Source organism: Megalops cyprinoides, chromosome 1, assembly GCF_013368585.1.
Source record: "Megalops cyprinoides isolate fMegCyp1 chromosome 1, fMegCyp1.pri, whole genome shotgun sequence".
In the NCBI taxonomy this organism is placed as follows: Eukaryota; Metazoa; Chordata; class Actinopteri; order Elopiformes; family Megalopidae; genus Megalops; species Megalops cyprinoides.
In genome coordinates, this window is record NC_050583.1 from 44,980,953 (window position 1) to 45,119,605 (window position 138,653).

Here is a 138,653-nt window from a genome sequence, read left to right on the forward strand (position 1 = left end):
CATTAAAAGTAAGCATACATATCCACAAAAAATAACTGACCTCATTATTCTTCACCTTCCCTAATAAATCATTACACCTCTCAGTAACATGACACACAAAGTTACACTGTGCTCTAAAGCCGCTTTTGTGATAGAGCAATATGCCCCTTTTCTCACCTCAAGGAGATTGTTCTGGTGAATTTTCAACTGCGTTTCCATAGTAAACATAGCCTGTGTGAGAAGCAGGGTGCCACATGGCTATCACCAGCAGGTAGTATGTCATGTTACACACCTTGTCCCCAACAGAGCATCTACGGTTCAGCAATACTGCAGCTCATAATCTCTCTTGCCCCTGGACTCACTGCCCTGGGCTCCATCACACCAGTAGCTATCCAGGTAGCTGTGGAGGTAATGTGGCATTCAGTGGATAGTGCACATCATGGGTTTCATAATCACTGCATGTCTGTTTCTGTGCAGCCTCTCTTTCTCTTTTGTAGGTGCATTGATGCTACAACATCCCCGATGATGTCAGAGATCCCTCAGTTAAGTGTACCTTGGAGCGATCTCCAACCAGCTGTCTCTGGCTACAGCCATTGTCCTGGACCCCAGTCAAGTTATTGGGAAATACCCAACTCTAACTCAAAAAATTCCACTTAGTTATATATACAGTCCCTCTGTGGGTGTGTGCCCATGCAGTTGAAATTAGATTCACCTAAAAACTGTTTCTGATGAGTGGCTCATTCAGCAAGGCCTTTGCTTTGAATGCACATTGAGCCTGACGGCCTAAGTTTGAAACTGGCAGTATTGTTTTCCCATGATGGCTGTGACTGTGATGAAAAAAAAAACTGCTTTGTGTTCGCTGGGAATAGGAGTGAATAGGTTGGCCCCGGCCCACTCATCTCACTCCTCTTGGACACTCTGCAATTTGTCTGGTACCTGTGAGTTGCATGGATGATGTCAGTGAAATAGGCCCAATGTGTCTTTACCATCACAGTGTTGTGCAATGACTTTGGCCAGTAACAACCTCAAGAGACAATCTTGACAACAATGATTCACATGGGGAAATTCTGGGCGCCTGTAACCTTTTATAAGGATTTTGTTAGTTTTCCATCTGTTTATATGGTTGCTTTGACAGAATGAAAGCTTTTTCATTCATACGTTGTAAGCATGTACTTGTAACAAAACTATTATAGAATATAGATGCAAATTTCTCTCATGTACAAATTATCGGGTTTTTAAAAAAATCTTCCACTCATTTATATGCAGTCATATAAATACAATAATTATGCCAATTGACTCCAGGCAAAAGTCTCAGAATTAAATGTATTTAATACATTGAATGAGTTTGATTACATGTAATTTAAACATATTTTATATAACTCTATTAGTTCTTCTTTCTTGCAAACGGTTTTGATTATTGCTTTATTGTGACCTACGTGAACATACGTCAACATGTTGAGTCACTTATAGTCAAGGAGACACAAATAGGAGCAGTATAATGTCTGCCACATGGAAGTTAAAAGGAAGACTGGTCCTCTACTTTTTGCTGTTATCGTTAGCCACACCTTGGGAGGGGGAGGTGTCTTTCAATAAAAGCCTTCTACATGCTGGGCACCTGTACAGTGAGTTAAACTAGAACTTCAAGGAAACAGCTGCCTCTACACGTGCCAGACAAGCCACAGCTAAAACCAGGTAAGAAGCATGGATTAAACTAAAAATCAGCTAAAAAAATGAATGACTAAAACTGACCATACATATAGTATTATATACACACAACAGTGTGTTTTAGGATGTTCAGGTCCTTTCTGTGGTATTTTACAGCTCTGATGCTTTTTAACTTCACTTACTGCCTGTCATTTCTCAGCTGGTTTGTTGTGGATATATGAATATGACAGTTATGACAGTTGTTTAATGAATTAGATGGTCCATGACATATTTCTTTTGAACAAATTTCAGATGGATAAAATTATTGACATTGAAAGCATATGATGGGAGTAGAAATGCAGAAGTGGATTTGATCAATTTTGACAAAGTTATTCAAATCAATTTGCCTTATCTCTTGATACAGTAGTTGTATGAAATGAAAAGCTTGTAGGTGTAGAGGAAATTGATTGGACTTACTGACAGAAGGACCCTAGACGCAGCTGTTCAACCAATAATGCATATACATGGAGACTGGACCAGTGCAATGTTCTGCACCAGAGTAAAAATAAGAATCTGAATAAAAGGAGGATGTGAATCAATGATTGATATCACCAGCAACGGAGCAACAGTCTGTATTGCAGGAAAACAACTTCTGCATTCCCATAGCAACCTTCCCTGGATTCATTGCTTATTAAGAGACACACCCTGGGCAGGGAGGGCAGGCAGGAACAGGCAAAGATTACAGACATATTTGTAATACACACTCCCTCCAGATATTTAATTTAAATACTGTTTTACTATTATCACTTGAAATTATTATACAGTAGCATTCTAGGCTCTCCCATAGTAACAGAGCTCAGCCAACTGTGGGTCAATGGTGATGCCACAACCATTTACTATATGCATGAATTTTAAGAGGATTAAAGGGGGAGAAAATGCTATCTGTAGTGTTTAAATGTTATTTCAGATGTGTAATAATTACTGTCAATATTAAGGAGAAGTAAAGACATTATTTACAGAAGCAATGTAATAAAAATTTGACTGAAAGTACTGTCACATGTGGGACCACTGAATTTGTAAAAAGGGATATAGACCACCTCAGCTTTGTAAATTCACTTGATGAGGGCATTATGCACGCTTGTACAAACTAAATTAATTGCACAAAATTAAGTAAAGTAAGATGCGAATTGCCTATCAGTGGCTGTTTATTTTTATGCACACTTAGTGATAAATACACTATTGCTCTCCTTTGGCTGGTTTGATATAGTTTGATTTAGAATAGGCTATAGTTAGGGGAATATGATGCGTTTTAAGTGCAGTTTCTTTCATAAGGTATATGCTTCAGAGGTGGCTTGATTTGTGATTGTCCTATAAGAGATGAATATCCTCCAGTAATGGGCTCTCACCATAGAATATCTGAAGTTCATAATCATGCTATGTTGGAGTTTCTGAGGAAGTATCCATGTTGAGGCAGTAGACATGAATTGTTTGGGGTGGGAGGTTTTCTTTTAAACAGCATGGGGGCCTAATGAACAAGTATTCAGTGCCATTTACATTAAACATACTAATGCCACAAAGCAAGAGTAAAGCGACAATAGGGATGACTGTAGCCATATCTATTGACTAATGGGGCAGGCAATTTGGAATTGTATATAATAATAATAATAATAATAATAATAATAATAATAATAATAATAATAATAATGTTTAGTCTCTTTCTCAAGAAAAGATGATTTAGAAGATACAATGAATCCTAGAGGATGTTTGATTCATCTTATTCATCTGATTTATCTGTTGGTCCCTCTTTCCTCACAGGTTCATCCAAAACCTTAAGAGACTTACAGACCTTTTGTGTGCATGAGACCCACATCAGAAGCTATGTCCCAAGTCATGCACACTCATGTATTGAGGGTGGGACAAAGTGTCCACCTGGGATCCACCGAGGAGGTCCTGCCCCTGGGTCACAGCCTACCCCCCTCTGCTCACTCAATTTCCTGTTCATTTACTAGTGAGCCTTGGAGCAGGTGTCAAGTTGAGCTGAGCTGTGGGGGGGATGACCCAAACTCCCCTACCCTGGATATATCTCTGGACAATCTGAACCAGCTAATTCTAGAGCTGGACCCCACCTTCCAGCCTCTCCAGAGCTCTGCACACAGAGAACAAAACTTCAGCAGGTCTTGCACAGGTAGGAGACTAAGTGAGAGGGGAAAAAGGTGTGCTCCAGGGCTTATTCCTGGAAGATCTGTCAACATGTCTCTCCGCTTGAATGTGCAGTACCAGTCAAAAGTTTGGACACACCTGATTAGGATAAAGTGAAAGATGCATTCAAAGATATTTTGATCTAAAGATTGTGCTTAAATGCTTGAGATTTGTTTCTCAGGCAAATATAAATTGTGAAGTTGATGCTGATGTATGTACAATTTTAAAAAATATTTTTCACTATTTTGAAGAATCTAAAATATGAGACAGTTTTCATTTGTTTATAACACTTTTTGTTCAGTGCATAATTCCATTTGTGTTATTTTCATAGTTTTGATGTCTTTACTATTATTCTAAAATGTAGAAAATAGTAAAAATTAAAAAGAAAAGTGTGTCCAAACTTTTGACTGGTACTGTATATGCTTTGCTTGCTCTCCATTTTATTAGCATGGGCTGACACTAATCTTTGAGAAGAGAAAAACACCTGGGTCAATATCAATGGTCTCAGCTGCCTGTACATGCATTCACGGCTGGAGGGCAGGGAAGGGATCCAGAGATAATTACCTACTCTTCCCAATACAGTCCTGTGATATGGCAGAGTCACTTGGTAATTGCTGTTGTGGTAACATGCCGCTAACATTCAGTTCTAACAGAAAAGAACATGTAGTTCAGAATTCTGTACACGTACCATGCCCTTATGTGCTTTTTGTTGTCACCCAGTCAAACAAATCCAACAGAGATATTTTGCCATTTGGTCTTGCACTTGGAGGCAGATGTTGATTTGGTTTAATTTTTTGAGAACAAGAGGCCATTGTGACACACAACGAGTCAAGGATCATTGTGTCAAGGTCTTTGAGAAAGTTTTTTCTGCCATTAATCATCCTCCCCTGACATAGCATTGTGATGTATTTTTCATTAGAGGATAACAGTAGCTTTAGGACAGTGGAGTTAGTACCATACCCTGGATGTCAGCTTGCTGAAGATAGAATATGTCTGCAAAGTCATTTTTAGTAAATAATCATGTTTCCTCCAAGTCTTTAGTCATGCTTTTTGCTTTGTCCTTGTAAACAGTATTGTGCTGGTTGCCCTGTGTACAGTCAGGTTTTCTTAGTTTCAGGCGTCTCCATCTGTTTACTCCCTCTTGAATCAATATTTGACTGAAGAGGGAGTGAACAGGGTGGGGACATGAGAAGAGAGACGAGAGCAAAAAAATAATGTTTAGGTAGAGGGAAATGACAGGAAATAAAAGAAAATTAGAGGATTATTGGATGATGGAAAAAAAGATACAGCAGAGAAGCAGTAAATCTCAGAGGTAACTGTTCCCTCCCCTCCAGGACTATGCTGGGTATACAGTCATAGTGTGGCACAAGAGGCCAGTGTTCGTTCATAAGCACGCAGACATGAACCCACACGTGCGCGTACATGCAGATTCACGCACTCTGCATACACCCAGGCTTACATAGTCAGATACCACTTGGGAGTGGCTGTTATCATGCTGATTGGTGGCTGACTCAGGCGTATGGGCGAGTTGAGTGCGATGACAAAGATGCCGACAAACTGCATGCCATGGAGGCAGACAAATACAGTGACCCCTAAATTAGCAATAATCCTTACAATTCAAGGATGGGATCTCAAACAGGGTGGGATCTCAAACAGGTATATAGATGAACTGGAGGAATTTTGCAAGAGTTATGAATTTCTTAGCTTCCAGGCATGTGTGTACACTACCTGCCAAGCACACACCCTTACTTCATAATGGAACCTGAAGTCTCTTTAGTATTGGAAATTCATCCGAGACCTGATTATAGTTGCATCTCAGAAAACATGTACCAAAGGGCATTGCTTCAATTTCTTAATAGGGGCACCACTACAATCACCTTTGAATGACTCATGGTAATTGATGACATTTCTGAGCTGAAGAACTAAGAATGAATTGTATCTGTTTACCATATTGAGTGAAACATTGAAACATATTATTGGGATAAATCTGTAGCTCTGCACAATCTTCAGTCCACAGTTATTTAATACTTCATATTTTACTTGCTGCTGGCATACTGTATTATTGTTCTGCTTAAATATACTTAACGTCCTCACCTTTTTTTCTGTACACCTCCCTCTACCCCACCCCCCAACCCCCACCACCACCACCGCACAGACCCCTCTGCTGATGATGATCTGTCCCAGGCTGTGCTGGAACCCAGGGGGTGTTCCCCTCAGACCCGCTGTGGTACCTCCACCTCAGCAACCCCCTCCTCTCGTAGCATGCCCATCCCCATGCGTTCAGGCTCCAGCTGCTCCCCCCACGGCTCCTTGGTGTTCTCCGGTTCGCCCTCTTCTTCACGTCCCCCTCTGCCCATTGGAAGCCACAGGGTGTCGCTATCCCAGCGCTGTGACTCGCCTGTGTCCTGCTCCCCTGTATCCCTACCCGTGGTCCGTGGCCACCGTGCCAGCGCCACCTCCCTTATCTCCACATCTCCGGGCTCTGACACCAGTTACATCCTTGGCAGGTTTGTTTCTCCTGTATTTACCAGCTGTCTTTAAAGGTGAATCTGGAGACAGTCTGAGTGAGGCTTCATTCTTTCTATGCTGAGGTTATCCCATTCACTTCTATAACAATGCTTTAGCATAGTCAATCAAGAAGGAACAGAAAGTGTCTTAGATGTTCAATCCTCTTCTTCAGCTCAATCAGACTACAGTTTGGAAATTCAGTTGTTGCCGTTTTGTACCTGTGATCTTTTCCATTAAATAACTCATTTTCTGTATAGATTTATAAATAAATTCAGATAACAGTGCTACTGCTTTATCAGACTTGCTCTGAAAAACTCTGTTCTCCCTCAGCTGCCACTCCCTATTCAGTGACGAAGCCGACAGCCCTGAGCGCCTTCTGTATGGTTCCTCTGGTTCCTTCAGCCATGTAATCAGCCCCAATCCACAATCCCCAGGGCCAAACAAGCCATTCTTCTCAGAGACCAATATTGACCAGTCATTGCCCACCCTCCCCGCATCACTCCACCACAGCCGGGGAATCATCCCACCATCCTACCCCAGCAGTTGTCCCCCCTCTGTGGCTGGCTCACTGTCAGACATCCCTGTGGTGCTTATCAATGGGGCCCCAGAGCCCAAGCCCAGCCCCAGGCCCTCCCAAGAATGGCCCTCAGGTGGTGGGGTGGGGGGTCTGAACAGACAGACACTAAGAAGGACCTGCACGGGCTCCACTCCCTCCTCTCCTCAAGGTAAGCCTGCCATGGAGGTCCTGGAGGAAGAAGCAGTTTAACACTGCAGGACGTATCATTCAATCACACAATTTTACCTGTTAACTTGAGAATTATCATAACATTTTATTACAAATGAGCTTTTTATCATTCCGAATGGCTGGGTCTATAAATGAGTGGAATGGCAACATCTTGTTACAGGGTTTAATGAGGCCATGCTTTACTGTCATTATTGTTCAGAGCTAACATAGAATGTAGAATAAATTAAAAGTATAAAACATTTTATTTTATTCAAGATGGTATTAAGTGTGACTCACAAAGTCACACTTGTGAGTTCTGTAAGGTATCATCCTGTTTCTGTATCACTCAAAGTCTGTATTTGGTTTGCCCTTTTATTCAACCCTTTCAGGCAGCCAGGCCTCCATGAAGCTTGTAATGGACAGCTCCCAGTTCTGGTTCCGCCCCCATATCACCCGTGATGAGGGTAAGGGTCTCTGTTACAACACTCTTAAAACGCTTTTTCCACATTTTAGCTAATGCATGCCACGCTAAATCTGATGGATTTTTTTTTCCATGTACAAAATCAGATGAGGTAAAAAAAAAATGTTCTAATATGGCAAGACTCAACTTTGAGTCTTTATTTTGTCATAAAAAACTTAATTTTGTCATAAATATCCCTGTATTTGAAATCCCTAGTAATTTCATTGGGAGAGCACAGGTCAAATTGACTAACTAAATAACTGCAAGCTGAAAGCAATGTAATTTGCTGAAGCAGTGTATCTGATGTAATTGAAACTGCTTGGGTTTCATGTTGAAAAGAGCACCAGCTCTTATCCAAACACTTCCCAGAATGAGTGAGGAGCTATAAGGGATCAGCCTGCTCAGGGGTGAGTGTTGGTGGTGTCATGTTATTGCCACTGCCTGCACAGAGTCTCTGTGCACTATGGTGGGCTGATACCTTTTCTTGTCCATGTCATTTAAAGCGGATGCCCTCCTGCGAGACCAAGAGCCAGGGTCCTTTGTGGTGAGGGACAGTAGCTCGTACCGTGGTTCCTTTGGGCTTGCTATGAAGGTGCAGGAGGTCCTTACCAATCTCACTTCTACCTGTCACTCAGGTCAGTCCTCCATACTGTCACAGGTTGAACTGTTGCTGTGGAACTACACTCATAACCTAACACACACACACACACACACAGCTGGGTGCATTTCTTCTGTGAGTTCTGTGACCCTCCATGATCGATTTCATGCAGATAGGAATGTTTTCACAAGCTTCTACTGGCTTGAACAAACAAGTTTATGAGCAGTTAGAGGTCTGTGTGCCAGAGACCTGTGCTAACGCAGCCAGACAGTTCACTAACACTGGCACACAATGAAAAGGTGTTTGATAACAAATCAGCAGTATGTCCAATACATTTTACAGGGTTGCTAGGCATATGCCTGATGCATCTAACATCCACTTTTTGAATATCTGTTGGTCTATCCCAATCAAAGCATGAGCTAGCTTCAAAGTTCATGCTGTTTTAGATATTCATACAAAATTGGTTTTCATTTATGATCAGGAATGTTCTAATTTTATCTAATCTGACCGACATAACCTCTGAAAGGCACCTACGGCTGTGTGTAATTCAACCCCAAAAAAGTGTATGGTTACACATCTTTTGCCTTGCTTGCCTTGTAAGGATCATGTAGTATGTACTGAGTGTTCCCAGTCAATCTTCTGTTATATATCCACGTTAAATGATAATGCTAAAGTAAATTTAAAATCACAGCTATGGGTACACTTTCAAGCCAGCTTCTTGTGCAACACAACCCACAAAGATAACCCTGCTGAAAAGAGAGTTGTCTGAGGATTAAACTGAGGACACACAATCTATTAGCTGCAATCCTATATTGTGCGTGTTTTTGTGAGGCAGCCCTGTTTGACCTGCCTGGATCTCTTTGCTGACCTCTGCTGTTTATTTTCATTCATTGCAGGTGAGGGTGTGCCAGAGCCAGTACGCCACTACTTGATTGAGTCCACAGCTAAGGGAGTTCGTCTCAAGGGATCATCTGAGGAGCCATATTTTGGTAATTACTAATGTAGCCTTTAATTTAAGCTCACCTTTTAAAATTTTTTGTGTATGCCTATTTGTAATCAGTCAGCATGGTTTCAGTCATAGAATACAGTATATATGAACTGCAGTTTTAAGAGGCCAGCATTGATCAGGATTGGTTATATCACTGGAACTGAGAGGCTATGACACCAATTCAGCAGCAAACAGCACTAAAATATACTATTCAATAGGTTGTAGGAACTGTAGTTTTCAGCCTTGTTACTGTTTTTTGCTTACTTAAAAATGAAATTAGCAAACATAATTAATCGACGCTAACACAAAAAGCTAAATCAACATGAAAAACACACATCCTCGTTGTTACCAGCCTGCGGTAACAAAGTCCTGAAACAATTATTTCTGAAGCTACACAAGTTATTTGTGTAGAGAATTTCCTTATGTAGGACAACTTACATATTACACCTTAATCAGATTAAGCACCTTGATCAAGCCTGGTCACCAGATCAGTTCTGTAATCACTATACCAAACACTGTTCCCAGTTAGGCCAGCTCTCACACAATTTCCTGTTAATTTATGTGCAACTAGGGAGGGACAAAAAAAGTGAGCTCATGGTTTGTGTTCAAACTAGGCTGTGACTGCAATGATAAGATAAGAGGAGTTGAAAGGTCATGTCAGTCACTGCCAGGGCTGTGTGCAGGCGTCTCCATAAGCCTCACCTAATGAAGCCAACAGTGTGTTTACACTTGTTGTAATATGTTCTTGGGTGCACAATGGTAAATTCTGGAATCTAGGCAATAGCTTTTTCAATTTACAGTTAAGAGAACCAAGGTTAGCAAGTAATGTTGGCCCTCTCCACACTCTGAATCAAGAGAAATGGACATAAGCCTCTGCTCTTCACCAAAATCATTGCCTCTGGCAAAGGGGTGCATATTTTTTGCACTATGTCACTATGTTAACTGAGCACACTCTTAGTTATCCAGAGGAGTGACATAAAGGTTATTCATTTATACAACTCAGTATTTACTATGGCAGCTGAGGTTAAGCACTTCAGGTTAAACTAGTCTGAAGATAAGTATGAATGACATTATTGAAGCAGAGCTGGGTCCTTTTCCTAAGTAACAACAATGAAATTGCACTACCAATGCTTTTTACAAGTGCCTTCTAATGCAGCAAAGGAATAAGACATAAATGTGTAAAACTGCAAATGTCTTTGGTGTTTTGTTTTGTTTCAAGTAATATGCAAAGAATTGTATATTTAAGTTTGCCACTGTAGAATGATACGTCTACCTATTTCTCTCCATCTGCAGGTAGCCTGTCTGCCCTAGTGCACCAGCATACCATCACTCCTTATGCCCTGCCCTGTAAGCTGAAGATCCCCTCTCATGGTATGTAATCCCCCACTACACTGTGCCATTATTCTTGAGATGATGTTTTACTTTTTTTTTTTTTTTAAAACACATTATTACATGAATATATGAATATACATAGCCTATGTACTGAAAAGGTGTATACTTAATTTAGCATATTGGGATATAGTCAAGAGTTTTGTATTTGGAGTTGCCTAAAAACAACATAATTACAGAGGTCCAATTGCAGATATATGACAACAATTCTCTGTGCTCTTTAGTTATTGTCTTTATTGTATATGTTGTGGATATAATATCAATTCAATTTTAGGAGCAAACAGGTTTTGATAAAGCTGCACTACAAACAGGACAGTGATGTTTTTGTAAAGTAATGCTTTCAACCTTCTAGGTCATTTTAACAAGGCTGTCAGCCACGTCTCTGTTTGACCACATGTCTGTTTTTACTCAGATTTCAGCAGCAGATTGGAGAAGGGACAGGACATGTCAGTAACTCCAGAACTAACAAAGGCTGGTCAGTATTAACCCACACTTATCATAGGCTGCAATCAGGCCCAGGCCCAAAGCATTAGGTTCCGCAGGATACTATTGTCAATCCTATTCTAAAGTGAAAAGGAAAAACATGTATAATGACGCAGAATACAGGTCTGTAAAATCATAACTGTGCAAATGGGATGCAGAATATTTTTATGACATATGGTGTGCTCCCCAGGTTGAGCATCCTCTTAGCAAAGAAAATAAGTAATAGACCGTGTAACAATAAAATAGCTGGACATTATATTGTGAAAGCGATGAAAATGATTTGTTTCTTCCATTTTGTCCTATCAATAGCCTGTAACTTCCTGTATCTGAGCTCGGTGGCCACAGAGATGTTGACTGGGCCTTGCGCAATCCAGAGAGCAGTGTCGGAAATCTTCAAAAAAGAAGCTGTCTCTTCACCCACCGTTGTCAACTTGAAGGTCTCACGCAATGGTGTGACCCTGACTGACATCCAGAGAAAGTAAGGCCACAGTTTCTTGCCCCCAACCCCAATGTATTCTTTTTGTGTGAAACAAAGCAGCCACCATCTTGGGTTTGGGAGCTGAGGTTATTTTCCATCAAACCATTTAGATGTCAAAGTTTGAACTATAGGAATAATGATCCCAATAATTGCATTGCCAGCATCTCACACCATTTTAAAATGATGAAATTATTTAGAAGGCTTTAATGCCACAATGAATATACTCTTCAAGATTAGTGTTATGTATACTGTGTTTCGTTTAACAGATGCCATTCTACCATTGCCATGTATGCAAACATGGATAAGTAAATATAATAAATAAAAGTTTACATTGAATAGAAGCAATGAATCTCTGGAAACTCCATCATAAAACAGATTTTCATGACTTGAATCTTTTTCTTTAAAGAAAAAAATGTTATAAGTGAAGGATACCTTCCAGAAATTATACTTTCACAAAATACTAAATATGGGACAAAGTCAAATATTTATAAGATATTCATGCTGTATAAATATATGTTCACTTAAATATACCTGCATCTTAAGCACACTATAGTAAATATGCAGCATACTGACATCCACTACCTGAAGGTTAAGGGATGTAGACAAACAAACTACGTTCAATGGAAAGGTGTTTATATACAAGATGACTGAAACAGCATATACTGTCAAAATAAATAAAGGCAATAAACAAAGGTATCAAAGGTTCACAGAATGAAGAAATCTCAAATAATAATCAATCAAGCATCTGCATGTAGATTCCAGTTATAGTAAAGATACAAAATATGCCTTAATAAAATTGTGGTGGAGACACACTTCAAGCAGCTTTTATGTCACTTCTCTTACCACTTTTATTTGTGCTGTTCCTTTCATTGTGAGATGGAATACATTCAAATGACACTGAAGTGTCATTATTATTTTGTTCCCATTAGGCTGTTCTTCAGAAGACATTATCCTGTACAACTGCTGAGTTACTGTGGAGAGGACCCTGAGAACAGAATGTAAGATCCAACTCTAAAATTCTGAATTAGTTCAGATGTGTCACTCACAGATGTCTACAAATGAACAAAATCAAAACTTTTATTCAAGATGTATAAAAACAAAAAATTAATCATAATAAAAGGAAGGCAATAATAATAATAAGCAATAATGCTACACTCCTTGTCTTCTTAGTTTTAATCTTGATCTTTTTTTAATCTTCTGTTTTCAGGTGGAAAAGGAACTGTAAATCAGCAAGGTAAATTTGTTGAATTATTTTAGTCAGGTGTGTCTGTATATATGAAACAAAGAGAGAGGCATGCAAATTTTTATATATATAAAATTTGCATGCCTCTCTCCTTGTTTCAATAATCTACGTTTCTATGTTTAAATGCTTTAACAATTCATAAAAATGTTTTTATTTTCTCCATGACAGTGTTCAGCTCACAACTGTACAAATTCTGTGTTTCTCTCAGCAGAATCTTTGGCTTTGTGGCAAAGGGCATGGAGGCAGGCGTGGAGAATATGTGTCATGTGTTTGCCGAATATGATGCCCTGCAACCTGCCAGCCTGGCAATTCAGCTCGTCCAGGGTATAGTAGCTGATGGCAACAAACAGAAGTAGACAAATGCTGTAAGTCAAGAGGATATTATCGGTAGAGAAGCTTACATTCATCAGGAAATAACTGCAGTCACACAGTAAATAGAAATAAACAGGCAGAAAAATGTGTACAATCTAGGTGAATAACTTTTCATAGCTACATAACTTGCATAGTACATATGGATTGTACATATATATTTACAGCAGGCAAATAACTGATTTGCATAATCACATTGTTAATACAGAATTCTGCATAAAGATATATGATAATCTCATTTACATAAGTATTCAGACCCTTTACTATGGCATTCCAAACTGAGCTTGAAAGTGACTTCTTATCCTTGAGATGTATCTAGAACATGATTGGAGTCCACCTGTGACAAATTGAATTGATTGGACATGATTTAGAAAGGCCCCCACCTTTGTGCATTTAAGGTCCCACAATTCACAGTGCATGCACAGTGCAAATCACAGACCAGAAACCAAACCATGAAGTCCAAGGAATTCTCCATAGATCCTGCAATCAAATTTTGTTGAGGCATAGATCTAGGCAAGGATATAAAACCATTTCTAATGCTTTGAATGTTTCCAGGAGCACTGTGGGCTCCATAATTGTGAAATGGAAGAAGTTTGGAACCACCAGGATTCTTCCTAGAGCTGGCTGTCCAGACAAACTTAATAACCGACCAAGAAGGGCCTTTGTAAGGAAGGTGACCAAGAACCCAATCTACAGAGATGGGAGAAACTGCTGGAAGGACAACCATCTTAGAAGCACTGTCAATCAGACCTTTATGGTGGAGTGGCTCGACGAAAGCCACTCATGACTAAAAGGCATGTGACAGCCCAACTGGAGCTTGCCAAACGGCACTTAAAGGACATGAGGAATAAGATTGTCTGGGTCTGATGAAACAAAAATTTAACTCTTTGGGCTGAACTGCAAGTGCTGCATCTGGTGAAAACCAGATACTGCTATATCACCTGATTAATACCATGCCTACAGTGAAGCATGATGGTGGCAGCATCATGCTATGGGTGTGCTTCTCAGCGCCAGGGATGGGAAGACTGCTGAGAACTGAGGGAAGGATGAATGCAGCCAAAAACCTGCTCCAGAGTGCACACAACCTCAGACTGGAGCAAAGGGTCACCTTTCAGCACAGCAACGATCCGAGGCACACAGCCAAGACCAGCCTGGAGCAGCTTCGGGAAAAGTCTCAGAATGTCCTTGAGTGGCCCAGCCAAAGTCCAGACTTGAACCCCATAGAACATCTGTGGAGAGACCTGAAGATGGCAGTTCACAGACCCTCCCCATCCAATCTGACTGAGTTTGAGAGGATCTGCCAGGAAGAATGAGAGAAACTGCCCAAATCCAGGTGCACAACGCTTGTAGAGACTTCCAAGAAGGCTTGAAGCTGTGATTGCTTCCAAAGGTGCCTCTACAAATTACTGAATAAAGGGTCTGAATACTTAAATGTAAATGAGATTTCAGTTTTGCTTTATCATTATGGGTTATTGTGTGTAAAGTGATGGCCAAAAGAATACATTTAAAGCATTTTAAATTAAGTTTATAACACAACAAAGTGAAGTGGTCTGAATATTTCCTTCACATTCCAGTTATATTCCACGCGTTCCAATATGTCCAATTGTTGCATAAAGCCTTCATTGCTCATATTACTTCCATCTTCTTTTCATTATTTTGAAATCGAGAGCATTGCCCTTTGCACGTTTTTAATGTGTCCATTTACTTTCTTTTATATAGATGAACAATATGATAAGCTGTCTACACTACAGCTATTTCTTTTGTTATAGTAGTGTTTAATTTCTTATTTTAATCTATGTATATTTATATTGTTAAAGTATAACTCCTAAATCCTCTGTGTAATGAATGAAGTGGTATTGAGAATATCAAGTTGTGTACATATATTTTTCAGCAGCTAATTAGCTTTGCTGAACACAAATATTTTTATAATTCTAAAATAAATGTTTTTATATGTATGCATATTTACACTGTTTTGGTTGTGAGCATCAGCATGTACTGAATATTATTTCTCTGTGGTGTTTTGAATTACTGGCTGTTCCTGCTCTGGAGTGAATGAGCTATCATTTTTCAACAGTGGAACTGCCCTTCTGTCCTGTGCAATGGCATCATCAAGATATCTGAGTTGGTTATAAACAATAGGTTAATGAGATAAAATATGTAGAAATAACTTCACCAAGTTATACCACTACATGACATTCAAAGAACTGTATTAATTATTATTGCTATATATATCCAAAAGGAATATTTGAATCCATAATTTAATCTTATAACATTTGTGTGCCACTAGATGGCTCTGATGTATCATCAGTGGCAAACTACATCTTTCATGGCCAAGTCACCAAATTTACATAATAGTTTTATGCACTTTAAGAAACAGAGATTACATGACATTAATATTTTTTATTACGAAGCATCAAGAAGCTTTTGTCAGCCATGTATATGATTAGCCCTTTTTTAATGGGTTATTTTTCACAAACATGTACTGAATCATTGTGAATTGTACTGTCATGTCCATGGTACATGTGTGACAGCAGAAATAAAATATAAAAAGAGTTATGAGGTAGTAGAAGTGTGGAAGAGGGGGAGCAGGTGTTAACGGTAGAAGGGTCACTGAAACTGGTGAATTACGCTGTCCTCAAGAGGACATTATGGACAAGAGCAAGGAATGAGCCCTTGCAGTAGCAGCAGACAGCAAGCAAGCATGGAGGTAATGTCCAGGGAACAATTCGGTGATGCACTTGAAGCTTCCTTCTACTCTTCACTGCTGCCCGCTTCTGCATCAAGTGGGCTGTTCTTTGTGTAGTTCTATTTCTCCTATCAAACACAAAGCGATGTACATATACCTGCACTATCAGCAATAAACAAACCAGATTAATTTATTGCTCAGGAATGTTGTTGCCATCTTTGAGTGTCATGGTGATTGATCAATATTTTGCACATGTTGAGCTTAATTGCTTAAAGTGGTCTCATTTTAGGAGTGATTTTTCATACCTTTTCCTCAGAAGTCAGCCTGATTTTAACATTTTGTCAACATGCACATGAAAGAAATGTATACTGTTCTTGTAACAGTATACGGAAATGAAAAAAAATATGGAGTATGTTCAAAAATCTGACATGTAAAATAGTACCCGTGTAAAATTGCGCTATCACAGAAAAAAAATGAATAAAAATTTGATTGGGAATTTTAAACTGTAAAAAGATCAAAAGCATCAAGAAATGACTGAAAATAGCCAGACTGCACCCCCAGCTGCCCTCTCCACCCACATGTAGTACCCCAAGGTTATGTTCCCTCTGTCACAATTTTACTGGAATTAAAAGAAAAATATAACTATGGAAGCTTGATCCAGACCAGAGTTAATCTTGATCACATTTCACAGTGTACAGCAGTGAAGCAGCCTTCAAGTGAAGAAGCACACATGCCCAGAAGAAATGGATCCTGGACCTAGTCAGGATCACACCAACAGTCCTGCCGTCCAATCCCAGTAACTTGATCTGTGAGTTTCTTTGCCCAAGAACGTTCACAGGCAAGAGACATCCTTCCTTGTGACAGTCAAGTCAAAACTGAGAAATCTCGCATCTCAGCTGTCCAAGTCTGTCTGTTGGCTATTTGTTTTCTCCCCTTCGGTATATGCACTTAACATATGACATTGGAACAAATGTCCTCCTCCTCTCGCAACTGACAAAATGTCTTACATCCATCTCTGTCTGATTCCCTCCTCCCCTCCCCCACATTTGACTGCAAAATATTTTAGATCCATACCAAACCCCATCTCCCCTCCCCCTAATTCACTGGAACAAGTTCATAACCAGATATCCCAGGCTTTAGAGGAAACGAAACAGAGACATCTGGAGTCCCTGTAATAACTCCTGCATTTAATTTGGAAAATAACACACAGGTAGGGCTTTCCATTTTGCTTGGTCAAAGCAGCTCATATGAACAATAAATTAGCTAAGCATATGCTGAAGCAGAAGAATAATTAAGCTGGACAGAATGCTGAGTGTTTAAGACACTCAACCAAAAAGGTCAAAATCTAAATCTAAATCTAAATCTAAATCTAAATCTAAAATGAGTGACAGTTTGTGAAAATTTTTCTGGTGTCATGAAATATTTTTGGGTGGGTATGGATATCCTGCTGTTAATCAGAGGGAGCAGAAACAGTCTTTTCCTACAAAAGCGCTGATGTGGCTGATGTGTGCACGTGAGAGTGTGCGTGTCCACGGGGTCAAGGGTGCAACCAAACAAATAGCCACCATGTATACAGTATATGTCCTGGAAAAGAACTTCAAGGTGAATGGACCAAAGGTAACATCCATCCTATGTGAAATATGATGGTTTGCCCAAACAGAACAAAGGTTACGTGGGGTGGGGGCATTAGTGCGTAGGTCATTCCACACCATGGGGTCCATATGAAAATATTATATTGTGTATGGGTAGGTTATATTGAGTTTTCTTGGTCTGTAGTGGTGACCATTACTTTTCATCATCACTTGGATTGGCAATTGATATACTCAGTCGAAAAGAGTAAATCATACAGATAGAGGTGTCTTCAGATCAAAATGTAACTAATTAGCACCTGTTAACACCTGGAATTAACCAAATGAGTATCATATCCAAATATCTTAATCCATTTGAATCCAATTCACATACCTATAAAAAAACACATAGACAAGAGAGTGCATGGCCATTTGGGTGGTTGGGTTTATTCAGAATTTGTCAGAATTCATGAGGGAATTATGCCAGTTTAATTCACCAGTGCACATGCTTGCATTATTCCAAAAATATATATACCAGCCAAATATTTTTTGATAAAATACTGTTAAAGGTTAGAGGGGTGAGCTTTATTATGCTTAACACTGAATAAGTTGAAGCTTTCATAAGTCATTGAAAAATACAACCAACACATCTCTGTGAACTGACACAATTGTATGCACACACACAGAAAGCAGTTCATTGCGTTTGTACCTTGCTATTCAGTATTCATAGACACTGGGAACCTCACACATACATCCACCTGGTTGATCTCATCTGTCTATCTCAGCTCATCTATGCCACCACAAAAAGACAGAGGACACAGAGGATACCACTGATATGAAAGTCTGTGGCTTTGTAAGAGCAAACAGCAGCTTGGAATGAGCATAAAAGCAAACATGACAGATGCTGTATAACCATTGTAAAATCGAATGCAAAAAATTGACTACTTCCAGGCGGGTTGCTCTCCTCTATGCCCCCTCCTTTATTAATTTATCTGAATCACACACACACACACACACACACACACATTTTTCACTCCCCGTCTCCCTCTATAGCTTTCTTACTTGCTCAAATGCACAGACACACACAATTGTAGACAATAAAGTAAAAAGTTAGGGCTTCACCCTTTCCCTTCTACCCCAGTTGGAGAAGGGATCTTTTTTAAGCCCTGTGGGGGCAGGGCAGCAGTGTGTGGGGGGCACTGGCCACTTTCCTTTTATAGCTGCCCAGTGGAGCCAGTGAGGGGGAGAGGCAAGAGGAGGGAGAGGCAGAGAGAAAGACAGAGAGCTACCGCCATGCCTCTGCTAAGCTGACTGCACACACACACACACACACACACACACACACACACACACACACACACACACGCACACACACACGCACACACACACACACATACACACACACACACACACACACACACACGCACACACGCACACACACACACATACACACACACACACGCACGCGCACACACACACACACACACACACACACACACACACACACACACACACATTACTGGCTTTGCTTTGCTGCCAAGGCAGAATTGAGGAAAGGGGCTGGGGGTTGTGCATGCTTTGTAATTAGCACAATGCTTGGCCGTGCAGGCATGTGTGTGTGCGCATGTATGTGTGTGTACTTGTGTGTGTGTGTGCGTGTGTGTGTGTGTGTGAGGGAGGTTTTTGCCTGGTATTCCTTCTCAATGCGTGTAATTTTTTCAGTCAGGCTGCCCTCCCTTCTCGACTCCCGCTGGAGAAGGAGGAGGCGTGTCCACAGGCCGGTATAAAGTCCAAGGAAAGCTACTTGTGTGGAGCCATTCTGGAAAGTGCCTCCTTGCTCTGCACAGCAGACACCTAAAGAGAGAGTGAGAGAGAGAGAGAGAGAGAGAGAGAGAGAGAGAGAGAGAGAGGGAGAGAGAGAGAGAGAGAGAGAGAGGAAGGGCTACTGTGCTACAGATTGTGCTGTCAGTTCCCTAGCACCTGGACACTGGCAGACCACAGCTGGAGGTTTTTCTTCCTGCTGAAGAACTAATGAACACTGTGTGTGTGAATTCCATTTGAAAGGAAGCAAACGACTCACCTGGGGATTCCAGAGGACCCACCCCCCACCCCTGCTCCCTCACTCCACCAGCTCCCTTTGGAGATCAAAATAAATGCAAGGTGAGGGAAGAATCCTATCACAATAACTTCAAAAGCCAAATTTTTCCTTTCTTATTTTTACTTACATCAGCAAAGGAAGAAGGAGAATTTTTTGAAAGGTTGGTGTGTTCGAGCTGTTCCTTTTTACTTAAAAAAATATTCAGGCAACAAGAACGACAATTTCCACGTGAAACAGCAGGGAGGCTGTAATCACCGCTGGCCAGTGATCCGCCGCTGCCAAGCCAACGCCAGCACAGAGCCCAGCCAACAGGGACCCACACCTGCTCCCCCGGTGTGTGAAGCCGCCAAAACCCCCAGACGAGAGCAAGAGAGGGCGAGTGGTGGCCATGCATTGCGCCATGCCACCTTGCGGCCTATGGGTGGTGAGCGTCCTCACTCTAGTGGCACTTTGCCTGACAGAAGAGGCCATCCGCTGTCCCATCTGCTCGGAGGAGAGGCTGGCTCGCTGCAAGCAGCCCCTGGGCTGTGAGGAGACAGTAAGGGAACCTGGCTGTGGCTGCTGCCCCACCTGTGCTCTGGCCAAAGGCATGTACTGCGGCGTGTACTCGCCTCGCTGCGGCTCGGGCCTTCGCTGCTACCCTCCACGCGGTGTGGACAAGCCCCTGCACTCCCTCATGCACGGCCAGGGGGTCTGCACTGACGAACGGGAGGTGGAGGAACAGACAGGTAAGAACGCACTGCTATGTCTCAGAGTTTTGGGGGCTCAGGAAGAGTCACTGAAGGTGGCGGGCTGTGAGGAAGCTTTGGCATGCCATCCTTATGACCCCAGGTTGCGGTGTGTGGTGAGGTTCTGAGGTTAGCTGTCATTGTGATTTGACTGAGGGACACCGTGAGGCCTTGTGACAGAAAATGGCAGCAGCTGGATACACAGCTTTGTCCTTTCACAATGCAGTCCAGCACTCTGATTTGTCTGTGCTGAATTTTCCCTCCTTTCTTTGTGCAGCAGAGTCTGTCTGTGTCTCTCCTAAACGAGGTGGGTGTGTCATCATTGTGCACCATTCCTCAGCAACAAGAGAGAACTTGTGATTCACAGCCCACAGGTCTGTTTTCACTGTAAGCAAATGCTGTCCAGTTCATCAAGCCTGTGACATTCCTTTACCCTTTCTCAGGAAGGCTGAACTGCCTAAGAGAGTGGCAGATCAATGATAGACTCTTAGAGCCCTATTTCCCTGAATTCCTCTCTTATAAAAAAAGGGAATCATTGAATGCCGAATATTCACTGCAGCTGTGAATGATCTGCTTCACTTGGCTCCCCTGCAGAACAATCCCTGGGATCAGTGAGCCCCACTTTCCCTACTTTATCCTCTCACGTCCTCTCAAAGCAGAGCATTGGGTGAGCCCCAAAAAATTCCCATTAACAAAACGCTGTTATGTAGGTGTGGCAATCTGATGTAAAAAATGCTATAATAAATAAACTGTGCATGAACTCACTGCAGATTAATCCACCAATTTGGTGTGTGCATTTCTGTGTGTGCGTGAGTACATGTGTACATGCGCATGTCTGTGTGTGTGCAGGTCCCTGGGAGGCCATTTGGAGAAGAAAGAGTGCTAAAAAATGCACAAGTGCAGAGTCACCGGGTGCGTGTAATGAGGTGGCTAGTAAAAGCCGGCTGTCTGCAGGATGAAATGACTCTGTAATGGGGCTCTGCCGAGGTCATGTTTAATGAGGATCCTGTAATTAGTGGCTCCCTCCCCACGCTGACTTCTTCTTTCCTGGAGCGTCATGCTCCTTTTTTGCCTGCAGAGAAAGGTCTCTGTGAGAGTTCTGTTAGAGAGAGTTAAGATTTTAGAAGCTCCCCAGCTGGAGGAGGGGAGGGTGGTTATTAGGCTCTGATGGCTCATACACACACACACACACACACACACACATATACATGCATGCATGCATGCATGCATACTCATGCACATGTACTCACACACGCACTCACAGGAATGCACACACCAAATTGGTGGATTAATCTGCAGTGAGTTCATGCACAATGATTTATTATAGCGTTTTGACATTAGCTTGGCACACCTATATAACTGAGTTTTAATAATGGGAATTTTTTAGAGGCTCATCCAATGCTCATCTTTGGTGTGGCTTCACTCGCACTGCTGAGAGTCAGCTACTGATGGGTTAACAGGCAAACTGTTTTAGACGAACCTATAAAAGTTATTGGTGGCAGCGGCAGAGCTCTCAGTGTAAGATTGCTTTAGGCATGAGATTCATGCCCATGGAGCACGAACCCTTAATGAAACACTGCCTCAAACCTCCTTTGGCCAACTGCCCCATGGGCTTTCTCCACACTGTGAGCACTCTGACATCATCCACTGTCTAATTTTCACACCAGTGCACTCATCACCACGGAAACTGCCAGAGAAAGACTAGTCCTCTCTGGGATTGTGCGACTGTACTGGGTTGAGGGAAATGTGTGACTAAACAGAATCCGGGAAATGGGAGACACAACCTTTGAGACAAAGGGCTAGTGATCCCATCTGCTGATGTTTAATCTTTCCAAATATTTCCTCTCGAGATCATGACTTGCACTGAGGCTCAGTCAGTTCAGACCTGCAGTAGAAACATCCCAGATCACAGACGAATGCTCTGAGGACACAGTGCATTTCACCAAATCTTAAAGAGGGCTGCTCTCACATCAGATGAGTATTGTGTTAGCCTGTGTGCATTTCCAGTTGCAAATGAGTGCTTAGCCAGACAGTTGGCATTCACCAGACATTGTCCTGGACAGAAACTTGGTAATCCACAACGATTTTGATTTTCAGATTTTGATTGTCAAAAAGCCTCTCAGCTTCTCAGTGAAATGTTGACTGGTCATGGCCCCATTGCTAGTGACAGTTTAGATTCCAGGAACTGACTTTCAGCCCTTTCTGTCTTCACTCTCATGACAAAGCAAAGTGCCGCTGTTTAAAAAGTCTGACATCACCACTCTAGTGCGGCCCTTCAGAAAAAAAAAACACCACTTTGAGAGAGAGAGCAAGGGAGAGATAGAAAAAATGGTAAAATATGACTTTAACATTTGTAGCACATTCCATGGGTTTATCCATTATTAAACCAAGGGAGGCATTTTCTCAAGATGTGTTTTACATTTCCCAGAGTCCTAGCAACAGTGAACAGACACCAGATAAAAATAGAAGAGGGCTTTAAAAACTCAGTATATATACATATATTATACCTCAACCATTTTCAGGTATTTTTCATTCTGTTGCTAACATGCAGAAGATTACATATAAAATGCAATATCCAATAGCTGTCAAAGCATTGCATTAATCTTTTACAAATACAATTGTAAAAAAAAAACCCTCAAAATCATTTTTTTAGAATTTCCCTCTCATCTGTAGTCACTGGATCGTGATCTCAATACAGCTGCAAGTTAAGGAGCATACCTGTCATTGTTCTGCTCACAAATATTACAATGAACACAGCTGTCATTGAAACATTTACATCACCAAGTAATATATGACAGCCTGTCAGTGAGTACAGTAAAATCATCATGAAATGGTTCAATTCTTTAAACTGATGTCAAGGTCAAAGTACAAAATTTCTTTGCAATTATGTAGAAATGAGAACCTTTTCCCCTATGTAGACAGCACAAACATTATGTAACTTTCAATAATCAATCCAGCTCAAAAATCTAAGAACTACGTATAACTAGACTCTGAAAATCAGTATAAGTAAATAAAATCCTTATTTAACTTGTCCTCAACATATGACATCAGACTAAAGAAATATTATTAATTCAATCTTTCAATTTGGAAATTTATGAAGAAAACCATTGTGATCCTTGGGTAGGCAGGCTCATGTCATTTTTCACTTTTTTTTCAGGTTTTCACTGTCAAAATGAGGTAAATTGCAAAACCAAGAGTTGAACTGAGTTGAAAAGAGTTGGTTTCTGCGCAAATATTTTTTCATCATGCAGAAAAAGGTCATCTGTTTAATGAGTAACTACCAAGAATTCCCTTCCCTCAGAAGGTAGAGGAAACAAAGTTTGACTTTGAACCCCAAAATGATCTCCTAGATTGGAGGGCAACTCAGCTGAAGTCATGAAGGTGTCCTTTCTCCAGAGATGGGGGTATCTGTCTTTTCAGTATGATGGTGGAAAAACATCACTTTTCCCTTACTCAGTACACAGCTCCTTTAATGCTGTGCCCATGTTCGGAATGTTTTGTAAACTGATGGTGTTTAATATATAAAATGGATATAAAAATCAGACATTGCGTTTGTTTAAAGGTGTAAATGAACATCATTACAACAACTTAAAGAAACATTTCAACACTTTCTCATAATCAGAATGCCTTGTGGAAAATAGCATTTAATTAATCTATCATGTTTTGTTGCATATTCCTGCAAACATCTTTGTAATTGTGTAATTGTAGCTTTGCAAACGCTAGGATAAAAGATGGAGCCTGAGGTTTTGCCAGTAGTTAAAAACCTTCCTGACTTGCTCTCTTTCTGCAGAAATACATTTTTTATTTGTTTTTCATGTTATGTGAAACATGCAGTATTTCACACCTGCTTATGCCTATTGAGAGAATGTGAGAATTATGAGAAAGACTTAAATGTCTTTAAAGGTCTTTCTACTGACTTTTTGTTGCTTGTGGTGGTCAGGAATATAATAATGATAATGATAATAATAATAATAATATACTTTGTTAATCCCCATGGAGAAATTCGTCCTCTATATTTGACCCATCCTACACACAGTGAGCAGTGCGCTCACACACACACCAGGAGCCCACCAGGGGCACACACATACTAGAAGCTAGGAGCAGTGGGCAGCCGCAGTGCAGCACCCAGGGACCAGCTCCAGTTCTTTTGGTCAAGGGCACTGACAGGAGTATTAACCCTAACGTACATGTCTTTGACGGTGGGAGGAAACTGGAGCACCCGGCAGAAACCCAAGCAAACATGGGGAGAACATGCAAACTCCACACAGAAAGGACCTGGGACGGCCGGGATTCGAACCCAGGACTTTCTTGCTGTGAGGCTGAAGAACAGTGCTAACCACAGAGCCACCGTGCAACCCATAATGAAGCCCAAGGTCATGGCAGCACATGAGAGATGAAATTTTCATTCTAGCTGGGATATTAATAGGATTACACCTATGCAAAATATTCCTATCTACCATATGTAATTTTACCCTTCAGTATAGAAAGTAAAGGCAGCACTATGCTTTTCACTTTTTCACTTGATCTAAGAAACATAGCACGGTGATTATGAACTGAAATCAGTCTGAGACACTGCCCCATCCTGTTCCTTTAACTTAGGAAATGATTTCCAGCAAACTCATGTAACATATGTACATATGTGGCAGGTGCAGGTGCAGGTGCAAGTGTGGTTTGGAACTTGATATCAGTCAGAATCTCAAGCGTACAATTACGATCTTGTAAAAATAATCATTGACATACCAACATCATTAACAAAAAAAAATTTAAATGGATAAGATTTTACATGTTTATGTAAGTTTTCATGTATCAAAAAGCACATTTAAGTGTAATTTAAGGGCTTAGTAGAGATTTTACAGTAAATCCCTTTTAAAGGTGAACAAATAATCAGCTCCATAACAAGGTCACTCTTCTCACCCTCAAGTTTAATCACAACACAACAGAGGAACCTCATGTTATTGCTTTACTAGTGCATCTGGAAGAGAATGCCCTTTCTGACATGCTGTGAAAATGTATCAAACCAGTTATTGGCAACATGATTTTCATCAAGCTGACACTAGACCTGGGTCCTCTCTATGACACAAGATCAACTACAAAGCTTGAGAAAGGCAACTGGTACTTAGCTGAGTGCATGCAAGGTCAATTTATTTCTCAATTCCCAGGAGGACAAGGACATTGGCAGGAGGGAAGGAGGAGGAGAGACAGAGAATGTGTCTATTTCTGCAATGTTGTTTCTTAGAAAAAATTTAATGAGCAGCGTTAATCATTAACATCCTTGCCTGGAGGCTCACTGCCCTTGGGTAACACCATGTGCTGTACATTCTCAATGTCAGTAGTCCAATCCATTGTAGACTTTTCCCTGCTGAGTTAAACCTCTTACTTCGATCTCAGCTAGTGGTCATTGGGGACAGTTATATACTAGTGTTCAAAAACTTATGGGATTTGTATGGTGGAATTACCAATCTGCAATATTTGTTCACCAACTGGATACATGAACATGCTGCAGGATACAACGCATACAGCGTTACTGATGATGTTAACACTGATTTCATATACGGTATACTGTGTAAGGTTTTATATTTGGCTTCAGTTAGTCCCAGTGAGATACAGAGGTTTGTGTAAACACTGGATATTCATACAAGCTGGCAAGGGCTGTGGATTTGCTTGAGCACAAGATACATAAGCCACAACACAATAATTATGATTACAGACTTGATTGTGTTTATGGTTGTTCATGTAGTGCAAACTGGTGACCTGATTTGTAGCAGAGGTCACTTTAAGGGTCTAGAAGATGCACAGTAATTTAGTTGCAGAGTGGAACTGAGTAGAGTGAGGGAGTATGTGCAACCCTACTAGAGAAAATTACATCACCCTGTTGAGCTCTGACAAGAGTATGATTGGTTCCTTTAGCTGGTGACCTGGAACTTTGGCTCAGAAAGCTAATTGTATCGTTCCGTGAGCTCTGCAGATGACAGACATGCTGTGAGGCTTTGCATGCATTGAGAAGTCAATGGGGATTCTCCTCTTCCCTGGCCAAAATTATTAATCATTCTCTTCAAACTTAAATATGAATAACTATCCTTCAGTACAGTTTATTTTTTAAAAAATCTCCCTCTCCATCTCAGCTGATATGTGGTGAGTATTCTCACAGCAAAAAAGCTGTTGTGCATCACAAAAGTGGGTGCGAAACACTTATCCCTCACTGCAAAGTGCATTGAAAGGTGCATCCATAAAAGGTGCTGTATGAATGTAATATTATCATTTGTCATTCAATATCGTTACTAAGTCCAAAAATGTCCTTGAAGGATTCCTACCTCCACCTCCACTCTATAAGACAGACATGTCTTGCATCATTAAATTATGGAACAAGTACAGACTTTTGGAGAACATATTTCAAGAGCATTCCTTTTTTGGAAAACTGAGTCTGATTAGTCAATTAAATCTCATTAACTTGCTCTGTCATTTTCTACATTATGTGCTCTACCCTTCAATATTTAATATTTAACATAATATACCCTTCAATAACCTCACAGAGGCTGTTGGTTGTTGTTGTGATTATTTGTTTAAATGTGGGTCACCTGATATGGTAATCATCAAAATATTTCAAGCCAACCAAACGACATTAGGAGTGTTACAAATGCAAATAATAACAAACTTCAGAAGGGAATTCATAAAAGTTCACCTATTCAACACAGGGTCTTGTCATTGTCAGCAGCTCTTAAATGAGAATAAGAGCCTCCCTCATGACAGTAACAGTATGACCACTAAAATGAATCCACTGCTCTGTCAATTCGCACCCCACTCCCAATGCCCTGTTCCCTTCCCTCTGTATTTTGTTTTTGGAGAATTTCCAGCACTGCATGCAATGAATGACCCAAGGTGCATGTTTTTAAATCAGGCCCAGGGCATTGGATATCTCATCCTTGCTACCTAATGGAGTCTCCCTCCTGTAGCTTGTTTTGTTTTGCAGATAAGAGATCCGACTCTAGGGAAAGGCCATTAAATACAAAGAGCAGAGGCCTGAAAGTGTTGTTGGCAAAGAGGCCATTCTAGGCAAAAATTTGAGAGAAAGGCTCAACCTTCAAGGGAGCTGTAGAGGGTGGAGGGAGATTGCCAGGCAGTGATGTCATAGTTAAGCACAGTGATGATGACAAGAGCACAGAGTGAAGAGTCACATGATCGCCAGCAAAGCAAGCAGGGAGTGGGTTGACCTGGGATGACCTGTTTCCAATGGAAGCCTTTGGAAGGGATTTGATTTAGGAAGGGCAAGGGTGGGTGTATGCTGCCTGGTGAAACTGGATATGCCCTTTGATTCGACAGTGCTCAAAACAGGAGAATGAAGCCAGCAGAGCACAAAGCTCAAGCTTTGCTGTAACAGTGGCTATTATTGTGAGACTATTCTCTCCCTCTCTGGTTCTGTTTATTTATACTCCTTCCTTGTTGGCAGCTCAATGCAGAATCCAGCAGTGAAATCTTTCTCTTAAGGGCAAGAGACATGTTTGCATAACACATCTGTAAATTCTAATCAATGGAATCTTTATTTGACCATTTGCAATTCTGGCAAAACCTGCAGTGCCTGGAATCTATTTGTTTTTATTTTCATGTTGTTGTCTTTTTCTTTCACTTTTTCTCCCCAGACCTATTATAGTTGCCCATTTATATTACTAGGACTATGACGTTTATAGTTCAGAAAAAAAAAAAAAAACCAGCATGTTATTATCATGCAGACAACTTCAATAATCATGGTACTAAGAGAGGACAGGAATATGTTCAAAGATGGAATGGAATTTAGAGACAGAAAAAAGAGAAGAGCAAGGAAGAGATAAGGCCAATAGACAACTATTTACTGTTTCTCACAAACAGGGAGATGGAGGGAATTTAGGGGAAGCAGCTGAGGAATTGGGAGGGGGCGACAGACAGCAGCATCCCTAGTAAACATATGCAGTGCGATGGCAGTGATGAGAAAGTTTCAGCACCTTTTCTTTTACAGTTTAGTTTGCAGCACCTTCCTTGATTGCTGGCATGCCATAAAAACAGCCAGTCAGCTAAAGCAGCACACAACCACAGAACAGCTGCCAGTACATCTGTCTGTCAGTGATTAGATCCGAAGAGAGAGGGAGAGAGAGACAGGCCTACTCAGAAAGGATATTTTCACTAAAAAGCTACAATTTAGAAGGCTGTGCCTTACCTTCCAGTTCAGTAAGTGTACATTTTGAAAAGCAAGAAACTGATTTTGCTGTTTGGAAATTTTAATATGTTAAAAATGTTGAGAGTGAGTGCAGGTCTTGGTTTATGTTTCACTCCAATCCCCGGAATGTACTAAAAAGCTGGTTGCTTTCCTCTGTTTGTTAGCACATACCTATAGACCCGTTAAAGCGGATATAAATTAAAATTCTACCGACTTAAGACACAATCCACCTTATTTTACAATGCGTACATTAGACGGCATTAGAACAGTAAATATTTTTAAAATTTAAATCACAACTTGTGATTTTAAAAATCACATCAAAACCCTACGTTTCAGCAATATCGCTACATTGTGCAGCTGGAGAAACTGCCTGTCCTATCCTGATGAGGTTAGTACTCTCAGACACAATCCCTGTATGTACTGGTCCCTTAGTGGTGGAATGAACTCCCCACTGTGGTTAGGACAGCGGAATCACTGGCCATGTTCCAATACAGACTGAAGATCCATCTCTTACATTTACATTTACATTTATTTATTTAGCAGACACTTTTATCCAAAGCAACTTACAAAAGTGCTTACAGTAAGTATAGCAGACTCTTCAGACTGCATCTCGGTTCCACCTCAGTCCCCACCCCCTAACACCTGATACCTCTAGTATTTAATGCTTATTTTACATGTAGTATTGTGATGTATTTTGGATTCTGTGTTCCAGTAACTGATGCTTTGTCCATCCTCAGATTAGCGCCCACCCCACTGCAGCGTGCTGTGTGATTTACGGCGCTCAGGTTAGCTGTCTGTTGCATGCGAGTGCCTTGGAGAATTGTGTTTGTCCTGCCTCAGCACTCCTGTGTGAGTGCAGCTGCTAGTTCCAAAAAGCAGGTTTCATTAAGGGAAATAAGCGTAGGTTTTCTAAATCTACTGATTATTCTTTTTAAAACTCTTTTTAAAACATGAATACGGGTGGTATAGCCTTGTCCACAGTGTAAAATATGCTGGAACAGTGTCGTGCACTGATAAACAACAGCAACACCGCAGTCTTCAGTGTAACTCATGAAAAACTGAGAAAGCAGCTTTGTGATTAGGGGGAAGACCTAACTGAGCTTTCCATGAGAATTTTGCATTTTAACTTTTCCCCCATCTGCATTTCAAACTTTCTGCTTTTTTAATCCTCTGTTATGGTCTGGCAAATATAACAGCGTATGGTTGCAATAATAATGTGATTTTTCCGTGAGAGTATGTTTTGATATCTGCCACATGTAGGCTAATTATCTTGAACTGCAAAGTTGGCACTCACTTTAGGCTGGACACATCTGGAAAGTGTAATTGTTAAGTGCATGCTACTGTAAAGCAGAAATAAGTTAGTATGGGACTGAGGAGGAGAAAGCAAGGCAATTATTTAAGGAAATCTGCTCTGGTGCCTGCTTTACAGGCTCTGGTAGAAAGAAATGGTTTTGAGAAGTTACTGTGTAGGTCAGATAAAGTAAAACTTTAAAGTAAAAGTTTCTTTGTGAGGGAAATGTCCCCTGTGGGGTTTCCAGCTTCCCTCCTCAGTGGTGATTCAGCACAAGACTGAGTCTGAGTCTGAGAGCTGAGTCACAGCTGTGAGAGAACATTTTGACTCTACTGATCAGAACTTGCCATAACTTGTTGTTGTCCTTGTGAAAAAGGAAAAAAATGGAGGAAGTATTCATGGAGGTAGTACTGCATGCTGTGGGGGGTTGAGGCAAAAGGAGAGGCATGGCCAAATGCCAGGCACAAATAATAAAATGTTCTAATCCTGTGTCTTGGCTCTGTTTCACATTCCCATACACCCAAAGCACAGCTTAAATTCCCCTATCTAGAATGAGAGGGAGAGAAAAAGAGGAAGCAAGAGAGAGAGAAAGAGAGGAAGGAAAGCTCTTAAATTTTATTCCTCTGTTCAGAAGCATGTGGTTTATTCAAATACACAGAGCTGCACTGGAATTGAGAGCAATTTGCAACAATCCCCGTGAGAACCAAAAGGGACAAAAGCTGGGTTCTATTTTTCCTTCCCTAGTTGACGTGGATGCGGTGTATGATCCAGTAAACAAAACTTACATGTGTATTAATTTGTGATGAACACAGAGGGGTGGTTAATGGTACTCAAAACCAGGATAACAAAAAGACTCATTTTAACAGTGTCAGCTTACATTGTTTTACTTCAATTAAAAAGCCAGGTGAAAGATAAAGACAGGAAGATTAAAAGTTATTTCTCTGACCGTTATCCTGAAACAATCAAAAGAAAGTAGTGTGTTGACGATATCACAAATACCCTCTGGCAATAATGTGCGGTGCAGAAGATACAGCTGCACAACTCCTCCCCCTAGCCGACAGGGGGACTTCATGTAACAGGCCACTGTCAGCATTTCTTATTATCATTCAGCTCAGCAAGTTAGCATGGTGCACAAATTTCAAAAAGAGCACAGGCCCCTTTGGGCTCAAATGTTTTCTCATGTGTAGCGAAGGACAGAAATAAAAATGAATGCTGCAGATAAAAAGGCAACACTGTCACCTGATAAAATTGATAGTGTCCTATGTTTATTCATAGAAGACAATGACAAAAAATGGAGGGAGGGGACTGGCGGCAGGGGTGGTACAGAATGCAGAAACAAAAATGAACTGTGACAAAATCTCCACCATCGTAATCCCCACGTCCTAATCCCCTCATAATCACAGAGTGCAAACACAAATGTTAACAGCGTCTGGAGCACTGTAAAAAGACACATAACAATGAAACTGAGGAAAAACTGGCACCAAGTGAAACACTAGATTTAATTCTGAAAAAGGTGCATGCGACAGTACAGCTGTTAACTGCTAACATGTCTTTAAAATGGCAAAAGATTTTGGATTACAAATAAAGACTATTATGGGTTATTTAATTTTGCCTTTTTGTAACAAAATCAAGCATAGTTTCCATCTTTCTGTTCACACACAGTTTTGGATTGCAATTTGCATTCAGTGTTGCCTTCAAACTCAGAGGTAGCATCTTTTTCAATTTTAAGATTTTGATCCATGCACACTAGCTCAGATGAAGATAAATTCATCTGAAGGCATTGTCTGTGGCTTATCTTGCATATATATGTCATTCGCTGTGAGTAGTGTGTAGTATTTACTGTATCATTTGCTTAATGCTTCAAATTCTTTTTTTTTTTCAAAACCAATCTTAAACGGACATTTTTTAACATGGAATCCATTTCTTGTAATCTTCAAAGTAGCCAGTTGTTGCAATTAGGTGTATAGTTATTTGCTTATTTACCTGATGTTCAGTTTTTATTTTGAGGCTTGTGAAAGCATTTCACATCTAAAACATCACCAATGAGCAAGATGCCTGCAATGCTGCAAACATTACTAGCTTGCAAAGGCTACTGTTGCACTACTGGTAGCATCACTGTCTATGTTATAGCTTATTTTAATGAATACTATCTATCAACCTTATTTTTAAATTTACAGTGACTTCCGAAAGTATTCAGACTACTTTTTGCACACTAAAATGTATTTAAATGTATTTAAATGTATTTAAATTTTTTGGTTGCTTTTCTACACACAATAACCCATTATTACAAAGCAAAAGCATTTAGAAATTTTTGCAAATTTATTAAAAATCAAAAACTGAAATCTGAGTCTGAAGTCCGAGGTTGTGTGCACACTGGAGCAGGTTTTTAAGGACCTCTCTGTATTCTGCATTCATCCTTCCCTCAGTTCTCAGCAGTCTCCCCATCCCTGGCGCTGAGAAGCACACCCATAGCATGATGCTGCCAAAAACATGCTTGACCATAGGGATGGTATGAGCCAGGTGATGTGCAGTACCTGGTTTTCAGTAATCGTGGTGCTTGGAGTTTAGCCCAAAGAGTTCAATTTTTGTCTCATCAGATCAGAGAATCTTTTTCCTCATGGCCTCAGAGTCCTTTAGGTGCCATTTAGCAAACTCCATTTGGGCTGTCGTATGCCTTTTTGTCAGGAGCGCCTTTCATCTAGCCACTCCACCATAGAGGTCTGATTGACAGAGTACTTTTGAGATGGTTGTCTCTCCAGCAGCTTCTCCCATCTCTGTAGAGGATTTCTGAAGTTATTTTAGAGTGGCTTGACAAATGCCCTTCCTGTCTGGTTACTGAGTTTGGCCAGACTACCAGCTTCAGGAACAGTCCTGGTGGTTCCAAACTTCTTCTTTCACAATGATGGAGCCCACTGTGCTCCTAGGCATATTCAAAGCTTTAGATATGGTTTTATACCCTTGTCCACTCCATGCCTTGACACAATTTGATTGCAGCAGTCTTATAGGGGATAGTTCCTTGGACTTCATTGCTTGGTTTTTGGTCTGAAATGCACTGTGAATTGTGGGACCTTATATACATGGGTGTGTGCCTTTCTTAATCATGTCCAGGCCATTCAGTTTGTCGCAGGTGGACAAGTTCTAGAGACATCATAAGGATAATCAAAGCAAACAGGATGCACCTGAGCTCAATTTGGAATGCAATAGCAAAGAGTCTAAATACTTACATAAATGAGATGTTTCAGATTTTGATTTTTAATAAATTTGCAAAAAATTCTAAAAAATGTTTTTGCTTTATTATTATGGGTAATTGTGTGTAGATCGACAGCTAAAAGAATAATCAATTTAAAATTAAGTCTATAACACAACAAAGTGTGTAAAAAAGTGAAGAGGTCTGAATGCTTTCTGAAGCTACTGTATTTTCAAGTGGTTTTCAAATTTAGGTTTTTAAGTAAGTTCATTTGGACAAAACTGATTAGAACATTACCAATTCCTCTTCAAAAACAACTTGCATGTCAGTGTGTGTTATGATGTTGTGTAGTATTTGGATTATTAGTTGATCTAATATATATTGCATTGTGGAGTGTCCATACAGTTTTTATGGACTTTAGGTGGTTTATTTATGCATTTTGACATCAGTTCTTGCATGACATTAGTCATGAAGTCATGGACATAAGGTATAGAGAAGGCATTTTCCTTCACTGCCCTTGGAATCTAGTGATGCTCTAATATGGGGTTTTTTGTGTAATTATAATACTGATACTGATTGATTACTGTTAACACTACAAATTATATTTACCACTAGAAAGGACAGTATAAGAACAAACTGGCTGGAGTGCGGTTTTCAATTTGAGTCTTACATGGACATGCATACATTTTTTGTGGATAGATCCGCATGTTAGTTCCTTTTTGAGCCAGTCAGTTTTTTAGCTAGTATATCTACCTTGCTAAATAGTTAGCCAGCTTGCAGGCTAGTTACATCATTACCTTATCTTATTAGCCAAGTCTCTAGCTAGCTATTTACGGCCACACAGGCTAGCTAGCTATCTAATTCTAGCTAGGTACCGATCTCCGTCAGTGATACACTAGCTCACTAGCACATTCCATTTTCAACCAGTTATCCTGCTTGGTAGTCCAGTTCTACTTTTAACAAAAGATCTGGCAGGAGATTTTGTAAGGGAATGTGAAATTGTGAGATATCAATCCTGACTTACAAGCAATCCTGGGTTACAAGCTTTGGAGAAGCTAATACCCAAAAGGGATGCCAATATTTTGTGTAGCTATCTAGTAAATTGTCAAGTGGCTTGCCAACACTTTCCTACATATGTGTCAGTTTTCTTGTTATGCTGTAAAAACTATGCCATATCCTACAAGCATTTTACCATTTGTTCCTTTATTTCAAATCTGAACAATGTGGTCCTATGACCTAGCTGGGAAAGGGTGATTCACTCTTCTGTGGATACCACCAGCTTGTTGAAAATGCAGTTACTAGCTAACATGCAAATATAAATTGCATTCATTTTATTGTAATAGGCCCACATTACATTTTGAAGCTGTCGTGCTTGAGAGGGGACGAGCAGCTTGCAGTATCATTCACTACAGTTGAAACGGTGGCTAACTAGCAAGGCTACGTTGAATATTGATATTGACTGTCAACGGGACCATTGTATAAATACTGTTGCAAACCATCGCTCAGCATCCATGTATTTCAATGAGTTTCCACGCGGAAAGCTAGGGGCAGAGTTACATTCATTTCCCCAATAATTAACCGTTAATCATTTTAATTATTGCAGCTCTGTGAGAAAATGTATCAGCTACCAGGCTTTAGGAGGAGAGGTGTGGTTTTCAAGGGAAATGTACGTTTGTTCACTATGCGCAACTTTGTAGGCCTACCACCCGCCTTAAGTCAGAATTGACCTCTGCATTCAGAGAGCAAACTTGCACAATACCCATTATTATCATTTACACACATATTAATTAGTCACAAGGAGGATCAGACAAAATTTTGATTTCGATTTCAACCTCAATTTCTAGAGAATTTTGGTCTATGAAATTCCTCACAAAGTAGGGGACAACATAATTATGCTTTGGAGTAGTATTAGGTGTCACATTATTCAAAACGTCTTGAGTGCATGCACCCGTACAATTGCATTGACTATGACGACATAAAAAAAAAACAACATTGACAATAATTTCTAAATTTTGCAATGATCACTGCCATGGTAACAACTAGCATTCACTTATCTGGAACAGAGCTGGGATGCCACAATGTATGATAACTTAGTTAAGAGCTAGCTAACAATATCTTTAACATTTTCATTCGATATACCGGTGCGTTTTAGAATACCTCACATGAATAAATAGCCTTATTTTTCACAAATGTTTGCTAACTTCAAAAATGGAAATAGTTTTACAGAAGGTCATACATGGTAAATTGAAAATTTAAACTTCTGCTCTACATTTAGATAAGCTACAACAAGAGTAAAAATATGCATCCATGGCTCCATTTATGACCCTAACAGATGCAGGATATTTGTAATTTAGCTAACTAGCTAACTAGTCAGCAATTTAGAGCTGTGTAGGCTGTATGGCTCTTGTTTTAGCTAGCTAAATTTATGTGTTACTAAAATTTTAGTTTGAAACAACCAGATTGGTTCGCTAGCTATGAGGATATCTCGTTGCTGCCTAGGTTACGATCAGTTTTGATAGCCAGCCAACTAGAAAGCAGTTAGTTACTAGAATAGTTATCTATCCATTTAGCCAGCATGATTACTGTGGGTTGACCAGTTGGATGGCCAGCTAGAGTATCCTAGCCTAGTAGATTATTTATTGGAAATATCACATGATCAGAAATATGAATAACACAACCCTCCCAGCTATCACAGTCTCAGATGTATAGACTCTTAACAGTATATATATTTCCATGTCATGCACCAAAAAAGATGTAACAAAAAAGAGGTAGGCAAACATTCTGAAAGAGCCTTAAAATAGGAAAAATAAAGGAATTCATTAACGTGGTCCTGGCTCGTGCATGCTTTTATCTCAATGGCTGTCTGTGAGGGAGTTAGCACCAGCAACTCATTTCCTCTAGCGCTTTGTCTGTCAAAGCCATTGGCCTGGCTATGAAGAGGTGAGAGTCTGAATGAGAGGACTCCTGTTCTCACATCCAGCAGGCTCATTTCCTTCCTCCAGCTGTGCTATCTCTGTTGCACACAATGGGGATTCCTGGGAAAGGATGGGGCACACTATGTCCAACTGCACGGCTTATTCCTATCCTGGGTGTCAACACAGCAGATACGCGCTCATTTTGTCATCACCCATTATTGTTGACATCTTTTAAGCTTATGACCAAAGAGACTTGTAAGAGAGTGTTTCCTACTTTTGTGTTGTATCTGTGGTGGTACACTAACTCTTCCATCATCTTAATGTTATTATTGCTATATCTGTTTTTTTCTGCTCTGCCTTCTCAGTGGATAATGTCTGCCAACATTTGAATTTCATAGTCCTTTAAATATAAGTCCTCCATTTCACATAAGGGCATCTTATAAATTACATAACAAAACTTGGTGTAGGTCTGTGATGTCACTCTGTTTGCTTACATTGTCCTTAAATTGAGTACAGAGATAATAGTTTGGGTACCCTTTAGGTATAAAGGGCTGATTAATTGTGATTGTTGAATGATTTTTCTGTGCATCCAGTTTTTGCTCTTCAGATATTACTCATTCAGGCACGAATCTATGTACTTAACCATTTCAGAATCAGTTTTGCTCTGTTACTTATAATGGTTAAGGACAGAATTGTGGTACAGAAATCTGACCCTAGATCAGCACTTGAGGGCAACTTCCTTTAGAGAGCCTGGTGGGAGATAGATAATCTCATGGAGTTCCATTATGGTTGCTTGTCCTCATTTCAGAAGCCAGCCGCAAGACACTTGCAGCTTTAATTATGAGAGCTGAGAAGGTGCTTTTGGAAGATTTAAGTGGTTCTGGAACTGAGCTGAGAAATGGTTTTCTGCCTTTTCTGCTTTATGCAAGCCTGTTTTGGAATAAGCCTTTCTACAGTTGACTCAAGTTGTTGACTTGAGTTGTCTGACTGTGACAAGCTCCACACTCATACAGGATCACTGAAGTGAGACGCTGACACACAGCCAATGGATACTTTTCTCACTGCAAATCACATGGCGCACCACAGTGAAGTGGACACCCATTGGAGCATAGGTGGTACTCCATTGATGCGAGTTGGCTCCTAATGAATAAATATGTCTGCATAAAATCTTAATGTATAATATATGAATGAATGAATGCAATGAATGAAATGCAACAACCATTTTGGTTTGAAGTTTTTATTCACATTATTTATAGGGTACATAACATAGCAAAGGCAATTTGTTTCATATCATCCTCCCAATCTTTTAAAAACGAATGGGGTCTTTCCTATTTTCTATGGCAAAACATGTCAAGAGAGTCTTTCACGTAGGCTGAATTTCGTTCATGTTGCATTTTGTTTATTATTATGGAAAAAGCATTCAACAAACACTTTTGCTATGTGTAGCTACTCTATGTTTGACAACATCTAGCTAGTTATTTATCAAGCCAGGTAGATAACACTATAACAGAAATCAACTCATTAGTTAACTACGCCATTCTTGAAATGTGCAGGTAATGTGTCAACATACTCGAAAAGAAATGTAAAGAGGTTACCAACGTAGTGCTTTGTACGTGCTTCCCATCAGAACTAATCAGTTATGAAAGAAAATGACCAATTTACATCGAGAATATTTGCCATTGTTTTATTGTATGATTAGCCAGGTGAAATCTGTGCCAGTATATCATTGCAATTATAAAAAGCTGTTCTCTCTTAAGTTCCCAATTGCAAGTATGTGCAACAGATGCCAGTAAAAGACCTCTGTCTTACTCTCACTGTTTAAGCTAGGAGTGGGGAGCAGTATATGATTTTGTTTTTTGTGATTGTGTCTAGATATTTAGATAGTTCAGTGATGAGGCAATGACACTGCATGATCCACATACACTGTATGGCCAAAAGTATGTAGACACCTGACCATCACACCTATATGAGCTTATTGGACATCCCATTCCAAAACCATGGGTATTTAATATAGAGTGCCCCCCCCCCTTTGCAGCTATAACAGCCTCCACTCTTCTGGGAAGGCTTTCCACAAGATTTTGGAGTGTGTCTGTGGGAATTTGTGCCCATTCAGCCACAAGAGCAGGCACTGATGTTGGACAAGAAGGCCTGGCTTGCAATGGGCGTTCTAATTCATCCCAAAGGTGTTCACTGGGGTTGAGGTCAGGGCTCTGTGCAGGCCACTGGAGTTCCTCCACACCAAACTCGTCAAGCCATGTCTTTATGAACACTGCTTTGTGCACAGGGGCACAGTCATGCTGGAACAGGAAAGGGCCTTCCCCAAACCGTTGCCACAAAGTTGGAAGCATACAATTGTCTAAAATGTCTTTGTATGCAGTAGCATTAAGGTTGCCCTTCACTGGAGATAAGGGGCCTAGCCCAAACCTTGCAAAACAGCACCAGACCATTATCCCTCCTCCATCAAACATTACAGTAGGCATTGTGCATTCCGTTAGGTAGTGCTGTCCTGGCATCCGCCAAACCCAGATTCCTCCATCAGACTTGCAGATAGTGAAGCTTGAAGCTCCTAGACACTTCCACTTGACAATAATAACACTTCCAGTTGACCAGGGCAGATCTAGGAGGGCAGAAATTTCATCAACTGACTTGTGGCAAAGATGGCATCCTAGGACAGTGCCACGTTTAAAGTCACTGAGCTCTCCAGTACGACCCATTCTACTTCCAAGGTTTGTCTATGGAGGTTACATGACTATGTGCTTGATTTTATGCACCTGTTAACAATCGGTGTGGCTGAAACACCTGAACTCAATAATTAGGAGGGGTGTCCACATACTTTTGGCCATATAGTGTATGTGACTATTCCAGATTTATCCTGCATATATAATTGCTCCTTTTCTCTCTCAAATACTATTTAGCTGAGAACTGATCATTAAATTATTTTATTTAACATTATCTTAGCAGATGTTCCTATCCAGAGGGATTAACATCCAGTATTTACCTGCATATCATCCATGAAGCAGGTTAAATAGCTTGCTCAAGGGGATAGCAACAGTGCCCAACCTTGGAAACAAACCAGTAACCTTATGAGCCTTATTTTTATCACTACGCCATACTGTTGCCCAGTGAAAACCCCTTCTAATAACTACGTGGACATCTGTAGATCCCTGGTTAAATATTCGTGTTGGAATATGGCCTTTTTTGGGACGTTTGGGAAAACAGCATCTGTTAGCTGGACACTGCAGATCCAGCTGAAAGGGTAACCTTTGCTACCTTCATTTTTATGGATGAGTTGCATCCATACCTGAATACAAGCAAATGAAGATAGGGACACCCACAATGAACGAAATAAATGATAAATATGGTGAAAGACACACATGCTGATGCAGTTGTACAACTGGAGATCCTTTTCCATTTTCCTAGTGATAGAAAATAGTACAGCATTCCTACATGGTTTCATCACAGGATGACAGGAAGCCTTAAGTGTATTGGAAATTGTGCCATTGCAGCAAATTGTATGAAATGCTTGTTTTTAATTCAATCTTAAAACATTCAGATGAACTGTATTCTTATCAGCGTGATTACAGGCAGAACCTATAATTGCAAAACCAATGGTGTTTTGTGGCCTATCACATTCATGGTAGCAGTGCCTTTAATATCACCCACAATGCTTTGCATATTGATAGAGCCACAATAAACAGTAAAGATATCATTATAGGCTAATGTGATCCAAAGGACAGAGAAAGGACAAAACAACACCCCTAATAATGGAGAACAATCATTATGTATATAGATAATGCGAAGTTGACATCATGCCATGTTGAATTTTGTTCACGCGCCATCTTGTGAGGATCCTGCTACCTTTCTGTTCGTGAGTTGGAGGCTGTGTTTTGATTTTCTGTCGTGATTCTGAAAAATGTCGCCATGGTAAGTCAGTGCTGCTGCATCAAGAACTGCCATAGTAGGTCACGCCATCGTTCAGGGAGAAAACCGGACAATAGAATAGGTTTTTTCACCTTTCCTACATGGAAAAAACATGAAGGGAACAGGTGGAGAAGGTGACAAGACGACGCCGGATGGCGTGAGTAGCTGCAGTAAGGAGGTCCAAGATTATAGCAAATCTTTTTTATTAATAATGCGACTGATCAAACCCACTGCCTATGACTCCATAAAACAATCACATTGCTGAATGTTTTTGAAGGTTTTGTATTTTGTTTGGTTTAATAATTGGACCAAAAAGGAGTGCCACCTTACCTTTACAAGTATGACTGTGCTCTCGCAGTTTGCCGGCTTGTGAATTAGCAGATCTTGCACCCAGCCACTGCAAAACTGTTCATGAGCTTCCAGGAATTTATAACTTTTAAACTCACACAAAGTGTATGCACTCAGTCCAAAAGGAGATAACTTACAGTGTCCGGGTATGTGAGTGGAGGAAGCGCATTGGGATCTGTAATCCAGTCTTGGGCTGCCAAGTCATATGTATCTATGTTATTTATCGTTATTAGTTTGTCCAAATACCGTTGCTTGGCATTACGATTTAATTTCTCCTGGTAGGGTCCCTTTTCTTTCTCTTTCCCCTTCTCCATCTTTTCCCTTCTCCATCAGATTTGAACGATTTTAACAACTTTTTAGCCAAACAAAACAAAAGGTATGCAGGTAACCACTGTAGCAGGCACAGGTAAACAGAGCGCGTTCCTCACAAGATGGCGCCCCCGTCCCAACATGCAACACGGGGTGATGTATCTTCACATTACAAAGTAAAAAAAATAAATAAATAAAAAATACTGCACTTGATTAGACCTTAAAAGTGAGCAAACAGGCATTTAAAATTAAAATTAGACTTTCAACACAAAATAGATGAAAGAAACAATGTAATAGTACACACAGACTGGAGACTTGGTATCACTCTAAAAAGTGCTTACAGTTTGCTGTGACAGCACAACAGTTACAACCTGCTTTGGCTATATTAGGAGGGAATACTATATACCAGTGAGAGTGAGTATTTTTGGGTTGTGGAGAGGTATATATTTTAAAAAGGGGAGTATATGGGATTTGTGACATATGCAGTAACAGTAAGCTCTCCATTGCGTGTCTCAGAGATGCTTTTTGTCTGGAATGTAATAAAAGACTACATCTCTATCATGGGCAACGGGCCTCCAGATCTATTTAAGAACATTGACTGTCTTATCTTAGAGGCTGCATCAGAACTAATGGGCCAGAGAGAAAGACAGTTCAACTTATCTGTACCACTTTCAGCTGGTCCAGATGTTGTTTTTCTCCTGAAATAAGTACATCAAAGTCATACAAAACATATTGTCCCATTTTAGAGCATTTATCATGGTTTTGCCTGTATTATAAAGTGCACTAAAGTTAGTTGCATGTAGGGGTCAGATCTGCGCTGTTCAAATTGCAAAATACACAGACTATTCCTTTTTCTACCCAAAAAAGGATTGCATACAGTGTTTCTTAGTCTTGTACGTGAACAAGCCTATGGGTTCAGTTCATTTTCCCCTCTGTTGCTGTGTTTGCATTTATAATGGACGACCGTACATCTTGACTAATAATCAGAGTTGTGTATTCGTACTCACATTAGTGCTACTTGTAGCAGTGCCTTCATCGGAAAACAGTAAGCATGCACCCAGACAGGTTTGGAGGCATTTGTGGTTACAGAATAATTGCAGTGCTGTGAAGTGCAGACTCTTAAACAGATCTGGAATCTGTTCTAGAACATGTATGTGTAACAAACGTGGGAAAAGTGCTTTAATCTATGCCTGGAGCATTTTGCCAGCCAGCGTTCTAAAAGACGCTGGTTATGATGACAAGGAATTAGCTAGCTATACACATTAACTTAACTTCAAAAAATGGTATTGTGCTGTATGTCTAATAAGCAAAACTGCAAACGAAATAACAAAGGAGGTCCAACTGATTTAACAGACATGCCTTTAATTACACTGAGATGAGATGAGTGCAATTATTACAGTAAAATCCAGCAACTTTTAATGCATACCACGCATCAGTTTTGGAACCTACATATATGAATAAGTATGCAGTCTTCAGTTCTAAGTTATGGAACAAATAGCTAGCACACACCACACACAATAACGAAAGAATGTTGCACAAAATATCTCTATATTACACACAAAATGGAACTTAACTGTTACTGACTACAACTGGAGGCTGTTAATCAAATAAATAAATAAACTGAGCTTCCAACCATCAGAACAGTTGGTCTCAAAGTATATTCAGTGTATAGTTACCATAGCAAACTGACAATGTCCTAAAAAATGTTTCAAACGGGAGAAAAAAGGTCACCATGTGAACTCTTTGTGAGAAGCCTGAAATTATGTGCTGCCACAGCCAACATCTGGTAGACAACATTCCATATGCTCTGAATATCTGCATCCCAGGCCCCAGCATTCTTGTAAGCTTAACAACCTATCACTACTTACAGATTCATATTTGTTACATAGCAAAATGTCTTCACTTACATAAAAGTCTTTCATTATCTGAAATAATTTATTTTAAAAAGTTAAATCAACCAATTAATTCACAATGTAGTCCATAGGATGCTGCATAGCTAGGGTAATAAGCAAGAATCTTCTTATACTCTTGTGCCAGCTAACTACTATAAAAACCTTTTTTGTTCGTGATAAGTTTTATTGTTTTTTTTTTTTGTATAACTATCCAAATAAAAAATGCAAACATCAGTACAAATGTACAGTGCACAGTATCTGCACAAGAAGTACCACCATTACACAGAGGTATACATTATGTTTTTACATTATGTTTGCTGATGATGATGATGATGATGATGATGATGATGATCTGTGGATAAAATCAAAGTGGACAAAATCAAAACATATCAGTAACTATATCTATGAACCTTTGTAGACAAAATAAAAATAGTGTGTGAATACATATTGATATAAATAGTTTCATAAATGTTGCAATTAATAAACCAATTAAAACATTTCTTTTGTAATGTAATTATTTCTGTTTCAGAGTGTATGAACGTACATATTTTTCCCTATATTATATACATTAATATATAATTTTGTTTGGATGAGGTTAAAATATCCATACAAATCAAGGATAGGTCAGATATCAGTAAGAGGAAATGCTGCCGTATTCTCAATATTGAGTTGATGCTTCAGTTTTTGATTTTTAACAGATTTGCAAAAAATTCAATGTTTTTACTTTGTCATAATGGGTGATTGTGTGTAGATTGACAGCCAAACGAATACACTATGCTATGCAGTGTAGCATAGCAAGTCTATAAAACAACAAAATGTGCAAAATGCGAAGGGGTCTGAGTACTTTCTGAAGCCACTGTATGAACAGACAAGGCACCACAGTGTCAACTATTATGGAGACACATGAAAATAATAAGTGAAACTATGATTTTGAATTTATTTAGTTAAGGATATTGACTGGGCCATGGCATTACAGCTCAAACAATACCACAATTTAAACAGTACCCTTCAAATAATTGATGAGACATGTTTGTTTTGTTTCAGAAAGGATTGTAAGTAATACTGAACACTGGTACACAAATATGTTTCACTCTTGCTGCTTTTCTGGAGTGTGGATGCCATTTATTGGTTAATGATTTTTATGCCACCCCAAACAGAGACTTGTTATTGCCTTGTTTAGGAACGGAAGGACAGTCGATCAGCACCTTTGACTGCTGATACTTATGATGGGACTGTGCTTGCTTTGGAAACATTCTTCTCTCCAAGGATGTTACTGTACCTCACATTCATGAGCTGCTTCTAGAAATGGATTTAAGTCTCATTTAAGTCTCATTTTAAGTCTCAAAATACTCATGCTAACTCAGGAGATCGATTCTGCTATGGCTGAGGCTAAAGTCAATGCTAAGGGTCACAGTAAACATCCAGTGCAAAATCCAAATAATATGAAAAAAACCCAACGGGCCATGCACAGGAATATCAGATAAAAATGATGATGGCTATGCTCTTCACTGCCGACTTGGGATCTGTTTGCCGTACAGGGAACCAGCTTAGCTAGTCAGTAACAGAGAAAGACTTGGGGAAGTGCAGGTAGGCTCCAAACAGAGTTAGGATTTGTTTTCTTTTTTTTACTTCGTTTTGTGCTGTTGCAGTTTTGGGCAGTGCATATTTGTCACTTTAAAAGTCCTATTACCTTCTTTTTGGTTCTGCATTTTACTGCACAACCCCTTGCCTCACCTCTGATCTCATTACGTCTATGTATCAGTGGAGGTTAATGTCATTTTTACAAATAACATTGCCCTGATCCTTAGAGTATTCCATATTTTACCCTTTAGTGTTTACAGGAATCACTGTTAAGGTAAACAAATTGATACCAATTTGAAAGGCTCTAACATGGTTCAGATCCTACCAATCTGCTGAGACAATCAAGCTTTTCAGGTCTTTATGAGGATTGGATGATCAATATTGTCAAAGCTGCACTTAAAGTGCACAGTACACAGTTCAATGTTCAATACAGCACAAGATCTTTTAATCATGTCACTTTGTCTTCATGTAACCCTACATTCTAAGACACAATTGAATCTGTGACTGTCATGGGGGATGACCTGGGTGCTATGTCAAAAGGACGCATTCAAAATGGGGGTTGTCCTGTGCTCTGTAACCCGTGTGCACAGATACTGACATGTTGATCATCACAGACTAGATCTGTGATGATCAGGATCTAAGGCTTTTCTTCCACATCAGTCATCCATCTTGCTCATGAAAACAACCAAAACAAAGCCTTAGGTAATTGTATTGGTGGCACAAAATGGACTCACAAACAGAAAGAAAGATTTCCTTCACAGGAAACCCTTCATCTTTCCCCCAAAAACTGTTAATAGTTTGTCAATTTGTTAAACATTTAATGCCTTTTCAGTACCTAATCTCATGTCAATCAAAATTATCTGAACAGATTAATCATTAATTGTTTAATTTTAACCGCCTTTGTCTGGCTGTTGCCAGGCCTTTGGTAAAACGAGCCTCACCTGCCTAATCAGGATTTTAAATACAGGTGTGAGGGTGCAGTGGCAGGAAACAGTTGGTTTGGCTGCTTATGATTTTTTTTTTTTTTTGGTTCTTGTCTTTGGTTTTGTGAGAAATCTTGGCCAGCATCTCCACAGTGCCTCAACCACATGGTGTCTGGGAGAATTTTGCCGTGGATACTGTGCAACCCTTTTGAATTGTGCCACCAGAGTGCAGGCATGTGATCAATTGTGGACTAGCATAGTAAGCAGCTGGAAGTAATTTTGTGGGGATACTGATGCTGTGTTTCAAGACCTTGCCTCCATATTCAACAGGGAAGGGGATCCAAGCAAGCTAGTTGCAGACAAAGGACCCCAGTTCACTGCAAAGGAGTTCTGTGATTTCCTACAGCAAGAGGGAATAAAATTCCTGAAGTTGTATTACCCTCTTGCCAATGGAGAGGTGGAAGGATTGAATAAGGTCCTGAAAGACCTGAGATCTGCAGACTGCCTCAATCTAAGGTGAGCCATGGAAATATTTCATTCTTGATGGACTACAGATGTACTTTGCATTCAACAACCAGAACCAAACTACTCCATGGAAGACAGTTGAAGAAAACATGATGGACTTTCCTAAATCTTCAATGGATGAACATGCGCTGTGTGACAGAGTGATTCAAAACAAGAAAAAATTAAATGTACACAGACGCTCCTTGAAATAAAAGTACCAACTTCAAAGGGAAGGGAGAATACAGGCACACAATATAAAGGATGGTCATGATGAAAAGCTAATATACACTACTTGGATGACAGCAGAACCTGGAATGTTCAGGTCTGTGTTGATGCCAAGGATAAACTAAACTAAATAACATAAACTAATAACAATGTCAACTCATTCACCCCAGTTCTGATTTCAACAGAAACAGATGTACCTTTGAAAGATTAGGGGGAGAAACCATCTTGCATGAAGAATGGACAATGTAGTTAAGCTAAAGCATTCATTACAAAACCAAAGTTTGAAATTGTGCAAATACTGCTGTTTTGTACTGTAATGTTTTGCATTAATTTCTTACATTATAGGATGAAGATATCCTCTGTACTTTATGCAGCTCTGAACTCTTATGGTATGCAGAAGAAGCAATCTGTTGACAAGGAAGGATGTTGTGCAATCATATGAGGCATACTGGTCATCAAATGTTGTTTGAATTGTTTGTCTGTTACGTTGTACAAGAGAAGAGGAAAGATGTGACATGCACAATGGCAAATGCAAAGCACTGAGAATGTTTTCTTTAATATCCAGTTGTGTGACTGAAAGAACACCATCATACACAACACTGGACAAGTCCAGATAAGTCCATAATATCTTCAGAGCCATTCACTACACTCACATGCAATTGTATGTGGCCTCACCCAGTAATATCATGTGTATGAACTGTAAAGGATTTTACATATGGCACTACTTTTAAGAGTCTAGGCTGTACTGCCACAGCTGTGCTTTATTTTTTTTAAAGGACACTGTGAAAACAAAACTTCCTAAGACTATTTTTTTTTAATTATATGATGCAATTCATTACTAGCAAGCTGATGCAGAAACAATATGGGCAACTTCCATTGTCTAATACCAGAGGGGACCATTTGTATGAGTGTGAAGGAACAAAGTAGTGTGTGTATGTGTTTTAGTCCATCTTCCCTTTGCTCTGTATTTCCACCTGGCTCCCACTGCCGGACATGCTCCCTGGGATTTGGGGACCATCACGTTTTGAAACTTGACAATAACAGTGTTGACCTGTATATCTTTCTATAACAACAGAGACGGCCTCTTCCAGCTCTTTATCTCTGCATCCTCATTGTGTCCATGATGTAACTGGGAATATTCACTGTTTCTGCAGTGTGTACACCACCCAGTTTACAGGCCCTGCCCTGCAGTCACTTGAATCACAGTTTCAATCGTGGCAAGCTGCCCTGCCACTTCAAATCCTGCATATCTTTTCCATAAAATTCACCCTCACCTCCCTGAGGTCCCCTGTGTTCTCCATGACAGGTGAAAGGTTTTTTTGTGTGTATCAACTAAAATGAGAATGAAGGAAATAGTTGCATCTTACATTTCTGACTAGGATGTGAATCGGGGTTGTGATGGCGCAGGGCAGAGACCATATTCCACCCATGCTTTTCAGGACAGAAAATGCGCCCGAAACACCCAACCCCACCCCCCCCCCCCCCCCCCCCAAAAAAAAATCCATGGATTCCTGGAAAGAGTTGTATATTTACGTAATGAGGGCCATGAGAGGGTCACTTGTCAAGGCATTCCCTTTGAGCAGGTTGGCCTCAAAAGTGCAGGTGACCTGTCCTTGAACTTGGCCATGTCATTTCCCAGAACTGACACGGTTTCCAAAGCTGTGGACAATTATAATGAGATGCCTGATTATGAGCAATAGCATCAATAGGTGTTCAGATATATTTGTCTTCATTGAAAAACTTAATTTTTAATTCAGGAATAACACTGACACTCCACACTTAGGATACAACACATTCAACAAATATGAATGCATTACAGGCTATGCTTCTCATGCTGTACAACTACATAAGGAGAATACAAACATTTAAATAAACAATTATTGATGCTTCACCAGTTTCAATATATGTTTTAGCATAATCACAAAACATATGAATTTGTTTAAGCCTATTTTGGCTGCCAGCTGCCAAACTCAAGTATCTTTTGACTGCATAGAATAGAATAGAATATGTTTTAATGTGAGTGAAATCAATGGATGGGTGTTTTCAGCATACAAAGCATAATGAGCATAACTGTTTTTACATCATCATTATTGATGAACTAATTTAACAAGGATCATGTGATCAAAAAAGGGTCATGTGATCAATGAAACAAATAGTCATATGACCATATGGGTTTTGTTTTATGTGGAATGGAAAAAAGTCAAAGATCTGAGCTTGCAGCATAGAAATCAGATGCACAGCTTCTTTTCTTCATAGTGATGAGCCTATTTTAAAGCACAAATGGTTCATGAGGTTTGAAAAATATGCATAGATTTGTGAAAGGGAGTGAGCCTGAATCCCCAGTGGAACCTCTGTTGATCATGATACAGCTGATCACAATACCTGGGTTTGTGAACACAGCTGTCAAACGCTCAAAGTGTCAATGAAACATCATGGGTTTAATGTTTAATGGCTATGTTAACACAAATGAACTTCTGTTCCCACTGGACTGCAACTGAAGCATGATCTTGCTTTCAAGAGAGCAGCAGCGTTATATGGATCTTCCTGCAAGCACTCTGGCTCTGTCAATGAAACACAACATGGGTTTGAAATGTATGCCAGAATCAAATCACAATAATTGAACTTGGATATTAATTCCAGCTAAATTAAATCAGATTCATGCAGCACCTCTGGAGATTTAAGGAGAATCTGCAACAGAACTATCCTCACTGTTATTACATTTTATTTATTTACATTTATGTATAAATGTTCATTTGTATATATTTATGTGTACATATACACACACTTATGTGTATATATTAATTTATTTGGTTGTAGGATGTGCAAAACTGACATATTTGTTCCTCCGATCATTCAGATGATACGTTTGAATGAGAAAGAAAAATGGCAAAGCTGAATTCTGAATTCTCTACTATCAGCATCGAGTGAAACTTGAGGTCAGCACTTTTCCCACTGCACCACTTCTCGGCTGCGTAGATGAAAAATAAGCTAAGGGCATATATTATCAAGCATTTAGAACAATCAGATCAATTTTGTGGGTGGTGTTCTTGTTGATTCTTTTTCTTTCTAATAGTAGCGCAAATATTTTTGTAACACATCACTGGAAATACAGTAATACAAATGTGTGGTGTTTATATTTAGAAGTAATGTATTGTGTTTAATGTTTGAAAAGAAAATGTGTGTACACAATAATATCAATCTTTCATATAACTCTTCCAGTTCAGATAATACTACTAATGTAGTCCAACTGCAGTGTCAATGAACCATCTTGTCTGGTCCTACGACTGGAAGTTTCAAATGCTTTCAAAAGCTTCTGGAGTTTGTTCAAAGTGTTACAAGACAGCCAAAGCTGGTTGATGACATTTTACTGATGCATTACACCACTGCAATAGACAGTCTGCTCAATCTTAAACTACTGTTTCATTTAATGACATACTTCAGAGTCAATGAAATATTACCCTTGTGGAGATTCATTCCACTTAAACAGTAGCACCTCAGAAAAATACAAACAATATATACAGAATTTAACTTTTCTTTTACTGGACACAATAAGTAAGCCTGCAATAATCAAAACTATTCATGTTATAAAATGGGTTTTGAATGTACTTTAGTACTAAAATAAAACATGACATCTCAATTTAGTTTGTGATTTAATTTGTAAATAGCCATTAACACTATTAATTAAGTTGTCCCTATTTGTTATTATTGCTACTTATAATTGTTTTATTTATTTATTCCACTATGTTTGATGTTGTAGGTAGAGGTACTAATACTGACTGCAGTATTGAAAGTAATTATATTAATTAATGTTTACTATTTTAAAGACTATTTTAAACTCAGTATCTGTGTTTATTCCTCTTCTATCCGTGCCCATTCTTAAAAATATACTGATACACTAAAAACAGAAAGGAATATACAACAACAGACTGAACAACAGAAACTTATACATTCTCATACTCATACCACCACCTTGGTTTCAAAGGATGTTTTTGTTGATGCGTTTTTCTTACCAATACTGCAAAGACTTTACTAGCTAGTAGCTGGAAATAAAGGATAGTCTTGGAGAAATTTCAAATATTTGGAAAAAAAAAAGTTACATAGTAATAATTTTGGTCTTGTCATTAACTGGTTAATTTATTCTGTTGAAATTTTACACATGTAAAATGCAAGGCTAATGTGACATGCCCTGGATTCAAACATTAAACTTAAATGTACTGCATAATACTCCAGTATACTCCAGTATACTGAATATTGGAGAATTCAGTACGGTGTAGGTTAGTTTAAATAAATGTATCGTTTTACCCTGTTTAGATGCGTGTTTGAGTTAAGTTAAAAGCAGACAGCTTGAAAGCAGTTTCATTGTTATTGTCATCATGCACTCAAAAATCCTTGCATTCAGGATACAACACTAAAAACGTAATGGTGTAAAAATGTGCTTTGTTTTAGTGCTCAAACCATTGCTTCGTAACAGTCCTGCTTTGACAGGCCCCACATTGATTTCAACCTTGAGAGAAAATCTCCCATGACTACCAACAGGTATCCTCACAGAATAATTTTTGATTTTATGTGAAAAGAATGTTAAGTATGGAATGTAAACTTGAGCTTTGGTACATCCAAATTAGTATTTACAATGAATATGTTCTCATAGTCAACAAGATAACAATTGACAAGTAATATTTTCAAAATCAATTTCAAAATTTGAATTTATGTTTTACAAAGACCAACATAGATCTGTCCAGGAAGACAGTTTTTGTGATTAGTTGGCTTTAACAGTAGAAAGGTTCTGCAGCTGAAGTATGAGGAGATGATGGGGAACTGTTCCTCATTTCTATTGTTAAGGAAGAGATTAATCACAAGGGCACTGCAACAGCTGAAGTGACACAGGCTTTCAACTACATGCATATATATATATATATATATATATATATATATATATATATATATATATATATATATATATATGTATGTATATATTTGGATCAACTTGGCAGTGAACACTGCAGTGAACCCATTAACCCAGTGGTTTCTGCCAACTCCGTGTGGAGGACACAGCTCTCAAGCGGCCCACTTGAAACCAAACAATGAAACAGCACTTCCTCTCCCTGGAACTGTGCGAGTGTCGCTGTTGACAAGCCAGGAACTTTTGTCTCCCCTCCTTTGACCAGTTTTATGTGGAATTCAATAAAAATTCCCCTTAATGAAATGGCACTGCAAGGATGTGGACTTCTTAGGACCCCATTGTTTTCATGGGCTGTAGTGAGGTGGGCAAATGTGCTGATCAGGTGTTAGGCTACCAGGATGCTGCTAAAAGGGGCATGTAGAGCAACATTTCCTTAGTCAAAGAAAACAGAAGAGACAGGGAAACGGGGGAGTAACAGAGAACTTCTACATCTACTCATTAACTTTAAGCTACAGGAATATGCAGTTCCATCCATAAATAACAGTCAGTTTCAGTATCAGTATACCAGTAAATCAGGGGTTGTGGTTAATGCATTAAACAAGACACAGCTGAAGACACTGAGGACACAGCTATTCTGGGATCACTTGAACAACAGAAACACTTCTTATGTCTTAAACTTTGTTGTTTTTTTTTTTTTTGTTAAATTCAAATCTATACTTTCATGCACTCGTATCTCTACCAGCTAGCTTGTACCTTGTCTGGCCAACTACTGAAACTTTGTCATGCAGCTCTTCTAATATTATTGACTCATTATATATGGCTTTTTGCTTTTGTTTTACTTTGCCTCACTTGTAAGTCACTTTGCATTAAAGCGTCTGCCAAATTAATAAATAAAAATGTAAATGTAAACAGTTGCTAATAGCTATCTCAAATGGAAAGTATTGAATTGATTATCCAGTTTCACAATGCTTCCAGTATGATGGAGATGCTCTCATTCTGCAGCAGCAACTAAGTGAAAAGCTGATTAAAACTGAGTAATATAAATAATGTTTGAACTACCTAACAACTATTAATATAAGGGTTAGCAACTAAGAACATACTGGTTCCCTAGTCAGTTTCTTTTGTTGCAGTGGCTTCATTAAGAAACATATATGTACTTAATTTGAAATCAACGTTATACAATCAGTTCTTATGTAAAGTGTCAAATGTGCTCCTCACAGAAATAACATTGAATGTCCTTTACTTTAGCGACATTACAGTTACAGAGGCCAGACCTTTGAAGTACTGCCCTTCATAGCTTTTTATTTCTCTTTCAAACTGCTGATTCTGTCAGCAGCAGCTGACACACCAGGTCAAACATCTTGAAAGCCCCCTCAAAACTGAGAAGACGACCTCTAAAAAATAGTGTAAAACATTGCAAACACTGCAAACTCCTCAATCAAGAGCAAGACACTACATTTGCAAATGCTGTAGCTATGAATGTACCCCGGTGTGTAACAGTTTACCTTTTATTTGGTCCTATCTCTTTAAAGGCTTTGATATGTTTGTTAAAAGAGTGATGCGGAACTCCGGAAAATGAACATAGTAGATCGAAACTACTGGGACTTAACTGTACTCATTTCTTTATTAAATGCTAAGGTGTACCGCCACTCCATGGACGTCTCCTTGTATCATTTATTACTTTCACGCCCACTGATGAGCTAGTGCAGTCGCAAGTTTTCCAAAACCTTCTCACCTTGCCACCATTACCAGGATGGTAGCATGGGGTCCCCGGCTAACAAGGACTGTCACAAATGAAGCCCAAGTACAGAAGGATCAAAGCACCTTTTTTGACACTGTCAGCAATGTTCATGTGTGGAGCAGTACTACTAGCCTCATTGATGGTACACATCAAACAATTCATGACAGAGCCTGGTATTTTTGTCCCTGCCCTTTTATACTTTGGGTAATTTTTCCACAAAAAAAATTAAAATAAGTTCCACTTATGATGTTAAGTGGAAGTTATTTTAATTTTTTTTCCACTTATCATGTCACTTATGTTTCTATGAAAGACTCAGAGAGAAAGTGACACCTTCTCAGCCCTGACAGTATACACCAAGGGAAGGAAAAAGCCCTTCTAAGAGTTAATACCTAAATCAATCTAACACTGATCCTGCAGCCAGCCCCAGGTGTTTTGAGTCCAGAGGGTCTAATCTTTTCTGAATGTTCTGAAACCTCCCCCGGTATGAGTGGACCTGATCCTCTTTTTAAAATGCCAGCTGAGAAGGGAGCCAGCCTCATAGCCAGGTCCCTCCACAGGGATTAGGTTGGCAGCTTAACTACTGCTTAATCTCACAGAGCACTTGGCAGTGGGCTCTCAGAGAGGGAAATAAAACAAAGGAGGAAAAAAACATCTTCAAACTTTGTAAGAAAACCTGCTGATGGTATCCCCATGCTGGTCTTGGGTGATAAACAGCTTAATTTGGTGTGGTGGCCCAACTGCCAGAGGAACATACTATATGGACAGCTGTGTCAGCTATTCATTCTAAAACTTTCTTCTTTGATGGGAAGCGTAGCTTGGAATGTGCAGAAATGTAATATGAGGGACCCATAGAGTTGGGCAGCATACCGTGCTAATATGGACAGCAGCTAATCCATTGCTGAAAGCAATAGGGAAAGGATGAAAGGAGAGAAAGCAGCAAAAGACTCTTCAAGGGCTTCAAGTTTTTGCTTATGATTTCCACTTATTTCACATACATGAGCAGTGCAAGGTATTAGCCTGGTTATCAGATGGTGCTGAAGAAATGTAGGTGGCAATTGATTTTCACATATACTGGTATTTTGAAGTCATCAGCAGATAGATACATGAAAGAGAATGTGAACATTATAAATTAAGGAAGAAAGAGTTGAAAGTGAAAAGAGATACAGAGAAGTGTACACAGAAAGAGGAGCAGTGGAGTATTAAAGTTGGAATATTAAAGACAGCTTACATGGCAGTCATCCAGGCTCAGTACAAAGCTTTTAAAGGTGATATAGGGGATAACTCCATAACACAGTGCTCCGCACTTTTCACTTTCCTTTAGTGTCAGGCTGCAGAGTCTATTTTTCTCACCAGGTGGATAAAAATGCTCTGCTGCCCTGCAGAGACCCAAATTGAGGGTTTCCTGGGGAAACAGCTGGCTGACATTTGGCCCACAGAGCAGGGAAATGACAGATAGTGGGGAGAAAAGCCACAGACGTTAACTAAAAAACAAGAACGATCTCATTGCAACAACCGGTCAACCCAAACATTCACTGCTCAGCTTGTGTGGCAAGGCAGTATACACAGGGCTATATGATACCTTAACAAAAGAATATAATGGCTAACAGGGATGCCGATTCTAGCAGAAGAGTTCAATTTACCCTATGCCTGCAAAATGGCTTGTCAATTTCATTGAGAAGCCTGGAAGGACAGATACAAAATACAAGCAGGCACATCCACAGAGAGCTTGTTTTCTATGGATAAGAACAAGCAGTAGGCATCTAGAACTACCCTACAGAGCATTTTCTTTTTAAATCTATCAGTATTGATTGATGGGACCAGTGATTCCTACCCCTGATACTGTATGCCATTTCAAAAACCCAGCAAAACATTGGCTTATTAATATCACACTAAGTGTCTTTATTTACCTGGATGCTCCTTGAATAAGTGCTCACATTCTGTTAAAATCATAGAAATCTTTAAGCATTCCTGGTCATCTGTTGTATAAAGCCTTAGTGTGGTCTGTGCAGCACTTGCTTTTAATGATGTGGGTGTGTCACATCTGTGTCCCCCAGCAATGGAGAGGCAGGATGAGATCATCCCTGAACACCCCAACAACAGTAACATCCGCTGCAGTCCCCAGGACAAGCGCTGCATCCAGAAGACCCTGGCTCGTCACCCAGGGAAATCAACCAACCAGAGAAACAACAACCCTCGAGAGGACCCCAAGGCAGCCCTGGTAAGACTCAGAATGTAACTTCGGCACTTAAATGAAAAATCTTTGAGTCCATTTCTCAACTAAATATATGGCACTCTTGCTGATGTATCAGTTGCTAACAAGTAATGCCTGCAACCTATTATATATTCTTCTAGTGAGCTGGACCAAAATAATTACAAATAACATGAAAACAGCTGATTCTGCACTTTTGTAAGACTTGAAGCTAATACTGCATTCACATGAAAATGAGGCTTCAAAGACTGTTTTGATTTCTTTGGCCAGGAGACAGAATGGCTAATAATTCACTTCTGATTACCAGCACGAATTCTAAATCTGTGCTCCTTAGTGAACAAGACTAATGCACTGCAGTCATGTTATCCCTCCCCACATTCAGGTGCCATCAGTTCTTTGCATTTTAGCCCTAAGCATCTTTCATCATGAGCTTGCAGGCCCAATATCACAGCCGTTTATAAGTAACACGATGCTGTATTGTTCATGTCATGGCTCTGTCTATAATGACAGGATAGTTAGGATGACCAGTGTTTACATTTGCAGCTAACTTACAGTTCCCTCTTTAATTATTCATTCCATTGTCTAAACTGGAAAAAAAACATGCTATAAAAGGAACAAATGTACACATCAGATTATTTTTATCTGCTCAAAACAATTCAATAACATTGCACATGGCAAATTCAGATTTTCATGAATAATCAGTTTCAATCCAGACAGCATAAGGGTCACACTTATTCAAAAGGAAGTATTTTTAAAATAAAAACTGACAAATACAAATCTACACCAATATTAAGCTTCTGTAACTACTGTGTATGTAGGCCAATATCGTCCTGTTTCCATGTAATATGAAAGTAGGTAGAATAAAGAAAACTCCTCTCAGTTGCATGCATTGTCATGGACAAGCTCAAAGAGCTCTGCAAAGACCACAGCAAAATGGTCTATAAAGGAATTCAGAAAAACCTGCATTTACCAATTCCCCAGTAGTGTCAATTATTAAGAGGTTTAAGGCTACAGGCACAGTGACAACCCTGCCAATAAGAGGATACATGTCTATCTTGCAACCATTTTTCAGTCATCCATAAATCCAAAGGCAATAATAGTCAGAGATGACATGAAACTGACACCTTAAGTTTACAAAGTATCAAAAAGAATCATATGAAGTTGAATGCATTCCTAACTGGGTTACAAGGAAGAACCTTCTTTTGAAGGAAAGCCACAAAAGAGGCAACTTTAAGGTTGGACGAAATGAAAATTGAGCTTTTTGTATATCAGCTTTATATTTGGCATAAAAAGGTGAAGCCCACAATGAAATATAATGGGAGGCTGGGGTTATTGGAGGCTGGGTAATTATGTTTTGGGGTTGTTTTGTATGCACAGGTCCTGGAGCCCTTGTTAAGGTCAGTAGTGATGGACTCTGACGAGTTGTACCAAGTTGATTTTGGCAAAAAATCTAGTTCCCCCTTCCAAGGGAAATCAACCTTAGCTGAAAATTGATATTCTAGCAGGAAAATGTCCTGAAGTATTCATCCAAATGTACAAAGAAATGGTGAGTCAAACACAAATTAAATGTTTTCGTTTTATCATCTCCAGCTCTCAACCAAATAGAACATTTGTGGTTTGAACTCAAGAAAACAGTTCACAAATAAAAAAACAAAAGATCTGAAGGAACCCAAGTAATTCTGCCAGGAGGAGTAGTCAAATCCCCCCCCCCCCCCCCCCCCTAAAAAGAACCTTAAACCTCACAACCTTAAAAAACTATAGGAAGTTCCATGCAAGCCAAATTATAAAATGCTAACCACAGGGGTGTGAATAAATGTGATCCTCATGTTTTCTGGAATAAAATTTATTTCACTAAGAAATGAAATTCCTGTCTGTCTGAAATGAGTTAAAGGGTTTTTATTCATGGAAAGGTACTGCATTACACTGGATTGGAAGCAGGTCTGCTGGGATCTTCACCTTAACTTCATGCCCAGTCCTTCAGGGAAGCAATTAGAGAGAGATCCTTCAGGGAAGCCTGGACCCTTTGGAGTAATCCTAGATTCAACCAGGGAAGCTCCATCAAAGCCATACAAAAGAGCATGGAATACAGCCTAGGACAGAGACCTGGAGGTAGGAGGAGAGAAGCAAAAGGTGGGGTATGCAAACAGCTCATAGAACAGGGAAGAGAGGTTAATCTGTGATTTATAAACATCGTTTGCTGTTTGTGGAGAGTAGGCATTGATAGTTGAAGGCTGGAAGGCTGTTCTGAAAAAATATCTGAAAAAGGACTGAGAGGAGAGCTGCAAGAACAAATATGAAAAAATGCAAGTGAGTTTTCTTCAGGGAGCAAAATTATGGGCAAGAAACTGCGACGCAGGACAGAGGCCAGACTTTCCAGGCCTGACACAGGAGATAATGGGGGGGATTATTGATGAGAAAATCATTGAGAAGCTGCAGGAAGAAGGACAAACAATATTTTTTAAGCAAAATCCAGCACAAAGCTTCAGAGAGGATGAAGTTTTCTGGGGTTTTCTTACACCAAAAGGTATGGCAAATGGAGAAATAAAATTTCTCACATCAGTGAACTCCAGACAAGTGCCAGGAATCGGGATGGGTATGTATGACTTTGAAGGTGCTTGTTATTATTAGCTTTGGAAAGCTCAGTGCTGCAACCAGGGTTATGCTTGAAAGTAATGATATCATCAATAGGGGAGTATTGGAGAAAATATTCCACACTGGAGATAAGGTTCTTGATGTTTGTAATGTGCTTATCCTGAGGGGGGGGGGTCCTATTATCATCCTCTTTTCACAAAATATTTTCAGGTTTAGGATTGATATTGGAGGCACATTAAAAGGGCCAATGAAAAAACCTGAGTGCATAAGGTTGGTTAAACCAGTGAAACAATTGTGTCTGAGGCTGTGATTGAGACTCAGCCAATGATGAGTGAGGAAGGCATTGTAGCTCGGAAGCAAGGGCAGTAGTCTTTGGTTTATTGATAAGCACACAGGGCTCACTGAGCATGTTTGCCATTACAGTGTATTGACATTATATTATTGAAATTACGTTATCATCATTTTAGCAGAGGTTCTTATCCAGAGCAACTTACATAGAGTAGAATTTTTCACGTTATCCATTTATTTAACTGGATACTTCCTGAGGCAATTGTGGGTTAAGTACCCTGCCCTAGTGTACAGCAGCAGTGCCGCAGTGGGGAATCAAACCAGCAACCTTTCAGTTGTGAGCCCTGCTCCTTACCACTATGCTACACTGCCACCCAGTGTGAACAAAAACATGGAGGAAGAGGCAGTTTTTGTTATTGCAGGTGCATTAATCAAAATTATATCACATTTGTTTACCCCAGCATGAACTAGGGTGATTGAACAAAGGTCTCCCTTGGTGAGGTTCAGTAATTCAGAGAGTGGCCTTATCAGCTGAATATTTAATGAAAGAGGTTGATGTGTGGCCAGAAAATAGGGATGAGGAAGAGAGTGTGACAGGAACAGGATGTGGGGGGCATTGAAAGCCCAAAGTGGGGAATGCTTTATGCATGAGGTGCAACGAGCACCTGTGAAATCTTAATGTGGACATTAAAATCCTAAAATATTCAATAAATAATCCACCCAACAATACATTGTTGGAAGTGAGCAACAGCTTTCACTCAGAGCAAATATCTTATATTTACATTTTTGTCATTTAGCAGATGGTCTTATCCAGAGGAAAAAGTTTAAAAGTTCTAGTACAAAGTGTGTTTAATAGACAGGCATAATTTGTTGTACAAGCAAGGATATTACTAGCAATACCTAGGAACATTAATTATTTTAGGGTGACATTGGTTTATATCAGAAAATATTTTTAAGAAAAATTAAAAAGCTAACATTCAAGTATTCAGCTCCACACATCACTGTTTGGTAGAGCCACCTTTTGCTAACAGCTTTGCACACTGTTTGGGTGTGATGTTTGCCCATTCTTCTTGGCAGATTTGCAGTAGGCTGTTCAAATTGGTTGGATGATGTTTGTGGACCTCAATTTTCAAATAGTACCACACGTTATTGATGGGACTGAGCCTTGGACCTGTGGACTTGAGATCAAGACATTACCTGGGCTGCTGAAATCATTCACCTTTTTCTTCCTGTGCCCCTTCAGTGTTGCTTTGCTTCAGTTCTTTAGCAGACTGCAGCAGGTAGTCCTAAGAGTATTTCCCTCTGTTTTGCTCCATTCATTCTTACTTAAAGTTTAACAAGATTTCCAGTCCCTTCTGATAAAAAGCATCCCTATAGCACGATCCTGCCACTACCATACCTCACTTGTAGGGACAGTGTTTCCCAAGGCATGGGCAGCATAAGGTTTGCATCACACATAAAGCTCTATCTTGGTCTATTCTGACCACAAAACATTTTTCCACATCTTAGCTTGGTTACTCCCATGCTTCTAAACTCCAGACATTATTGATGCAACAGTGCTAACTGGAATATCCAAACACTTGGGTATAAATTTGTACCGTTTTCCTAATTTATGCATTTGTATTTCATTATCTCTAACTTCTGTAGAATGATATTTAGTCTTCACTTTCACACCTTTCCTTAAGATTCACAGCCTGTCTAATGATCTTTGAACAGAATGGGGGTTTTATCCAGGAAATGTGACAATTACTTTAATGGTTCACTGGTAGAGGCCAATGGGTAGGCAGCTGTGTCCTCATTAGGGCATTTTTTTCCATCTGTGTAAACTTGGAGCTTCCAGAGCAAAGGGGTTGAATATTTATGCAAACAGCATATACCAGTTTTTTTTTTTACTTTTCTTAAAAATATTTTCTGACATCAAACCAATATCACCTACAATTAATAACAATGAGTTTCAGCGTATTTAAATAAAATATTACACTGGACAATATTTCAATGTATCATCTGTAATTCAGTAAAATGTGAGGTCTGAATACTTTTGCAAGGCACTGTGTAAAATTATACATAAGGGGAATAAGAGATCATAATAACACAGGGAAGCTGAGATACAGTCTGAAGAGGTGAGTCTTTAGTCTGCAACAGAAGTCAAGTCTTCTGATCACAACAGGAAGCTCCTTCCACCAAATGAATAACATAGGGGTGAACAGAGAACATGCAGTTGCTGGAGGGCGGAACAGCCAAGCATCCTTAAGAAAACAAGATCAATCAACACTAGGACACTGAAACAGATATGAGTCATAACCAGTAGGCAATGGAGGGAGATAAGAATGGCTGAAACAAGGGAATCTGAAGAGATTGTGGAGCAACCGAGAAGCAGGATTCTGGATAAGCTGCGGGGGTTGATCACACATACAGGGAGGGCAGTAAGGTGAAGCTTACATGAGTCCAGGCAGGACCATAGCTTGCAGTTGAGCTGACTAGGTGGTAAGAAAGGGGCACATTTTTCTGCGGATATATATGAAGAATATACAAGCCCCACTGACCATTGCTATATAGTCTGTCTATGTCAGTCCGCTGTAAAGTGTCTCCCTGAGGCTTTTGACAGTCTCTGAGACTGACACTGTATTATCTTCCAGAGTCATGGTCAGGTCCAGGAAAGCAGAAGACTTAGCTGGGATATACAGAACTCTGTTTTAGCTAAATTGAGAAGACATTAGCTAGGCAAGATAAGATGCTTGATGACATTGCATTCATTCATTTGGCAGATGCTTTAATCCAAAGCGACTTACAAGTGAGGTAGAGTACAACACAAGCAAAAAACCATAGAGTCAACAATATTAGAAGCACTGCATGACCAGGTTTCAATGGTTGGCCAGACAAGGTGCAAACTAGCAGGTAAAGCTAATGAATGCATTAAACCATTTGATTACATTTTTTGTATATAATATTATAATTTTATTTCATAGTTCAGTAGGAGAGCGTTTTGAGACATGAAAAGTTCCTTTAGGGGGTAGTGTTTCAGGTACTCAGATGAAAGCGGAAGAGCTGCCTCTTCAGAAGCTTCTTGACGACAGAGAGGGACTCGGCAGAACGGATGAAATGTTGAAGTTCATTATGCCATTGGGGGACAACGGCGGAGAAGGTCAAAAAACTCAAAGCGGACAAGAAGGAGTAATCCCTCATGAGCGACATCACTTTAGCCACTCTGGGCTTCAGCAGCTGATCCAAGTAGTTTGTGGGAGCCTATTTAGAAAAAAATACAGGGTTTCCTTACTGTCAGTTCAGAAAAACAGAATACCTGTGGGCCATAGAGCAGACTACAAGGGATGGTTGTAGTCTGCATGAAGAGGCTGGAAACCTATAGGAACCCTAGTTGGATAAAGGAAGCAGCAACATGGTAGTGACAGCCGGTACAATTGTGCAGGCACGATGGGGTAGCATCCCAGGCAGGTGGGATGGGTACAAATAGTATGCTGTCCCCTCAGTGGACTGAAACTGACAGTAGATGGAGCAGCAATAGGAGGAAGTAAAGGCACAGGAAATGCTACTAGGTGAACCTCAAGGCTGTCAGCTGAGTGCTGTCTTCTGATGAAGAAGACAGGCAAAACATGCAAAACTAGTGAAAAATCTCACTGCCAGATATGCAATCTTGGAAAACCATTAGGGAAAAATAGGAATTCACTTATCAATCAACAACACCAAGCAACAGCCCTCAAACTAGCAACAGGGTGGAATCACAAACAGCAGTATGGGTATGTGATGATGCAACAGGAAAGAGAGGTCAGTAGGTAGTGTATATTCACTGTGTTGGTTTGGGGAGGGTAGATGTGGATATTGGGGTTTCCCATTATTGTTTGGGAACAGAATTACTTTTGTCTGTGCAATTAACTGGATATTAATTTCAAGTGTTGTAAATGTAACAATTATTAACATGGTCAGAAAAAGACTGAGAATAAATGATCCAGTATGTACATTCTGTTCTTATATAACATGTTTGTTTCTCCTATGTATGTGAGATATAAATCATTATAGAGGGCACTGCAGCTTGCAAATAGCTGACTAGCTCTCCTCACCAGTAAGTGAGTTAAGTACTATGGCCATCTTCATTCATTTGATCCTTTTAAATTCAAGTCATACAAACCAGGACAATTGTGGACATATTCAGTTAGCTAGCCAATATTTGTCAGTTCAGATTGAGGGTGTTCATAACTCATAGCTACAGTCTGGCAAAAATGACATTATTAGTTCATTATATATGGGTAAAGGCTTAAACTTTTGAGAGTAAAGTTTCACTCAATACATTTCATTGATGCTAACAAACACTAAGTACTACATTTTTTATGTTCATCTGTCTAATTGATCTGTTTAAGCATGGTCATGATATCATTACAGTAAATTACTTGTTCTACTTTTTTGGGGGGAGGATTGCTTGCTTGCAGTTCTCATTTCTGAAAGAAAATGGAAACACTTTACTGAAGAGCATCTCAACATCTTAGCATAGCAAATGTAGCACTTAGTTATTATCGTTGAATATGTATGCCAATCTTTCATTCTGTTCCCTCAGGCACCATGCCGTGCTGAACTTCAGAGGGCACTGGAAAGATTGGCGTCTAACACCCGCACACATGAGGATCTCTACACCATCCCTATCCCCAACTGTGACAAGAATGGGGACTTCCATGCCAAGCAGGTGTGTGCCCCACCACTTTTACTCTTTTCCCACTGACCACAAGGTGAAGTGGATCTTCTATAGGTGCTGCAGTGTCTGTGGCCTCCTTAATTCAGGTGACAGGTATTGAACTTCAATGACACTAAAGAGCTCTCCGTTCACATACAAATCTTTACATGCTCCAGTAATAATTCCTCAAGTATACTAAGCAAAACTAGGACCTCTTGTAACCTATAAGACTGAACATGGATTCAAGATCAATTTTGAAGGAAAAAATAGTTTGTACAGTGACAAGTAAACCTCTGCAGAGATATAAGTTCCCAGGCTCAACTTATATTCCATATAAGTTGAGCTTCAGACATCGTAAATCATTATATTCCTGAATGTGTAAGCTGCACTGTGTGTGTGTGAGTGTGAGTGTTTGTGTGTGTCATGGATGCCTTTTGGATTTCAATGGCATTTATTCCTATCATCACAATTTTAAATGGATACAAAATAGAAACTTGTCACCATACTCCCTCCAGAACGAGAGAAAAAAAAAACAAAGACTCTTGCTGCACTGCAGTCTGATTGCTTTTGGAGCTTCAAAGCTGCTGCCAGCATTGCTGTTAAATAGAAAAGTAATTAGCAGCCTCACTCAAAAAGGAAGCAACATGATTACATATGCTGCTAACTGATGGCATATGTAACCATCAGCCTCATTCAAAACTGAGGGAAATGAGTTTAAGTTAACCTTAACCAGCTTCCTTTTGCATCTGTCCTAGAAAAAGTATGTTAAAATGATTCAGAGTCCGTGCAGTAGGGGCAAACTGACCAGAGGCTATGGTGTCACTAAGTGATTGTCCATACCTAGTGATTGCTGAATGCAGATTTTGTTTGATTCTGACATAATATGTATGATATTTCTCCACAGTGCCACCCTGCCCGTGATGGCCAGCGAGGCAAGTGCTGGTGTGTTGATCAGAAGACAGGCATGAGATTGCCAGGTCCTTTGGAGTTACGGGGGGAGCTTGACTGCCATCAACTGCTTGCTGAGCCACTGAGAGAGTGAGGGGTGCCTAAAAATTCTGCAAAATTCTACTGGTGCTGTTTTGTACAATAAAGGAAAGGACTAGACCATACAACCTCACTGAAACTGTGGAGAGTGGTACTCGGGTGTTCAAAAGTAAGCAGTGGTAGAATTTCCTTCTTTTACAATACATTCATTTTAGTTTGTGTCTGTGCACACTTGTTTGCTTGTGTGTGTGTTTTTGTTTGTCTACTTAAGCAGCTGTTCTTGTTTTAAAAAAAAAAAAAAACATTTTGCAAAAAATGCAACAAAATAGACCAACCAATTAAAACCCTTTAGATACTGTTCTCAAGAGAAAACAAAAGATTACATTGCACTGAGAATTTGTGCAAAATTGACCAAAACACAGCAATGCAATATTTTATTGTTATTATCATTTCTATTCCAAATTTTAGGGGTGTTTCTGTTACAGATGGAGTTATCTTCTGGGATGAAATGGATTTGCTTTATGTTTTAATCACACAAACTGGAGGGAACCAGAAAAGCTCCTCAGTGACCTGGTGACTTAAGTGTATTTGCACATTCTGTCCAATGTCCAATCTTTTATATTTCCGTCTGATTTTTAAGCTTTGTTATGGGTGCCATTTTAATTTTCATTTTTAAACAAGCTCCACATTAAAGAATTCTCCAGCATAGCATGCTCAGTATGTCCCATCATACATCTCCAACTATAGTCTAAATGCCAACAGTCATGAGAAAAAGAGGAAATCTACTTCAATGAAGCCAAGTCCCAGAGCAGATATGCTTTATCTCTTATTTGCTCCCAACCCCCATCTGTCTAACTCTCAGCTCTTGTGCGCCTATTTCTGCAGGGGGCTGGCAGCATAATCATTTTGGATGGATTTAGAACACTGTACACTGCTGATAGGGTAATCTTTCTCCAGCTGGAACTGAAAAGCTAAGAAGCCACTTATTATTCTCAATTTTTTGAATATTTTTATTTCTATATCCAAACTTTATTTTCCTCTAGATCACCGTATTGTGTGCGTCTTAGATACCGGTGGTATTCTGTGCCAAAATCAATTCCGTTGGAAATATTTCATATTTAATATTTCGGAAAAAAAACCTATTGATGACAACTGAATAAATAAAAACACAACACTGCCATAGCTCATTCACACCTTATATCAATATTTTATCAAAGTCAGCCAGGGTGCAAAAACTTTGTGATGCCTCCCTGTTTCCACACCAAAAGCATACACTGTTGACAGAAGCAGATCTCTTTGCATTGCACAGTAGTGGATGATTAGGCCTACACAATACATTTGTGGATTGTATTGTGATTTGTCTCTTCATCTGAGAAAGTCTTAAAGCTTTCCCTGTACCTGGCTGATGGTTATGCAAGAGGGGCATTATGCTTTGTTTTTTTGTTTTTTTATTTCATGGAAAAGCTGCCAATCAGACAAAAAACAATGGTTACATACATCCTTCAACTCTTAGCAAAAGTGACTCTTGGTGTTGAAGTAAACACTCAGATTTCTGAGCATGTGCAAGAAAAAAATGTCATAGATTTCACCAAGAAAAAGAAAAAAAAGGGTTTTGCAGAGCACTTGCTCTACAAACTCCCTCACTCTCTCACTTTCTGGAGCAGGTCTGGGAAACTGGGCTAATTCTTTAAAGAAATAGTGAGGTTTGTTACTTCTAAACAGTCAGTAATTTTAGAACTATGACTGAGGCTATGCTTGTTCTCTTTTTATCAACACCCTTCAGGAAGAGCCGCTGACGATACCATTTACTTTAAATGGTATCAAAGAAGGAGGGAGGAGTAGATCCCTCAAAGTACATGTACAGCAATTGTTGATTTGAGTAACTATGGTATCAAATAACCGATCTCAAAGATTAATTGACTGAAACGTGTGACAGGACTATTTTGTACAAGCAGCTGTCAGTTGCTGAGGGAAGCATACCCTCAGCTGCATGAAAAAGCAACCAAGCTACTAAAAAATATTTCAATATTTGGACCGGTCAGCCTGAAAATACTTCCGAGACAGACATGCAGGATGTTCTGTTGCTGTGAATAATCCTGGGTGTAGTAATGCTGCTTCAATTTCCCAGAGGGCCTGAAGTCAGGGTAGAGGTGTGACATTCCTCAGGGAGAGGTACCACTATATAAGAGATAAGCAAGTCAACAAGGTCAGCGTCTGCACCTCTGGTAACTGATAGCATATGTAATTCTCCCAAAGGAGCATTATGTTACAAATTGACTCCAGGAAGGAGACTCTGCCCTGGGGTGGCAATGATTTGTTTTTATGGCAAGGGGAGCCAGTGAACCTGTAATGAGAGTTGTCTGGGAAGGCAGTTGTCCACAGGGACAAACAGACATCAAAATGATATCACACAACACTTTGAACCTTAGGGAACTTGTGACAGTGCTTGAACAAATCCAGCTGCAACATTTTGTGCATGTCATTTCCCACAGACTTGGAAGAAAAGCAATGGAGAGCCAGCTGTTATTTTGATAGACTCATCAAGACTATTTTGAAAGTCAAGGCTTTATGGAGGATAGCTGTGGTTGTAGGACCACCATGCCAATGCATTGTTATCTAATGCACGTGTGATGCACCCAATACCACCAGTGTGCATCCTTTAATATCCTTTCCTACCCTCCTGCCATTTTGAGGGGGGGGGGGGGGGGGGGGGGGGGGGGGTTCTCCTATTTATAAAGACAATAGCTCACGCAATTACTTTTCTGCCAAGACCCACAGATGTTTAGGAATGGTAAATTACACCTTCCATCTATGTGAGCTTTCAAAGCTACTGTGAATTTTGAGCACATTTTGAACCCAGGAATGTTTTCAAATCTTTATCAGTAATGGAGAATGCATGTTAGGAAACATTCCTAAACACAATATGAAATGTTTAATCTATTTTATGGAAATGTACTTGAGCCCATGGCTTGAGTGGGTAATTGCTATTTAATCATTGGCAGAAATGACATGCTCATTATGTGGATTGTGTCCCGTATACCATAGGGTTCCTAGTTCTTGTCCACCAGCCCACCACAGCTAAATCTGTGCTGACATTTGCATGCTAGTTATAATTTAACACATACCAAATGTTTGATAGCTTGCCCATATACTGCTGTCAGCTTTTCTGGCATGTGGACAGCACACAAGACTACTGGGGGTTGAAAAAATATTCCAGGTGTGATGCATAATTACCACAGAGCAAAATGTGGGATATTATCCAGTAAGGTAAACTAGGTGGATTCTGTGCAAAGGTCATTTTAAACTCTTATTGGCAATTACTAGTAGATGGTGATGTGTGGATTAACTCCACTGAGGAAATACAATACAGGGATTTATGCCATTTTTGTTTCAGTCAGTTTGCCCATTGTACTTCTGTACCTACAGAAGACAGCCAGCTAGCCGCCATCTTAGTTTTCATCTTAGTTTCGAAAATATTTGTCAGTATTTTTATACGCTTTTATGTTGGGTATGACTATGTTTGGAAAGTCATTTTTTTATTTTCAACTGTAGCTATGGTTGGTGAATTAATCTAATATTATGAATGAATGTCACTATGGGTTATGTTTGTTGGCTTCTTAAAAGACCCATTTTTCATCCAATAGGTTGAATGAAAAAAAAAATTAACTCTAATAAAGGCACATTTAAAAAGCTTGTGGGAACTAAGTCCTGGAAAAAGGTTGGTAAATCAATTAAAATGATGAATATTGCATCCTGACATTGCTATTGCATTTCATATCATTACCATCACAGAAAGCATTGCTGATATAAGTGAAGGCTGCAAAATAAACAATCATAGACAGACAAACTTTTCACCATGTGACAACTGATACAGTGCACTCCACATCTGTCCAGGATGGCTTGATTCTTATAAACAGGTGAATCTTAAAAGCAGAATCACAAATTTGTAAAATGGAGGTTTGTGTTTTAAACAACATTTTTCACTTATTTAACTGAGAAATATCCTTAATATCCTAAATTCTTTATATTTAGAATGTCTGCTGTAATTTAGGAATCCAAACGCGAACAAACTTTTTTGAAAGTATAGTATTGTTTTTTACAAACTAGACGCTCTCCGTCTTTCAGAATCTTAGACAGGATAAACTGTGAAGGCCTTTTTAGTTCATAGTCTTTTTTCATTTGGTCTTAAGAAGGCTATCAGAGGAGGGAAGAGGGCAATGTTTTTAGTCAGCAGGAAGTGTTGAAATTCTCATCTCCTTTATTTACCTATTATGTACCAATGCACTTGATTGAGTATTAGCTTGTTCTGGGTTCTGTTCAAAATGATCATAAGTAGATTACTTCATTCTTCTAAGCAGAATATTAAAAGCAGTATAACTATAGGGATGATTCTGTCCTTGTATTCATTACTATATGTGGTGGCTTCTTATATGAGTAATTCTCATAACTGGAGTACACTGTCATAAAGAAAATTCATAGTTCTTAAATTTTTTTTAGAATTTTCTTTTAGATTTTGATCATGCTGAAAGGGCTTATTCTTATGATCTGAAGAAATAGCTAATATTTTGTATAGTTCGCTCATTAGGAAGATCATAATAAACCATATCAATTTATGTATGCACAAAGAATCATTCAATTTTCTTCTTTTTTCCACTGTTTGCTTTGAGGAAACATGGCAGTATTATTAGTATGTGTGAGACTGAATCAACATGTGTGACTGTTTTCACCAGGTTTAGCGCAGCTATAGTATGTGTACCAGCACAGAGACAGTTGTCCAAAGCCATCAGGCTGCCATAAATTCAACATTCATTTAGCCATGAGCTCTAGGGGAACAACAAAGTTTTACCAGAATCTCAACAGTGTTTGCATGTGTTTTTTTTTAATTACCATGAAAGTAACGTCATTTTTGTCTCAGTAAATACGTAATCATTTGCAAGGTTTGTAAAATGATGAAGATTTCATGTCATGCAGAGTTACTGCTTCTGTTCAGGACTGCTTCTTGCTTGGTTTATTATACAGAAATCAAGCTGTCTCCTCCCTCAGCTTTTCAGCTTCAAACACCAAATATGCTTTGTATCAGTTTTTCAATACAAAGCACATTTGTATTGTACAATTGTAACCCTTTGTTGTGCTATTTACTAACAGCACAGAATATGGAAATAGACTGTGTATACCACCATAGCTAGGACTAAAATTTCCTAACCTGCAAATGTGTATACCAATTGCTGTAGCTAGCACTTTTTAAACTATTATAACTTTCAACTATTATAAAAAGCTACAATAGTATTACATGGACATTGGTTTAGAATACAATGGCAGGTTTACAGCTTTTACACTGTAGGTGTACATTAACTGCTGTGACATGGAGATGAAAATTTGCTGACAAATTTTGCCCCTCGGGTTTTTAAAACTTTTTCTGTGGTGAGAACCACATCAAGAAAAGGTAAAGAACTCTACTGCCAAACAAATTTGACATCTGATTCACTAGTCAATATAATGCACTGTGCTTCAGTTAATTTTAGGTCAAAAATATCAGCATTATCTTAATTGGGAGCTAGCTAGCACTAGCTTGTCTGCAAGTGAGTGTGTATACGTTTAAAAAATGAAAACAAATTTCGCAATTATAATATCATACTTCTAAAAACCATCCTCTCAATCAGGTTGTGGTCTCAACATGTGATGAGACACCTTCCTGTTTCAAGAGATTTCTCTGAAAGCGTGAAATGTGAAATTGTGTGTGTGTGTGTGTGTGTGTGTGTGTGTGTGCATGACAATGTGTGCATGACAATGTGTCCATGCGTATAGGTTTATATATTTATATGCACATACACATATTAGCATTGCTACAGTAAATACAGCCCTAGAAAACAGAAATAAAGTACAGATGATTTTTGAGATACATCCTTAGGTGCCCCTGAAGTCAAAATCATATGCTCTATTCAGGAGGGAAGCTAAGAAAATATATTTTTTCTTATTGTTATGGGAAGTCGTAATGAACTGCAGCTTAGCCGAATGTCAGAATTTCAGATGGAAAAACATTATCCATCTATGTTTTTCAAAGCACTCAGTACTCTGTCATTACACAGTTTAACAACACAAAAAAGCACTTTATTTATTTTTCCTATTTATTATTTTTGTATAAATAGTAAACTTGAATCTCTGATTAATTGTTATGTTTAAGAGGAACACTACATTTACGATATAGATTATAATGGGAAATAGTATGTAATGGCTTTTAGACTGCTGTAACTCAGTACATATGATGTCCAAGTACATTTCTTGCTTGAGGTTATTTTTTAAATATATATACACACACACACACACACACACAATGCCAAAGAGCAAAACAGCAACTATTACATTTTGTTAAGGATCTTGCTTTCACATTTTTTTGTAACAGAAAATAAAGGGTTACCAACAGAAGAAACCTGTAAAATATGGAATATGGAATAAAAATATGGAATTAATTGTTTCTGATCTCCTAGAAATTGATTGGTTGTATGCCGTGGGAACAATTCACCTTTAGTCTCTGCATGCAGCTATTCACTTTCACTAATTCATTTTTGAAACACCATTGAATTTAAGCAATACCACACTAATACAGTTTGTACATGAAATGAATAGTATGTATGTGGGATATATACTCTGCACAAGAACAAATAGTCCAATTTTCATTGTAAAAATGACAAATGTACCACAGAGATCTAATATGTTTAAGCCTGTTTTAGACAGTCATGGACTGTGTAATAACACCCTGCTATAACAAACAACATGTGACCTGGAAGTAGAACATAATTCATAATGCCAAACCTGCATGCAAGAACAAAGATGTTAGTCAAAGTCAAAAAGCCTAGTACACTTTTTAAGTGTTGAAAATCACTGGCATACATTAGGATTCTTGTCTCTGTCTTAGGTGTCATGTATAACTCTGAAGACTTAGAACTTACAGAAATTGTTTTGTATTGTTTTTTTTTTTCTGATTTGTTTTGTTTGGGGCGGGGGGGGCGGGGGGGGGCGATTCTTGTTCACATTCCATTGCTTATTGAACGGTTATTTTTATTTTGTATCAGCTGCTGACAGTCCCTCACAACCTGTGAAGCCACTTACACTTACAGCTTGTACAGTGCAGAGAAGAAAAATTAGCATCACCGTTAGGACCTGACACACCACATCATCCTAAGCCGAGTTATGATTTCAGAAGCCAAACTTCTTCAAGCATCATGGCAAACTTGAAAGGGAAATTAAAAGTGCTAAATCTTAGCTAAAACCACAGTGTGTGTGTGTGTGTGTGTGTGTGTGCTGGACAGCTTCTCTTTTACTACGAACAAGGATAGGAGACTTGTTTACAAATGTATTTGCTGATGCTTAAATCCAACAGTTCAGTGATACAATGCTGAGTATCAAGCAAAAACAACTCCTCTGACTGCAAAACAGAGAAATTGAGCGAGTGATTGACTTTTAAGGTTCTATTTTATAATTTTGCATTCTTTGTTTGTATGCTCTGCAGAATTTTCTGCATTCTCCTGACATCTTCATTGCAATAAAATCAGCTAATAGATGAATTTGTAGTCTTGGGCAGCATCCAAAATGAGCTCAGAGATTTTTCAAACATAAGGACGAGAACAATCCTCAAAAATTATTTTCAGGAACTTATTCAAAGCTTTTGGATACTCATCTTCAGGTAGTGAGCACATCATTGACTAACTGAAGGCATTTGACTGTTATTGCTATCTTCTTTCTCATCATCGTCGTTATTACATGGTGTAGTCAGAATGCTCAATAGGGAAGAGTGGAGATTTTGTGCAAGACGTAAAAAGGGAAACTTACCATTAAAACTATGGAGACAATCAAACCAGCCGATGGGTGAGGGCATTGTTCTGGATGTCAGGAGAAATTTCCTGGCTGGCACTAAAGGTAGCAGGAGCACTGGGTCATAAATGTCATAAATGTACAATCACATCCATGACATAACTCCCAGAGTGGAGAAAGTCATTGTCTATATCCAGACCTCCTAAGACACTTACCTACTATTTATTTTCTAAAGGGATAAATAAATTAGCTCACCACTTAACAGTTTCCTCTATATAAAAAGGATAACATACAAAGGACAGCTTTATGAACAAGGGCACCGATGTACACAAGAACAGCTGTAACGTATGTTTCACTAGGGACTGCTGTAGAATATATCAACATGCCACCATAACACATGAAATAGGCCACAAGACATTGCATCTGCTCTGAATAAAATAGTGCTATATTTAGAATTAAACATATACAACTATTTCTGATTTTCACAATGGAACTGAAAAGCTTGAAAAGTCTGCCAGTACTTTTGCTGTTTTGCCATGTTGCATTTGCATGTAGAATACTCCTGTCTGTCTTTTGTTTGCTTTGCTACTGTATGCTAACATATCCAATTTTTATGAAGAAAATTTAACATAGACACAATGTGTAAGACACAAACTGTGCATCAACGGAAAGGTGGTAAATGTGTATACTCTGTGTTGATGACTCTGATAGATATAACTTTGTGAACTAGTGTTGTTCAGAGATTGACTGTGTTTCTGATCCATGGACAAGGCTGTTGCCTATACTGACCCTTCTCACCATCTCTCTCATTTCTGGGTTATAATTAACAGATAGTGACAGTGATCTCATTGTGTGTGTGTGTGTGTGTATGTGTGTATGTGTGTGTGTGTGTGTGCGTGTGTACTGTTAAACACTAAATCTGGTCAAATTGGAAAGATGTATTCTTTTAAAATTACATAAATGTATTACATTTTATTAAAACATAATAGTCCAAAATATGTGTTCGGTGTGTATTTCTCATTACCCTCTTTTACCTTACCTTCCATTCCACTCTAGTCAGTGAAAAAAAACAAGCACCCAATCTATTATTTCAGATGACATAGTCTACACCTATACATGTTGTCACTCTTGCTCCAGATTTCCTCAGTTCTGAGAGGTGTAAAATATTGAAATATTTCCCTATCCATTCTGGCATAATATCTAACTAGAACTTGTATTGCATGAACTACGGGGACACCCTGGTGAAAGTTCCTTCTGTAAACACATGGATCGAACAAGTGTAATGCAATGCATTCTCCAATTGCTCTGCCATTTGCATGAAGCAGTGCATGTTTGTCAACCTTGTTCTCTTTCAAAAAAGATGAACAGGGTCCTTTGCACCCTCTGGCTGTAACTGAATTAACATTTATTTGATTCAGGTTCATGAACCTACAAAAGATGCCCATCCTCATTGCTGTGGGTTGAATGATTGATTTCAAACAGATCCATATGTAACAGGCCAGGCATAAGGACCTGGGAGTCCTTCCTCTTAGTCACCTGGTTTGCCTTAGACAATATGATATAAGCCACCCTTACCTGTGATAAGCCTACATCATTGCTACAGGTGTTAAGCCTTGCGCTTGTGCAGAAGGTAAGCCAAGTGGCACAGAAATAAAATTGCATCATCACCCTGTCTCTGCTTTCTTTATGTGCAGAGTATAGGGAATTACAACCTGCTGTAGCCTGGGAATAAGTATTCTTCAGACTTTTTCTTAAGTAGGTCTTTTTTATGTTTCAGATCAATAAGTTGAAACAGGCTGTAGATGGCATATCGATTTCAAAGCATTGCCTGCAGATCTCCTTAAGTTAGTAGTTCTCCTTGTTCCCTGTTTCATTCTCTGTTTCAGACCACCATGTCATCCGAGCACAAAAGAAGGGAATGAAAACTAAAACTTAGTAAATGCCATTTCTTCCAGCCCAAGGTCAAATATTTGGGCCACATCATCTTGGCTGCAGGGGTAGTGACTGACCCTGACAAGATCAAGGCAGTGGAGGAATGGTAGACCCCTGTCACAGTCTCTCAGCTCTGGTCTTTCTTAGGCTTTACCTCATATCATCAAGTGTTTGTTGAGGGCTTTGCCTGGTATGCTGCAGCATTGCACAAGCTGGTAGCTAAGTTACAACCCCGTTGGAAGGATCCCCAGGCGTACAACAATGGCTTCCTCCAACAACACTGGGATTGGAGTTACGAACAAGCCTTCCACATGCTCAAGAACAAGCTGGTGGTTGCTCCTGCTCTGGCACATGCAGATTTTACTAAACTGTTCATCCTGGAGGTAGACACAAGCCTCATGGGGCTGGGGGCAGTGTTGTCACAGGACCAGAATGGAGGTCAGTGGCCGATCACTTATGCCAGTAGGGGGTTAAGACTGACAGAAAGAAACATGTCTCACTATAGTGCAATGAAATTGGAGCTTCTTGCACTAAAATGGGCTGTAACCAAAAAATTCTAAGAGTATGTGCTGGGGGCAAAGTTCACCATCTTCACTAATAACAGCTCTCTGTGCTACCTCCAGACTGTCAAGCTAGGTACTGTTGAACACCGTTGGATAGCAGAATTGGCAGTTTGATTTCAAGATCGTATACAGGCCAGGTTCCTCTAACAGAAATGCTGATGCCCTCTCTCGCTTGCCATCGGCCACCTCCCCTTGCTCCATCAGTGACGTGGCTCCAGAATTACTGTCCCTGCAGTGGGACAAGAGGGTTCCAAAGACCATCAGCTGCAGGCCTCTGCTTCAGCTGTTGATGCCAGCCCTGTTTGAGAAAAGGCTGACCTGACCAGACTGACACTGCAGTCCCAAGATCCAGTCACTGGGGCTTTCTTGGTCTACAGAAAAAGGGGAACGAAGCCCACCAGTCCAGCGAGGACTAGAGAAGCCCCAGGGGTCATAGAGCTGGTCCATCAGTGGAGTAGCCTACAAGAGCGTGAAGGCATTCTTCACAGGAAGCTGGTGGGTTTGCCTTTGCATTGAGACGAGTGTCTTATCTCTTCTTTGTGTTTTCTTTTTTTTTAAATTATTCCTTGTAGCATGTGGTTTTGATTTCAAGTTGCGCTCAACTCAGGGTTTGCATAGCAGCAGGGAAGCAAACTTCCTCATTCCTTCCATGCTTATGTGTTCTCCTGTTTATGACATTATCTTTTCACTGTGATCCTTGAGTGTTAGCAAAATTGATGAATTTCTGTGCCCATTTATTCTTTGCAGTTAGAATAACGGTGTTAGCCCATTTTGAATTGTAACTGTGGCTCAAGCCCTGGCCTATAAGGCTTAAGCTTCGCAGTTTATACATTCTAACCTTAGCTCTAAGAGCCATGATTGTCTCTCTTGATTTATTGCTCATCCTGATTAGTTTTTTTTTTTTTTAATTATTTATTAATTACTGGAGGGTTGTATCAATAAACAGTATCTTTCTAAACATCAGCGTCCATCTTTTTCATTTTATTGAATAAGGCTTGTGCGGGGCTTTTTAGTAAGCCTGTTAATAGGGTTCTCTCACCCCTTATTGTGAGGGTGGCATAATCTTAATTCCTTAACCATGGTGGTTCTACACCTACTGCGGGCCACACGTATGCTAAACTGACAACTACCTCCAGATATTCCATAGCTGGTTATTTACATTCAATTCCCCATTTACTTGGTCCAATTGCTCAATTAGATATGTAGGATCACCTGCAGCTGTGCCAAAATACATCAGTTATGGTTTATCATTAACAGAAATGGTGAGAATGAATAAATGATTTGGTCATGATGGAAAGATTAAATGTACATACATTAAAATGTTGAGTCAAATACTAGATAGAAATCCAAAAAGAATTTCCATCTGGTATATGACTAATTCTTTTTTAGTATTAAACAAAAAAAATATATATTTAACGCATTGGGCTAAACCGGTGTGCAGTAGAGAACAATTTTAGACAGCACAGTTGGATTGGTGACAGAAACAGCATGAAATTCAAAAGAACAGGCAGAGAAGTGGGAGAGGGGGAGGACACAGAAATTCCAGTCAGAGGAGATGAGTAAAACAGTACCCCCGCTACACCCAGATGGTCTGGTTGTATGGATGAAGGTATAAGCAGAGGAAAGGACAAAGGGTGTCAGGGGTGATCCATGTTTCTATGCTTCCATGCAATGGACATGTATGCTGAGATTAAGTTAGCCTTTCAGGTGGCCAGCTGACAGTTCCAAAGACCACCTGCAACACTGACACTGCAATTTGAGGATTGTTGGGGGTAAATAAGGTTAGCAGGCTCTCTGCTCCATGTGAAATGATGCCGGCAACTGTGTGCTGTGTGACTTGACAGATGAACAAAAATGGACTGATAAGTAGCACATAATTAATTATATTAATGGAACAAATGGTAAAAAATACTCCCTTGGTGGCGTCCTAATGGACTCCCACAGACAGACTCCCTTGCCTTTTACAACAGAGTCTTAATACGATGCAGCTGCTGCTTCAGTGCAGACACACCCATCAAATATGTAGTTTAGATAATGCACAAATGAGCAAAATGAATTGACTAATTAGTACTGAAATGCTAACCAAGTTAAAACAAACACCTGATTTATAGCCTAACAAATACTAAACAAGACCAAATATCAAAAATCAACAACAAATATAAAAATCAACTCAGTTTACATCAACTGTGTTAAACTCAACACAGTTTAAACAATAACAAATTCTAAAAAGCAGTACTTAGTACTACTAAGTAGGAGGGGAAATAGAGTAGAGGGGGAATATTAACCTTCTGCAATTTAAATTCAGAAGTTTAATATTAAATGCTGAGATTTTGACTAAGTAGCATTTCTGACAAGTGCATTTCTGACAACATTCTTGTTCAGCAACTAAGTTTAGGGGGGTGGCCTGCCCTAAGCAATGTGGCTGTAGCTCCATATATCTTCCATGTCTGTATGATGGACTGCACTGAGCTCCAAGGTATGTTCACTGCCTTTGAAATGTTCATGTATCCTACCCCAAATTTGTGCTTCTCCACAATAATATCCCTCACTTGTTTTGAACACTCTTTTCTCTTCATTTTGGTTTGTTCAATGGAAAACCCAACCATTGTCAGTACTTTGGCTCCCTGGCTGTTGTTTTTGTGTTTCTCCCTGTCTGTCAGTGTCGTCCAAGTGTTTTTGTTTACAGATCCCATGTGTTCCTGCCCTGCCCCGCTCTCTGCCATGTCCCCGCCCACCTGATTTCCTGACCGTCTCCACCTGCCTGCCTGCCCACCTGCATCCCATCGCCTCGTTAGCCCTGCCTTTATCTACCCTGCTTGTCTCTGTCTCGTTGCCAGTTTGTCTGTTTCATACCCACCTGATTACTTGTTGTGTTGCTCCTGTGCTGACTTTCGCCTGACATGCGACTTCATCCCTGCCCCATAACCCTGCCTTGGTTGCCTGTTCTGCCTGCCTGCCTGGTTTGACCCAGCCTGCTCCCGTTTTCGATCCCTGCTCCTCATTTATTCTGCCTTGGACTGCCTTTCTGGTTTTTGACCCTGCCTGTTCTGCCACACGTACCTGCCCTGCGATTTCCCCTTCCAATAAAGCATCTTGGAACCTGAGTACACCTGCTCTGCATGTGAGTCTGTGTCTGTGCCCTGACAACCATACTGTTTGACGTTATAGAGGGAAGGTAATTTATGTTCATGAAGTAATACAAAACAGGCGATCCACCAATTTCCTACACAGGCGGTTTTAGATGTTTCTTTTGAATTGTCATGATGTACCATACTGTGTAGACCAGATGGGAAAAAAAAATCTTACTGTAATATACTGAGACAATAAAATGTGAAAACAGTATTGGGGGCTGAATACTTTTTCAAGGCACTATATATATGTTACATTAAATGTGATGTGAGACTCACATCAAACATTACATTACATTCTATGCATTTAGCAGACGCTCTTATCCAGAGTGACAATATAACATAAGTGCATCCATTCAATTTAAACGAGCTACAGTGTCAGACCAGGCTCACAACACTCCCAGACCAGTGAGTGTGAGCATAACACTATTCAAGCCCTACCACAAGTTACCTTGTGCACTCTGACAAAAGCCAAGTATACTACAATGGAACAGTCCCTAGAACACACATTTTCTCTTATTTAGCTGTATTTTTGGAAACACCAATTGTATGTATTTGTGTCACTGTGACAATCAGTGCACACATGCAGGAGTGCTGGGGCATAGTGAATGCACTCATTCAATACACTTACACTTACCAGTTGAGACTATTTTTCAGACTGTGACCCAGCACACACCAGACCTAAATACCACATGGAGGAGGGGGGCAGAGCCTCAATTCCAAGCAACCTGCACGGTGCCTGATGAGTCATAAGATGACTGAGAGTGGCAAGACCTGCACAGTGCCAATGTACTCCCCCTATGGCATGAATGTCTCAACCACTGAACTACACGGAAGCCATTCAAAGTTGATTTTTTTTGCCAATGTCCACCGCCAGAGTCCGCTATGAAGGATGTTTGTTCCACTGTCTGTGTTTTTTATCGAGTCATAACACTTTTGGAGTTATGACATTGAATGTGTGACTGGACTGTCTGAGGAGCATCAGGACTTTCTCCACTTCTTTTGTTAGTTCCAGTATCCCACATTATGCAATATGGCATCTTCTCGCATGTGGCACATTTCAGCTATAGATTAATATTTCTGCATTGATAAATTTCCAATTAATGTAGAGGGCCTGTTTTTTGCCTGGATGATGAGAGTTTTTACATTGTCTGATGGAGTATCCTGTGAATCAACTTCAGAAGAAACACAAAGAAAACAGAAACAGGCACCAGTCAGAAGAAAAGAAGAAAGAAATTCCAATTTTAAGAAAACTGCCAATTTTAATAATAGCATTTGATTTCCATTTTCCAAACCATTAAATGTTTGACAGTACAAGTAAAGCCTGTGGTGGCTTAGACCCTGCAAAGTATGTTTTTATAAAGGCTGTAGGTCTTTAGCTGTGAAACCATTAAAACTATTGAAACGCTGAGCTCCTAACAAAGAATGTGAACAAGTATGTAAAGCATTCAAGTTCTAACAACATAGAAGCCAGCAGCAGAACAGCCAGCCTTTTTATTCTAAGCCTGTTTGGGAGAGGAGTGGAATGGCTGTAGACTCTGCAATGCACAGGATATGTTGGTACTTTTCCTTCTGTAATGTCAATAATCCGAAGGCCCTTTCCAAACCACTTGTTTTTGTTAGCTTTAATTTACTCTTTTCAGAAGCACATCTTCATAACAGACAAATTTGTATTCAGAGGATAACACCTCTGAACAAAATCTCCAGTGTAATAATCTGCTGCACCTTGCTGGATAGTTATGATATTTGTGACAACTACTGCAATTCCTCATTCAAAAAGTAGTAATGCCTTTCAGCAGATTACACTATGAGATCAAAGATACAGAATGACTGCCAGAGTTTTTCAGAAATAGTAAAGCAGCAATAGATGTTAAATGTTTCATACAAGTAAAAGTAATTTCAAATGGTTCAAGAGACCTCAGTCGTCTTGTGCTATTTTAAGGACACTTGGCTCACAAGTTTGAACTTTGGAAAGCAGTAAGTTGCAGGAAATGAAACTAGTTTTCAGACAGCAATGTAGAGGAATTTGCTTTGTTGAAAACACATGTGCATGTATTCAAAATGTGTGTTATTTTGAACTCATATCTGAATACAGAACTGTTCAGATCATTTATGTTCCAAACCTCTTTGAGAACATTTTTTGGCTTGTGCTAAAATAATTCCCAAAACCACAGAACAATTTGTTGCTCTTTCTAATAGATCACATCATGAAAACACAAATGCCTTAAGTAAGGGCACACGATATTCACAAATCCTACGAAGCAGCACTCTGGGCATGGTGAACCATCAGATATGTTCTGTAGTGGAGGAGACCAGATGGCATATTTCTGTACTTTGTCAAGAATTAATGAATATGGAAAGGGTAATGACAGTTTAGACAGCATTTTGTAAAACCTAGAACACTACTCAAAATAAATGACTTAGTAATTGCTAAGTAAAGTGAGCTAACAAAATAGAAGTTATGAGGCAACAAGCCTTGAACAATCATTTTTGTTAGGTCAAAAGCAACACTAGACCATATTGCCATGTTATCATAAAATAATTACATTAATGACACTGACACTACAAGTTCTCGTGCAAATGGATAAATTGCACATCAAATAGCTATTAAAATAACATAAAATATGGAAATTAACCCAGTCTTACTTTGATACAAAGTACCTGTGAACTGTCCACTCAGTTCATGACCCTCAGTTTTCCTGACAATCATCTCCAAATCTGATTTATCCTCCTGCATTTTGATTTTATTACACATTTTGATTTGTCATGTTCTCACTGGCCGCATCGGGGTGTCATTTTCTTACAGGCCTGTACCATACTGGCTCATTCATTACATTTTTGCACTGTGTCGTCTCTTTTTGGCCATGTTGCCTATTATCTACATTTCACTTTTGGCTGAGTTACACCTGAATATCATGCAAATGCAAAAACACCAATAAATTCTGAGCTTAAGCTCAAATGGTAATTATAAAATTATAATATATAATGGGCGGCAGTGTAGCATAGTGGTTAAGGAGCAGGACTCATAACCGAAAGGTTGCAGGTTCGATCCCCGCTGGGCCGCTGCTGCTGTACCCTTGGGCAAGCTACTTAACCCACAATTGCCTCAGTAAATATCCAGCTGTATAAATGGATAACATTGTAAAACAACTGTAACCTATGTAAGTCGCTTTGGATAAAAGCGTCTGCTAAATGAATAAATGTAAATAATATATGAGAGGGAGTGCCATTTGGAAAGTGGAGATGGATAACAGGCAAATTTAAATTTACACAAAAATATTCAGGATTATATCAGGATTAAAAGCAAGAATATAATTGAATGGAAATTAATTGTGCCTTCATGTTTAAACTCAAAAGGCAGCATTATTAACCCCTTTTTCAAAATGTATTTTTGCCCTAAAGGAGCTGCCTGTAAAATTTGTGCCTAAACAGGTGGCGGAATGTTTAAAAGTAGCCTTTGACATGGCAGGTGAGTATATCATGCACAGGCTTTGTTTCAGTGGATCCTGCACAGGTGCAAGTGGGTGATCACTTGGAAATTTGGCAAAATGGAACACTAAAAATATTTCACGTAGTTGCACATGAAGAAAATAGTTGCTATTCTTACAAAAGCTAATATTGGTATGTCATTCTAAACGTATATATGCATGTATTTCCGTGAAGCAATTCTGGGTTACATACCTTTCCCAAGGGTACAGCAGCAATGCCCCAGTGGGGAATTGGACCACCAGCTTTTCATTTACAAACCCTGCTCCTCACCATTATGTTACACTGCCACATGACTACGCTACACTGCTACGCTACACTGTCCCATGTTGTTATATTTATTGTGAGTAAAATCATGCGGAAAATACCATCATGAATGTATTAGTTTAATAGACAATGTTCAGTTTCTGTCCCAGGTCCTTTCTGTGCGGAGTTTGCGTGTTCTCCCTGTGTTTGCGTGGGTTTCCGCCGGGTGCTCCTGTTTCCTCCCACCATCAAAAGACATGCATGTTTAGAGTTAATACTCCTGTCAGTGCCCTTAACCAAGGCACTGGCAAAAGAACTGGAGTTGGTCCCTGGGGGCTGCACTGCAGCTGTCTACTGCTCCTAGCCCCTGGTGTGTGTGCGCCCCCGGTGGGCTCCTGGTGTGTGCGTGCGCTCACAGCTCAGTGTGTGTGTAGGATGGGTCAAACGCAGAGGATGAATTTTTTTTTAAATTTTAAAAGTAACCTGTTTAGTCTAGTAATTGAAAGCAAAGGTTGCACAGATGAAAATGCTAACATTTTTGTTGTCATATTCGCAAAAATACTGCATGAATTTTTAAAACAGTGGTCACAATTTTTTGTGTTTGTCGTGGTCAAAATGTCAGCAGAAATCACGAAGAAATGGCTGAGATATGTGATGCTGAATTTCACCGCTTTGCATGGAAAGCTAGTTCAAAATTAAATAACATGGCAGTAGAGTATAACAGAATTTTACTCAAGTGTAGAAAAATTGGCAAGTAGGAGCTGCTTTCTGCTGTAACAATACCCTAACTGGTGAATGTGAACTTTGAATAAAACCAAAAAGCTTATGCAAGTTTTGCAGACCCCTCTCAGCCAATCTAACCTGATAACATCTGCAAAATATATTTTTGTGCCTTCTGAAAGGTAGTCATTAATTTCACATTTGAAATTCTGCATAAAAAAATAACTTGGAGGTGCCTTGTAGGATCAAGAGCTTTTTTTAAATATGTTATTCATGTGCCTAAGTATGCGTTGAGATTTAACTGATGTGAGAGGTACTTAACAAAAAAAATGCTAAAAAAAAAAAATACAGCCAGTTCCATAATCATTTTCCTGTCAAAGGCAAAATTTGCCTGTTTTGACAAAGGGTCTGCGTGTTCAAAAGTAAAGCTGTAGTTGTGACTGAATAAGCAGAAACAAGTGAGGAGCCTGAGAGCTGGAGCCAGGGTGTGTGTGTGTGTGTGTGCGTGCGTGCGTGTGTGGGGGGGGGGGGGGGCGGGGGGGGGGGGGGGGGTGCCTGTATGTCCCCCTGAACTATAGAGGGGATTAAACAGAAATAATTTGGCAGCAGTTGCGCTGCTAAAAATGGCTTGTAATGCCTGCAGGGGTAAATGTCCAGCACTCCTCCAGCAACTTGCAGCCACAGTGGGATTCAGACAATGGCCTCATTGGCAGCTTTTCTCTTTTTCTTCTTTCTTCTGAAAAAAAAAAAAAAAAATCATTCCACTAAATCTCCACTGTGTAATATCTCCCTTCCTTGGAGAGTGTTGCTTTTCTAATCATCCTTTATGGCATGATCCAGCACTGTCTTTGACTCAGTAAAATCCAGCTGGAAGAGCAGTGCCTTCAGGAGTTTGTTCCAGCTAAGCTAAGCTCTTAATGACCTTATCAAACATGGTATTGACTGATTAATCTCTAAATGGGCAAGGTAGAGGAAAGAACAGGGATGACTCAGCATAATCTGCAACAGTTGAGCAGGTGGAATCCAGATGGAGAGATCACACAAAAACACAGAAAAGACAAAGAATCTTTACTAGAGACTAGAAACAACAAAACTTAGGGCGCACACAGGAAGGCAGAGTAGCTCAAGCCTGAGCACTGAACAAAGAAACAGGCAGGGCTTATATAGAACACAAAACACATGACTAGACTAACTACACACAGGTGAAAACGTTTAACTAAATTAGGCAAGGCACAGACAGGAAGAAGGGCCCTCTGGAGGAAGATTGGGGAAGCAGCAGGCAGCAGGACCCAAAAGGCAGTTATGAGGACGCCTGCTGGTTGTTGAGGGTAGAAGTCTCTGAAACCCTGACATTGATTTCAAGGGGTTTTACTTAGATCGTTCAAACTCAAAAAATGCATTCAATTCCATGATTTTCTCTGAAAAGTATGAATATTACAAGTTTACTTAGCACAGCACTGGACATACCAAAATATTTGCTATATCCTGGTTTAAAAGCAAAGGTCAGTAAAATCATTGAAGGCTAAATGAGAATTACCTATGCTTAATCAGCATGAAGGCTCCCCACTGAGTCCTCAAGATCCACCTGGTCCATAACTCCTAAACAAAAGAAAAAAAACTATAGAATCCTGATAACAGGGTAAGAATGTAACAACTGCAAATCAGTGATTTACAAGCACAGTAATGATGGTACACCAATCTTGTTGTTGCACTTTTGTCTTGCCTTGCACTTTTTGCACTCGACTGTTGTTATAATTATGATTGTCTCTGTGCTTGCTTCGTGATTTACTTTCCCCAGAGATTCACTGTATTTAGTTATTGCGGCCTCTGTAACTGTACAATCTGTGCTCCATTTTTGCTTCCTTTTATCAGTGGCACATTCTGTACCTAAAATTGTTTCCTGTCGTGTTTTTGGAGATCACATTTGCTTATTCCAGTTGCCTCCTATGGTCTGGTCTGGTGCAAGAACTGCTGTAGAAGAAGCTTGTCACCCAGTGGCATTATCCCACTGTTTGTAATAAATGCCTTCTATCTCCAACCTGCCTTTTTCAAACAGACATAAAAGTATCTCAGATTGAATTGGTTTACATGGTTATTATTCTTGGTTGTGGTGTCTGTTACACCGAGGTGGAGCTCCCCTTTGCTCCCGGATAAACCAAGGGGTGGCGCAGTCAATTTCCTCCCTTCGGGGGGCGCTACACATGTAAAACAGATTCCATTCCCTTGGTTACATGGTTAGAGAGAGGGTAAACAAAACAACTAAATAAAAAAATCAGGAAAACTGCAGTAGGGTGTAGTAGGGGTGTAGGGCAGTAGGGTGCAGTCAACACTGTTTCCATCTATGTTTATGGTGCCTCTGTGGTAACATTATTAATCATTATGTTCAAGAGACTACAGACAGAAAACTTTCATTCAACTGAGGCAGTGGAGCGAAATGCATGCCACTTGTTTTTTGAATGGCACTGCCACACTTTTCTTTCCTTTCAGTTAGTAAGGAAGGACAAGCAACAATATAGACAACCCATAAAAAGTTCAGTAAAATTATAATGAATATAATTATACTATATATTATATTTTTATATTTTTATTATAATATAACTTTATAATTATACTTTGTTAATTAAACAATCTCACGTTGTAGTTTTCGCAAGCACACAAACTACAGACAATTGGCGGTGTTTCGCGAGTGAAATCTGTCAGTGCTCTGCCCCCTTAGCTGTGGTGTTTTTGTTTTTCCCTGTCCATGTGCTTTTGTTTTCCTTGTGTTCTAGCTCTGTCCCGCTCTCTGCCCAGTCTCCGCCCGCCTGATTGCCTCATCGCCTTCACCTGCCTGCCTGCACACCTGCTTCCCATTCCTTTGTCAGCCCTGCCCTATATGTTCCCTGTGTGTCCCTGTCCTGTTGCTAGTTCGTAGCAGTGTGTTTGTACCTGACTCGTTCGCCCGTTTCGTCCCCGCCGGTTTTCGTCAGTGTGCTGTTCCCATGTTTTGACCTGCCTGTTCTTCAACCTGATTCCTGCCTGCCTCTCTGCCCTGACTGCCCGATATTCTGCCTGCCTGGTGCTCGACCCTGCCTGTTCCTGTTTCCTGATCTTGCCTAGCGATTTAATAAAACCCGTCTGGAACCTGAAGCCCCCATGGTCTGCGACTGAGTCCTTGCCTGAGTCGTGATAATAATCATTTATTCTAATTACTCGATTGGTGTCGATCATTCTGTGAATTATTTGTTTTATCGTTAATCAAAGAGAATAAAGGGGAACAGATGATAGAATTAAAGATAGTGTTCGGGCTTCCCCGGTTTCCAGCTCACCCGCCGCAACTGTTCTCTAACCCAGAATGGGTCACAAAACAGGCCTATCTTGCTGATATTTTTAATTTACTCAATAAAGTTAAAACAAGCCTTCATTTTGCTTACACATAGATACACAGAAGTTCCTATACTTCTTTAATGGGGGTCCACAATAAAGCTGGCTTTCATCAAATGGGATACACAACTGGATTTATTCTATGCCATGAAACAGAGAGCTTAGTAAAACCAAGTCTTTACTGGAAAAAGAGTGTATGTCCAGTAATAAAACTTAAAATTGGAAAAAAGATGGGAGGATAGATAAAGATAAGCACAATCCCTCTTTTCCCATGTCAAGATAATGTTTTTTTCCTTAACTATGATAAATATCAATACAGTCAAAATAAAAATGTGACTAGGTAACTGATTTGTCCATTCAGTGAGTGGCAGGTGACAGCTACAATGGTGTGTAGATAAAACCATGCCCAAATACATTTCTGGGTCAATAATATAGTCTATTTAAAGTTTGCATTTTTGACCAGCCAATGAATATTATCAATCATACTTTAACCAAACAAGCAGTTCTGATGTCTAACTCAGCTAACTATTACCTACAGCACATCAGTGTTTCTCAAACCTCTCCTGGTGGCCCACTGTCCTGCGCATCTTCTATCTATCCTTGCTGCTTGATTAAATCAGGTGTGCTCAGCTAATCAAAAGTGCCACTGATGAGTTCAGTCAGGTAGGTAGAGCAAGGATAGACAGAAGATATGCAGGACAGTGGGCCGCCAGGAGTAGGATTGAGAAACACTGATCTACATGACTGTGACACAATCTGGTTGGCTAGCCTAACTAACAAACAGTTATTTCCTGTAGCTAGCTAGCCAATTCTCTGATGAAATGGCTAAATGTTTTGGCATCAGACAAAGCAAAAAATCATCTCTTTTTTGAGTGAGTTAGTCACACTGCAAAAGTTTCTCTGAGGCCAAAGTTCCAGGGGACTTCAGTGTTGAAAAAGTGGAGCAAATGGAAGTTGAATTATCCCAAGCCTTACTTTCAGCAGAAAAGCCATTTGAATGCTGTCAAACTCTACAGAGATGAAAGGAAAAGGAATCAATAAATTATTACAGGAGAGTGCTGCAGATTGACAGAAACATAGCAAGCTTGCACACAAAAAATCTGAGCCTGAACAAGTCAAAATACGCATTGACAATGTGCTGTTCGCCACAAACACCTCAAAGCAGTCCGTTCAATAAATTCATGATCATCTGGCATGAGTATGCGACTGTACCAGCCAATTGGCCGAGCACAAATTATGCAATTGAATTTGTGCATATTTTGAAAGAAGTGGAAAGCCTTTGCTAGGTTCTCCCAGTCCTCAGTAAGGAGGGGGAAATTGCTAGCAAAGGTTCTAGATGAGGACATACTATCATTCAGGCCTTTAATGAAGGTATGTTGGCTGCCGTGTTAATAAACTGTGAATGCTTTTCTAATTGACTAAAACGTTGTGGTGGAATACTGCACGAAAGAAGCTAATGTTATTGATGATGATCCGGTGGCAAAATACTGCTATCAAAACTGCTGGAAGCCCTTCTTCAGTGATGCAACATTACCTTGGCAAGAGCAAAAATCAAAATTCAGTGATCTCAATGGTGACTACAACAGCAGGAGTTGCAAATACTAATTACATTATTCTCTTCATCTGCAAGCTTTGTTAGTACTTTGATGCATGTTTTCCAGAGGATGAATTGATGGAGAGGTTTGCATTTAACAAAAGCCTTGAGTCTGAATACTAGTTTTGAGTATGAAGTCGATTAACTCTGAGTTCAAGAATATAATGAAACAAAAACTGAAACGGGACAATCAGAACATTTTTGGATATGCTGGCCATGACACAGATGTGAGGAGCTGAGGGAGGTCTAACAGCTTGTGGACATCTGTTGCACATCAGTCTTGAGTGCTGACTGTGAGCACGGGTTCAGTTTGACTCACATAAAAATAAAATCAAGAAATCATCTGGAAGTGGCACACTTGGACCAATTTATGTGAAGAAAGTCGAAAACAAGAAGAAAATGGGGCCAGAAACTCTGACAAAGTGTTCAACCACTGGCGAAGGACAGATGAGAAAAAATAACACATGATTTTGAGTCCCTTATATACAGCTAACTGAGCTCTGGGTGGGGTCGGAGGCGGGGATGGCTACATGTGTTGTAATGCATGATGCTCACTGTGTTCAGAGTGGTGTTCAAGAAATGTGTTTGCTCATACCATTTAAAAACTAGATGAAATGCTGCATCCAAGCATGTTAAGTTCCTCCTTTTCATCCCTATTTCAGGCTCTCATAGTGATACAGCTCACAAAAATGGAATTCTTGCCTATTTTCTAGTCCTCTTAAATAAAGCTTCAGAAGTGCACATCGTAGGGACATGGCTCAAAGCCTGACGTGTCACAGACACCCTAAGGCTTATTTTTAATTCACATTTCAGATGAGCTAAAGAGTATTTCTTTTTTTGCTACATTACATTATTCATTTAGCAGATGCTGTTATCCAGAGCAACTCTCAGCACAAAAGAACAGAAGCGTATGCATTCAAGTTGAATGAGCAACAGTGTCAGACCAAACTAACAACACTCCCAGACCAGTTAGTGTGAACATAACACTATTCAAGCCCTACCACAAGTTAACTTGTGCAACCTGACTAGACAAGGGAAGCCAAGTATACTACAATACATCAGTCACTAGATCACTGAATCCAAAACACAACGTGATATTACACGTAAAATAAATAGCAAGTACTATGGTATCAGGGGTTAAGGGGCAGGAATTGAGGCGGAACCAAGATGTAGTCTGAAGAGGTTGGTCTTCAGTCTGTGTCAGAAGATGGCCAGTGATTTTGCTGTCCTGACCCTTGTGGGAAGCTCATTCTACCACTGACGGACTAGGAGAGACAGGGATCATGTCTGAGATAAGCAGCCCCATCAGGATGGGACAGTCAGTTGCCCCATGGTTGCAGAGTGTAGTGAGCTAGTCAGAAGTTACAGTTTGAAGACCGATTGTAGGTGGACTGTCCTATTCACTGTCCTGCTTGCCAATTCCAAGGTTTTAAACTTTATGCGAGCAATACAGGAAGCCAATGAGGTGAGGGGAGAAGAGGTGTGACTTGATTACGTTTAGGGACATTGTTGAGAAGTCATGCAGCTGCATTCTGGATTATCTGTAGGGGTTTGATGGCATAGGCAGGAAGACAAGCAAATAGGGAATTACAATAGTCCAGGCATAAAAGGACCAGGGCCTGAACTAGGAGTTGCATAGAATACATAGTGAGGTAGAGGCAGATCCTTTGAATGTTGTACAAAAAGAATCTATACATCCAACTCACTGCTGCAACCTGAAAGGAGAAGGACAATTGGCTATCACATATTACACCACTGCTTTTGACAGTGCTATTGATGAAAAGGCTTGTAGAGCTTAGGCTAAGGGAGAGTTCTTGAAATGGAGAGGACCTGGATGGGGTGTAAAGCATCTCTTTACAGCATCTTTAAAGCATCTCAGTCTTAGCCAGGTTAAGATTTAGGCGTTGCTTCACCATCCACTGTGAAATGTCCTTCAGGCAAGCTGAAATGCACAGAGACCTGTGTGTCAAATTGCTTAAAAGGCAGGAAAAGCTGAATGTCATCAGCATAGAAGATGAAAAGCCATGGGAGGAGATGACAGAGCCAAGAAATGGCATATAAAGCGTGATGAGGAGGGGACCAAGTACAGAGCCTAGAGGGACACCTGTAGACAGGCTGTGTGGTCTACAAAACCCACCTTTCCAGGACACCCTGAAAGCATGTCCAGAGAGGTAAGATTGAACCCAAAGAAAAGCAGTGTCACCAATCTCCATCATAGCCAGGGTAGACACAAGTAGAGTGTGGTCCGCTGTACCAAATGCTGCTGAACAGTTCAGAAGAATTAAGACTGAGGAGTGGGAGGATGCTCTGGCTATATAACTATGTAACTTAACATAAAAAAGTAACAGGTGAGATTAGTTTGTGTTGGGTCTGTTAGTATGTTGCCTTCTTCTGATTTAATGGAGGGAATACTGTCCTGTATTCACACTGCAGCTAAAAGCAACCCAATTCCAATTTTTCCCCTGTATGTGACACAGATCTGATCTTTTTTGAACAGTGTGAACAGTAAAAACGCTATCACAGTATCCCATGGAAATGCATTATTTTCGCCTGTCCACCCTCGCTTATCTGGGCATCACCCACACTGCACTTAGCTGGTTTGAGTCCTACCTCACAGGCAGATCCTTCAAAGTATTGTATCTTGGAGGGGTGGGGAGTCTAAATCCCACTGATCAACCACCAGGGTACCTCAGGGATCGGTGCTTGGCCCCCTCCTCTTCTCACTATACACAACCACACTGGCCACAATCATTCAGGTCCATGGCTTTTCCTACCACTGCTATGCCAATGACACCCAGCTCTACCTCTCGTTCCAACCTGATGACCCTACGGTCTCAGCACGGATCTCTGCCTGTCTCTCAGACATCTCAGCCTGGATGAAGGAGCGCCACCTTCAACTTAACATATCCAAGACTGAGCTCCTAGTCATCCCAGCCAGCCCATTGATCCATCGCAACATCACGATACAGCTCGGCTCAATGACACTAACTCCGTCCAGGTCTGCAAAGAACCTGGGGGGTAGTGATTGATGACCAGCTAAAATTTACCGACCACACTGCAATGATTGCCAGATCATGCAGATTTGTACTGTATAACATCAGGAAAATCAGGCTCTTCCTATCTGAGAATGCTGCGCAGCCTTGTCCAGGCTCAAGACTGGACTACTGCAATGCTCTCTTAGCTGGCCTACCTGCATGCACTATTAAGCCTCTGCAGTTGATACAAAATGCAGCTGCATGTCTGATATTCAACCAACCAAAAATGGCTCACGTTACACCTCTCTTGGTCTCGCTCCACTGGTTCCCTGTAGCTGCCCCCATCATGTTCAAGACCTTGATGCTTGCGTACAGGGCAACCAACAAAACTGCACCTACCTACCTGAACTCACTACTGCAAGCCTATGTTCTCTCCCGACTGCTATGCTCTGCTACCTAACGGCATCTGATCATCCCATCGCATCGAGGAGCAAAATCACTATCCAGAACTTTCTCCGCCGTTGTCCCCTGATGGTGGAATAAACTTTCACACTTCATCTGTTCTGCCGAGTCCCTCTCTGTCTTCAATAAACATCTGAAAATGCAGCTCTTCCGCTCTCACCTGAGCACCTGAAATACTACCCCCTAAAGGAATTTCTCATATCTCAAAACGGTTTTCTACTAAACTAAAAAAATGTAATTTAATGGTTTAACACACTCATTAGCTCTATCAGTTAGCTTGTACCTTGTCTGGCCAACCATTGGAACCTGGTCATGCAGCACTTCTAATATTGTTGACTCATTATGGTTTTTTGCCTGTGTTGTACTCTACCTCACTTATAAGTTGCTTTGGATAAAAGCATCTGCCAAATGAATACATGTCAATGTAAATATAAATTTCAATTTAGACCACATATATATGTGGTACTAAATCCAGTACCTTGTAATACCCCAGAAGGCAGGCCGCTAGAAAGGGCTGGCATGTATGATAGTATGCAGTCCAAAGCAACAAATATGGTCGCCACAGTGAACTCACCAGTACCCATTTTGCTGTTTTTGCTTCATGTATTCAGGCCTCAGAATATAGCAGAAACACACAGATGAAATTCCGATGGCACATAGGTTTGACTGCATGTGGTAACTTACCCACATTACCAGCAAATATAACAGAACGCCTGCACGCCTGATTTCTGATCAGGATTTCCCACTTACAGCATTTGTGTTGCATAGAGATCATTATGGTCAGGCGCTGACACAAATACTCAAATGCACCCCTTGACATTCCAAAGTTTTACACCATACATCACACTCCCACCAGTCCTGGATCCTCTCCCTCATACAAAGTTCACTCTGTACAGAAGTGGAAGCAATTGCTTCGCAGATCACTAAAGTCACTATTTTACTCATTTTTCTCCTTCTTACTCTTGTCCATATGCAAATCATCTTAAAGATCAGCATGACAATATAAGCTTCCATCATGAGCATTTAGATTTGAGTGTCTAGAAATAAGTGACATCTTTTGGTGTTTTTGGTTTTTTTTGTTAATTTTATCATGGGGTCATTTCAGGGTGGAGATGAGTTCATACAATATTGCATATGAGCTACTTTCAAAGATAAATAAGAACAGACAGACAAAATTCCAATCTAAGCAAAAATGCAAATGCTAAGGCTACATTTACATTTATTCATTTGGCAGACGCTTTTATCCAAAGCGACTTACATAGATTACAGTTCTTTACAATGTTATCCATTTATACAGCTGGATATTTACTGAGGCAACTGTGGGTTAAGTACCTTGCCCAAGGGTACAGCAGCAGTGTACCAGCGAGGATTGAACCAGCAACCTTTCGGTTACGAGTCCTGCTCCTTAACCACTATGCTACACTGCCGCCCATACTAACAAGCTAATGCTAACCTAACCATAAACCTAACCCTACCCCTAACCCTACCCCTAACCCTAACCCAAACCCCTAACCCTAACCCTAAACCCTGAAGAAGCCTGAGACAAGGTGAAACATTGTGTACATTCACACGCTTTGGAAGACAGTAGAGGACTATGGAAATCCTTCCAAGCAAGCTGAAGGAACTCTCCTGCTGCCTATTCCCTAAAAAAGCAAATCTCCAGAGGACAACACAAGCTAGAAATGGCTACAAGGACAGTACTACTTTGTGGTGGAAACCTAACAGTGCCAACCAAACCACAGAGTAACAGTCTAGATAAGTGTAGACTGCATTGGTAAGCGTCAGCCCAGAGCTGACAAAGCACGCTATCAATTAGTCTACCCCTGCACCACCGCTGACACCTAGACAACACTCACAAAACACAAACTTACACACAAAACACAATGACAGACTTCGCGGAAGCGCCCAGGGCCATCTCTGGGATCATCCAGACAACACACCGTCTACAGAACATGGCAGCATCAGGAACTAAGATAACCCCACCAGCTAGCCTACACAGGATGATGCAGGAACTGGCCACCCTGGTAAGACCAGCTTCACCTACAGAGTGATACCATGATGAAGCTAGCAGGGAACGCCCTGAATTGGCTCCACACATGCACACAGATCCTGGAGGATCACTACCTGAAGAGCCTGGAATTCCCCACAAAGAAGCTGGAATGCCTCCAAATAACAAGCTGGCTGGAAGGATTCCAGGCAGCAACCAGGTGGTCCAAAAATAAGTTTGGCAGAAAAATGTACCCGACCACACTGGATATTACCAAGAACACAATCAGTCTCATTTGTACAACAAGGCAGACTGAAAACTCACCAATAATAACAAATAACAGATTTGCATCTCTGGCAACATCGGGACCATCCCAGCCTACAGTATACACAGCAGCCCGGAATATGGAGGAGTACCACAGGGAGTAGCCCTCCCTGACTGAGACACACTCATCTGGGAGTGTACCACAAAACCACAGGAGGAGAAGTAGCAATGGACACCCAGGAGAACACACGGTCTAGGAACCAGAACCATTGCCACAATGCCTCCAGAAAAGGACACAAAGAGGACACCAAAAAGATCCCAGACCTACTCCCACAGCTAACCCTAACCCTGTCCCTAATCCTAACACTACCCCCAAATAAATTTGTAAGAATATTTATTTATATATTTATTTATTTATATTTATAAGACAACGTGGTCATTGGACTCCACACTCGCTTTTGTAAAAGATACTTAACACTCACTTTTCTCATATATCCTCAATATTTTAACCCCAATTTTATCCCTTTCCCATGGAGAAGCATCCCTGGTTTCATGACCTTATTAAGTTCCAATTGTTTAATTAAATAATGTTAGTAAAGATCTAGAATTTGCAAAAGTGGCTAGTCATTGTTATACAACTCTTTTTCCTGAGGGGCATTGTGAGCCTGACATCAAATTCTTGGATCCTTTATTTAAAAGTTAGAATGTCAGCTGACTGGTTCATTAGTCATTCATGCTCAGACTACTGGAGTCCTGAAGATCTCATGTGCAGAATACCATTACAGTTTATTTAGATTCCATATTTCTGGAGTTCCATCATTATATTTTTAGAATTCCATTCACCCCCAATGGGGATCATTTTATTAGACCTCTGGATCCAGATTTTAGAATATCACCTTGTCAAACCATTAGCAAATCAGAGGACATTTGGTCATATTGTGAATTTCCCTGAGAACATATATTTGTAACTCCATTCAAATTCAATGAGGATGAATTTACGGGACATCTGGATCAAGTTTTTGGAACTCTATTCCAAGTCAGGCATGATTTTATTTGGGCTAAGGTTAAGATCCAGATCATATTTTGAGTTTGGGCATTTGGATTAGGGTTAGGATCCAGATTATATTTTGGGTTTGGGTATTTGGGTTAGGGTTAAGATCCAGATCATATTTTCCTGACTCTGGTTGAAATCAATGGCGACCCTTGGACCTCTAGAAAAACTGTGGGACCTCTACTCAAAAGAAATAGGCTTGATTTTATTGGACTTCTAGGTCACATTGTCAATGGAGGTCCTTTTCCTTGACTTCTAAGTCAAATCTTGGGAATGCTATTCAAAGTGAATAGGGATGACTGCATTGGCCTTTTATATCATGTTCTTATAACTCCATTCAAAGGCAATGGGGGCAATTTTCTTGTTGATATGATTTACATTATATTGCATTACATTATAGGTGAGATCTGTTTGACATTATAAAATGTTAAAAACACAGCCTACCTGAAGGGTCATGAACCTGAGATTTCACTCACCTAAGTCGTCCAGTGGTTAAATAGGGAACTTAAAACCTTTGCACTCATGAATACAGAAAAAGCCAACAGCCTCAGTGTAAATTTCAAATGCTCTTTCCTTTAGGGCTTGCGAGGACCCTGCATTTAATCATATGATTTTTGTATATAGTCTGTTTTGGGGTTTGGCACAATAACAAAACTGATGTGGATTTGGAAGGTTGTAGATATCCTGTTGGAAGTACCTTTAGACCCTCCCTGTGACATGACACAAGATGTAAACTGTATAGAATAATATTCACTTCAGTGCAAATTGGAAAACATGAACTTTGTACAGTGTCACAATTGTAATGAGCACCCACCAACAAATTCCCCTCAAAGAGAGAAAATAAAGAAGCCTTTTCAAATGTCTGCTTATTTTAGAGCATTTTTGTGTTTGGGTGTGAATTTAAGTGTGAATGTCTACTTTCCATATGGATACAGTCTTACCACATGGCTGTATGAATGTCAAATTCAGTCCCTCCAGCAGATGATGTGTCTGTCTTCTGCCTGCAACTGACAATAACGATCCTGCTGGGTGGCTCGCCATCACGATTCTATCAGACTGAATACTCTAACACTGGACTCTTCTGACGACCAGGTCATCACAACCACAGGATCACAAATGCTGGGTCTCCAAAAGGCTTGACCTGTATTTAAAAGCAGGTTTATAATCTTATGTAGTTAACATAAAACTAGTGCAATACTACTACAGGCCCTTAGTCCCTAGTTCTGTAATCTATTTCAACAATGTCACGTATCAACTCAATAAAGTGTCAGTACTGTACAGTATCGTATTTAACTGTAATATCAATTTACAACTCACTTAACCAACTAGAATGTAAATTCCATTGCAGCTCATTTGACTGTAATAACTGCTTTAACACAAATTACATTAACGTAGAGGTTAGTTACCCACGTGAAACATGTTGACAATTCAACAGAATAAATATCCCTTTTTAAAGTACAGCATTGGCTTAGCATCGCTAGCAAAACCGAATGGAAATTAGCATGGAGATACACGTGCTAATAGCTGCATAACTTAAAATCGTCACAAAACTATTAATAGGTTAATTCGACCAAAATTAAAAAATTCTAAATATAACACGTTCCACTGAATGTATAAAAACATATTTATGCTGCAGTAGTTCAAATCATTGCTTTTGTCAATGCATTCCATGAATTTCACGTCATAATTTAATGGAGCTAATCGGAAATAGCATCCTTTATATTGAACTCGACATGTTGCTATGCTATAATTAAGCTTACTCACCAAGAGAAAAAGAGATCGCGATTGCTTCCCTCAGTTGTTGCAATAAGCCTTCCTACACTGAATTTACAGGTTTAGCCACGTTTATTGTGTTTCGATCAAGTTCGCCTCTGTGGCTCACAGCTCCGCGCTGCTCTGGCAAACCAAGCCGCAGGTGCGCAACAGGTGTCGCTCCATATGTGTTAGAGGCCGTACCGCCCCATTTCTCCACTGACTGATAGACTCGGACGGTTAAACTTGATTTGTCTCCTCAAAAAATATTAGTAACCTGCATTTCCTACTGGGCTACACTAGCAATTTTTCACCACTAGGTGGTATCTTGTCATATTTCTACGAATTTTGTATTTGGTATGCTGGGGTACTAGATCATTAATTTGTACTGTCATACTAGAAATTTCAGAGGTTTGGTTAATCATACAAATTCATGGAAGAATACTTTCTTGAAAGGTCATAGTTTGAGCTTTGCTATCCCCATGCAAGTGTTCCTTTCTCTAAGTATTCAAAGATCATTGATACTTGCAATTTCATAATCTTGGTTAGTAGTATGAATTCATGAAATTGCACTATCATGAATTCATGTAGGCTACTATTCATGAAATCACTACGTGACCTTGCAACCCCTGTGCAAATGTAAGCTTTTCAGATCACTGAGGGCTTTGATCACTGATGCTGAAAATTTCATTCTTTTTGTTAAAAGTACAAATTTATGACTTTACTCAAAGGTCATGGTTTGACCCTAACTTTTTCAAAGCATTGAGGGCACTAACTCTTACTCTATTGATGCTAGAAATTTCATCTCTTTGGTGACCACTCAAGAAAGCCTCAGCTGTGCTTCGACATAGGTCAGACTCATATCTGTTACAAATACTTACCTCAGTCCCATCTAAATTCATTTAAAAAGCATGATTATGACATATAACGTCATAACGCCACACAATAAATGCTTTAACTGGGGTAACTTTGCACTTTCCTGTTTTTTGAAAATGTTTTTTTTTTTTTTCATTTTTAGATGTAGTTTAGTTTCATATATAAAAACTATATTAAAATAGGGTGACCATGCGTCCTCTTTTTCCCGGACATGTCCTCTTTTTGGGACCTAAAAATGCGTCTCAAAAAGAGGACATGTCCGGGAAAAAGAGGACGTATGGTCACCCTACATTAAAATCCTCAGGAGCACTGTCATGTCCCGCACATTTGGAAGATGAAACGGGGTGGAGAGAGTCTCACTATGTGTGAGTAGCCACACTCATGGTCTTTGTTTGTTATAATAAACACTGCACTGTGACTCCAGCAATATGTTTCCCTGCTTGATATCTAGTAATCTCAGGTACGGTGACCTGAATACAAAGTGCAATGTTCTGTACACAAACCAATGAGGAAGCAGGGAGTTCTTTATTGTAGATGTACTAAAGTTGTAAAAAGTCATTTACATTGTTAATTTTTCTATAAAAGCATAAATTACAAAGCTAAAAGTATATCAGATGACTTCGGAGATTATGTCACTACAGATTTAATTTGTGGTTTATGTTTCTACCTTCCTTAAATTTGGAAACTGTCAGGGTCATGCTTGGTTGAGACATCCAATGCCCCTCCAGCAGAGAGTGATTGGCAGCTGTCTGACTCCTCCCACTGTGACACAGGCTTGTTGTAAAGAACACAGAGAGTGCAGGTGCAGTAGAGAGACATAACTGAGCAGGACTAAACATCTCCTCTCTCACCACTTCACCATGATTCAGCCCAATGCAGAACCTGTACATTCTACAGATATGGACACTGAGCTGTGCTTCCATATGCCTGGGCCCACGCTCACTTTCCAAAACCTAAGGTACTGCATCCAGGAGAGCAGGGGCCCCTTCCGAAGGAGAGGACCAGAAAAGGAGATACTCAAGGATGTCAGGTGGGGGACAGTGTGGGTATATGGGTATGGGTATATATTACATTACATTAAATTTAGCAGACGCTCTTATACAGAGCAACTTACATTCACGTAAGTTACAATTTTTATCCGTTCACACAGTTGAATGTTTACTGAGGCAATTGTTGGGTAAGGACCTTACCCAAGGTGTGGGGTATATTGCAACAGTGGGGGGTGGGTACCAACAGTTGGGGTATATAGGAGGAGTGGGGGTGTATTAGACCAGTAAAGGTTTATAGGGTTGGGGGGGATGGGGGTAACTAGGAAAAGTTATTCATCACAAGCTAATGATTATTTTCAGACCTGTCATTGCTTGAGTAATTGTCTTGGGATAAACTAACTAACTGACCTGTGATGGGTTGACTGATTGATTCAGCCCTGTGATTGGTTAAATGATTGATTTCAGCCCTGTAGTTGGTTGAATGATTGATTTCAGCTCTGTGATTGGTTTTAAGTGACTGGGGTTCCTCTGTTTCAGCGGGATCATGCGGCCTGGAATGAATGCCATCATGGGCCCCACAGGGAGTGGGAAAACTTCGTAAGATTTATTATCACGTGATATGCTGCTTACAGCTTCTATGAGTGCATGTGGTATTATGCAAGCGCTCATAAAACACTGATGGCTGACGACATTTACACACACACGCCAAACGCAAGCACAGCCACGCACAAATGCACATACACGTGGCCCAACAGTACTGCTCTCCCTCTACAGGCTGCTGGATGTCATCGCAGGACGGAAGGACCCTCAAGGGCTGCGCTCTGGACAGGTGCTGGTGGACAGCAAAGTCGTGACCTCTGACCTGAGACTCAGCTCTGCGTATGTGGTTCAGGTGAGAGGGGAATGCTAGGGAGAGAGGGTGGAGCTGTGTCAGACCATCTTTAAACAAATGTCTGATTGCTATTTGAAGTTGGTGAATAGAATAGAGTGTCTGAGGACTGGTTTGTGATTAGTAAACTGGAGCAAACTCTGTTCTCAGATCAGTAGTTAGGCACAAGTTCCACATTGTATATTCTTCTACATTAACACTTGATAAGAGTATATAAGATAGATAAGTAAGACATAGATACTGTAGATAACATAGATAGGAAGACGTTTTAGGAAAAAAGGAAAAAGGTTTCCTTCAGTGATATAGTTCCATTTTCTCCATAATCTCTCTATAATTTTGAAGAATACACCTTTTTTCTTTACTTACCTGACCGACACCTGCCACTACCTTCCTCTCACTCTCTCTCTTTCTCTCTCCTTTTCTTTCTTTCAGGATGATATTCTGATGGGGACTCTGACAGTCAGAGAAAACCTGGCCTTCTCTGGGAACCTGCGTCTCTCACGGGCAGAGTACTCCTCAAAAGACAAAGAAGAGAAAGTCAGCAGTGTGATTAGAGAGCTGGGTCTGCAGGACTGTGCAGACACCAAGGTACTAAACATATCTAATTGCTGCAAAATGCAATTGAAACACCAGTGCAGTCACAACAGGTTGTAATGATAGTTGAATGGCATACGTTTGCATGGTATGGTGCATTGCCCTCTTGCTACCATTTTGCTCTGCACACACTTACTAAGAAGCACTCACTAACACAGATAAACACATGCAAAAACACAAGCAAACACATATAGGCAAACACAGACAAGCACTCACTCACTCAGAAAAACTCAAAGACAAACAAAAATACATGTATATATATACATGCATACACACACTCACAGATAAACACACTCAGACACGTACATGTAGATAAATACACTCATTCACAGACATACAAAGATTCACACACACGCACACACACATATATGTATATGTACAAACACACACTCACAGATTACACAAAGATACACATACATGCACACTCAAACAGAGGCAGAATCATCTCTGTGGTCCTGTTTTTCCACATATTGGAACAGAGTTTCTTCGGGGTGTTTCGGGTGGGGAGAGGAAGAGGTGCAGTATCGGCATGGAGCTCATTACCTCCCCTTCCCTCCTCTTCCTGGATGAACCCACCACTGGCCTGGATGCCAACACTGCCAACTCCATCATCTCCCTGCTGCACAGGTACATTCCTGAAACTCCCAAACCACTGAAGTAATGTGTACTTTTGACTACACATGTGTCTATGGGGGCTGGAACCTGCCATACAGCACACAGATGGATTATACCTGCAATGCATATGGAGATAACACTGATAAGATCCAGTAATTAAACTGTAAAAGTGAGTTCAAGGAGACGAGCACACATGTCTTTACTGGGCGTCACATACTGTTCAGATTTGCTTATTTAACTTACTATTTTACAACAATGCACAGAGTCTTTTTCAAGTCAGTAATATATAGCAGTGCAGGCTTGAAGCCTGTGCAGGGGATCGATTACTGAGTCTATAGCAGCGCACACATTAGGTCTGTGCAGGGGAATCAAATATGGATGGAAATGTCTTAAATATTTATGTACATCAAGTATTTAGCAAATGTATAAAGTAGAAAATATATGTATGGCCCATTCAGTGTATGAAACATTTGCTGATAAATGTTTACCTTATAATTGCATAAACATAAACAAAAACAAGGAACTATTTAAACACTTGAACATTTAACTGAAAAGTTTTTGCCTTAAATGTGTTATTTATATAATAATATATAGTAGTTTTTTAAATGCAGGCTTAATTGCTTTGAGTATTCTATGGTTGTGAACACATGACCCCTCGCACACAGAGTCAGCACTGAGGCAGAGGAGGAGATGCTTTCTTCTTCTGAGCTGTTTAATACAGGTTAACAGACGCTGTCCAGTGAACATGGTCCTCCTCTGAGCTGTTTAATGCCGGTTAACAGCCTATTCATACCTGCTTTTAGCTGTATTCCTGCTCTGGGTCTCACACCACAGGCTGTCCAGGAATGGGAAGACCATCATCTTCTCTATCCATCAGCCACGATACTCCATCTTTCGCCAGTTTGACCACCTCACCCTCATGAACAGGGGAGAGATCATCTACGCAGGAGCAGCGAGCAGAGCCATGGAGTACTTTGAGGAACTAGGTGAGACAGCGGTCAGAAAGAGAGGTACAGAAAGAGGGACAAAGAGAAAGAAAAGGGGAGACAGAGAGACAGACATTGATGGACTTTATTCAAAAGCTGTCACATTATGAAGAGCCTAAGTCAAAGCTGAATCAAAATAGAAGAACAAAATCAAAGGCATTAACACAAAAGAAAAAAAACTCACTACAGTTTTACAATTCTACTGATATGAATATCACAACAAAAAAAACACATATTTCCACCTAGTTAAAAGGTTTGCAAGAAGTCTTAATCAGGCAGGAGTCTCACACAGAGGAGGAGGAGGAACAGAGTCTGCCACTGCCAATCACTTCCCGTTTATAACAAACACATTCAACATGGGAAAGAAATTTCAAACCACTGACGAAATGAAGACTCAGATTCTGGTGTTCGTTATCACATCATTAGAAGAGCGCACGCATGGATTAGCCAATGACAATGTGTTTTTGTGTTTCAGGCAGATGCACAGAATAATAATTTATTCTTGCTGCTTTGTAGAAGGTTAATGTGTTTGTTTAATAGTGAGTGTGAAAATGTGTGACCACTGTGCAGGATTATAGTGTGTGTGTAATATTGTGCATTCATGGGTGTGTGTGAAAGTGTTTGTGTGCATATGTTAGAGTGTTTGTGTGAAAGAGTGTGTGTAAGTGTTTGCATACGTGTGCATGTGTGTTTGAATGTGTGTGAGAAAATGTGTGTGTGTGATTAATAATTGTGTGTGGCTTTATGGATATTCCTCAGGGTACCAGCGTGAGCCATTCAATAATCCTGCAGATTTCTTCCTGGACATAACAAATGGAGACATCGTCCCAACGCTGGACTCTCCTAAAGCAGGTCAGCATTCTTTCAGTCCTATCCTATACCCACAGAGTGCAAAATACTGTCAAACCATCAGAGTGCAAGATGCTATCAAACCCTCAGAATGGAAGATACTGTCAAACACTCAGAACGGAAGCATCCTCTTCTTTGTCCTTCATTCCTTTTGCATGTTTCTCTATCCCTCTTTATCCATTCTCTCTGATTCCCTGCTTCCCCTCTTTCTCTCATCCCTCTCTTTTCTCTCTATTTCCCCCTCTCCTCCTTTTGTGTCCTCTCCCTTTTTCCCTCCATCTGCTATGAACATTCTCCCTGTCCGTGTCTGCATCTGCGCAGGCCAGCTGCGCAGCCCTGCAGAGCTGGAGAAGAACCCTCTGGCAGTGCAGTACAGGGAGTCTGCACTGTACAGTCAGGTGACAGAGCAGCTGAGGCAGATGACTCAGGCAGTGGACCCCTCTGTCAGAGCTGTCAGGGAGAAAGCCAGCTACGCCACACCCTTCCACTACCAGGTGTGAAACCGCTCCGTCACTCACCACCACTCTGTCACTCACCACGGCTGGCCTGCATGCCACCACTGACTGTATCTGTCAGCATAGCTCAGTGCCGTGAGCTATAGAGCCCCTGCTCTCAGCCCGGGCAGTAAGTGAGGGACTTGGATGGGTTGAATCCTAACACAGCTCAAATTTTGCTGGAGTTGTTAAAGCTTCAGTGTGTGAGACTGTGTGTGTGTGTATTTGGGTGTGTATGTGCATTTGTGTGTGTGTATTTGTGTGTGTATATGTTTATTATACAGTGAGTTACACTCTGTATGTGACCCTCTCTCCCAGTTCATGGTGTTAGCTGGGCGCACGATTAAGAACATCTTGAGGAACCCTCAGACCTCCTACGCACAGATGGCCCTCAACATCTTTTTTGCTGTTTTGGTGGGTCTTATCTACTTTCAGATCCCCCACACCTTGCCAGAGGCCCTGCAGAACAGGTAACCATTAATACACCAACTGGCCATTAATAATTGTCAAACAAATAACCAACCAACTAACCCAAACTATTCAATTATTCATTAAATCAATCAACCAATCAACCATCAAAGCAATCATCCATCCAATCACCAGACTTTTACAGTGATGCTAAACCATCCCACCAAAAGAAGTGAATCCCAGTATACATAAGAATTTTTTACTTCATCATAGGTGAAAAAGTACAGAGGGTGAACTACAATCAGCCAATATTTTGGTCTAGAGACTTTTATCAACACTTTTCAGAATAACATCACTGAAACACACTTTAAAAGAATAGGCAGACTGACTCTATAGTGCAGAAATTCACAGGGTTGTGGTTGGAAATGCAGTTATCCACAAATAGGCGATCCATTGGCTGTACTGTAAAAGACTACATCAATCTTTGTGGACCAAATTCAGGCACTACAGCTGTGGGATCGAACAGGCACACATATTAATATGGATACAGTGACAATATTAAAAGATACAAGTAAATATCAATAAAACTGCTTGTAACTGCTGGTAACTGCATTTGACATGCTGGTGCACGCAGACCCAGTCTAGACGTGAAACAGTTTTATTGATTTGTCCTTGTGTTTTCAAGGTCACGTGAAGACATTCAAACAAACATTTCAGGTTATCACTGAAACAGCGCACACTCACACAGCCATATAATCAACAGACACAAACATCATCACACAGTGGTGGTGGGGTAGAGGGTTAAGCTGACCAGTGCACAGAAGCAGCAGGCACAGTAGAAGTAGCAAAAAAGGTTTATTTTCACAGATTTTTTGGGCAAACCACAAAACAGGAAAAAAATGGGGGGGTGCCCATTTTTCCCCCACTTCTGTTGTGTTTTAATGTGATTTGAACCCCTGTGCATGTAGTGTAGGGCATAGAGGCCTTTACTACAGCTGAGGAGTGCATGTTTCACAGCATGTACATAGCTAATGTAATGCTTCAAACACAGGCACACAAAAGCACAGACTCACATTTTCACATCTGTACCCTGCATTTCCTATTATGGAGGACAAAAGCTGGCTTATGTTAAAAATAAATAAATAAATAAATCTTGAGAGTAAATTCATAAATAAATAAATAAATGTTAATTGTTTCTGCATTTCTGCATTTATTTATTCCTGTACTTCAGTATCCAAAATGTTAACATGATGGGCTGTCCTGTAAAATCATTTGTGATTATTGATTGTCCAGTCCTTCCACACTTTTACAGTACAGAGGCAGAATCTCATTCTTATCACTGTTATCTTTGAGGTATTCAGCCATTGTGACATCATGCTGCTGACAGATGATCTCCCCTGTCTGTTGTGTGTCTCTGTGTGTCTGTGCTTCAGGGTTGGAGCTTTCTTCTTTCTCATCATCAACATGGTCTTTGGCAACCTGTCTGCTGTCGAGCTCTTCATCAATGAGAGAGCGCTCTTTATGTAAGTGTACATGTGCACATGTGTGTGTGTGCGTGTGTGTGCGAGCATGTTCGAGTGTGTGTTTGGACTGAGTCCATTTCCTTGCTGTTTCACAGAAACACGCATAAATGCACTTGGCTTCCATTTTAAGAATGGCTGATGCACAGAATCACCTGTAAGGTATGTGTTTTGGTTAATGAATATCTTTACCTTCTTTTTCCTGCAGCCATGAAAATTCAAGTGGTTACTATCGGACATCAGTCTATTTCCTGGCCAAGGTGTTTGCTGACCTGCTCCCCAACAGAATTCTCCCTATCTTCATCTTCTCCAGCATTTCTTACTATATGATGGGTAGGTAGTGGCACCCCACTCCTGGCCACCCTTCCTCTACCCCTGGAACATGAAGCCTTGTGCAGAGCCACTCACCGTCTCCTCCTTCCCCAGGCCTGAAGCCGGACGCAGACGCCTTCTTCCTGTTTGCACTGACTATGAGCTTGGTCAGTCTGGCAGCCGTGGGTCTGGCCTTTCTGGTCAGCGCCAGTGTGGCCTCCTTCGCCATGGCCAACATCCTCATCGCCCTGCCGTACGTCTTCATGATGGTGAGGACAGCAGCTGCTGATACTGATGATGGGGAAGATGATAATATTGATACAGATGAACAACATAATGTTATTTTTATGATGATGATGATCTCTCTGCCTGTCTCTCTGTTTTGCTCAGAAGCTGAGCCTCTGCTAAATCTGCCTGCTAGAAACTGACCCTGCTCTGTGTGTCATGTTTAAAGATTGACGCCATCTCACTCTCTGCCTGGATCAGCGACTAACCCCCTCTCTCTGTGCCTCCAGGTTTTTGGTGGTTTCCTGGTGAATCTGAACTCCATGCTGAATTGGTTGTCTTGGTTGAAATGGGTCAGCATTTTCCGCTACGGTCTAGAGGTGAGGAATAGGAGGATGAGCAAAGCACTTAAAATACTTGAGCAAAATACCGATGGTATACTAACTGTATCAATGAATGGCAAATTAATTAACAAATTCAAGGCATTCAACAATCAAAATGTTTTGAAATATATTTCATGTGTTGAAAATATATTTATTCACATTTGATATTTTTGATGTTACTTGGACTAGAATATAACTAAAGAAACTGTAAATAAAAGCTTTTCACTAAAAATTCTCAAAAATGAAATTATCCGTGCATATTACGTGACAGAATTTTGTAGCGATTACTGTGTCCTATCTCTTTGTGGTAACATTTGGACAGAGCCATTTCAGACTCTACTCTCACCCTGCAGGCAGTCACCATCAATGAGATGAAGGGGCAGGTGTTCACCAGTGGCAATGTCAGGTATGTTTAGCTTTGGCGCTACCTTGTGGGAAAGTCTGGCTATTACAGCAGGGGAGTAAATGTAATATGGCTTGAACATTTTAAATTACAGAAAATTTATGGTATGTACATTATGTACATTTAGACAGAAACAATTCTGGTTTACACTGCAGCTATGTATCTGATATATTCTGTGTTTCTATGTTTGTGCATGTATGTGTTTGTGTGTGTGTGTGTGTGATTAATGCTTGAGTGTGTATGTGCATGTGTGTGTCTGTATTTGGAGGTATGTACATGCATATATGTGTATGTCTGCAACAGGAGTTGTGTTTTTATTTAATCTCTTCTCTCTCTCTCTCTCTCTCTCTCTCTCTCTCTCTCTCAAATTCAAATTCAAATGAGCTTTATTGGCATGACAAAAACTCCATTTGTATTGCCAAAGCATTTCTACATACATTAAAACAAACAAACAACAAATACAGAAGTGTGTGTGTGTGTGTGTGTGTGTGTGTGTGTGTGTGTGGTGTGTGTTTGTGTGTGTGTGTGTGTGGTGTGAATGCGTGTGTGTGTGTGTGTGTGTGTGTGTGTGTGTGTGTGTGTGTGTGTGTGTGTGTGTGTGTGTGTGTGTATTTATTTCTTGAAGTGTTTTACCGATGGAGTGACTCTCTTTCTCTGTGGCAGGCATCCACATACCTAGCTGCGACTCTGGCACTATCTTGTTCCTCTCCTAGTAATATTCTTAGAACCTTACTGTCCTCAAACTTTTCAAAGTCTGGGTAGATTGTTTTGAATTCAGGAAAGAATTTCTTCCGGATATCTTTCAATTTGCAGCATTCACTCAAGAAGTGGAGCTCTGTTTCTATCATGCCCTGGCTGCAATGGGTACATAGTCTCTCTTCTGTGGGCAGCCATGTTTGCCTGTGTCTGCCTCTTTCAATAGCCAGGTTATGGTTGCTTAGTCTGTACCTGGTCAAGGTTTTCCTTTGTTTTGTATTAGATGCTGTGGACAGGTAGTCTGCTACAGTGTATTCTCTGTTTAGGGTCAAATAGCATTGAAGTTTACTTTGACTTTTTGTTGTTTCAATCCAATATGTCAGATAGTTTTCTTTTTGTGTTTTTATAATTTGGTTAGGCCGAATTGTTTGTGCGAGGGTGGCATAGTCCTGAGGCTGATTGTTAGTTGTATTAGTCTGGTTATTCTTGTTTGTCGTATTAGTTTGTGTGAGCCTCAAGACTAGCTGGCAGAGGGGACTTATTTTTGTGCTCATCTCTTGGCTTTTCAGGGCTTTAAAACAATAAGCGTTGGGGTCACTTGATTTGAGATGTTTCCAGAATTTGATGGCTCGTTTCTCAATTTTAATTGATAGGGGATAGTGGCCTAATTCAGCCCTGCATGCATTGTTAGGTGTGCTCCTCTGTACTTTGAGGATAGACTTACAGAACTCTGCATGCAGGGTTTCAACTGGGTGTTTGTCCCATTTTTCAAACCCATTGTACATGAGTGGACCCCACACTTCACTGCCGTATAATGCAATTGGTTCTATGACTGATTGGAAAATTTTGAGCCAGATTCTAATTGGTATGTCAAATTGGATAGATTTTTTAATGGCATAGAAATAATGGCATAATCTCTCTCTCTCTCTCTCTCTCTCTCTCTCTCTCTCTCTCTCTCTCTCTCTGTCCACCCCCTCTCTCTCAGTTTGACAGGGGAGATGTACATGGACGCTCAAGGTATTGACTACAGCCCGTGGGGGTTCTGGCAGAACCAGGTGGCGCTGTTTGGCATTATGTGTGGCTGCATGGTGCTGGCATACATCCAGCTCTGCAGGATCAACCGCTGGAAGTGAGGGGGGTGAAGCAGGGTTGAGGCAGGGGGCAGGGGGTGCTGCTTCTCTGCTTCTCAGGGAGCAGCTTCCGTGGGGATCTGTGCAGCAGAAGGCAAAAATGACTGAGGAGCTCCACACCAGCCTGACAGGAAGCAGCCGTGATGACAGGAAGTGATCCGCTGTCAGGTTCCAACACACAATGACTTCATGTCCCATTCGTTTTATGATTCAAACAACCAAATGGAAGAAAATACTGTTGAAAATAGAAAGCAGCATGTTATCATTTTCATTTCAATCAATGTTTTATTATTATTTAACATTGCTTTTCAATAGTCTCAATAGGACAATTTCCTCATTTTTACACTAATTGCTTTTCAATAGTCATTTTTGTGGTTATCTTTGAATGGCATCTTTGAATTTTAGGGTTAGAGGCAAATATAAACCACAAGCAGATCCTGACCAAGTGCTTAATCAAACCCTGGTCAATGAGAGAGGCAGACACAATCTCCCAAATGAGTATAAATCTATTCTTTGAAAGGATACATTCAAGTGCCTGTTGAAAAAGATAATTAATTCCTCCATTTCATGAGTGTAACTGGTGCAGAAAAATCCAGCCATGTTTAAAGGTCCCTGTATGGGGGGTAGGGGGCACAGCATCACCAATGCTGTGGTTTGTTTTGTGAATATTAGTTCTTATTATTTCATTATTGTTGATCATCACTGGTTTTGTTTTTAAATGTAAACATTAAATTACATGTATTGTTAGTGTGTGTTTGTCCTGACACTAACCCATCACTGACTTTTATCCATTCAAAAGGAGTAATGATCAGGAAAGAAGCCCAGTAAGCTTCTAACCTTGTGTGAGAAGCAGTTTAGAGCAAGGTCCTTAACTTGACCTGTTTTGACTAGTAACTGTAGAAACTGCAAGCTTTGTTGGTTGTTGTGGATGGCCGCTGAGAAACTTACACTCAATCGTGAGTCAGGCAGACAGCTTCAAACCCATAAACACATGCAGACTGCCTCAAAAATGTACCCTAAAGAGGTGCATTTTGGGGGTCAGGAAATTGCCGGAAACTGTACTGGATGAGAAGGAGTAGAACGTGGGATATCACAGTACTGTAGATCAGCAATCATGTGATCATTCATCATTCATTTCATCAGCAGTGGGGCAGCAGTGTAGTGCAGTGGTTAAGCAGCAGGAATCGTAACCGAAAGGTTGCCAGTTTGATTCCCCATGAAGGCACTATTGTTGTACCCTTGGGCAAGGTACTTAACCCACAATTGCCTCAGTAAATATCCAGCTGAGTAAATGGATAACATTGCAAAACCTGTAATTGATATAAGTTGCTCCAGGTAAGAGTGTCTGCTAAATGCCAATAATGTAATATCAGGAGGAATTGACAAAAAAATGTAATATCATATTTATCTAGCAGTTTAGGTAAGCATTTTGGTTTCCAGCCCCATGTTCAGAATGATCATTGCATGTCTGGTAAAATACATTCAGAAACCACTCAAATATTCAGTACTGTGACACTGAATGATGACGGCTTGAGAACGTCGGGAGAACAGCAGGACAATTTCCTCATTTTTACACTAGTATTTATTCACAAGGAGAGAAAGCACACACACTGACAAAATAAATACATTTAAAAGTTTTCATTAGATGAAAACAACAAACTAAAAAAGAAAATATGACACAAATTAAAACAAAGAGCCTTGGTTTTTCTTTTACAGGCTTTTTTTGCTTTTCCCCTTCGTCTAGCGCGATTTCTTACTCCAAGCCTCTCTGTCATTCCCAGTATGAGAATGTTTGTTTTTGTGTGTGTGGTGTGTGAGGGAGAGCGTGTGTAATTGTGTGTGTGTGAGTGTGCATGTGAGAGTGCACACATGAAAGAGTGTGTGTGTGCATGTGTGTGGGGTTAGAGAGAGAAAGTGTGTGTGCTTGCACGTGTGTAAGTGCTTTCATGTGGTTGTCACTGTTGTGTCATTTTGTATCATTTTGTGTTGTGTTGTGTTGTATTGTGCTGAATGTTGTGTTGTGTTGTATGGTGCTGTGCTGTTTGAGATGGGGAATTCTCTACAGCTCGTCTTTCTCCTCTCCTTCGCAGATACATGCTGCCCTCTGGCTGTTCATGAAGGGTCTGCAGCCCAGTGTCCACACTGTGTTGAACAGGGTGTCGGCCACTGTCTCACAGGCTGAGAGAGGGAGAAAGAGAATGTGTGAAACAGGATGTCTGCACACTTTCAAAAGCTGCAAGACGCTCTGAGAGAGTTAGAGGAATGGAAGAAAAGGGGGAGAGTGATGTAGGGAACAGGGAGATGGGACAGAGACAAGTGAGGAGGGAACAGGAAGAGAGTTGGTACTAACAGAGAGTCAGTACTAACACTTCCCTTAACAGACAGTACTGGCTGTCTGTTAAGAGAAATATTAGTACTGAGTAACAGAAAGACAGAACTAGCATTTCTCTTACCAGACAGTCAGTACTAACAGAAAGACAGTACTAACATTTCTATAAATATGTCTATTTAAACATACTGACAGCAGTATGAAGCCTATTTGAGTGACATTACCTTACACATATTGGGCAAGCACTAATTACAAAGTAAATATTCCCAAACTCTAAACCACACAACCACCCATATGCCTTTTTCATCTAACCAGAGGACCAGCTAGCCAGCTAGCTAGGACTAGCCATTGCAGCTAGTCCTGAAAATCGTTATGAAAGGAAATATTGTAAGCTAGCTGAAAAGAGGTTTCCATTGATCATTCATCTCCACATTTGTTCATTGCTTTGGCACCAGGTGGCTAGGTATCAATGTAGTTTGATAAATACACGTCTGATTTTTATTGGTAATAGGTTAGCCATAATGTTGCAGAGGCCAGGTTACTTAGTAGTTAATGGAGCCATGCAAAGACAGTACACTCAGGCTTGAGGGTTAGGGTTAGTGTTAACCCTCGCTATTTGTTAGCCAAGCTGAAAGAGACATGTTTTTGCCATGAGGAGCAGACGGGGCAGCTGGGTAAGTGTGGAAAAGACTTGGAAAAGTGAAGATTAGGCCTTATGAGATTATAATATGACAGGTATATGAGATATAACATGCTGGTATATGAGATTTCAAATCCTTTAAATGGCAGGTGTAGATACTGCATCACATGTACATTGGTAATCAGCAAATTCAGTGTGATCAGCACAGCCACTCCTGCATCAGACTTTTATCAGCAATAACAGCATGTCTGATCACGGTGTGTCAGCATATGTGGGGTTTTTATTACATGTAATAGTGCATGAGAATGGCTGACCTTCCACCCTTGACACAAAGCCCAGGCTCTTCTTGAGGTCGGAGCAGATGCCATGTAAACACCAGCGGAACTTAGAATCACAGCGGTACTTATTGGCGCCGCAGGTGTCATAGCAAAGGTCCAGCTGGTTACAGCACTTCGTCATTGCTGGGATCCCCATGTCCACCTGCCCAGCACAGAGAGGTCACCATAGCAACAGACAGGTGTGTGAGTTTGTGTGTGTTATTGTGTGAGTATATAAACAGACTGAAGGCTGTGTGAGTTTGTGTGTTATTGTGCGAGTTCATATACAAACTGAAGTGTGTGTCCGTTTGCATAGAGATGGCAAGGGTTGTAATTGTGCTTGTGTAGACACTGAATGGTGAATATGTGTTTGTATGAAGGTAGACAGCCGCGTCAGTTTTTTTGAAGATTGACAGGTATGTGACAGGTACGTACTCCCTCAGGTACGGGCAGGCCCAGGAAGTAAGAGCTGCAGCCGTCGGGCTCAGGTGTCTTGTAGTCGGGCCGAGGAAGAGGAGCCTTTCCTGAAAGAGATGATTAGCATCAGGAAGATGATTGATAGGACCGATGTTCCCCACCACAAAAATGACCCAAATTATTCAGCATCCGTGCAGCTAACTGTCTGAATGCACTTCCTGTAAGCCGCTGTGGATGAAAGTGCCCATTGAACATGTGTGAATGTAAAAATCAGTCAGTCCAAATCCTACTCCACCTTCAGCAGAAAGTCTAATAATACAAACCTGCAACTTTTGAATAGGAGGGGCCTTTTCCTTAACAATTTGAATACATGCTAGATTTTTGACAATAAAATATACTTCAAGGACCTACAGATCCTTGCTGTCACATAGAAAGTCAACTTGTTGCATGAATCACAATATTTACATTCCATCTTTATTATTATTTATTGCTTTGTTACTATTAGACTTCTGTCAGTTCACAGTAGTCTTACCACAAGTATTACCACAAAACTCTTTCCTTTCACTAGATAAGTCTGTGAGGGTGAAAGTGCTAATGAGGATGTCCCACCCAGACCAGAGTCCAGTCCTCCCCCAGGCTAGCGTTAGCAGCTTCTTCACTGAAGTGTTGTTATTAATGGTAATAAAAGCAGCTGTAGTGACAGATATGTGCCCTGACTTTACTTCTCTTTGGATCCCTGGAAGCTACATTAAGTGGTTAAAAATGTATAATCATACAGGAGAGTGTTAAAACTCATACATCACCTGGACACAGTATACCCAGAACACAATCCCCCTGCACAGCATTAAAAATTAGTTATACCGTAAATAAAGAATACAGTCTCCAGACACTCCTTTACAACCAACATAAAATCCTACCTTCATGGATCTTAAATGTTTTATTTCACTTTAAACCTCTCCTATAACCGTATCATCTGCTGAATTCCATAATGATTTCTATCTGTCATGTATTTTATTTTCTGTTATTCATGCTTTGTTGATTTTTATGCCAACACTACACAGCACCTTGAAATGGTTTAAAATGAATGACTATATATGAATGAATGATGATTATAAATAAAAAAATATATAATGATGATTATTATTAGGAGCAGTAATAGTACTGCTCAACACAGTCTTAAATGTGAAAGCTAGTCACCGTAGATTTAGAATGATCATGGTTTAAGGTATCAAGAGGACAATGAGTGGATGTTCTCTGAGGTACACAGACACACAGCTAACAGGGTCTCTCTGTAATAAAGTGGCCCTCTACACTTGGACATGGGCTGCCATTTATATCAAAGCATGGAGCTCATTCAGTGAACTCCATCTGTGGCTTTCACCCCATGTGTCCCAAAACATTATTTTTATGCGTACAAATATTTTGTGTCTCATTCAAGGTGTTTTTTTCTTCCAAATTTTCAATACTGTGAAATGTATTGTCCCAGTTATTAGGGATTTATGCTTTTGTGCTGTTGATTTATTCCCTCTGCTGTTTGTTAGCTGTTTTTTCTCCTCCATTTTTACAGGTTCAGGTCATGATTTCACTCTACTGCAACAAGCCAAGGTGCATGTAAATAAATGGTGTTAAAAATAAAGTAAAATATGAAATATGAAATTTTCCATGCGAGAGGCAGAGGAAAATATGAAATTATCGATCTGAGAGGGCGAGGAAATATGATATTATCGATCTGAGCAGCAGAGGCAGCATGGGTCTGCTCTTACCATATCTGCAGCGATACTGGCACACTCCGTCTCTCCCTCCCAGCAGTTCCAGCATGGAGTCGAAGTAGCTGTTCACAGCCTCGAAGCTCCCCCGGATAGAGTTCAGCCCCCAGTCAGAGTCCTCCTCCTCCGTCTGCGTGCCGTTGGCTGCCTGCTCTGGGGCCACGGGGTCAGCGTCCTGAGCGACAGTGACCCGCAGAGCGAGACACATCAGGAGGAGAATATGAGGACGCATGCCGCAGCCAGGGAACAGAGGGCAGGAGGGACAGAGAGACTCGACCGGCTACAGACAGCGCAGAGTCAGAGCGATACGCAGAGAAGGAGTGTGAGAGCAACACAGAGAGAATGAGTGAGACACAGACATGCACACTCTTACATTGGCCCTATGCGCAGACTTGGACTTCAACCTGTAACTGAAACAGACAGACAGCAAGGCAGGGCCACTGTGGAGGAACAAAGATCACCTCCTATCTCACTGAGCTCAGGTCATTGCAGTTTCATTTAATGCTGGAGATGTGCGATTTCTCCAATAATAAACATATCATTTACATTAAATTTACATTTATTCATTTATTCATTCAGCAGACACTTTTATCCAAAGCGATGTACAAAAGTATCAATGTATCTATCTCTCATACCTCTCTGTATGTGTTTTCATATATGATAAGACACTCTTGCCCTGATTGGGCCTGATATCTTTCATGTGTTATTTACACAAGAATTACACTGAAGACAAATACAATATAAATAAATTTCTAATTTTGAAATTGAAAATGAAGAAAATTAATGTATTACCAGAAGTATGTTATTCCTCAATGGATTAATTAGCTGCTGTTTTCAGGTGATATCTGGTGACCAATGACTGTCCCTAGAGCATGTGCGGCAGAGGTGCTGGCTGCCCCTCCCCAAAAAGCACTGACTGCCATTTGCTGCTGAGAGACACACTCAGTGCCCTGTGCCAGGACACACAGGATATGGCTGGTGACTGCCAGCAGGGGGAGCACTGCTCCCATGAACGCCACCTCAGGGAGCCACTGCTGATCTGCACTGCTTAGCTGAGGAATGTTGTAGTGTCTGAGCCTTGGGGGCCAATTGGGAGTTCACTAAGCATCAGACTGGGGTCAGATATTAACTGTACATATGCAGTTAAAGTATTTTCAACTAGCTTATATATAGGAATATAATATTTTCAAATACAGAGTATTTGACTTTACAAATGTAATTGAAAAACACACAAAAGATTTATTGAATTGCATCTTGAAAATATATTACAATTCTCTTAAAAGCATTTGACAGACTATTTCCAAAACATAAAGTATTTGACTGTTGAAGTGTGCTCCATCTACAGCAGTGTTTCCCATTCCTAGCTCTGGCTGCCCTGGTGTCTGCCGATTTTCATTTATTTGTTAAACATATTTTAGTGAATATCTGTCCATTGAACATATTTGTTTCAGCTTTCAGAGTTAAACATAATTAGTTTTTCAATTTCCTTTTCTAGGACCCATTGCACAACTCTCAATTAAAGTGAATACTTGTTTATATTACGCATTTGTTTGAAGGACTGAAGGATGAATGAATTGAAATAAATTAGGGATATCTCACATGTATACTTTGGTTCGAGTAAAGATGGCTCCAACAGCCCACGCCTGAACCACAACAGACATCAGAGTTTTTAGTGGAGTGAAACACAGAGCAGTGTTCATTACTGAGAGCGCAGCTGGACTGAAAACCAGCCGACTCCAACACCAGGAGAGGGAAACACTGACTTGCAGCAATCACATTTACAAAAACAGGTTTACAAAGAACATGAAAAAATCTGTCACATTCATTGTCAGTCATAACCAAGGTAAACAGTTTTGAAGGGACCTGAGATCCCTGTTAGTACTGTGTGAAAGCTACATGTGGAACACATTACTTTCTTTAAAACTAACTTTGAACGAGCTTAAGTGTTCGAAATGTAATTTCCATTTGGATTTTGTTGTTTAGCAGACGTTTATCCAGAGTGATTTATAGAGAACAGGTACAAAATGCATCTAGCAAAATGAGCTGAAACACAGGACACTCCTGACAGTGACGGAAAATGCGTCATCCCTGCATAGTGCTGATAACGAGTGGGTATGTGCTTCAATACATGAGTGCAGTAACACATACCCTACAATGAGACTACAGATAAGGGAAGGGGTGAGTCATGTTTGGGGGGAGCAGCCATAGTACAGCCTGTAAAGGTGGGTCTTCAATTTGTGTCAGAAGATGGCCAGACACCGCAGGGACACTGGGACCAGAGCAGAGGACAAGACAAACCCATGGCAAAGGGGTGGGGAGGAGGAGAACCAGGCATCCTGAGGTCACAGAATGCAGTGAGCTTGCCTGTGTGTAGGGTCTGCTGATGGTTAGAATGTAAGGGAGAGGCCATTCCCCTCACTGCCCAATCAGCCAACACCAGCGTTCTGAAAGGTGGGGAGGGTTGAGGTGGACTTGTAATTGACATGTATCAGGAATGCATTTGATGAAAGTACTTGAAAGTATGTAAAATATACTTGTTTTTCTATGAAAGTATATCAATACAATATGGTTTTCCTATAATGCAATATAATTCTTCATCGTTTGCAGCAGTTCAGAAGGACCGTGTATTAACAATTATCAATTATTAATAATAATACTAGCCACCTGCTAGTCTTGCAGTGACCGGTTCGTTTGTCAGTGGATTAATGACAGCTGACAGGCCTGGCGACCTGTCTACAGTGTGGCTAACTGTCCTGGGGAAATCCTGTTAGCTACGCCGAATTAAAGCTGCAAAAATGTACATTATAGAGAAAACATCCACGCTCTTGAAGATATCCGACATCGGGCGCTCACTTAATGTTTATAGGAACGTGAAGTAAACAGTTCCTCAGCCTCTCACCTTAAACATACATTTCAGAACAAGATTTTTGACGGTAATAGATACATTACAATACATGTCATTCCAACGGCATAACGTTCAATATGGATCCCTTTTCATTCCATCAAAACGTTTTTAAACACTAAAACAAACACAAACTAGTGCTCAAACAAACTTTATAATCAGCACGATGCCAAACGCTCTCGCACTGGCATCATCCGCTCCGCCTTCAAGGGAAATACGCACACGTTGAGCTACCTTTTTTCGCACCTTCAGTCAACGCATAAGTACCGCATTTAAGCAACACAAAATATAACCACCGTCGAACGCCCAGAGGATCGTGCTTCATGTTACAAAATAGCAATGACAGTCTCATCAACACATAATTCAAGCAACAATAAATTCGAAACAGTTTTCCTCGCAAAAGAACAGATCACAAAAAAACCATTATGCTTTTCAGTTAGGACCAATGAGCAGTATTTTCTTTTTCCTTGAAAACACTGAAGTGCAGCGTCAGCGGCTCTTTAGTTGCGACACAGCGAATGTGTCGGCTTTCCCAAAGGAAGCAGCGCTCTCCACTCCTCTGAGCCACTCTTTGCACTTTCTGATAACTGTCTCGTCCACATTCCGGTTTTCTTCTTCGTACTCTACGTCGTCATATTTATAGTGCTCATTCAACAGAGAGATTTTAACGATTGCACTGATGTCACTGATATTTCCTGCTTTGGGTACAGGAATGTTGCTTCTGGGTCCTTGGACTATTCTGCAGGAAAAATCCTGTCTGCGACGAGAGCCTGAAGACGAAGCGCAACTCGCCATCTGCTTTATCAAACTGCGCTTCTGAAGCACCTGCACGGACTCGGGAGTGAGGCTGAGGGACAGCCGTATCTCCTCCTCCTCCGGTTCCTTCGGCATGTTCCGTGGGGAACGCGCACCCCTTTTCGGTGTACCCGAGAGCGGCGCGCTGTTTTGGGGCAGATTCAGACACGGGGGCTTGCCTTCCACCCGCAGATTGCCCCCTTTATGAATCGGAAGTTTGCTCTTCGATTGAGTCTTTCGTCCTAGCTGTTTTAGACACGCTGACTTAGCGGTCCGGTCTTCTTCAGAGTCCTGCTCTGTAGTCGTTGTGTTAAATAGCGGCTGAGAAACGCTACCAGGATGCTCCTCTCGGAACGCGTCTCTAGTTGGGGAAGAAATCCTCGGTTTTACAGGTGGGAACGGCATTTTAGTTAGAAGCAAAATCAAATAATACATAAATTCTGCATTCGATGTAAATTCTTCGAAAAAATGTAAAAACGGCAAAAGTTCGTTATTAACAATTTCAACGTCATCATCCGTCTCATTCAGCACAGGAAGTCCCACCAATGCGTCTCGCTCCCCACACGCACCCTACCTGTTCCCTACCATACCCCGCCGCGCGCGATCCCTGCCACCTTTATTGCCTTCGGAAGAGGGCGTGGCTTCGCAAACACGCACGAGAAACGTAGTAAAACCATAGCTGTGAACCCCGCTGAGAACCACAAATAACGTCTAACCTAATACCTATAACCCTATACAGTGAGCAACACATGGCTGCATACAGCTGTTAAACTGAACAGATCATCATGGAAGTTGTGTTCAGCATCTCAGCTTTAGTGGTTAGGTTAGGTATCTTCCTATTAGGTATTATCCCACTAGGGGAAAGTGTTTTGTAGCCAGGGTTCACATCCAACAGACTACGAAAGAACAACATTGACTACAACATCAGCACAATAATCATGGTACAGTACATAGTACAGCTAGTACAGGGAATGGAAGTTCATACCATGCAAAAAATGTGCCGTGTGCAAATGTACAAATGTGCGATGTACTGGGAAAAGGAAATTCATACCATGTACAACATGCTAGTGTGCAAATATGCAAGTGTGGCAGTGTACAAGGTAGTGCAAGGAATGCAAACCAGAGTACTATCTGCCATTAAGCATGTCAATAGCAGGGATGAAAGAGACACAGAGTCTAGTCCTACAAACAGTAGCCCTGAAACGCCGACCTGAGGGCAATAGCACAAACTCCCTCTGAAGTGGATGGTCCTGACAATCCAATATAGTGTAAGTGTAAGGACCTGTCTGTTATAAATGTCCAAAAGCTTGGCATGGCTTCCCTGAGATCTTGCTGGCTATATTAACAAGACTTCCAAGTCTGTTCTTATTGGATAAATTTAAGCTTCCAAACCATGCAATAATACAAAAGGTTAAAACAGATTCAATGAAATGTCTGTAAAAGAGAGTCATCATCTCAGTAGAAATGTTAAAAGAGTTAATTTTTCTCAAAAAAATAAAGTCTTTGCTGGACCTGTTTTGAGGTAGCATCAACATGGGATTCAAAACACAGTTTGTTATCAAGAACAATACCCAAATATTTGTAGCTATCCACTAGGTCAATGTCGAAACCTTTTACAACAGTAGGCAGAGTGCTTGGTTGTGACTTCCTAAAATCAATGTTCATGTCTTTTGTTTTTGACACATTTAGATTGAGGAAAGACTCATCACACCGAGCCACAAAGTCATCCACCACCAGCCCATGATCCTGTTCCTCCCCTTCAAGAAGGCTAACAATAACAACAGCGTCAGCAATCTTTAAACACAGTGAAACACATTTAAAAAAAATATCCTGAGCTGAATAAAAAAAATAAATAAAATAAAATAATACACCATATGTCCCTATGAAATGCTGCACCTGTATTTGTGACATCGTTTGAAAGACATGATCTGATCTGCACTGTTAGTGGCCAACACGCCTGCTTACATCCAATGGTAGCATATCTACTGTCACAAACAATCTGCCATCTGCATATTATTGCTGGTTTGCTTTCAGATACATCATTTCGGTTTGTCACCATGACCTACATCATACAGCATACATAGCTCTCACTTCACAAGTTTGCTTTAATGAAGAGTGTTTTGTACAATTACAGTTATGATTGTTTATTTTGGTAAATACATAGTCAGTCCAAAACGTCTAAAATACAAATTATTTTAGTGTACAAAGAATGTGAAAAGGTGTTCCTGGAAACCTTGTCTTAAACTGGCTTGTCTTAAAGTGGAGACTGGAAAAGGATAAAAGAGCATTTTTCGGTCCAGTATGGAAACTGTGTTACACATGGACGCCTCCTTTCCTCCTTACACATGTGAATAATGGCTCAATTCAGCTCTAAGGCACATCAAAAGGCTTACATATCTAAAATGTTGCTGCCCTGCTCACCATCTCAAAAAAGATACAATAGAATCACACCTCTCCCATCTGAGACCGTACTGCTATAACACAGCACAAGGAAAAATAATGTAGAATTGTTAGTGTTAAGAACGATAACACATTCTTCAGTAAAAAAAAAATATATATTTATGCAAATAAATATGTGTAGTTAAATATTTATGTAGAAAATTAAAATTTCTCTCATATTTACTGTTTGCATAGAAGAACTGCTCTCTAATAATCTGAGGAATTTGGCAAGCCGTTTTAACATATAATCATTCTACTACAAAACATACATATTTATGACTGATCAGGATATTACCTCTAGATATCTCTATTTTAATTATGACTAGTTATATTTTCAAATAAAGATGTCTTTAATTAGAAATAGATATATCTAAAATACAATAATAGATATCTGAAATATTTTTCTGACTACACAAAAATATATCATTGATATCTTGAGGCATAATTTCTGTTAGTCAGAATGTCATTTCAGAATTCAGTTGTAGATATCTGAAATTGGAATTATGACTAATCAAAACTGAATTGTGACCAGTCAAAATAATTTTTAAATAAATGAAAATTGATAATGGGAATCATTACCATCACTAATGGTAAATGAATGATACCAATTACTGAATTAAATATATTTGTAAATTAATTTTGAGTAGTGAAAATGTAATTACAGTTAATCAAAATATTTATGACCAATCAAAAGTGTCTGACAGATATCTTTATCATTGTAAAGATATCATTACTAGATATCAAAATATAATTATGCTGGAGTAAGTAAATGTTAAAACCAGAAATGAGTCAGCATGGTGGAACTCCATTGAGACAGGAGGCAGGCTTCAGATCAGACAGCGGGCATGTTTCTGATCAGACAGTATGGAGTTCAGCTCATAAAGTAGGTGGAGTTGAGTTTGTACAGTGAGTGGAGTTCAGCACATACAGTGCTTGTAGTTTGGCCTGTAGAGAGGGTGGAGTTCAATGGGTGGAGTTCAGCTTGTACAGTGAGTGGAGTTCAATGGGTGGAGTTCAGCTCAAACAGGTGGTAAAGCACTTCATCACAGCATCCCTGATAGACATTTAACAACACAATTACATTTAACATGAGAGATGAGAACAGGCCAGTCAGACCATCTTCGTGTGTAATTTTTACATATATCTAAAGTAATAATTTTGTAATGTTAATAGTTTACAAATGTACACATAAGTAATATGATAAATCACAGTATATAATACAACAATATATATAAAACAAAACTTGAATTTATTACACATGGGCTTGCAAACCTATTTGCCTTTTGCTTTGCAGAGTTTCAGTAGTTATAAAGGTTATCCCTTCTCCTTAGGTTTTCTAATACTTCCTGGGTCTCAGGTCTGACTCTTGGCATATCTGTAACCTCATCACCAGCAAATCTACCACAAAGTAATTTCTGTATGTCCAATGAAAGCAAAGTGGCTCCTGCCATTCTGAGGTGGCTCTTACACAAGGGAAAAGAAGTTGAAACTGTCACGATGCACCTGGCCTTTGGTTTGATGGCTCAGATTTTAGGTAGAAATGTATATATACATTTAAACATGCTTTCCAGCATTGTCCATTTTTATGAGGAAAGGCTGATGAAGTGATTAGCACTGGCTGTATGCAATATAATCCTACAGTGCTGCAGAGACAGTATGTTTGAGAGATCTTACCTTGCAAATGGGATGTAGGAGATGCTGTACCTACAAGCAGGAAAGGATTATTAGTGTGCTGGTGAAATTTTGCTGTCGTGTCAGTAATTTAGTGCTGCTCTTGCTGCCCTGAGTCTGGGCTGAAGTTCAGCTATACTGAGGACGCGCATTCACAGCAGAGATACAGGTTTAACACAGGCAATGCTACACAGTAATGCTGCAGTGTGGAGTAGTGTACGGTCAGAGTGTGGAGTAGTGTAGGGTCAGAGTGTGGAGAAGTGTGGAGCAGCAGTGTGGAGTAGTGTAGGGCAGCGTTGTAGGGCATGTAGTGTGGGGGGGTGCTTGTGGTGGCTGAGGACTGGTGCATGAGCCAATTAAAGGATCAAGGACAGAAATATCACCCCTCAATCACCCCCCTCTGAGAGACTCACCACGTCATCGCCAGGAACTGCAGGATGCAGAAGAGAATAGCCAAGCCATTCTTCTGCCACTGCGGAGGGAAAGCAGAGTGTTTATGGCTCAGGTATATGCAGGAGAAAATACTGCAGTTACTGATGGCAGCAATATGCTGTGGTGGTAAGGAGCAGGGCTTATAACTCAAAGTTAATTATAACCATAACTCAGTTATAATGGATCAGAACATCGGCAGCCATTATTTACAAAAATGAAAAAAAGAATAACATAAACTACAGGCAATTTTCATGTATAATTCAAAGGTATTTGATAATTAAGATTAAACAGTCCAGTGTTTGGACCTTTGTAACAACATGTGTGTGGAGCTTATGTTACAGTCCTGAATACACACAGAACTGTCCAACTGGACCAAACATGAAGTTATAGGGAAAGCTCTTAGAGGTCATAATTTAATCATTTAAATTTTGAGAATTATTATTTCAGACTGTGGCAATGATTTAAGACTCTTGTAAGGGAGGATTCTTACCCAGAAGACGGAGCACAGTGTCAGAGCCAGACAGAGCTGAGGGGAGAGAGTAAGAGGGCGAGTGAGGTGGTACCTGGCACACTGCGTGTGTTTTAGGTCACATTCAGCAGAGCAGGATGTGAACAGGACAAAGTGGAATACAGAGAAACTGCATTACAAAGAGGTGTGAAGAGCTGAAACACAGACCTCAGGTGCAGCATTAAGCAGCCACTTCCGTCTGTAAATCCCTCCGTGCTGCTGAAGGAGGATTACCACGCTGCTGTCACCTGGAAACCCGCGTGTTTAAACTGTGTGTACTGACACGTGTCTATCCCTGTGTGTGTGTTTGAGTGTCAGTACTTACACGTGTCCATGCATGTGTGTGTGAGAGTATGTGTGTGCGTGAGTGTGTGTCTGTGTGTGTGTGTGTGTGTGTGTAAGAGTGTGAGTGTATGTGCGTGTGCGCACCCAGTCTCAGCTGTACTGTTACAGCACTTCATTACACCAACCATCCAGTGACCTCATCAGTAATGGACATGAGAGAAAAGGGCTCCATCTCTCTCTGCAGAAGAACCTCCAGCTCGACTCACTGAAAAGCTCTAACTAATGACAGTTAAAAAGCATGTATGAGCTATGTAGAAGACACTTTATGCAAGCGTATGTATGAGGTATGTAGAATACACTTTATGCAAGCTGTATGTGTGAGCTATGTAGAATATATCGTATGCACGCTTTATGCGTGACCTATGTAGAATATCCTTTACGCATGCTGTATGTACAGTATGAGCTATGTAGAATATACGTTTGCATGCTGCATGTGTGAGCTATGTAGAGTACAGTACAGTATGAACCATACCAGCATTACACACGTTGCCACAAGCCTTGTGGGCTCAAACATTCTCTTGAGCTGTTTCAGAGGTCCCATCAGGAAGCAGGTGCTGGAGGGAGTGAAGGAGTGAGAGGGACAGAGAGACAGACAGTGAAGCACTTAGGTGTCGCAGATACATAAAGAGAGAAAGGCAACATTGTATTTTGAGCAGCCATTACAATAAAGCAACTCTGAATTGAGAACATCATCAGTATGATGTAGTGGTAAGGAGCAGCAGTGTGGTGTAGTATTAAGGAGCAGTGCAGCAGTGTACTTTAGTGGTAAGGAGCAGCAGTGTGGTGTAGTATTAAGGAGCAGGGCAGCAGTGTAATTTAGTGGTAAGGAGCAGCAGTGTGGTGTAGTATTAAGGAGCAGGGCAGCAGTGTGCTTTAGTGGTAAGGAGCAGCAGTGTGGTGTAGTATTAAGGAGCAGGGCAGCAGTGTGATTTAGTGGTAAGGAGCAGCAGTGTGGTGTAGTATTAAGGAGCAGGGCAGCAGTGTACTTTAGTGGTAAGGAGCAGCAGTGTGGTGTAGTATTAAGGAGCAGGGCAGCAGTGTGCTTTAGTGGTAAAGAGCAGCAGTGTGGTTTACCTCAGTAAATATTGAGCTGTGTAAATGGATAGCATGTAAAGAATTATAAAATATGTAAGTTGTTCTACATTAGAGCATCTGCTATACAATCATAATGCCTCAGTAACAATGTTCATTTCATATTTTCCATCCACATCCTGCATGTGGATATTTTAATCTGACACTGTCAGTGTGCAAATCTCCACTGAGAAAGATTTTATATCATAACTAAATCTCCTGTTAAAACAAAGGATAAAATAATGTGTACAGTTCTGAAGCAACAGCTAAAACTGAACAAAATCAGCTACTGATTGTATTTTTGCTATTTTCATGTTAATTGTTGTATTTCTGTATCCTCTGAATTTCTGTCAGTTTTAGCTGCCTTCTTGGCCAAACCTCCGTGGTAAAAGAGAATTCTAAGTGTCTCACAGAATCATTACTGCAATAAAGAAGCCCACTAACATTACCTGAACAAAGCTGCAGCATTCCCCACTGTGTAAAACACTGCAAAGAGGGGCATGCCATTTGGTAAGAAGAGCAGTGCAGTCCCCTGTGTAAATATTACAGAAGCACAACACCAGAGTATTAGAGTAAGACTCCATTCATACCTGTTCCGTTACACCAACACCCCCATTCTGAAATGTTCTGTTAAACCACAACAATTTCAAAACATTCTACCAAAACAAGACAGTTTTACTCTTAAAATAACTTTAGCTGCCAGCAAGGAACTCAAGGGAAATTTTCATATTTCACTTTTCATATTTATCAATGGTGTTTTAAACCAAGCATAGCTGAAATATTGCCTATATTTGTTTAAGTCTCTGTTAGTAAAGCCTGATCATTCAAACAAAATATTATCACATGAAACATAGAGGGGATCAAAAATCTACTGCTCACCAGTTCACATAAAAATCTACAGTATGGCGTTAAACCGGATAAAAGCGTCTGCCAAATGTATAAATGTACACCGTCAGCGCACAGCGAAGCATTTTCAACGCTTGCATTTTTGACTCTTTAGCACCACCTAAAGTTCGCGTTAAACACTGCAGGCATGCCAACAGATTCACTGCCGCTTTCTCACATATTTTGTATCCTGTTCTGATTTCTTACTGAATACTTTTGCCCTGACGGAAAGGTCTCTTTATTTCTGTCCTTACTAATTAATACTTACATCTGTCCTCTTAGAATATCATACAGTTAACGTGATAATTCAGTAATGAAACACACACACACACACACAAAGCAAGACAAAATAAAAAAATAAAAAAAAACTTGAGCAGAGCTATAGTCTGGTCCACTGTGTGGAAATGTCAGATATCTCCATGAAAGCTTCTGTTAGCTTCATCAGCTGTCTCTGTGCCGTACTCCTGATATACAGCTATGGATCTTATTGTGGGTTATTATTTTGCATCTTATGATTTCCACTCACACATAATAAATAAATTACCCAAATCAACAGAGTCTAATGAAGGGCCACAGTTTTTTTGACCTTGAAAGTTTCCATGGACCTTAGTAAAACCCACTGCCTGCATGGACCTCAGTGTGGCTGATGTGTGTGAGATTACAGACACCACTGTCAGCACCTGTCTCGGTGCTGTTACAGATTTCAGTGACTCTGAATTCTGGGAACAGTGGGCCTCTGTGAAGCAGTGGTGCAGATACTGAGTATTTCTCAAGTTCTCAAGTCCTCAAAGGTTCCAATTCTAAATATCTGTGCATCAGTTGTTTGACCTAAATAATAACCATAACACAAAACTATAAAATTAGTGGCCTCAGCAGCAACCTGCCATCAACTCTGTGATCCAGTGCAATCGTTGGTCAATTAATTCCTGCAAAACACGTGTTTCTACAGATTTTGCAATATTTCTGCAGAATCTGTTTCTGAACTGGCTTGTAGAGGAAGAAAAGTAAATATGCAAAACAGTCAAAAGGGAGAAAACAACATAGTTACAAATGGAAAGAAAGAAGGAAAGTGAGAGAAAACTTCCTCACAAGGATGGAGCAGAAAATTCCACAGGCAAAGCAGACCAGGAAACACTTGATCCGTGTGCTGTAACTGAGGGTGGTGGCATCCAGGACCTGTAGGAACCACAAGAGCTTGTAACCACCACAACACAACCGTAATACAACCCCATTCATCACACACAACCACAACACAACTGTAAAGCAAAACACCCATAACACCTAAACCTAAACCTAACCTAAAAAATGTGTCCCAAAAAGAGGGCATGTCCGGGAAAAAGAGAACGTATGGTCACCCTAAGTTAGTGATCTGTGAGCATTTCTTTCCCTGATGAATCTTTTCAATGCCAGACCTGTTTTATCTACACTTAGTCACATTAACAGCTATAATTTGAATATAAAAATGATTGTAAGCCTTCACCTGCAAAAGATACACTTCTTAGTGTAGGTAAACTGTTGACTTTGCGAAAACGTGCAATTGGATACCTTGTCTAAATCACTAATTAAAACTAACGAATATCAGATTTACATTCATCAGCTTCGACAGGTTAATGTAATTGTCATTGTGTATGTCTAATTAGAGCAGATACACCTGCCTTAATCAGCAGTATTTAAGTCGGGTGGGGGGTTATACTGCTGTCAGGTGTCAGTATGACCATGCCCGCAGTATTTGCATGTTTCTGGGATCTGCGTCAGGGGCCTCTGCTGCCGGGATGCAAATGGAAACCAAAAGACATGAAAACCCGTCTAGGTGGCTGTGTACAGCAGAAACACACCGGTCTATCCCGCCTGTATGAAGTGCGACTGCGCATCGCTTTGAACCGAAGACCGGCGGAAACGCAAAGCGCTTTACAGTCGGTGGCAGAAGGAAAACACGACGCTGCGGTGCTAATTTAACTGATTATCTAGTTCCCTGTGTGCTTGCGGGTAAACCAGTCTAGCTAACTCCCCAGTAAGACGAAAAGTTGGTTTTCTCTGACTGACAGTTCAAATCACATTTCACAGAAATGTACAGAAGTTATTTACCGGTAGTAACGTGTAGGCTGCAATATCAGTGAAGTAAACGTGAATGAGTGACAAAAGCTACAGTGAAAGAAAAACCCCAAAATCCCGTGATCATGCATAAGTGGTAACGCTGGTTAACGTAGTCTAAGCATCAGGTAACTAAAACTATCTCGGGGAAAGCCTAATTTTAACATACGATACCTCGGTCAGACCGCCTTGATCCTCGTCCTCTTGTCCAGCTAACACGCGTCGAAGCTTGTCCATTTTCTATGTGAAATGTCTTATAGGTAAGAGCTGTTTCGGTCCTGTGAACTTCTTGGCTAAATCTCAAACTTCTTCTATATGAAACTTACTGCATAAAATGTCATCACACCTGAGCATCTACACAGGAAGTCAGCAGGTGCGCCTGTGTAACCGCAGGTTCGTCAAGCCGGCTATCCTGGCTGGCAACAGTTAACAGCTTCCGGTCTGAGTTTGTTAAAATCAGGATCTGGTAGCTCAGGTTCAGAAGATTGACTTTCCCTTTTTTTTTTTTTTTTTTTTTTACAAAACAAACTTTGCAGTTGTTTTTGTTATTGTAAAGGGGTGAACACAAAGATGAAGAAAAGCATAATATGAGAGTTTTGGGTACAAATTCACAAATTTCTGCCACACACCTGCCTCTACTAGAAAAACACTCCATTTTCATAATTTCATATAATCGTCCATACAGTTTGCCTCCGCTAGATGGCGGGAATTGACAGTTGTGCAGCCCCGTAGAAGGAAGACGCGCAGATGCGTAGTCTGAGTGCGTTGTTTTCGGTGTGGCATACACACAGCTTGGTAGATCAGCGGTAAAACACAAGCAATGGCGTCCGTAAATGAAGGATGAGAATAGTGTTGCCAGATTGGGATTGTTAAATAGTTGATAAATGTAATAAAGAATGCCATGGGAAAAAAAGATTGTTTCTGTGGGAGATTTACCTAACAAATGAGAACGCTTGTGCATCAGTTGTATTTTCTTATTTAAAACCTAAAATACAGTGTGGGATGTACAAATTGTATTCCCGAAGTTCCTTCTAATCCATTTATATTAAGAAATTAGCTCGTTGTGAATCTGCATTTAGCAGCTGAACAGCATCACCATGATCGCTGCTGAATTCATGCTTGTATTCATAATATAGGCCTATAGGCTATGAATACAAATGCTGTCGAATTAACTTCTGGAGTGGTGTTTCATGGAATACCACATGACCTTGCATGCAGAAATGTGGTTTACTCCCTTCATTAAGGTAGTTAAGTGTTACCTTTTGAGTGTATAAGATCTTTGAAGATGGAAGATTCAAATGGAAATTTTTCACGGAAGGAAATTTATGGAAATAAATGCGTGTCTGGCAACCCGGGATGAAGGCGGTAGCGGGGAGGATCCTAGGCGGTTTAGACGGAATCACATGGTCTTTCCCGCTGTGGTGCACGACCATGTGTTTCCCAAAGCAGTACCGACATCCCAGACAGACCAATCTGTGTTTCCCTCCGCCACCAATTTACGGGGGCATCCGACGGGGTATCGGCCAGCAGAAATGTCTGAACTAGATTCGCTGTATTTTAAAACAGCGCCGGAAGTTTGATAACTGACTAACGTTAGCTCACGTTAGGTGACTTACGGGCGCACGTTTGTGTTGCGTATGTAGTTAGCTAGCGACCGTAGCCAGTGTTTCAGTAACAGTGAGTTATTTAAGCTAGCTGGTTAATGACAGTCCTCATCATTTCTCCGTTCGCGTCTTTGTGATCATCAGCATGGCTTTTACGAGCCTGTTCTTCAGACCCCCAAACCCGGCTCTGCACACGGAGGGAAGGTAAGCTACACAAGCTAGCATCGAGTTAGCTGCCTGGCTAGCCACATAGCTGTCTGATCTTATAATTTGGGAGGCTATTTACTGTTTTGTCACCTTTTTTAAATTACTGTTTTTAAATGTTTCTGTTTTTCGTCGGATTGAGTTGTTCGCTTGATGGAGGATAGGCGTTTGCCTTCTGCTATCGACTTAACTAACTCAACAGACAGTAGTGAGTCTTGAAAGTGTTATTGTAAGTTATGTTTATTGCTACATTGCGTTAGCTAGCGCCATTGGACTGATAATTCGCACCGTGATCAGGGATGGCGAGAGGGCTTTTAAATATAATGTCTCATTACCCTGGTCCAGGAGCCAGGTTGTGTGTGATAGTTTGTCGGCAGTTTTGAAATAGGTAATTTAGTAGGTTTTTGTTGTGACACTATATACTTGAACACCTATCTGTATATGAAATTTCCTGATCATTAATTTGCTTTTGCTGTATGTGCGTGTATACGAGTGTACAGATAAAAGGATAGGTGAGCTATATGTTTGTCTAACAAACTTTTTCTGAATACCTCCTGAAATCAGTGCGAGTCACCTCTCTAAGTGAAGCTTAATTAGCAGTTCCGTTAATTGTTCTCAGCCATAGAACAAATAATTGTATAACTGTTTAATAATATTTCGCTATAATACGCCACACAATTTGGTCAATTAAATACTTTGACGTGTATCGTTGTGTCAGCACAAACACTCATCCTTCTACAGCTCTGTCAAACCTGAGAGTGACTAGTTCACCTGGAGTGAATCCGCCTGAATCCCGCAAACACAGCGAGTCCTCAGGGCGCCGAAACACTGAGTCTGTGCATAAAAGGGAAGAAATAGTAACATCTTTATGATTCTTTCTGAAGGAACAACACTGAAGTAGTGGAAGAAGACATTGAATATCAAGGCGGTGAAATCACAGAGGAGGGAAATGAAGAAAAAGATAATCAAAAAGAAAAGAACTGTGATCACACCAGAAAGAGGCAGAGGAATCAGAGGGAGGAGAAATCCGAGCAGAAGAGTCAAGACACGCAAATGGTGAGCCCAGAGAGAGAGAGAGAGAGAGAGCGCGAGTGAGTGAGTGTGACTGTGAGTGTTTGTGTGTGTCATGGATGCCTTTGGATTGTGTGTGCACACATGAAAGCAATCTCACAGACTCTTCTCATCAGCAGGCCTCCAGCAGCTCAGATATCGGTGAGCAGGAGCAGAAGAGTTTGCAGGTACCCAGCAAGAGGAGCAGGTGTGAATGGAGCTGGGACTGTAGCAACAAGGTGTGAGCACACTGTCGACTCACTACTGAATCACCAGGAAAGGTGTTCTTCTTTTTAAGAAATACATAAAATTATTTTCCACTTTTACTTTGGGCATTTTACAGAACAAATGTGTTGTATTAACTTAGCCACTCTTTGGATTAAAACATTGTATTGACACCACCTGATACATAGATAAGATGAAATAGATGAAACTATCTTTTGTAGACTTCTTGCAATAAGGGCTTCAAGTCTGAGCACTTCTGGCCAGTACATCTCCACTTTGTGTTTTCACGTTCTAGCAGATTTGACCAACTTTAACATTAACGTTAGCAATCATGCCCATAGTCTGAACTCAAAGCTGCATAGAAATGTTTTGTGATTTTGAGGATGAGCTTTGTTATGCAGCAGTTCTGGGGGCAGACTAGAGCAGATCATGATATCTATGGCACTTCATAATGTATGAAGAATATTTCAACAACCATGATGAAATATGGACATGTTATGATAGCAGGATTATTTCTATATGTAGCTAATATGTAAGTACTCAACTCTAAGTACAAAGTGAGATACAGCAGCTGCTGTTCCTTGCCATGGTCAATATAAAGAGGGGTGTGAGACTTCTTTCCAGATAGTCCCAGTCAGCTGTTTAGTCAAAGTAGCCAGAACAATTATTCAATTTTATTGTACAAATGAACACTTGAGAGTCATAGGATCTATGGTTATATCAGGTGGTGGTGCCGGTGACACCAAATCACCAAATCCGATTGAGGTGTTTGGGCTGGATATCAGCATGTAGACCAGCTGGCACCATCTCGGTGTGCATATTGGCTGTATAGTGGTGTCTGTCTGGATTTTGATAAGACAACTAGTTCTGGCAAATTTAAGTGTTTTTTTTTTTTTAAATAGTGTTTGATAGTGAGTTCTTGTGAGATTGTTGTGTGCTCTGACAGGAAGGAAGTGAGTATCCAGTGAAGGCCTTTTGGGATGTCACTTAGTGCAAGTAGCCTATTGTTACTCAAATTCTCTATAGTAACATGAAATTGAACTCTGTACTTTCATTTTACATGGAAAATTCCCTGTGCAGTACCCTAGCTGCTTAGCTGAAGCCAGAGGGAATGCAGAATGTGTATCCTCTCTCATGTAAATAGTGTGATGTGATTCTATATGATCCAAACTGAAACAGAACATTAATTCTGAGACTCTTTTACATTTGTGGCTAGAATGAACCTTCCCATCCTGGCAGCTCTCAAAAACGCAAGCGGAAAAAAAAGAAGTGCAAACGACAAGCGGAGAATGACTTTGGCATTCAGCTCGGCCAGTATCGCCAGGCCCAGGAGGCCCTGTCCTCTCCTCAGGGAAGAGAGCAGCCGTTCCAGGAGAAGAGAGGGGGGCCGGCGATGCGGGGAGCAGCAATGCGGGGAGCATGGAAACAAGGTAAGAGTGAGCAGGGATCGCTGGCCCGAAACTGGAATACAGTAAGGTGTGTGTCTGCCTTTAAATGTTCCTTTCAAAGTAGCAAGGCAATTTTTAGGAACAGAGCAGCAGGTTTAACATGAAATAGTTAGCTTCTGAAATCTTTTTTCCCAGGTCCTGGTCAAAGGGGTGGGGCTCAAGGGGGCACAGGAGGGAGGGGCATGGACCCTGGGCATGGCTTTGGCCGGGGGCAGGATATGAAGAACAAGCAGCAGAAGGGCAAGAAGTGGGGGTGTGGGCGTGGCCCCAGAGGAAAGCAGCATGAGGTCTGTCCCAAGAAGGTGAGTGATGGCACTCCCACATGAGGCATAGTTACCAGAGCACTCTGTAGCATTTCTCTTAAAATTTCTATCCACTAATATTTTTTCTAACTCCTGCTTTCATTGGTGGAATTCCTCCTACAGTCTGGTAGAGTTATTCAGATGTTCCACTGTGTATCACAGTGTTGAGCTGATGCTGACATTAAGTGATCATCATGTTTCAGGACAGAAAAGCAGGCCCCTCATGGGTCAGACCTACTCCCTTCCTCAGCCCAGAATTCATCAGCCGGCACACTGTCGAGATAGAGGGGAGAAACATCTGCAAATACTTCTTGAGAGGAGCATGTGTCAAAGTAAGTCATCAAATAAGCAGTATGTGTAGAAATTGTGGAGCAGCGGTCAGTTAGGGCAGTGTGGAGCAGCGGTCAGTTAGGGCAGTGTGGAGCAACGGTCAGAGCAGCAGTTGGAGCAGTGATCAGGACATGAATGGGTTATTATTGCGGAAGCATATCACAAAATAACAGAAGTGTGTATGAAAAGGCTCAGCCGTTTGACTGGAGTTTAACCTGGACATACTTCATGCTTGGCATTCAGCAGATTCTCTTTCTTACAGGGAGACCAGTGTCATTTTGAGCATGATATGAATGTGAAGAAGATGGAGCTGTGTAAATTCTATGTCCTGGACTTCTGCACTAAAGGAGACAATTGCATCTATATGCACAATATCCTTCTGTATTATTTCTGTAATGTGTCTAGACCTGCTCTTGTAGGTATAGGCAGTGTAAACAGAGCAGTGAACACTTACATATTAATGATTCTCATATGTGAATTGCAGATCCTTATGAGTCTTTAAGTCCCTTGATATTTCTGTACATGACTGAGAGAATATGATGACTCAGATGAAGAACGTTCATGCTACTTTGCATGCTTATTAATTAAAAGCAAGAGATCCTTGACTGCTCAGTTCACAGGAGTTTCCCTGCAAGTTCTTCCATACAAGAACACGTTGCTACAGTGAAGCTGCCTGCAAGTTCTCCCACGAGCCACTGACTGACCTCACTAGAGACTTGCTAGAAAAGGTCTGCCTTTTTCCCCTCACAACTGCACTTTGATCACAGCACTGAGTCTTACAAAAGCACTCCGTTCAGAGCGAAACTCCTCAGGGGTATCTCAGGCAGACAGTTCATTTTAACTTCCAAACTATTACAGAGAAGGAGCAGATTCATTTTGTAATTTACTAGGAAATGTGTTGAATTGGGCTTATGATATCACATATCTGAATTTACAAAATGTTTTACAAGAAACTGCATGAGGGAATCAGTTGGAATTATTCAATATTTTAAAGTAGATTAAAAATTGGCTTCTAAATAGAGTATAGAAGAAAAATTAATGGTGTCTCTTCAATATTTTCTGATCAGGGAGCTGTGGGAAATGTAGCCCCTTGTAGGTCAGTAATGGGACCTCTGTTGTTCCTCATTTACATACATGACCTACTACTACTACTAAAGCTACTAAAGTAACTCAAGGAGTTATCTTACCTGGAGTCATAGTGGAGGCAGAAGAGCAGGCTTGTCATGGTCCTAGATGCACACAAGGCTAAATGCAGAATGCAGTGCCTATCTGGGCTGAATGGCCTGTTCTCCTCAGGAAATGTCTTAAGCTCCTGTTCCAGAACAGGTTAGTTATTTCCTCTGTTCTGGAGCAGGTTCTCAACACTGAGCCCATGGAGAAGGGTGAGCAGGATCTGACAGATGAAGGCTCCACCCCCCTGGCCACCAAAGTGCAGCTGTCTGTGGACCTGTCCCAGAACATCTGTGTCAGGTAATCACTTTCTGACCCTCTCCCTCTCAGTTTCAGTAACCATAATATTAAATAACAGTTCACATATTGATGTTCTCAATAATATACATGCAGGGTCTGAAATTAACACCTGCCAGCCTGCCAATGCAAGTAGACTTTCTCTTTGGTGGGTTAAAGTTACAGTGTCAGTAGGCACTCTGACAGGTGTTTTTATGCAAATAAATAACATAACCATAGCGTGCTATGTTAGTCAAAGAATCTTGTAAAATACTGAGCTATGCAAATGCACTCCCTTTTTAATCCGGTTCCTGTCTTTGCTGTAGACTACTGTTGTTGTACCACTTCATTTGACAGCTAATTCGCTAGTTTCAGTCTGAAAGGTAGTTAGCTACCCTTAGCTACTATGTCAGTCACATGGCATATTTTAATACTCTGCTCTGGATTTAAAAATGTGGAGACGCTTTGACCTCCCTAAGTAACATAAAGCTGATGAGGAGAAACATGTGAAAGAGCAGCAAAGGAAGAGAGCAGCGTAGGTTTCTGCAGACGTGTGGGCCTATTTAGTATGTGTGAGGAAGTAGTTGGATTATGTCTGCTTAGCTAGCTAACCAACTAGCTAGTAATAGCAATTGCTATTGTGGTTTAGCTGTCAGCTTTCCTCAAGATGTTCCCATAATCCATCCATGTCTGTGTTGCAGGCCCAATTTCTACAACAGCTCATCTGTTTCAGACCCTCTGCTCCCAAACTTGCCTCTCTCTGTTGGGGGTTCTGATAACATGAAGGGTGGAAAAAAGACCTCTCCTCAAAGGTTCCCGGTAGGGGATGGAGAGGGTCATGTGCACCCCGCCTCTCCCAGACCCATGGGCTCCGAGGCAGAGAGAAAACCAGTGGAGCTTAGAGACTCCTCCAGCTCTTCAGTGCAGAGCACAGAGGCCTGCAGAGGTAAGGAGAATCTTCTCTCTCCTCATTGGTCAACTCTCAAAATACTGTCCATTCTCATTGGTCAGCCTTAAGAATCCTCTCCATTCTCATTGGTCAGCTCTCACTGCATCGTACTCCAGAGCCAGAGCTCACAATTCTCCCTCACATCCATGGAGTCGTTTCTGCTTCTCTTTCTGTACCAACTGTACCAACTAACACCACTAACACCAAACAATGATGGTTTAATGTACAGAACCAGCCAGTTCCATCCTGAAGACCCTTTTTGTGCACCTGAGCCCAAGCTACCAGGAGGAGGAGCCCCCAAGTCCTAGCGCAGACTCAGGTACCAGCTCACCTCAGGACACCAGGCAGTCAAGCCTCCATCACAACACACAGCCCCACACATCTAAAAACAGAAACATCTAGAGAATATCAAGATGAAGGCTGTCTGATATTGGTCCTGCTGTCACACTTGCAGAGAGGTGATTGGTCCTGCTTTTGGACATGATTCCACAGGCCGTTCATAAGATGCTAAGCTAATTTATAGTTGAAACATCTTAGTAAGTCAGCCAGGCATACCAGCCATATCAGTAGAGCCAATTGGTGAGATGTATCCATTCTAAGATAAATATGAATTGCAAATTTAGAATCCAATGTGAATAAGGGTGATGTAATCTAGGAGACATAAAAAGCGAAGGACACACAAATATTTTTATCAGAATAGACTGTTAAGTGAGTCTTCATTTCAGCATGTGCAGAATGCATTCCACTTCATTCAGTACTAGTACTAGAGTTTACGTTTATAATGGTGAAGAAATAGCAGCAATCAGGACGTACTGAGTCTCCTGCTCCCCAGACAGCATTACAATGTTCTGGAGCTGCTCAGCACCTCTCTGGCAGGGGTCTGCATAAAGGCAGGGAGACGGCAGAGAGGTGTGGGGTCGGAGCGGGTGTGCAGTGCGGCTGGAGTGGATGTGCGGTGCACATTGGTCAGACTGGTCATATTACGGTCAGAGGAGGTATAGTGCAGTCTGAACATTCTGATGGAAAATGTGTAATGTAGAGGATAAACTGGCACTAAACTGTCATGTCAGCTGTCCAACATCTTTAATGCAGATCTTTACCTTGGTTGATACACCCACATGTTAAATGTGTTTCACACACATTGGCACTGTTGCAGGAGCTTCTATGCGCCACAGTGATGAGGCTTGGGCCGTGGGCCCCAGGGCTGGGAGAGAGGAGCTGCAGGGGCCGCAGCGCCAGGAGAGAGAGGGGAGAGCTCCTGGGGCCGGGAAGGAGGGGCTACAAAGTCCTGGCTGCAGGCTGTCACTGCAACATGAAGAGCGAGAGAAAGAGCTGAGAGACCAAGCCGTTCCCATCCCACTGGAGCCGGTCCCAGGCAGGACAGCTAGAGACCCTCGCACCCCACTGCAGCACCCACACCCCATCCTGCCTCTACCCGCTTTCGCCCGGCATGTGGAGTGGAGTCCTGAGGACCTGCTGCCCCTCCCTGCTCCCATCAGCAGGCTGATCCAGGACCCCCCAGAGCCCTGTCCCCTGGGGTACACCCCCAAAATCTCCTCCTCTGACTGCACTCCAGGAGAGACCCGTCCCGTTGGTCCCAGAAATCAGAGTGCGCCCCCTGCAGTGCACAGCCTGCCAGTACAGCTGCTGCCGGGGCTTGGGCGGCCCACATGCCCTGACGGCAGGCTGAGCAGACACTCGGCACAGAGGAGGGAGGGAGGGTGGGGTAGCAGTGAGGACACACAGGGCACACCGCTGAAGGACATGTTTAAAACCTTTGATCCCACCGCCTCCCCTTTCTGCCAATAATAGTCTCACATGTTCCCCATTCAGGGTGTGTAAATGCACTTCCAGGCAGTGTATATGGTGGTCAAAGGTGTGCAGTGAATACAATGGAGATGGCAAAGATTTTTGTTTTCAAACTATGTCAGAAATGCTATTAAAGTATAATGTTATGTTTTTAACTTATGGGAAAAGTGCTAAATCACAATATTGTAAATAGATATAGAATTTTTATTTTCTTTACATTTAAAACTAAAGAGTATAAGCACTGGTGTACATTTTTCCTTTCTTTGGCCTCCTACTTGTGAGAAATCAAGTACAACATAGTTACACATGTCTTTTGTAATATTTAATATTTGTGTTCATTTTTGGGCATTCAGACTAGTCTATTTCCACCATTTACCAAAACTCTAATGATTGTGGTGTTTTTGTTTTGTTTTACTACTTTTCCTCCATTGATGTGAAAAGCTGTTCAGTAAAAAGCAGTGCATCAGTATGGATTCTTAAAAAGAGCAGGTGTGAGTGTAATAAGGCGATACATAATAAATACATTATAACCCCATATTTACTGTAACATACTTACAGCACATAGCATTTTTCGTTGAGTGGCCATTTTGATGATTTGATTGATATTATGAAATGACACTAAGAGCAAAGGTTGCACACTGAATGAAGGCAGTGACGACTCTAACTCTGGAATATGGTTTCCTGTAATGCAGTAGTTACAGGACTGACAGCTGCAGGATGGTGGTAGAGCATTGAGACTCATGGGCCTTGAGGATCTGGCTGTCTTGAACATCACCGTAGATGTACTTAGAAAGTATACACAATTGTAAGTCTGTGACACTGGAAGAAATTGCCATCAGAAGACTGTAAGCATCACAGGACAGATGGTCCAGAATATGGAGAAGTACCCCCAGGTCTTGCTCAGGCCATTTACCCACGTTTATAAAATCCTGTTTCATGAAGGAGTCTGAATACTTTCTGAATGCGTTGTATATTATTGGTATTATGTTATATTGTGTTGGGATATAAACGGCAACATTTAAGTATTTAGTGTCATTTTAATGTAAAATTTTAGAAACAATCATGTCTGTTAACTGGCGAGGTAAACGTAGAACATAAGCTTTTTGTGTCCATCACACCTGACAGAGCATTATTATTTGAAGGTGACTTGAAGAGCTTGAAGTTTTCCACTTTCAGACAAATTGCAGCTGCGCAGGCGCAGTCCGCTCCATGCGTCTCGCTGCGCACAAATAACACGCCGGACGTGATGCAACTATCAAGTGACGATGCAGTCACTGTTTTCAGAGACAAAACTCATGAAGCTGGAAATGAGTGAATTTATTTCATTTTAGCTTGTTCGTGGATCGGTTGGTGACAACGGGAGCTTTACATGATTTGGAGGAAAGCAAGCGGAAATTTGAGGACAGCAAAGCGCAGTCGGTAACTATTCAGCAATGTTACTGTTTTCCGTGTTTTCTTTGACTACCCGGATAGATACAATACTGGGAATAATAAGAATCCAGCCCTGTTCGTCCAGCATGCTGTCTGCTGAAGCATAATCCGTGAGTCTCTTGAACATATTTAAAATAAAATACCCAGTTTGTGAAAGTGAGGAACTGTGACTGTGTTACCTAATGTGTGAACTGTAATACCTAATATTAACATTAGCAAAGTTTTGACGCACGCTTTCTAATTAGCCGAATGGTTACGTGTGTGATGCTGTGAGCAGAGCAGCGTGGTTTACGAATCTGATACCCGGACATTCTAAATGTCAGGACGTTAACTGGTAACATCAATTAAAGAAGGTCATCCGTGTTACTTCCCGTCATAGTTGGTTCTGCTGCTTGGGTAATCAGCCTCGTAATCGCACATCTTTGTCTTTGTTAACCGGTTTGCAGCTGCATACAGCGGCATATTTTGAACCATATCCAATACATTTAACTGCACTTCTTAGAGGTGACTTCCATGTCAGGAAAATTGTGTCAGAATCCCCTTACATGGCTCCTGAGCCAGTTAGGAAACGTTACATTGCTTAATTTATTTCTGTTGTGCCTAAAATTGAATTGCTGTTCTAAATGTTTGTATGTGTTTGTCGTGCAGCTGCAGGCCCAGCGCTCTCTCAGACCAGGGGAAAGGGCTCATGTTGAGCAGCTGTGCTGTCAGTAAGAAGAGATCCATCCTGAGGCAGAAAGCGGAGACTCACTAAGAGTCAGAGCAGCAGAGGACAGAGGAGCTCTGTGGATCTGAGGCACAGAGGCCGTGGGAGTTACAGGACAACTCAACACTCATCCACCGAAGCTCTTATTTGAGGATCCAGGACAGAAGAGGGAAATGCTAGCTGCACAGGTTTCTGTCTGAGAGGAGCCTGGGAGTGTGACTCCATCCACTCTGGATCATTCTGAGATGGAGTCTCTCAGAAGAGCAGAACAGGACTCTTTACCTGCTTTGAATTGTGACAAAATAAATAATGATTGTAATAATGAATGTCTCAACATGGGCCTTGAACCTCCTCTAAAGGCTGACCAGATAAAAACAGAGACTGATGAACTGGACACTGATAATCATGAACAACATGTTGATGCTGTTGTGAAAATAGAGCCAGAGGAACTGGGCCAAATAAAACCAGAACAAATAGATTCCAGACCTGATGTTAATAACAGAGAGTCAACAGCATACACAACACAGACTGAATGCAGTGCTGATTTTGCTCATATTGAAGAAGAAACAGAGGAACTAGGTGAATGTGGCTCTGTTGGAAAGAGACAGTTGGGTCTGCAGGTTACCGGGGGACTAAGTAAAGAGGAATACCAAAAAGAACAGAGTGAAATTGACCTGGGTGAGAAACAGCATGGCGACAGTGGGAATCATTTACAGGGTTCAGGGGTTACTGAAGGACAGCAGAAGATTCCTGCAGTAGATGCGTTGTACACCTGCAGACCACATTCTTGCCCTGAATGTGGCAAGAGTTTCAGAAAATCTGGAAACCTTAAGAGACATCGGCTGATTCACACAGGAGAGAAACAACACACTTGCGCTCAATGTGGGAAGAGTTTCAGTCGCTTAGAACATTTAAAAACACACCAGAGAATGCACACAGGAGAGAAACCCTACGCTTGCACTGAATGCAATAAGAGTTTCAGTCGCTTGGAGCACTTAAAAACCCACCAGAGAATGCACACAGGAGAGAAACCATATTCTTGCACAGAATGCAGTAAGAGTTTCAATCACTTAGGAAGCTTAAAACTGCATCAGCAAATTCATACGGGGGAGAAGCCACATTGTTGTACTGATTGTGGAAAACGTTTCAGAGAGTTAAGAATTTTAAAACGGCATCAGCTTGTTCATACAGAAGAAAAACAACACACTTGTACTATTTGTGGGAAAAGTTTCAGTCATGTAGGAGGCTTGAAAATCCACCAGAGAATACACACAGGGGAGGAACCCTACTCTTGCTCAGTTTGTGAAAAAAGTTTCTGTCATTTAGGAAACCTGAAACAGCATCAGTTAAGTCATACTGATGAGTCGTACTCTTGCACAGTGTGTGGGAAGGTTTTCTTTCGTTTAGGAAACTTAGAACAACATCAGTTGTTTCACACAGGGCAGAGACTATACTCCTGTGGTGAGTGTGGGAAGAGTTTCACTCACTTAGGAAGCTTACAGACCCACCAGAGAATTCACAAAGGTGGAAAAACATATACATGCACTGAATGTGGAAAGAATTTCTGTCGTTTAGGAAGCTTAAAAGAACATCAGCGAATTCACACAATCGAGAAAGAATACACTTGCATTATATGTGGGGATAGTTTTGGCCATTTGGGACATTATAAACAGCATCAGCAAATTCACAACAGGGAAACCATGCTCTTACCTTGAATGTTCTTTAAATGCCAATGTTAGGCACCTTAAGAATGCAGCTCTCCTATTCACTTTAGGCCAGTATCATTAGAAGAGGTTGGTCAGCAGTCAGATTTTTTTGAAAAAATCCCCAGTGCTGTTGCTTGTGTCCTTACACATGTGCATAACTTTAATAGAACATTATTATGAAATGTATAAGTGGCAATAACACGTTGCTTAATCTGGAAATTATGTGAAAATGATGGTGGATTATCCCAAATTTTCTGTCATATTAATCTATATTTTGGGCCAAACATCTTGATTTAAACTTTAAAAGTGGCTCGTCCAGTGGTGAATGTTTGTAGTTAAGACAGGAACAGTCTTTAGGACAGTCAGGGTTCATCTGTAAGCCTCTCTCGGGTTTCTGTCCCTGCTTCTCATCTGAGCAGATAATGCCTCTCTGTTGTTGTAGTACAGTATTTTTGTAATAATCAATTTCACATTATTGTATTGTCTTTCCTCTTGTTTTAAAAATCACCGTACATCTGGAAAATGTTTGATGGTAGATTGTTAGTATTATATGTCTGATTTTAACCTACAATAAACCTTTCTGATGAGTTAATGATGATGGACTGCATTTATATGAAGTAATCAGCTTGCATCCCTGTTGTCTTAAAACACTTTACAGGGCTTTGTGCAGGGTGTGTGTGTGTGTGTGTGTCGGGGGGGGGGGGGGGGGGTGTTGAGATTTCAAGCTTTTTAAATATTAGTATATTAGTCTCAGTAAGTGTGGAAAAATACACCTTGGATTTATCCAGCGCTCGGTAAAACCAACAGGAATGGATATAATGTAATGTAACATCCTGTGCTACAAATATTATTTTGCAAAGGAAATCGATACATTTACCGTTGGAGACTATGAAAGCTGTAGACAATTAAGATTCCTTGTGGAATATGTGGAATATGTTGGTACAGTATCATGGCATCAGTTATCCTGCTTTATATGTGACGGACGTGACGTCAGTAAGATGCGACAGTATGGCTCGGTTTTATCTGCAGTATGGCTAATACGTTTGAAATTTTTCTATACGTGGTGAAGCCGGTCAGTGAATAATGACACCAGATTCCATTGATCCACAGAAATGGACAGGGCTTTAAAGAACCGACAGGATCCTGCTATAGGTGAATAAATGGTTATCTATCCAATGAAATGTTTTCAGCTTTTTGGTCGCCTGGGTGGCTAAATGTAACTCAGGGCTGGCTGGTTAGTGAGTAACCAGCTATCAGCTGTTTCAGTAACGGTAACGTTATTTTCATTAAACTGGTCGACCATGCGCGTGAATCTA

At 40.5% G+C, this 138,653-nt stretch overlaps 8 protein-coding genes across 11 annotated transcripts; 5 read left to right on the forward strand and 3 right to left on the reverse strand.

Moving 5' to 3' along the window:
- The first annotated feature begins 1,611 nt into the window (after positions 1–1,611).
- Positions 1,612–13,689, forward strand: LOC118786151 (tensin-4-like). 2 transcript variants are annotated; one of them, XM_036541232.1, is made up of 15 exons: positions 1,612–1,671; positions 3,439–3,623; positions 3,696–3,808; positions 5,978–6,329; positions 6,661–7,055; positions 7,444–7,518; positions 8,018–8,149; positions 9,009–9,101; positions 10,394–10,471; positions 10,902–10,964; positions 11,282–11,450; positions 12,380–12,448; positions 12,658–12,684; positions 12,902–13,058; positions 13,618–13,689. In XM_036541232.1, exons 2-14 carry the CDS (start codon positions 3,481–3,483, stop codon positions 13,047–13,049), a joined length of 1,857 nt encoding a protein of 618 aa, XP_036397125.1. In that variant the 5' UTR covers positions 1,612–1,671; positions 3,439–3,480; the 3' UTR covers positions 13,050–13,058; positions 13,618–13,689. The 2 variants fall into 2 exon arrangements, with proteins under 2 accessions (XP_036397125.1, XP_036397117.1); XM_036541224.1 differs by lacking the exons at positions 1,612–1,671; positions 3,439–3,623; positions 3,696–3,808; positions 13,618–13,689 and having other exon boundaries at positions 6,004–6,329; positions 12,905–13,150.
- Positions 13,690–19,239: 5,550 nt separating this feature from the next.
- Positions 19,240–63,031, forward strand: LOC118784637 (insulin-like growth factor-binding protein 4). Of its 2 annotated transcripts, XM_036538986.1 has the most exons (5): positions 19,240–19,476; positions 19,620–20,142; positions 54,119–54,282; positions 61,718–61,843; positions 62,736–63,031. In XM_036538986.1, exons 2-5 carry the CDS (start codon positions 19,803–19,805, stop codon positions 62,871–62,873), a joined length of 768 nt encoding a protein of 255 aa, XP_036394879.1. In that variant the 5' UTR covers positions 19,240–19,476; positions 19,620–19,802; the 3' UTR covers positions 62,874–63,031. The 2 variants fall into 2 exon arrangements, with proteins under 2 accessions (XP_036394879.1, XP_036394870.1); XM_036538977.1 differs by having other exon boundaries at positions 19,240–20,142.
- A 32,918-nt stretch (positions 63,032–95,949) lies between these two features.
- LOC118782885 (broad substrate specificity ATP-binding cassette transporter ABCG2-like) lies at positions 95,950–105,522 on the forward strand. Its single transcript, XM_036536502.1, has 15 exons — positions 95,950–96,056; positions 96,553–96,612; positions 96,790–96,907; positions 97,337–97,492; positions 97,968–98,125; positions 98,948–99,099; positions 99,859–99,951; positions 100,291–100,442; positions 100,761–100,912; positions 102,284–102,373; positions 102,579–102,703; positions 102,797–102,951; positions 103,198–103,287; positions 103,644–103,696; positions 105,375–105,522. The coding sequence occupies exons 1-15, from the start codon at positions 95,950–95,952 to the stop codon at positions 105,520–105,522; spliced, it is 1,809 nt and encodes a 602-aa protein (XP_036392395.1).
- Positions 105,523–107,394: 1,872 nt separating this feature from the next.
- On the reverse strand, positions 107,395–111,837 carry LOC118786898 (group XIIB secretory phospholipase A2-like protein). 2 transcript variants are annotated; one of them, XM_036542259.1, is made up of 5 exons: positions 111,781–111,837; positions 110,986–111,268; positions 109,241–109,329; positions 108,803–108,968; positions 107,395–107,697 (listed from the first exon to the last, which is right to left on the reverse strand). In XM_036542259.1, the coding sequence occupies exons 2-5, from the start codon at positions 111,218–111,220 to the stop codon at positions 107,579–107,581; spliced, it is 609 nt and encodes a 202-aa protein (XP_036398152.1). In that variant the 5' UTR covers positions 111,221–111,268; positions 111,781–111,837; the 3' UTR covers positions 107,395–107,578. The 2 variants fall into 2 exon arrangements, with proteins under 2 accessions (XP_036398152.1, XP_036398144.1); XM_036542251.1 differs by lacking the exon at positions 111,781–111,837 and having other exon boundaries at positions 110,986–111,486.
- Positions 111,838–114,379: 2,542 nt separating this feature from the next.
- LOC118787352 (proline-rich protein 18-like) lies at positions 114,380–115,090 on the reverse strand. The gene has a single exon (XM_036542924.1). It carries the CDS (start codon positions 115,088–115,090, stop codon positions 114,380–114,382), a length of 711 nt encoding a protein of 236 aa, XP_036398817.1.
- A 2,748-nt stretch (positions 115,091–117,838) lies between these two features.
- On the reverse strand, positions 117,839–124,483 carry LOC118790687 (vesicle transport protein SFT2A-like). Its single transcript, XM_036547683.1, has 8 exons — positions 124,302–124,483; positions 123,126–123,212; positions 121,601–121,683; positions 120,553–120,634; positions 119,718–119,753; positions 119,209–119,267; positions 118,799–118,828; positions 117,839–118,178 (listed from the first exon to the last, which is right to left on the reverse strand). Exons 1-8 carry the CDS (start codon positions 124,362–124,364, stop codon positions 118,139–118,141), a joined length of 480 nt encoding a protein of 159 aa, XP_036403576.1. The 5' UTR covers positions 124,365–124,483; the 3' UTR covers positions 117,839–118,138.
- Positions 124,484–125,696: 1,213 nt separating this feature from the next.
- LOC118787441 (zinc finger CCCH domain-containing protein 6-like) lies at positions 125,697–133,494 on the forward strand. Its single transcript, XM_036543044.1, has 12 exons — positions 125,697–125,935; positions 126,820–126,991; positions 127,126–127,224; positions 128,427–128,640; positions 128,794–128,960; positions 129,164–129,292; positions 129,553–129,661; positions 129,909–130,018; positions 130,645–130,760; positions 131,438–131,682; positions 131,915–132,004; positions 132,842–133,494. The coding sequence occupies exons 1-12, from the start codon at positions 125,877–125,879 to the stop codon at positions 133,492–133,494; spliced, it is 2,163 nt and encodes a 720-aa protein (XP_036398937.1). The 5' UTR covers positions 125,697–125,876.
- Positions 133,495–134,756: 1,262 nt separating this feature from the next.
- On the forward strand, positions 134,757–137,839 carry LOC118772905 (zinc finger protein 501-like). The gene is made up of 2 exons (XM_036521568.1): positions 134,757–134,913; positions 135,574–137,839. Exon 2 carries the CDS (start codon positions 135,877–135,879, stop codon positions 137,344–137,346), a length of 1,470 nt encoding a protein of 489 aa, XP_036377461.1. The 5' UTR covers positions 134,757–134,913; positions 135,574–135,876; the 3' UTR covers positions 137,347–137,839.
- Positions 137,840–138,653: the final 814 nt, after the last annotated feature.

Excerpts from the sequence above, each read along its gene's own strand:
- LOC118786151 (XM_036541232.1), top strand. The coding sequence starts at position 3,481 with ATGAGACCCACATCAGAAGCTATGTCCCAAGTCATGCACACTCATGTA. Across the intron at positions 7,056-7,443 it reads CACTCCCTCCTCTCCTCAAG|GCAGCCAGGCCTCCATGAAG; the intron begins GTAAGCCTGCCA and ends CAACCCTTTCAG. Across the intron at positions 9,102-10,393 it reads ATCTGAGGAGCCATATTTTG|GTAGCCTGTCTGCCCTAGTG; the intron begins GTAATTACTAAT and ends CTCCATCTGCAG.
- LOC118784637 (XM_036538977.1), top strand. The coding sequence starts at position 19,803 with ATGCATTGCGCCATGCCACCTTGCGGCCTATGGGTGGTGAGCGTCCTC. Across the intron at positions 54,283-61,717 it reads AGGACCCCAAGGCAGCCCTG|GCACCATGCCGTGCTGAACT; the intron begins GTAAGACTCAGA and ends CTGTTCCCTCAG. Across the intron at positions 61,844-62,735 it reads GGGACTTCCATGCCAAGCAG|TGCCACCCTGCCCGTGATGG; the intron begins GTGTGTGCCCCA and ends ATTTCTCCACAG.
- LOC118782885 (XM_036536502.1), top strand. The coding sequence starts at position 95,950 with ATGCCTGGGCCCACGCTCACTTTCCAAAACCTAAGGTACTGCATCCAG. Across the intron at positions 96,057-96,552 it reads GAGATACTCAAGGATGTCAG|CGGGATCATGCGGCCTGGAA; the intron begins GTGGGGGACAGT and ends CCTCTGTTTCAG. Across the intron at positions 96,908-97,336 it reads GCTCTGCGTATGTGGTTCAG|GATGATATTCTGATGGGGAC; the intron begins GTGAGAGGGGAA and ends TCTTTCTTTCAG.
- LOC118786898 (XM_036542259.1), bottom strand. The coding sequence starts at position 111,220 with ATGCGTCCTCATATTCTCCTCCTGATGTGTCTCGCTCTGCGGGTCACT. Across the intron at positions 109,330-110,985 it reads CCAGTATCGCTGCAGATATG|GAAAGGCTCCTCTTCCTCGG; the intron begins GTAAGAGCAGAC and ends CATCTCTTTCAG. Across the intron at positions 108,969-109,240 it reads GCCTGCCCGTACCTGAGGGA|GTGGACATGGGGATCCCAGC; the intron begins GTACGTACCTGT and ends TGTGCTGGGCAG.
- LOC118787352 (XM_036542924.1), bottom strand. The coding sequence starts at position 115,090 with ATGCCGTTCCCACCTGTAAAACCGAGGATTTCTTCCCCAACTAGAGAC.
- LOC118790687 (XM_036547683.1), bottom strand. The coding sequence starts at position 124,364 with ATGGACAAGCTTCGACGCGTGTTAGCTGGACAAGAGGACGAGGATCAA. Across the intron at positions 123,213-124,301 it reads ATCAAGGCGGTCTGACCGAG|GTCCTGGATGCCACCACCCT; the intron begins GTATCGTATGTT and ends TGGTTCCTACAG. Across the intron at positions 120,635-121,600 it reads AATGCTGCAGCTTTGTTCAG|CACCTGCTTCCTGATGGGAC; the intron begins GTAATGTTAGTG and ends CACTCCCTCCAG.
- LOC118787441 (XM_036543044.1), top strand. The coding sequence starts at position 125,877 with ATGGCTTTTACGAGCCTGTTCTTCAGACCCCCAAACCCGGCTCTGCAC. Across the intron at positions 125,936-126,819 it reads GCTCTGCACACGGAGGGAAG|GAACAACACTGAAGTAGTGG; the intron begins GTAAGCTACACA and ends TTCTTTCTGAAG. Across the intron at positions 132,005-132,841 it reads AAGTCCTAGCGCAGACTCAG|GAGCTTCTATGCGCCACAGT; the intron begins GTACCAGCTCAC and ends GCACTGTTGCAG.
- LOC118772905 (XM_036521568.1), top strand. The coding sequence starts at position 135,877 with ATGGAGTCTCTCAGAAGAGCAGAACAGGACTCTTTACCTGCTTTGAAT.